The sequence below is a fragment of the Stenella coeruleoalba genome (genome assembly GCF_951394435.1).
Source record: "Stenella coeruleoalba genome assembly, chromosome: 4".
Lineage (NCBI taxonomy): Eukaryota > Metazoa > Chordata > Mammalia > Artiodactyla > Delphinidae > Stenella > Stenella coeruleoalba.
Window position 1 is genome coordinate 9,929,493 of NC_137149.1, and position 144,179 is coordinate 10,073,671.

General features: G+C 35.1%; 1 long non-coding RNA gene and 1 pseudogene across 2 annotated transcripts; one reads left to right on the forward strand and one right to left on the reverse strand.

The window, feature by feature from the left end:
• Positions 1-10,578: 10,578 nt before the first annotated feature.
• On the reverse strand, positions 10,579-94,666 carry LOC307185787. The gene is made up of 3 exons (XR_013828174.1): positions 94,585-94,666; positions 82,461-82,566; positions 10,579-10,684 (listed from the first exon to the last, which is right to left on the reverse strand). It is a non-coding gene; the product is annotated as an uncharacterized lncRNA (long non-coding RNA).
• Positions 94,667-94,681: 15 nt separating this feature from the next.
• On the forward strand, positions 94,682-96,096 carry LOC307186094 (large ribosomal subunit protein bL9m-like; annotated as a pseudogene). The gene is made up of 4 exons: positions 94,682-94,696; positions 94,780-95,230; positions 95,385-95,504; positions 95,977-96,096. The product of its transcript is annotated as a large ribosomal subunit protein bL9m-like (transcript).
• The last annotated feature ends 48,083 nt before the right edge of the window (positions 96,097-144,179 follow it).

Below are 144,179 nucleotides of genomic sequence, written 5' to 3' on the forward strand. Positions count from 1 at the left end.
AACAATGTTTTGTGCATGCCATAAAATGACTACTAAATCTAGAATTCCAAACAACTCTAATTAATTGGATGTTAATAAAGATCAAATGTGTTGCTTACAAAATAGGCTTTGTGTTTCTTGATCATGGTTATGACAAATTCCAATAATATTTGATAAATGTTTTTGAATGTCTATAATCCTCCTGGGAAATTAGGTAAACAAACAAATGTGCCCTGAAGATCCTAATGGAGCTGACTAATGGAGAGCATTGGGGGTGAATTGTGTTCCCAAAAGATTCATATATTGAAATCTTAATCCCCCAGTAGCTTAGAACATGACCTTAATTGGAGATAGTTAGGGTCTTTACAGAGGTATTCAAGTTAAAGCGAGGTTATTAGGGTGAACCCTAAACCTATGTGATTGGTGTCCCTATAAAAAGACATCATTTAGAGACAGGCATATAAGAACACCATGTGAACATGAGACAATGAGAGATCTGGAAGAGATCCTTTGCCAAACAGCCCTCAGAAAGAACCAATCCTATCAACACCTTGATGTTGGAATTCTAATCACAAGAAATATGGGACAAAATTAATTTCCGTTGTTGAAGCCAACACAAGTTGTTCATGGTACTTTGTTATTCAGCCCCAGCAAACTAATAGAGAGAAGGAATACTGAGATACAAAATAATGAAATATTTTGTATACAGGATGGTACTAATTTAATTATAGATTGCATCACTTAATATATCTTGATCCCCATCTTACAAATTTCCCTCCAGTTTTTTTTTTTTTTAACTCATGTTTTTTGTGATTTGTTTTCGATTTTATTTATTTATTTTTTGGCTGTGTTGTGTCTTTGTGGCTGCACGCGGGCTTTCTCTAGCTGCAGTGAGTGGGGGCTACTCTTCGTTGTGGTGAGCAGGCTTCTCATTGCATTCTCATTGTCTTCTCTTGTTGCAGAGCACAGGCTCTAGGCGTGCAGGCTTCAGTAGTTGCGGCGCGTGGGCTCAGTAGTCGTGCCGTGTGGGCTCAGTAGTCACAGTGCATGGGCTCAGTAGTTGTGGCTCATGGGCTTAGTTGCTCTGCAGCACGTGGGATCTTCCCGGACCAGGGCTTGAACCCATGTCCCCTGCATTGGCAGGTGGATTCTTGACCACTGTACCACAAGGGAAGTTCCAATTTCTCTCCAGTTTTTGAAGGACAGATAAAATATCAGAGCTCTCCTCAAATTATTTTAAATATTTTGATATTCTTTCCCCCTCTACTATTTGCGCCTCTGTAATGGACCTCATTGTTATTTGCAACAGTCATGTTTCTACACCATTTTTTTCATCAGAAATTTGTAAATGACTGAAGGCATATACCATGTGTAATGGCATCTTTTAACCTTCCTCTGAGTTTAGTAGGCATCACCATAATAGAAAATTTAATATTTGCCTAATAAATGTCTTTGCTCCTACCACAGCAGCAGATCTCTTTTTTTCAGTTACACCCCCATATCACCATAAGAGAACATCTCTATTCATATAAAGTTTGTTTTGTTTATATCTTCTTAAGATATAAAGTTATTTTAAATGCTATTTAATATGCCTTCAAAATGCTGAATCATGATTTCAATAAAATGTAAAAGCTTTGACTTTTATTTATAGAAGCTATAAATTATCCTCCAGATGCACTAATTTACTTGTACCTACTGTAATACCATGATTTCCACATGGTTAACTTTAAAGTAGATAATACAAGGTCCCTCTCTATGTATTTTAATCAACATATGTATGGCAGACACTATTGGCTGCTTAAATATACCAGTTCATGCTCCTCTTTTTTTTTTTTAACAAGACCTGAATTTGGTTCAGGAATCAGGCAATAGCTCTGTAACCCACAATAGTGAATTTTTATCTGAGTTAACTGTATTCTACTACCTTTACAGAAATGCTTGGATTTATTCAGCAATTCACTCAACAAGCATTTATTGCACACCTAACTATGTGCCTGGCACAGGGAAATAGTAGACAGCACTGCCCTTCTGGAGCTTACATTTTACTATCACAATTAAATATCCCATATCTTTATTATGGATGCTCTTTTTTGTATATGTATTGAGACAAAGGTTAGAAAATTGAGGGGAACGCAGATGAAGAAAAACTACCTTTTAAAAACTCACTATTCATGTTAGTATTCTGTCTTGTTCAGATCTAGGATTAAGACTATAACTAGTTGTATATCTTCTGGATATAATTTGTTGATTAATAACATGTACTTATTAAGAGAATAAAAATAAAACAGTAAAAACTAAACACAATTGTGTATATTATTTAAAAGCCAGGAACTGTCAATATTACAGTTTTAAAACACAGGGAAGTTCAGAAACTATGAGTGACAAAATATTTTAGTCAATGCCTACTTTAAAACATGCAAGTTCTATGTAATTTAGGTAAAGTTTTTTGCTGGTTTTCTTTATGTTTTGAAAATCTAACTTTTAAAATGTTTAAATAAATTTATCTTTAAATATATTAACTTAAAATATACTTAGACTATTACATACTTATTTACTATCTAAATTATTTTTATATGTCTTTCAGATTGTCTGCTAAATCATTAAGTTACTCCCTGTTTATGGTCAACTGACACTACTGAATTATACAAGGGAAAAAATATATAAAACAAGCAGCTGAGATAATCTTATTTTAAAAGGAGACTGTATTTATTTAGGGCAGACTAGACTTTGAAACTCTGAGTTTTATCAATTTCCTTGTCTGCAATTTCTGCAAATCATATTATAAGAAAACCAGTAGCAATAATTTTTTTTTTTTTTTTTTTTTTTTTGCGGTACGCGGGCCTCTCACTGTTGTGGCCTCTTCCGTTGCGTAGCACAGGCTCCGGACGCGCAGGCTCAGCGTCCATGGCTCACGGGCCCAACCGCTCCGTGGCATGTGGGATCTTCCCGGACCGGGGCACGAACCCGCGTCCCCTGCATCGGCAGGCGGACTCCCAACCACTGCGCCACCAGGGAAGCCCTATTCCAATGTTTTGAAAGTAGTTTTTTGACTTTTGGGATATCATTCTCATCTAGCTCTCCCCTCATTTTCTAATAATTATTTTGAGCTGCTTCACTGTTTCCTTTCCCTCATCACCCAGAATCACATAGTTAATAAATGAGAAAACGGAAATACAAATTTTATATCATAACTAGGTGACATTGCCATAATAAACAGCTATCACATCTGCCTCCTATCACAGCTGCCATCACATTAATGCAAGTCATTCATTTATTTATTTAAAAAGTAGACAGCAAGTACCTACTGTGTACCAGACACTTTCTTGATGTTACAGATATATCAATGATCTATGCAGACAAAAATCCTTACACGTCTGGAATTTATATTCCAGCAGGAGGAAAGACTACGAATAATAAACGTGGCAAGAGGTAAACTATGTTGCATGGTAGAGATGTTTTGTATGTATGGCAAGGAGAATCAGGAATGATTGGAAAAGAATTACAGTCTAAGTTTAATGGTCAGGATAGGCCTCTGTGAGATGATTGACACTTGAGAAAAGAAGAATGTGAGAAAGTTAATATGATACAAGAACATTCCAAACATCAGGAAGAGGTTGAAAGAGCCCTAAAACTAAAGGGTCTCTGATGTGTTGAAGAAAGAACATAGAGGTCAGTGTGCTGAGAAGGGAGTGAGCAAAAAGTTCATAGAGTTTGAGGGTTAATTATGTAGGACCTAGGAGGCCATTGCAAAACTGAATTTTACTCTGAATGAAATAGAATGTCTTTGAAGGATTTTGAGTACGTGTAAATAACATTCTGACTACCATGTTGTGAGAAAACAATATAGAAGAGCAAGGATGGTGGCAGGTAGACCACTAAGGGGGCTTTTTTTTTTAAGGGGGCTCTTTAATCAAAATGAATGGTTGCTGCTGAGAAGAGCATAGCAGCAGTAGTGTGTGAGATGTCATCAGATTCTGGATGTATTTTGAGCATAATATCAAAGGATATGTAAATGTGGAAAAAAAGATGAGTTCAAATAATTTTTTTCTGAGCAACAAAGATGGGATCAGCATCAATGGAGAAGGAAAAACTGCATCTGGAGAAGGTTTTAGCTAGAGTGTGGCAGATGGTACCAGACTTCAGGTGTTTTTTACATATTAACAGTAAGAGATGGCTATTCTATGAGGAAATGAAGACTAGGCGGTAGGATATATAGGGTTGGCCAAAAAGTTCATTTGGATTTTTCTGTAAGATGTTACAGGAAAACCTGAATTGACTTTTTGGCCAACCAAAATAGAAGTCTGAATTTGAGTACAAAATGTCTAGAAAGATGTCTTTTAATGCTCTAAGATGAGATGAGATCGCTTTGCAAATGTAGACAGAAAAGAGAAAGAGAGAAGAGGACTAAGCCCTAAGCCCAGGTCATTTCTGGATGACTCTCTTTCAAACTACTGGAAAAACTCCTAACTCTTCTCTACGATTTTGATCTCTGTCATATCTAATTTATCATACCTAATTTAATCTCTCCACTATTAGTATAATTACTTTTCTACAAGTATTATTTCATATCTCCCACTGTGAGAGAAAAAAGTGCAAAAATTGTACCTTGATGCACAAGATGCTTAAGAGTTTAAGCCATACCAATCTTATTTCCTATCCTTCCTTTTCCATACTATGCACTATATCTCAGTCATATTACATTCCAATCAACCAAAAGCCACCCAAAATTTTCATATTCCTGTTTCTTCACGTGATATTCCATTTCGAGATGCTCTTGTTAAGTGTTCATTCAATGAACTCTCATTCTTCTTTTCATTCATAATTCAAAAGTGACCACTTTTATGTGGATTTTCCTGATCTCATTATGTAAATTTGTCTTTACCTCCCCTGTACTCCTATAACACTTACATGCAGTTTCTTGGTGAAAACTTGTAAGTCTATACCCCATTACCCTGAGGATTTCTTAAAGACAAATTCTATATCTCATTTAAATTTGTATCCTGAGCACCTAAATAGTACATATAATATAGGAGATACGGACTGAATGAAGAGAATGAAATGTTTCAGTAAGAAAACAGTAAAATTATTTGAGTGTGTATCAGTAGTCAGTTTTTAAATTGGTTACAAATATATCTGCTTTGGGGGGTACATAATGCAATAGAGAAGATCATAAATACTTATTACTAGATATGTGTTCATTTTATGGAGTACTCTTTCTGTATAAAAACATTTTTATTATCCCTCTGGGTAGTGAATCAGCCAAAAGTAATCTGGGAATGTGCTTATTTTGGAAGAACTCCTTGATAACAGATGTAATATATAAGGTTAAGACTGATAGAGTGAAGAACATTTTGTTTTAAATATCAAGAATTAAAAGAACATAAAGAAATTCAAATGAATAGACTGATTCAATATAAAAGACAAAATAACATCAGTCTATGTCAATGGAAGTCTTTAATATACTTTTATTTTTATCTAGGCCATTTCTAACATGACCAACTGAAATTTATCATTTGGTAATGGCATAAACAATAATTTCACTCTAACTAAGGATATTGTTTTCAAATTGTTTCTTTTTTTTTTTTTTTTTTAATTTTTTGTGGTACGCGGGCCTCTCACCGCTGTGGCCTCTCCCGTCGCGGAGCACAGGCTCCGGACGCGCAGGCTCAGTGGCCACGGCTCACGGGCCCAGCCGCTCCGCGGCACGCGGGATCCTCCCGGACCGGGGCACGAACCCGCGTCCCCTGCATCGGCAGGCGGACTCTCAACCACTGCGCCACCAGGGAAGCCCTCAAATTGTTTCTTGATTAACCGTGGTGGGATCATTTGAAGAGACCAAAACAATCAATTCATTTGACAAGGGCTATGAGTACTAGAAAGTATTTGACCATGCATTCTGATATATTCAAAATTGTAGAAGGATATAATAGTGTTGCAAGGACCTGAGATGAGTTATTTTTAAAACAATTTTATGTGCTGTGCCCTACAAACACATAAGATAATTTACCAAGAAAAAGTGGCAGTGATATATTAGACCCAGTGACGACCAATGTTCTCCAGTAATTTTACCATTTTCTTTTTTGAGAATGATGATTGAGTTGTTATTTCATCAAATTTACTGCATGCATAAAATCAATGTTTTTTTTTTTTAAGTTTTAATAAGTGGCCAAATATTGGCTGATTATTTTTCAAAGTCTCAGGCAGATCTTATCACATCCCTTTCCTTCCCTCTCCCTCTCCCTGTCTTCTTCCCTCCCTGCCTCCTTTCCTTTCCTTCCTTCCTTCCTTCCTCCTTTCCATCCATCTTACATTCCTTCCATCACTCATTTCATCAAATACATACTGAACATACAACTTAGTATTCTGTTGGGTGGGTATATAAATGAAATGAATGACACAATTCTGCCTTGCTGAGATTATGATATGGTTAAAAATAAGGCATGAATATAAAAAAACATTAAAGTAAGACAAAATTCATGGGACTTCCCTGATGGCGCAGTGGTTAAGAATCTGCCTATCAATGCAGGGGACACGGGGTTGAGCCCTGGTCCGGGAAGATCCCACATGGTATGGAGTAATTAAGCCCATGCGCCACAACTACAGAGCCTGCGCTCTAGAGCCCGCGAGCCACAACTACTGAAGCCTGCTCCCCTAGAGGCCGTGCTCCGCAACAAGAGAAGCCACCGCAATGAGAAGCCCGCGCACTGCAACGAAGAGTAGCCCCCGCTCGCTGCAACCAGAGAAAGGCTGCGCCCAGCAACGAAGACCCAACACAGCCAAAAATTTAAAAAAAAATTTAAGAAAAGGACAAAAGTCATATGACTAAGTACATAACAAGGGACACAAGACAAAAATATTTAAAGTGCTATCAGTTTCTGTGAATGGAGAGATCTCTGTAGGATTAATTAGCCTGGAAAGTCTTTGTGGAAGATACAATGATTGTACAGGCTCTTGAATAATGGTAGGGTTTCTATAAAATATATGAGGCAAAGGAAACTTGGAAGGTTTTAGGATATACAATCTTACGGTATTGGGGATTAATCAAGAAGAATTTACTAAAATTCCTTCATTAGACCACAGCAGTAATTCAAGTGTGAAGTAAGAGTGGAGTCTCTGAAGGGATAAAAGTCTGATTACTTATGATAAGTAGATTACATAAAATAAAGGCAATAGATTTGAAGAATTTTGACATAAAGCTGAGGGCAAAAGTATCCAGTAAAAGCTTCTTTTCCCCCCTAAAGTGAGTAAAATCAAAGTTTGAAGAGAAAGGGGATAATACATATCTTTCATTTGAGAATAAAAGATGTTGGAGGAGAATGAGGTAAATAAGAGAGCAAGTTTTTTGTTACTGTTGTGTGATTTTTTAATAGTTCAAGAATGTGTAGAGTTGGAGACAACATTCAAATTGGGCTTTCCAAAGAAGAAATTAAAGAAAGATCAATTAGGTAATAAATATCACTTTCTAGCATAAAGATGTTTTTCTATTTTGTGACATTTTAAAGTTTTATTTAATTACATCTAAGTCTTTGAAATTGGGATTCCTAATTTAGCTTGTCATGTTTTGACTTCCTTTGAATCTATTTACTATGTGTGTCTCATTGCCTAAAATATCTAGTACTTAAGTTAACCTAAGTTAACTGATCCCTAAAATATGCTTAACTGGAGTTTTAGTCACTAATGTGCTATTGCTTTGGTATTACTGACTGCAGTTCAATTAAAATCAATTAAGTTCATCTCAAAATGAAAGAAAATTTTACCTTGCACTATCATATCAGAAAACCAAATATGTAGAATTTACCTCACAATGGTGATCAAGGCAGAACAACAAAATACAGACTAGAGTCACGTGTAGAAATGATGTTCTACTTAGAAGACTAAAGGAGCAAAAGTATGAACTTGTGTATGATCATAAGGTATAACCATTCCCTTCTGTAATTATTTTATTCTTCCCTTTAGATATTAATTTTGGAAATTTACAATATTGTTGACTTTTTCCATCCACTGACAATGTATGTTTATGAATGAGGTACAAATCCTAAAGTATATCTTCTCAGGCTTTCAAAGTGATTTGAGAAGGAAGAGTAATGCCTACAGTAGCTATGTTTGTGACCAAAAACTCAAAATACCTGTCTCAGGTATTTGAATACCATTACACCAAGATTTAGATTCCTTTTCCTACCTATTTCTGTGTAAATAGCTTAATAATGTACTATGTATGCATTTCTTCCTATAGGGCCCAATATCTTTTTTTTTTTTTTTTTTTTTTTTTGCGGTACGCGGGCCTCTCACTGTTGTGGCCTCTCCCGTCGCGGAGCACAAGCTCCGGACGCGCAGGCTCAGCGGCCATGGCTCACGGGCCCAGCCGCTCTGCGGCATGTGGGATCTTCCCGGACCGGGGCACGAACCCGTGTCTCCTGCATCGGCAGGTGGACTCTCACTGCGCCACCAGGAAAGCCTGGGCCCAATATCTTTTTAAGAACATTCTCCAAAGTAATTCAAATTGATACTAAGATCCATCCATTATATCCCTTATTAGGCCATCCAAAATTTTTTGTTGGCATTCATTGAAATATCTTCTAAATTGATTACTTTCCTTTAGATAAGTGATAGGTTTCTTAAGCATTTGCTTTGTTTCTTAAGACTTAATTTATTCAATTACTTAACTTTTAACATTAATATATGTAATAATTCATTCAGGTTAATAGTACACTGTTGCTTTCTTTTGTCGATGATTCACCTTCCTTTTTATCATAATGTTCGTCAAATTTAGTTGGCTTGCAGCATATTGAATACTTGTTTTTTTCCTATGTACACTTCACATGATATAAACACTTCACAGATAATTGCTATTGTGCATACACTTTCAGCTACATTTGACATCTGCTAAATAAAATATTTGATGCTAAGGTTCAAGAAACATAGTGATCATTCCTTCACAGATTCACTCTTAACTTCCTTTAGACTAACAAAGTCATATTCAGTATTCATTCATGAAAAAAGTATAAAGCATATTCTGAACATCTATCATGATATTTTTAACATTAAAATATTATCTATTTTTTCAAAGTTACAAATTAAAAATTTTAATTTCTAACAGTAACCTACAAAAATACAATAGAAGTATTTGGCTGAGACTTTAAACAGATTTAAACACATGTAATCATATTGTATTCAGACAGGTACTTAATAATGCAATTATCAATATCATATTCCTGATATGATTTACATGTTAATACTTAATCAGAAGTTAGAGTGTTAATTTCCTAAACAACAAAAAATACCTCACTATTAGTTACAGAAATAAATTTTCCTCTAAAATAAATACTCTATCATCTTAAGATTTTCAACACACTGAACTATAAGGGTTACTCCTACTGCCACTCACTGGCCCAATCCCCTAAAAAACTGATAACCAAGCATATATTCATCTCAGTTAGATTAAATAATGCTCTCTGAGAAAACTGTCAAAAGAAACCAAATCCTTTTAAAAAGAAAAGGTGTCTAAGGTGGTGAAGAAGCACATGAAAAGATGCTCAACATCACTAATTATTAGAGAAATGCAAATCAAAACTACAATGAGGTATCACCTCACACGGTATGGAGGTTCCTTAAAAAACTAAAAACAGAGCTACCATGCGATCCAGCAATCCCACTCCTGGGCATATATCCAGAGAAAACCATAATTCTAAAAGATACATGCACCCTGGTGTTCATTGCAGCATTATTTACAATAACCAAGGCATGGAAGCAACCCAAATGTCCATTGACAGAGCAATGGATAAAGAAGATGAGGTACATATATACAATGGAATATTACTCTGCCATAAAAAAGAACGAAATAATGCCATTTGCAGCAACATGGATGGACCTAGAGATTGTCTTACTGAGTGGAGTAAGTCAGGCAGAGAAAGATAAATATCATGTGCTATTGCTTATATGTGAAATCTTAAAAAAAAAAAAGGTGCACATGAACTTATATACAAAACAGAAATAGAGTCACAGATGTAAAAAACCAAATTTATGGTTACCAGGGGGGAAAGTGGGGGAAGGATAAACTGAGAGATTGGGATTGACATATACACACTACCATATGTAAAACAGGTGACTAATAAGGACCTACTGTATAGCACGGGGAACTCTACTCAGTACTCTGTAATGACCTATATGGGAAAATAATCTAAAAAAGTGTGGATATATGTACATGTATAACTGATTCACTTTGCTCTACAGCAGAAACTAACATAACATTGTAAATCAACTATACTCCAATAAAAAAAAAATTTTTAAGGCGTTTAGAAATCTCCAAATAAAATCTCACTGATGCCTGATCCTCTGTTGGAGACTATGTGTTTCATCAAAATACATATATCGAAGCCCCAACTCCCTGTGTGGCTATATTTGGAGATGGGGCCTCTAAGGAAATAATTAAGGTTAAATTAAGTCATAAAGGTAAGACCTTGATCCTATAGGATTAGTGTCCTTATAAGAAAGAGACAAAGAGTGCTTGCTCTCTCCACATCCATGCACTGAGGAAAGGCCATGTCAGAATATAACAAGTAGGTGGTCATCAGCAAGTAAAGAAGAAAGGTCTCACCCGAAATCCAATCAGCTGGAGCCTTGATCTTGAACTTCAAGCTTCCAGAACTGTGAGAAACCAGAAATCCAATCAGCTGGAGCCTTGATCTTGAAATTCTAGCTTCCAGAACTGTGAGAAAATAAATCCCTGTTGTTTAAGTCACCCAGTTTACAGCAACTTTTTATGGCAGCATGAGCTGCCTAATACATCTTTTAATGGTGTGTTACCCCCACTTAATTCCTGATACATGAACAATTTTCATCTTTTTTTTAGGGTATCACCATTGAGTACAAATCAGATTCACCAGGCATATGAGGAGATCCTTTGAAATGAAAGATGCCAAAGGAAGGTATAAAAGTAATTTTGAAGAAAGAGAACAATGTAGAGGACATGACAAAAGCATAATATTAAAATTAAACAATAATTGCTATCTTCAGAGAGATTAAAAACGATGAGATAAAATGATACAATAAGAAATATATATTCAACAATTAGAGAAATATCGTTGGAAATCAAAAACATAATACCATTTAAAGTTTGAAAGATTGAAAGGTAAAATTTAGGAAATAATCGAAAAGTAAAATAAAAACATAAAGTATTTACATATTTTCCGTGACTTCTTGGGCTGTAACTGGGAGATATTTTTAATCAAAATAAGAGAATGAACTAAGAAAAAGCAAGATAGGGAGTTCAGAAAACAGAAGGTCAAAGACAGGAGACAGGCAGAAGTATTTCCTGGATGATGGTGATAGAAAATGCTAAAATGTCATTTCTGTAGCAGGTGTTAAGAGTTCACACTTTGAGAGTGGAGGGATTCCAGAAAGTTATATCCAGTTGTGTGCTGGTGAATGTCGGCCAACTTTCAAGAAAAGTAAATAAATATAAACCCCATTTTGTAGCATTTGCTGATTTCTGTGGCATAAACACTCCTAACCAGGGCTGAAAATGTGACATCACTGACCTCTGATTTGGGAAGAGATTTGCACAATCGGTTCTCAAGAGCTGGTTCGAGCCAGCTTCAGCCACTACTTACAGTCAAGGAAAAAGTAATGCTGAGCAAGTAAATTATCTTACCTCTTTGACCATTAAATAAAGGTTTTTTTATATTCCATAGGAGTGTTTTAGGATGAATTAATTATGGACATATAGAAAACTAAACAAAAGAGAGAACAAGGTAGTTATTAACTCCAGGAAGGTCAACAAGTAAACTGACAACCCAGAGGAGAAAATGCAATATAATTATTGATTTAAGCAAAAGCTGATATAATTATGTTAGCAGGAGCACCAAAAAAAAAAAAGTGAAGGTTGGAAAGTGTAAAAGTTTTAAATCTTTTTAGTGGAAAAAATCAATGGATAATATCCAAAATTTAAAAAATAAGAGAGAGACTTAAAAGCACACACAAAAAAGTATTATAAGAAATAGCCTGAATAATTATAAGTTAACTCTAGGGAATAAAAGGCAGGGTAAGGAATGTGTTTTCCTCTTAGAAGCCTCATGGTACTATTTGTGCTTTTAGTCTACATGTATTTTTGACAAAATTAAATTTAAAATTGGATAAACACCACATAATGTGTTATTTTTAAAATAGGAATGTGTTCTGTTGTAAATAACGTTATTTCATTTTAAAGTATTACTCCAATTTTTTTTAAATGTATGGAAATATGGAATCAAGAATTTGGAAGAGGTAGCATATCCATTACAACTCATGAAATGACATTGTCTAAAACATTTCTAATATGGTCATAATAGCATGCAGACTTTCTGTTTAGTACTTCTGTAACCTCTGGCTCTGCTCATTCCAACCGTTATTGGTCTGCAGCTGGGAAAACAGCCTCCAGTTGAGGGGCCAATGCCCATCTTGCTTATTGCCTTTTCTTGACTCCAGCTCTCACTCCTCCCTTTCTTGGGTCAGTAGGTTCTTCTAAGACTTCTTCTAGCTATTTTCTACTGTATTTCTTAGGAAGGAAATTTATAAATTGTCTCAATGTCATTCTTCATTTGGGCTCTTTGTCAATTTATCTGCTGTCATTCCTATAATTGTGAGCCATTTGAAATTCATTTTTTGCTTGTTTCCTAAGCTAATTCATCATGCTTTTCTATTTTTCTTCCTTTGCTCATTTCCATCAGTTTTTGAGATTAGTTTTGGGAATAAAGGGACTGTTACTGTTTCATAATTCCTATTGGTTTTATGTTGGTCTATAATACGTAAGAAAAACAAATACTGAAAAAAAGCAAAAATAAAAAAATTATTCAAATAAAAATCGTTGTTTTGTACAAAGCATATATTACAATAATGTAAATTACTTTATGAGCAAAATAGGGCCATATTTCAGTTCTCAAGCCCATAGTAAATATGAAAATGCTGGCCTATATTTTGATATAGTAACAAAAGTCTCTCCAGAAACCTGTGAAAATTACAGCAAAGTCATTTGATAGTCTTTCTTTCCTATAATTTCACTTGTGTACAACTTTATTGCCCTTTTTAATATTAACTCTATATCATAGATTGTTCTCTTTTATATATACTCAGTTTCTTCCATTATTCTTGAAATTTTAGATACTTTCACATATCTATGAGCAAGTTGTATTTTTCTATTTTTTAGAAAATCAGTTTTATGCCCACATTACATTAACATGTTCATCTAATTTCCTAACATTTCACTCCTGAGGTATTTTTGTTTCCACTATATGTGTTAAGCATCCAATATAACATTTTATATTTTAAAGTTTCAGGGGAAAATATCTCTTACATAAATTGTCAAATATTCATCAGAATCCATTTTAAAAAATATTGATATGACAGGAGCTAAGTTTATTTATTCGTTTATTCTACAAATATTACTCAAGTAGCTCCTATATGCTAATACAATTCCAGAATTTGCAATAGATTAGTGAACAAAACAGGTACACATCTTGCTCTCACCAAGTTCTCAGTTAACACAACATTGATAAAACTTACTTATAGTATTTAAATTGTATTAATGCACCCTAAATTCTTTTACTTCTTCATTTTTCAAAGTTAAAAATTCGTTGCTTTGCAACTCTGTGAGGTTTCACTAATCAAAGTTTTTTTATAGCTTAATGCTAAGAATTACTCAAGCTGTCTAATATTAATTATCACTTGAGGTAATACAATGCAGGCATGTTTACTTTTCAGTTTGTGAAAATTAGCATTAGTTTTAGTATTCCAGTAAACTCAGAGGATATTTATTGCATGCTTTACTTCATTTAATTAATCCAGTTGTGTCTCATATGCATAATATAACAACAATTTTAGCCCAAGTGTTCTTTTTTTTTTTAAACATCTTTATTGGAGAGCCAGAAAAAAAAAGGCATAGTGCATTTAGTCATACTGTAAGGACCTAAAGTAACATTAAAAAACCACTTGGTAGGCATTAACATATATACTCTACCAAGTGGTTTTTTAATGTTACTTTAGGTCCTTATACAGTATGACTAAAAGCACTATGCCTTTTTTTTCTGGCCCTCAACTCTAATGTGATAAAGGAATATTTAAATGGTTCAAGGTTTACAGTTGCCAAAGATATTATTCAATACAAAATTTTAAGAAAAAAATAACCCAAGGATTTCAAGGAAGTTCTAACTTCATTATCGTGCACAATGGTTTACCGTTTGATATACAAATTTGACTAAATTTATCTACAATAGAACCTGTGTTTTGCCAAAGTAATGAAATTATATCTGAGCAGCTGCCATGTTCCTTAGGGAATTTTCAATGTGGATCCAAAGTGTTCCTTGATATTATATATCACATATAAATAAATATGTTGTACTATGAATCACAAGGACTTAGTGGTCACTGTAACAGAAGGTTCTGGATCTGATATCAAGACATCAGTCTTACTCCTGACTCTGCCTGGTAACTCAGTTTGAGGTACTTGCCACTTTGGATCTCATGTTACCATTTATAGAATGAGGTGACTAGTTAGAAAATCTCTAAAGTAATCACAACTGGCTCTAAAATCTAATATTACACATTATGTGTGTATATGTTTACAAACATATTGTCATATATATTATTATTTAAAATATTGTTATATATAATATATAACATATATATATATATTACATATACACACATATGAAAAATTAAAAGAAATGACCAAAACATTAGAAGCACAATCCAAAATGTTGGTGACTCTTCTAAGATTTTAATTAAAATATCAAAAATTATAGCTGTCAGGTAGAACTGACTCCTCAATGCCCCAGGAGACAGTATAATGCTGTGGGTAAAAGAGAATGTCTCTGGAATTAGGTTGTAACCAGATTTCTCCATGTACCAACTAATGCAGTCACGTTGGTGTCAATAACTAGAACATAAGTTTGCTACTGGAATAGATGACTTAATATATGCAGAAGGCATTGAAGTCTTCCGGGCACACAGTAAGCATGCATAAATGCTAACTCATATTATTATTTCCATCAACATCATTGTTAAAGAAAAGCTTCAGAAAGTCCTTGCAAAATTGTATATTTTTAAGAGATTTAATGTATTCTCACAACAATAGAGATTATACCTCTATTAACCACAAGATGGAATCCACCTTCTCATCTATAAAAATTTTGTTTCCTTACTTATAGCAACTGAAATAAGAATATGTGGTAGCCTTGTTATGTGGAATGTGGCTTTCATGATTAATAAGTTTGTTTTATAATATCATTTTTTAGTGTTTCTATCATTTTTCTATTTTAAAAGTATCTGACAATGTAAAAAACTGAGTAAAACATTTAAATGTATGCAGATTCACATATCAAAAATATGAATGATTCAACATATTTAAGATGTGTACACTTTTCTGCATTCTTATTATATGTCAATGAAAGTTTTCTTCAAAAATACTAATCTTTTCTTCATAAAATGCAATATAAACTTAACATTACTGGTAAGGGTAAAGCCAGGATGGAAAGCTAGTATAGTAGTAGGGGGGAGAGAATATTATTTCTTTCATATAACAAAAAAATTGAGTTTTATACATGTTAATTCTCAAGTGAGAAATGTCAGAGGCAGTGAAATTTGCATGCCATTACCACAGCCTTCAAGCAGTAAAATCCCTGGAGAGTTACAGAGTTAAGTGCTTTGTTGCGGGTCTACATTCTACTTGGCAATCTCAGACGACCACTTTCTTTTCTTAAGTATATCCTTCTCATTTTCATGGTAAAGAGTCATGTAAAAAATGCCCATGTGAAAAAATAGAATTGGTTATAGGAATACCATGTGGGAGAAATATCAATATACTTAGCCCAGGCTCTGAGTCATTTAAGTCATATAATGCCCTAAAAAAGACTTCTCTCATGAAAAAGTTGAATGTACCTATTTTGAACCATACAGATTGATATATTTATCTAATTGTGTTGAAGGAAAATATTTTATTAATGCAGGGTTATATATATATACACATATATGATATAGATACATATTTAAATTTCATATGAATATATAATACAGAAGCCTATATTAACAAATAATATATAACATATATAATATTTATTGACAATGTACTCTATTTAGAAATATAATATTATGATATATACACAAACATGCAAGATATATACTGCAGTAATTATATATCTACACATATATATGAAGGAAATCATGATGCATCCCTTGAAATTCTAAGGTTTTACTCTTAAAACTTGTTAAAATTTATGAGATTAACATTCTATTGTGCTTTTTACATCATTCTGTCAAATGATTGTCATGTAGTCAGTTCATGAGTATGATTAGAGAAACAAAGATTTCCTTATTCATGAATTATGTATTATATCATTAATTATATTCCACAGGTGCTTTATATATTAACTCTTTTTAATAGCATAAAAACTGGAAATGCTTTTGATAAAGATATAAATTCAAATGAAATTATACAAAAGCAGTAACATATTTGTTTAATTGTTTTAGTTTTTCTGTAGTATTCATTAGTCCAAATCAGATCATTCTAGTTTTTTCCCTAAGCAATAGATCCATCTAATGTTAACTTTTCTTAACCAGTTAACAAATATTATAGTAATTAAGTGTACAGTTTCAAAGGGAAGCTAAGCAGAATTTTACATTTGTATGATATTTATGTATGCAGGCACAAGTCACTTAGTATCATGATAGTTATTTACAGCAGTGCTGAGATGAACATGCCTGTTAGGGAAAATGTAACTTAAATGGTGAATCTATTGTAGAAAAGATGACTCTGTAGAGGATGTAGAAATGTACCTTGCTGGGAAATTATTTTGCTAGTATGACACTGAGAAAGTGCACGGGATTAGAATCAGATAAAGTTAAATTTTTATCCCTCAAGGACCATGAACTAACTTTTTGACCTTGGTCAAGTAGACCTTTTTCTTAACATCAGTTTTGCTACTGACTGCCCATCTGCCTGGATATTTAGAAGCTCAGTTTCTTCAACAATAAAGTAGGAGTAAAATGCATAAATTTCAATGTTGTAGAGATTACATAATCGTAATAAAATGCTTAGCTCACTACAATGTATTTATCAAAAATCCTGACTTAAATTATGGTCTTCGAGGTTCTATGTACTATGATGAATAAACATAAATAGTATTTATTAATACATCTATTGAGAATGACCGTGTCTCAGAGAGTGGCAAAAGGCAAAATAATACAGTTCCAACTTCACATGTTCATGGAGTTAATAGTCTGCTGGGAAAAACAGACAACAAAAATGAAAAGGATCCAATAATTATATACTTGGAACAAATTATAAATGCTATGCACATAACAAATAAGACATCGTAATGGACATAAATTGAGCAGAGTGAGCAACATCCTTAGATCAGATCATCAATTCTTTTCTAAGGTGTTAATAGTTAAATGGATATAAAGAGATAGAAGAGCAGTGCAAAAAGCATGATGATACGTTGGCAAGGATATGGAGAAATCGGGACTCTTGCGCACTGTTGGAGGCAACGTAGAACGGTGCAGCCACTATGGAACATCGTATGACAGTTCCTCAAAAAATTAAAAATAGAACTACCATATGATCCAGAAATTCCACTTCTGGGTATCCAAAAGAGTATTCAAAAGAATTGAAAGTAGGGTCTGGAAGAATTTTTTGTACACCCATATTCATGGCAGCATTATTCAGAAGAGCCAAAAAGTGGGATAAACCCAAGGGCCCATGGACAATGGATAAACAAATTACGACATGTACATACAATGGATTATCATTCAGCCTTAAAAAGAAATGTGGACACATACTACAACATGGATGAATCTTGACGACATTATGCTAAATGTAATAAGGCAGTCACAAAAAGACAAATACTATATGATTCCACTTATATGAGGCATCTAGGATAGTTAAATTTATAGAAACAGAGAGTAGAATGGTGGTTGCCAGTGGCTGGGAGCAAGTGGGGAAAGAGGACTTGTTCTTTAATTGGTACAGAGTTTCAGTTCTACAAGATGAAAAAGTTCTGGAGAGTTTTTGCACAACATTCTAATATATCAAACACTACTGAACTTTATACTTAAAAATGATTCAGATGCTAAATTTTATGTCCTGTGTATTTTACCACAGTTTTAAAATAATCATGATGATAATGGTTAAACCAAAGGGAATGGCTTTAGTGAATACCCAGAAGAGTGGGGTGGGAAGAAAACAAAACAACTTAGTATTTTCTAAACACTAGAAAGCCAAAGTTTAAGAAGCTTCAGTTGTTAAAGATTATCCCAGGTCTTGTGGGCCATTATTAAGAATTTTAATATCAATCAATATAAAATAAGAATGAATTGAAATGTTCCAGATGAATCAACAACTTGGGAAGACGCCATTTGTTTCTTACTGGGACCCTGACCACCACACAAACTAGTGAAATATCAGAAGGGTGGTCTCTCTATTGAATAACCCAATATAAAATGTCAAGGGTAGTACTGCGGAAAATATGTTATGAGTTCAAGAGAAGGAAAGATAATCATCACTGGCTATATATATACATTTTTTCTTTTTTTTTTTTTGCGGTACATGGGCCTCTCACTGTTGTGGCCTCTCCCGTTGCGGAGCACAGGCTCTGGACGCACAGGCTCAGTGGCCATGGCTCACGGGCCCAGTCGCTCCGCGGCATGTGGGATCTTCCCAGACCGTGGCGCGAACCCGTGTCCCCTGCATCGGCAGGCAGACTCTCAACCACTGCGACACTAGGGAAGCCAATCACTGGCTATATTTATAGCCTTGCTGGGCCCTCTGATAAAACCAGGAAATAACAATAATCACGGCTCCTTGTCATTATTCCTCACACTATACCCAGAGCAGCTCTGTTAGGAGACCTGGGAAACAAAGACATTCAGAAAGATCAATAGAATTTGAAAGGAAGGAAGGAAAGGGAAGATGAAGGAAGGATAAAGATGAGAGGAGGAAAGGAGGAAGAGAGAGTGATATCACATAGCAACAAGGCAAGAGGCGGAATCTAAGGGGAAATTTGGTCAAGATGGTAAATAGACTTTTTAGGAAAAGGTTGTTTAAGTTTCATGTTTACATTGTTTGCATTGCTGCTTGGTAAATGTTCTCCAGCTTCCTAAAACCTCAGATAATCTGCCACATGTACAAATGCCTTGTGTAAGTATTTCCGAGAATAAAAATCAAGGATCCGGTTGAGTTTCTGGTCTGGCTCAGTGAGGTAACTAAGAAAATATAATAACCAGATGAGTAAGAAATGCCTGCGAAAGGGAGTTAGTTCACCAAAAACTGAAACTTCAAACCCCAGAAGACGAACCCCCTTAGGAAGTGACAACGCTTTTAGGAAAGGCTCTGGATTACCCACATGATCTAAGTGAGAGTACCTGAGCCCATCTAAATCCTAGAGGGCAGTGTGACTTCAGCTGACACCTGAATTTAAAATAAATGAATAAAAAGTAGGTCTTGAGTATTCTTGGAGTTCTATTCTGACATTCTTTTATGGAACCCACGAGAGCAGAGAGTGTGTATAGTTCACCAATATTTGCACATGAAATGTGCTCAATAAATATCTGTGCAATGCAGAATAAATACCAATACCACATTTATTACCAAATAATGCCACTTTCTCCATGGGCTTCTAAATTGGAAAACATTTCTTGACAAAATTTCACCCACCCACAATTTTCCTCACTTCAAATGAACACTCTGGGGAGGAGAAGCTGCTTATTATTCTCATGATGAGATTATACAACTTCAACCATTCTCCACTTCAAAAATCGCTAAGGTGTCTTATCCTTCTAATTCATCCAGATTCCTCCTCTCCTCCTTCATCCTCCTTCAATATTGTTTCATAAATATTCTGTTCTCCTAAAGCATCTTCTAATTTCTCCTGTTACTGTGCTTTCCTCCTGCTTTCTGTAAGAATAAATGTCATTTCTTATAAGCATCAATTAAATAAATTATGGACAAATATCTCTGGAATTTGTTAAACTTTTCAGCTATCTCCTTATGCTGGCCTTTTATTATCTATCAAATACCTTGACAAAAATACTGTTTTAAAATTAGTCTCTAAATATTTTGTAAACAGTGCTTATATTTTATACAGTATTAATACAATAGTAAGTATTGGGGTTGGCCAAAAATTTCTTCTGATTTTCCATAAGATGTTACGAACTTTTTGGCCAATCCAATATTTTTAAACACTCAATATGTAGTCTTTTAACAAAGGATTTCTATCAACCTAAAAAATTCAACAAAATTCCAAATGCTTTCATAAGAGATAATTTATGTACTTTGAGAATTTGACTAAATATATCTACTTAGCAGAGTTTTTGTAAGAATCTATTCTATAACTATATAACTCTGCTGGTCCTTATTCCAGTCCAAATGGCACATCTTCAACAAAAGACATTAATTCTTGACATTTACAACATCTGTGTAAGCTTAGGCAAGTTTTGCCCTTATATTTTCTCATCTAAATCACAGAAATTTTATATACTCTGTAAGGTTTTTAATGAAATTAAATATTTAAATCATTATGCACAGAACTGATATTTAATACATATTTTTATTAATTCACTGATTCTGTTTCTCAATTAATTTAAGCCTCTGAGTACAGCTTTTTTCTTTTCACAAATGCTTAAGAAACTTAAAGAAAAAAATATGTTTTAGATTTAGAGTTAGGCAGGGAAGTCTGATACCTACAGATAGATAATAACTTTCAGAACATGAAAATTTGGGAGGATACAAGAGTATTTTCTTGCATCTAGCTTCTAAACTGCAATAGAGAAGCCCTGCTGTATTATTTACATGTAAGGGAACAGAGCCACTTAAGCAGTATAAGACGTTCTGTAAGAGAGTTTTATTTTGTGGATCTCAATGATTTATAGTTGGAAGGCAACAGGACACTGAGACAGAAATCACTGTGTACTAGAACCTCATCTAGAATAAGGCATCTCAGGGTTATCTCAGCTGCAGTACTTTGTCACTCTTCCCCCTAGTGGCTACTATGATAATTACACGATTGGTGTGGCCAGGACAACTGTTTAGATTAGAGGGTATATTTACATGCTAGTTTTCTTGGGGCTGAGACTGCATACATGCATTTGAACTAAAACAACTGCTAAAATCAGTGTAGAACATGAGGGGAGAAAGTAAGAAGTAGTTTAAATTAATTGTCTTAAACATTTCACAAAAGAAATGAGAAGCTTAAGAACAAGAAAGTATTTGTTAGTTATAACTTCATTACTCAAGTTCTGTCAGTTTAAGCAGTATTTTTAAAAGTGTCTTTCTAAACTATCTAACCTCAAGTGAGACTGGATCAAAAATAATATATGACTAATATGCATGTTAGGTAAAAAATAGATGTGATCCTTTAGTTTACTAATTAAAAATTTGAAAAATTTCAGTTATTTTGTTTTCATCAAGTATTACTCTGCTCTACATAGAAAAATATATTTGCAGGAAAATTTATACATGTGATAACAGGAAATATTTCATTGTAAATTTTAAAGTTATGTGTTATATTAATCCTAAGAATATTGGAAATATTAATCATACACAAAAATGGGTAGATCATGTCTGTTCTACATTTAAAATGATTCTAGGATACATGCATCTAACAGTGAACGTGTAAAATGTGTCAAATAAAGCATGAAGTTTAAACAAATTTGTAATGACTAGAATGATTCTACATTCAAATATATTTTAAAGTGTGGATTTCTTGAAGTACAAATATGGATTCATGAAATATTCATTTTCTATAAAAGTAATTTTGTTTGCTAATTTTAACTAATACATTTTCTTTGTAAAAAAAGAAAATTCAGAAAAATATTAAAGTAGTTATTCTCAATACTTAGAGAATCATTAATATTTAGTACATAGTTCTCCACAAATATATACTACTTGCACACACACACACATACAAATACACACATATGTATGCAATTATATATGATTTTAAAAGGTGACATACCATATAAAACTTTTGCAGACACTGGTTTTTCACTTAATATATAATGAGCATTTTCTGTATTTCTAAATATTATTTTAAATTGTGGTTTATAATGGTGGTGTATGATCTTATCATATATGGGTATTATACTTTACCAATCTTTTTCTGCTAGACATTTGAGGTTGTTTCAGCCTTTCACAAAATTATGCCATAAAATTTTTTATTAAAAATCTATACATGGTGCCAGAAACATCCTCCATTAAAAAGGATAAATTGGACTTCAGCAAAATTAAAATCTTTTGTTCTCGGAAAGACACTGCTAATAAATAAAAGGGACAAGCTACATACTGGGAGAAAATATTTGCAAATCACATATCTGAGTATCTAGAATATACAAAGCACCCTTTAAAAGAACAATAAGATAACAAATAACTCAGCAAAACAAAGGGTAAAAAGATATGAACAGACACATTACCAAGAGGAGATCAGGATGTCAAATGAGACCATGAAAATATGTTCAACATCATTAGCCATCAGGCAAACAATAATTAAAAACACTATGTGCTCCCACTACACACCTATTAGACTATCGGAATAAAAAACATTCTAACAATACCAAGTGCTCACGATGTGCGGAACTGGATCTCTTACATACTGCTGGTTGGAATTCAAAGTGGTACAGCAATTTTGGAAAATTGTTTGGCAGTTTCTTCAAAATTAAACCTGCACTTACTTTAAGACCCAGGAATCTCAGTTGAGTATCTGCGCTACAGATATGAAAATTTATGTCCACACAAAAGCACACACAAAGTTTATAGCAGCTTTGTTCATAATTGCCCCTAACTGGAAATAGTGCAAATGGTTTTCAATAAGTGAATAGATTAACGAACTGTGGCACATCTAAACAATGTCATAAGGCTCAGCAGTAAAAAAGAACAAGTTTTTGATATACACATTAACTTGGATAAATTCCGTAGGCATTATGCTGAGTGAAAGAAACATGTCTCAAAAGATTACTTACTCAATGCTTTAGTTATATGACATACTGGAAAAGACAAAATTATGGTGATGGAAAACACAGTAGTTGCCAGAGGTTCGGGGTGGAGGGAAGAAGTGAATATAAAGGATATAGCATAAGGCAGCTTTGGGGATGATGGAATTATTCTGTATCCTGATTATATTGGTGGTTACAGACGTAATGCCTGTGTTAACATTTATAGAAATTTACTCCATAAGAAGTCAATTCTGTCCTTTGAATGTTACAACATTTATTTCCAGTCACAACATTTTTACAACTGCTTTAAAACAGTATTACATCATGGTTAAAATATATGTGTATCTTTTATAATTACCTATTCCCTTTGGATAACTGAAGTGGAGCCAGTGAAGCAGATATACAATATCTTTCATATTATAATTTTTAAAATAAAAACATATATATTGAGAAATTTGCAGTTAACTTACAATATATGAGATGATCCACTTCCTACACTTTTACCAACACTAAATCTTAGTCTTTTATTTTTGCCAGATTTTAGGAAAAGTTAAACTATATGTATTATTGTTTAAGTTTATATTTATTTGCTTACTACTGGGTTTGATATTTGATTTTACATTCTAGTCCATTTGTATTACTCACACTATTTTCTTTCCTTCTGTGACATTTTATTAAGGAAATTTCCACCCTACAAGAATTTGATATAACTGATCCGCCTGGCATTGCTTTTGCCTCCAGTGGTCAGGAAATTTTAATTCGTTTTGAACCATTCACTAAGTGAAGATGCACAATTAGGCTGCTACTTTGAAGACATAACTTCCTGCATGTTATTAGTCATTTATGTCTCTCTCATCTGCTTAGCCTTGAATAACAACAGTGCTGTGAGCTGTCAGTGACTACCGCACAAGCTGTGAAATTACACCGTGAAGCAAATTTGATTGTACTGAAAAGACTTTCCACAGGACAAAAGCATAGATCTCTTTTCACACAATTTTGGACTCGTGCTAATGACTCATACTGTTGCAGGGCAGCTACTGAGAAACGGTGTAAGAGGTCTAATGAATAGAAGAGCTATAGTGCCTGACCAAGCTCTACTCCAGAGCGTTTTAGCACCTGGATCATAGTGTGGCATGTAAAATCAGACATCTGACTAAATTGGTTCACTCTCACACTCTGGGATTTAACACAAATGCTTTTATTCCATAACATGAACAAGTTATTAGAAATTTTCATTCAGTTCATTAAAATAGGTTAGATTGTTCTATTCAGCAAAGAACTGAAAATTTCCTCAAATGGCATTTTGAAAATTCTAAATTACCTCCAAACATTACCTGTAATTTTCCATTTATTTTAATAGAACTCTTATTGAATATATGATTGTGTACATGTGGGTGCCCTGAGGGTAAAGGCCATGACATTGGAGTTGAAGATAGACATCTTTCTGAAGTCCTTTAGTTTTGATTCTTGGTGTGATCATAGGTCTGATGTGAATGCCTATATCTTAATATATAAGATGCAGATAATGATATAATATCATGCAGCCTATTGCATACAGACATGCTAAAATTATTGGGGTTTGTTTTGCAGGGTCTTTGAGAAAAGCAAAGGTGCTAATTCAGTGTGGTGCCAATTTAAAATAAAGAAGTGTTTCCAAAGGAGAACTATTATGAAAATGGTTTAATTTATTAGTTTCAACAAAAGTTCAATATATTTTCCATTTACTGTTTACAACATTTGACATTTTTGTTCTCTAAGGCAATAGGTATAGTTGTCATGTAAATAATAAAACAGTAGAAATAAAAGCTATATATACATGTGGAATCTAAAATATGACACAAATAAACTTATCTACAAAACAGAAACAGAATCACAGACATAGAGAACAGACTTGTGGTTGCCAAGGGGGGATGGGGTGGGGTGGGGGAGGGATGGATTGGGAGTGTGGGATTAGCAGATGCAAACTATTATATACAGAATGGATAAACAACAAGGTCCTACTGTATAGCACAGGGAACTATATTCAATATCTTGTGATAAACCATAATGGAAAAGAATATAAAAAAGAATGTATATATGTGTATAACTGAATCACTTTCCTCTACAGCAGAAATTAACACATTGTAAATCAACTAGATTTCAATTTTTTAAAAAGCTATAAATACATTAAAATTAGGCTCACGACTGGTATTTCTTTTAAGAAAAACAGAAATTTATAAAGGCAATTAAAAAGACTAATTTACAAGTATGCCCATTATTATTTAATTATGACCTCCTTAAAATAATTTCTGAAATATCAATAATTTATTTCCCAAATGGTATGGATAAACTAATAACCGAAAGTTTCCTAAGCAGTTTCTTTAAGTTTGGTAAGTTATCCCCCGGAATAAAACATATTGTAGAAAAAGATGATGTTTGCCTGCCTTTGCTATGTTTCCTCATTCCCACCCTCTTCTCATTCATCTTCAGGACATCCACTTTCACTTCAGGTATTCCATTGGGCTGAACCCCAACTCCACGGCTCTTGTGACGGTTTTTCCAGCACCATCCAAACATCTATTCAGTCTATAGTGCCACGCTTATGCCCCAGTGGCGATTCTTGGCCTTACAATTTATCTACTGATTGTGCTAACAGTGAATTCAAGGTCAAATTCATGCAACATGCAATATTTTAAATTTACTTTCCTAAAGGCAGTAATCCTACCTTTGTTGCCGTGGAAGTTGATACCCCTCCTATGTCAGATCTGTATAAGGCAGATACCATGCCACAGGTGGGACAATTTTCAACTTGAATATTCCTTCATAGTACATCTAGCCCTGCAATAACACCCAAGCTATTGCCTATGCTTAATAAAATTATCAACCATAACTTGAAATAGTGCTATTAGTGAATTCTGAGAATTCAAAAGTTCGGTAAAGAAAATTATTAAATCCAACTTTTTAGTTAATATACAAAACACGGAAAAGAAAAAAGTTAATAAATTATATAAATGCTAAAATGGATATAAAGCTCATTAAAAACCCATTACTTCTACTGCAATGTCAGTAAAAGCTTAATAAGTTGTGATTATGGGCCAATTTTCCAGCTGAGGCTTCCTGTTCTTGCAAAATGTAAACAGGAAGAAAAAGCAGTTTGACATCAAAATTGTGGTACAGCCAGATTTTATTCTACTTTAAAAAGCTAGGTCTGAGCACACTTTATTTTCCATTAATTTTTAATCTTTTACCTTCTAATACAGATGTGAGAGTTTCTGTATACAAGGTATATGTATGAAGTCATATATGTGCGGCCACATATACAAAATAGATGCTTAGCTACTTTATGATCTTCATGTGGTGGAATGACTATAATATGGACCTTTTTCTTCCACTGATTTTTCAACCGTTGCTGCTTTATCAAGTGTCAGGAATGTTTATTAAACTGCTTGCTGAGCAAACATACTCCGACAAGCATTGCTTAGAACAACCACCAAAAAAAAAAAAATAAAAACAAACCGCAAACAGCAACAAAATAAAGGACTCATTTCCTACAACTGTATGGCACATTCAGCCGTTGTCTTTCTCAGACAATTAAAATTGAACCAGATTTATGGAGCCTGTCTCATTTAGTCCTAGAAACAATTCTGTCTCCCTAGCTTTTGATTATTTTCTAATCTCAGTGTAGAAACTCAAGAGGACCATTTATATTACCCAACTACAATATCATCACCTACCATCCTGTACTTAAAAAGATGGCACTTTGGTGATAACAGAATAAGCGTTCCACGATTTTTTGGTGCTACCTTGACTTGCCACTTAAAGTTTAGTCAGATCCATAGGTTATATTGGCTATATTTTAAGTGTGCTAAAATATGACATTTATGGCAAACGTCACCATTTTAAATATCTTCATTTCCCTAATACATGAAATCCAGCCTGTCACTTTCCAAAGAACATACAAATTTTGGATATTTAATTTTTGTAACCCTGAATAAATTGTCACAATATTTTGAAGCTGCTCCTATTATCACTATTATCAAAACAAGAGACAACGGGGAGGGTGTCATAACTTGGTGTGTCTCTATTCTCTACCGTTTAAAGATCCTAGTGAACACATTTTCTTTACTCTTGAAATCAAGCATAAATTTAGACTGCCATTTGACAAAGAGCACATAGGATTTCATGAGTATCAGCTATAGGAAAGATGTCACAGACCAAGCAAAAGATTAATACTAAACACCTTAAAGTCATTAACAACCATTAACAGAAAGAGCGCTCCTAGGCAAATCCCGATATTCTCAACAACTGAAATAGTCTACAGTTAATCAAAGTTTAGTTTAGAAGAGTAGAGAACACTAGTGTGTATCATCTCTCTACAGTCAGTTCTTGGTGTGTATCCTTTATAAAGTTTTACATTCTTCTGTGTGGTTTTGCAAGTTACTTGTTAAGGTTAATCCTGAATAATTTTTTATAGTTATCATTGCTCTTGTCAATGTGTTCTTTTATTCCCCATCATATTGCCTGTTGGGTTACTATTAATATATAGGAGAGCTAAAACATTTTTGTATATTCACCTCTAATGTTTTATTAATAAATTCTGTTATTAGACTGAAAAGTTTCTTAGTTGTTTATTGCATTGATCTTTCCAAAGAAAGAGACTTGGATTTTATTGATCAAATCAATGGATTATTTAGTCATCTTTTTCATTAATTTTTCTTTTCTATCTTCATTAATTCTATTCTTCTGTGTTTTTAATGTATTTTTTTCTTTAAATGTACTTGAGTTGCTGTTTATTTCCTGTTTTTCTAATTTTTAATTAATGAGCTTAAGAGTACCAGTTTTTCTCTGATAAACGTGTTAATAAATTATATATTTCCTGGGTGTCTTTGTACAGACATTACGCTGAACACTTTTATTGCTCATTTAAGGTGAAGGTGATTATCTTATGTAATGTGAAGGTAACTGATCAAGGTAACATTTAGTAAGAGCAGATATGGGATTCAAACCCACGGCCACACAAGCATGGAGCAGCCTCACACACTCTGCGTAAGTGTTTAGCTGTAGCCGCCAGTATTGATTTCCTTTTAATTTAAGAATTTCTTTTGGGGCTTCCCTGGTGGCGCAGTGGTTGAGAGTCCGCCTGCCAATGCTAGGGGACACGGGTTTGTGCCCCGGTGCGGGAAGATCCCACATGCCGCGGAGCGGCTGGGCCCCTGAGCCATGGCCGCTGAGCCTGCGCATCCGGAGCCTGTGCTCCGCAACGAGAGAGGCTACAACAGTGAGAGGCCCACTTACCGCAAAAAAAAAAAAAAGAATTTCTTTTGGACAAGCATTTCAAATGATTTCCTGGTTATGGATCCATTTTTGTCAGTTCTTTTGATAAGTTCAAAATATTACTGCATTGGGATAAAGAATGCAGCTGGAATGATTTCTACCTTTTGGAATATAAAAATATTTTCTATTGCCTAATTCTGTGAATCTTCTGTGAGTATTTAAACATTACATATTCCATATATGTACAAAGTTATATTTGTTTTTATTATATATATAATATATATAATCCCAAACTTTCTTAGGAATGTTTGGGAATAAATATGGAAATGTTTTTATGATGGAGAGAAGGAGGAAGAATAGAGTGAAATCATATAAAATATTTCCTAGCAATTCATTTCTTGACATTATATTTAATCAGTAACGTTTAAAATATATACACCAGAAGTATTTTCTAAAATGGTAAATTCATATATATATTTTCAAATTTCTACTTATCTGTGACAATATAAAAATAATGCTTTGATATATGACCTCCTTTTAATATTTGCTAAAAACTTCTTGCAAGAAGTATCAGGTGTGTAGGTCAGAGAAGTGATAATTAGCAAGGTTTCTACCCTACTGAATCTTATAACTCTCTTGCATAAAACGAGCCATTAGCTTTCTAAATTTATACAAATGAACATCAGTCTAGGTTATAAGATGCAAAAATAAAATGCCATGAGGAAGTTGGTGAAATTTCAAATTTCAGTGCTGAAATATGTATATATAAAGATTATATGCTATATCAATTTTATTTTATTAATATCTTTCATTTAATGGCTAGTTTGGAAAGAAGAGCATCTGGTTTTAATAAACTTCCATGTGTTGATTTCTCTTCTCCCAAATAACATTGTTCATATAACACACTAAAACCTTTATTGCTTGAAAAAAAGTCTGCAGAATATACAAACAATAATACATCTTTGAAATAATAAAAGACAATTTTTTAAAAGGCTAATATATATTCAATATCATGAATATATAAAGGGCCAAATGTTGAGTCAGTTTCATCCCATGGAAGGCATCCTCCTATCTGTAAAATTTCAACCTTACAAATCCCTGAACTGTTTGGAGTCTTATGTAGCAAAGAAAAACTTGGGCAAAAAGATCATACATTTCTGGAATTCTGCACTAGAGATAAAAAGCTCTGGAAAAAAAAAAAACGGGAACTTAAATTTTACATACATAGTGTTACACCCCCTTTCTGCTTACAATATTTTTGAAAGTAATTTCCATCTATCCAACTATCCATTCATTCATTCAACAGATATTTTTAAGCCCCTATTAAAGAATATAGATGAATCAGATATACTTTAAAGAAAATGATCATTACAGGGATTTTGAAAAATGTAAATAAAACTGGTAGTAGAAATAACTTGTTCTGAATTGAAAATTTAATACCTACTGGTATTTAGCAAAGCATTTTACATGCATAATTTAAAGTAAATGTATCTATATTCTTTTTGGATATGGAGGAAGAAAAACAAACAGACAAAAATTCCTGGCTGAGATCATCAAGTATGTAACTTACAGAAGAGTTCAAATCTCTTCTAACTCTAGACCCTGTGCTTTAACCATCACGTTAGATTCCAGTGCCAAAGTAAGATAGCCCTCAACTACAGAATATTATGATTGTGGCAGACGTTTTGCTTACCCTCCCTTTGGACTGACAGAAAGGATGACCTAGACTATGAAGCATGAGCCACATTCTCAACCATGCTCCCCGCACCCCGTCCCCAGCATTGATGACCTTTATTAAGTCAGGTAAATTCTAATCACCTCACTTTCCTCAAAATGAAGATATGTAGATATGTCTCCCTTTGTTTCCTTCTTAGTATGAGGGCAAGAATTTATTAAATAGATACTTTTCAAATCTGAAATATCTGTTGCCACTTACAATAATGAATTGCTCTCTGAATGTATCCACTACACAGCCATTTTATTATTTAACTACAAAGCAATAGTCAGCCCTCCTCTTGCTTTCAAGGTGTTAATAAACATCTTCTCCCATGGTGCATCTCCAGTCCACACTGTGCTCAAGAAAGTGTTCATATATTGCTTTATTTTATGACATAATTGGTTTATTATATTATACAGACTCTCTCTGCACTCAAATCATTATTGATCAGCACTACAGTATCTGTTCTGCTTTTCCATGGTACCACACCTGACATTTAAATAGCATGTTGTTAACATATAATACAATAGAAGGCTTTAAATCCATAGTTGTCATGTTCCCTTTTTTTTCTTTCCTTAACTGCATTTCAGTTCAGTATCTTATTTTCTTCCTCTACCTCAGACATCACAGTGAAGTTAACATCACTCTGTATATTAAAATTTATTTCTGAAGAAGCAAGAAGTAAAGGAAGGAGAGAAAGTGTTAAATAATTTGACATTTTCTTACCACCTGAAAAAGGGCAAACACATTTCAATATCTTATTGAAGGCAAATGCCTGGCCTTTCACTCCTGGCTTCTTAGTGACAATAGCTGTGTTTTCTTACATGTACGTAACACGTAAATTATTACATTGTTCTGCAAACAGAAATCTTGTCTGCAATCTGGGACAAATACGATCCCTCTTTTTATAGAGAAGGAAGTTAATTTTCAAGGATTCTGGAATTGTCCCAAATTCACACCATGTGACACTGGACCATGTCTTCCAAGGGCAAAGTGACCACATGTTTACTCTCACTCAACCCTCCCACATCTCCACATTTCTTGATTTCTTTAAAAAATTTTTAGGGTTTTTGCTTTTATATCTGAATCTTACATAAGCTTCCCTCAAATTTAATTAAGATAAAATAACAGAAATTACGTTTTTCAAATCAGACAATCTTACATTCAAATCTAAACTTGAACCTAACTTAATCAGGCAAATTCTAAATTATTTTGAAGTTGGTTCAGTTGTTGTATTACCTGAATGAAATAGTACACAGAGAGAACTTACAATACATTCTCACACATTGTTAAAAATCATGTTTAAGTGTGATAACCGGTTTTGTTTGTGACAACTTATTTAGATGTGGGTAATATAAAATTTGTTAAATTTGTGACAACTTATTTAGATGTGGGTAATATAAGACACTTCTCATGACATCTTAAATCAAGAGACTTAAAAGAATATTTCCTGTAATTCTCATCAAACGCAGGAATCCAATTTACTACATTTAGTACTTCCGTTAAAGAAATTCGACCATATTTAAAGTTCTCGATTCTATTTGATAGTTATTGAAGGTTTCTATGAAGGCCCACATCAGCTTGGCATTAGTCACAAATGTTTGGTCCTGCTCTCCAGATTGTATTCTTTGGGATCACTGCTCAGTGGGAGAAACAGACTCTAACTTCCACTTTGTAGAACTATGTTACTTTGCTGCAAAATATTTATCCTGTGAATAAACCTTGGCTTCTTTATAGAAACATCTGGTACTTGTCTCTGTCCATGGAAATAATAGGAAAAAAAAGGACACTGCCTAGTTATCTACTTACCTAAAACATAGAACACCGTACGTAAAACTTCCAACCTATTCAAATGAACTTGATGAATCTTCTCTTTAAAGTAACTAGAACTCTTCTAGTTGTTTTACAGTTCAACAAAGAGCTATCACAGTAGGAGGCATAAAAATATCAACATATTACAAAACATATCCACATGTCCACTTCAAAAAATTGATACTTTATTCCAAAGACAAGAGAATTAAGTATGACGGTTATTTCGATCTACATTGTAAATTAATATATTTCAATAAATACAAAAGTACTCAAGATAATTTCTTGACAGTCTAATCTTACAACAGTAAATAAAAACCAAACCAAATTATTCTCAATTGATCTTCTCCTATCTTTCAAAGTAAGCAGTATAGTAATCTCATTAAAAATTCAGCATTCCTAACCAAGATTAAAGGAAATCAAGAGACAGAAAGGGTGATGTATCCATTGTATGCGATGATTTGCTGTGTGTAAATCTGGAAAAATTACGATTTATTCCTGTTCATTTGAGAAGAGAGATGTGCTAGGTGTCAAGACCAGTGGGATAAACTTAAGCATCAAGTGAATTACCAAGCTAAGGTCAAATATTTCAATCACCTTAAAAGTAGTAACTGCTATTTATTAAACCAATACATCCTCCACAGTATCTCAAAACACAATAACATGGCTATAATAGCTTGAAGTTCAATATTTTCTATTATAACATGAATGGAACCAACCACATTTTTTACTACAGATGCTACACAGACTCAGAAGTGAAAGGGCATAAATGATTACCTTGAATATACTATAGAGAAACTTCTGCAGAACCCCATTTTCAGTGATCCGGCTGAATAAACAAAACTACTTGCAATTTTATCAAAGACTGCCATGATTTCAAAAGGAAACCCCAGTGTATGTCAAAATTATCTTTCCTGAAGCACTTGATAATTTTGGAAACACATGCAAAATAGATACACCAATAGTCAGAGACAATCAAATATCTTCCTGATTTTTAAAAGCATGATGCTTATAAACTACTAGTAAACATATCAATCTCTGAAAAATTCTCCAATTGATTATACATTTTGAGGAAGGAGTTTGGGAGAGCTCTTTCCCTCTCCCACAAGCTAAAATATGGTAATAAGATCCACTTTTGGATTGGGCATGAGGATATTTGCAGACATGCTTCCCAGCAAAAAAAACTATAATTGGTAAATATTATTTTTAAAAGCAACTACTTAGGGCTTCCCTGGTGGCGCAGTGGTTGAGAGTCCGCCTGCCGATGCAGGGGACACGGGTTCGTGCCCCAGTCCGGGAAGATCCCACATGCCCTGGAGCGGCTGGGCCTGCAAGCCACAGCCGCTGAGCCTGCACCGTCAGGAGCCTGTGCTCTGCAATGGGAGAGGCCACAACAGTGAGAGGCCCGCATACCGCAAAAAAAAAAAAAAAAAAAAGGAACTACTTAAAGTCTCCAGAAAATGTTATAAGGGCATTTAGCAAATGAAACAACATTTATTTAAGAATACTGACTAAATCTCCATAAGAAAAGAGAGAATCTATGGCACTTGAGCCAAGACCTGCTCCCTTCACCCCACCCTGCTTCACCCATTCAAGAAGAGAAGGCTCTCTCCTCTGCCTCCAGACAAGGACTACAGGTGTCTCCCTGGGCGGGACAGGCAACCAGCATTTCTTACTGCTCCACCTCTGTGTTACTGAGGCTAAATTTCAAGCACGTGCAGTGAAAATGTTGAGGTCTTCCTTCTTCCACACAGAACCCACATTTAGGGCTAAGTATTTATCACAGATGTGGTAAGTTGAGAAGACTGGGGTTCCTATTGCCCTCACACCAGTTTGCTCATAGGGCAGAGACTCAACACAAGGAAAGGCAAGCTGTGATGACCAGAGACTACACCCCACCCAACACAAAACTCTGATCATAAAGGAGAAGTGTCACTATAAGAGAATCGAACCGTTGACAAATAACACATTCAAAAACTTGCTGAGTATCTGAATAGGCTTTCTGCTAAGAAAATATACAAATGGCCAACAAGCACGTGAAAAGTTGTTCAACATCATCAGTCATCATAGATAGGCAAATCAAAACCACAGTGAGATACCACTTCATGCCCACCAGGATGGCTAATATCAAAAGACAAGTAATGGTGACAATATAGATAGATTGGAACCCTCATCCACTGCTGGTGGAAATGTAAAATAATCCAGCCACTTTGGGAAACAGTTTGACAATTCCACACACAAAAAATAAACATAGTCACCATACACTTTCCAATCTTGTATATAAACACAAGAGAAATGAGAACTTATGTCCAAATAAAAACTTGTTCATAAATGATCCTAGCACCATTATTCATAACAGCCTAAAGTTGGAAACAACCCAGTATCCATCAATTGATGAATAGGTAAACAAAATATGATATATGTCCTCAATGGAATATTATTCAGCAATAAAAAGGAATGAAGTACTTACACATGCTACAACATGGATAAACCTTGAAAATACCGAATAGCATGTTAAGTGAGAGAAGCCAGTCACAAATGACATTATATTATTCCATTTCTATAAGATGACTGAAAGAAGCAAATTAATAGAGATGGAAGGTGAATTACTGGTTGCTTGGGCTAGGAGACTGAGCATGAATGAGCTAGAGATACTAATTCGAATGGGATTTCTTTTTGAGGTGATAAAAATGTTATAAGGGCTTCCCTGGTGGCACAGTGGTTGAGAGTCCACCTGCCGATGCAGGGGACAGGGGTTTGTGCCCTGGTCCGGGAAGATCCCACATGCCGCGGAGCGGCTGGGCCCGTGAGCCATGGCCGCTGAGCCTGTGCGTCCGGAGCCTGTGCTCTGCAACGGGAGAGCCCACAACAGTGAGAGACCCGCGTACCGCAAAAAAAAGAAATGAAAAATGTTATAAGATTCATTGTGGTGATGGCCGTACAACTCTGTAACTAACCATCAATTTGTATACTTTGGTGAATTGTATGAGGTATGAACTAAATCTCAATAAATTTGGTATATAAGAGTTTGTGAGACTCTTCCTCCCAACAAATTCATCCTTAGGAACTAACACAGAAAACTCATCTAATTTACTTGTCAAAAGTATAAAAAATAAGGTTACTAATTTGACCAGTAAAACAATATATTTTATTGCAAAGTGAAATTTGGCAATATTGTCTGTAATATTTTAGACAAGGGAGTGAAGGGAATGACTAAAGTATAATGACATGAATTTATTAGTGATTGAAAAATCTAACCCTATAGTTAGATAATCACTGCGTGAACATTAATCTGGAGTGATTGCCCTAATAATAAGTTACAAGTATCTTTCACTGGCTATGCTCTATTTTTAATCAATGACTAGGCTGAAGATATATAAGAATGTATATCAATCTTGTTAATGATGAAAATTCTAAATACCTAAATAATATACTGAATCCCACAAACACTACTAAAATTATTATAATATGATAAATAGAAAGCAAAATATACTTAGTGTGAATGAAATGTCCTGCTCTGAGCCTCAAAAAAATGGGAATATAGGTAACAGTTGGAGAAATCTGCCTTATTAGCAATTTATATGTCAACAAGAGCTCAGCCACCACATACAATGTGGTATTATGGCTAAAAATACTCATAGAAATGTGGTTTTTTAGAAAAAGTAACTAAATCACGTTTCATTCTCCACCATTACTACAATATTTAAATATCTGGTATAAGGTCCTTGATTCCTGATTTAGGTAAAACATTAACAGTGTGGAAGAGGTGATCTCTCTCAGTGAAGGTCAGAAAACTTGCCTCATGTAGAATATTTGGATGAATTGAAGATAATGTGGTTTAAGGAACATACTTATGAAAAAACAAAACAAAACATGATAAATGGGGCTTCCCTGGTGGCGCAGTGGTTGAGAGCCCGCCTGCCGATAAAGAAAAAACAAAAAAAACCCCAAAAAACATGATAAATGCCATCACATATATGAAGGGCCAGCCTAAGAAAAAGTTGTGTATTTCTGCTGTGTAATTTTGATGTTGGAAAACTACATCTGGTGTTAAAAGTTATGAGGTCATACTTGGTCTGGTGACAAAGATATTCTTAGTAACCAATAAATCAAAAGTGATCCTTAGCCTAAAAGAGGATGTCCTCTAACTAAAAGTATTAAAACAAAGTGTGAACATTGTAGGGAGAAATCCTTTTCTTCATAGCACACATAATTATGTCCTTTCAACCATTTTCATAGAGTGATAAGTTATAGCCCTTCACATATGTCTTAGCTCATACTACACTCTCCAGTGCACACTTGGTTATGACACTTTGGCCCTTTCTCCAAAACATCCAGCAAATAATCAAGCACTTCACTGCATCTGAATTGGCCTTTTCTTTTGCCTGGAGCACTTTCTCCCATCTATCCATAAGTCTCATTCCCTTACCTTCTTGAAATAACTCTTCAAATGTCACCAGCTAATGAGGTCCCCTTCTTCCGCTCTATTTAAAAATTGCAGCCTCACAACTATTTGCCCTGTGCTCATAATGTTGTTTATGCTGCTCCATTTTATATTCCATACATTTGTTAGTTTCTAATACAATATGCACTCTACTTATTCACTGCATGTGTGGCGCTTACATCCATTAAGATGTGAGTTCCATAATGACAGGTATTTGCATTCACCGATTTATCCCCAGCACCAAGATCAGTGTTTGGCAAAAATAGGCACCTAATAAACACTAATTGAAAGGATGTAAATGTACACAAACTAATAAATACACACACACACAAACACACACAAATGGTTTATGCATCCAGATTTTCTCTGTATTTAAATTTGTAATGTTCTGTGAATATTAATGGTGAATATAGTCATCTCTTAGTATCTGTTGGAGAATAGTTCCAGGACCATCCTTGGATACCAAAATCTGGATACCATCCTTGGATACCAAATTATATAAAATGGTGTAGTATTTGCATATAACCTACTCACACCCTCCTGTACACTTCTTTTTTTTTCTTTTTTTTGGCTGTGTTGGGTCTTCGCTGCTGCACGCGGGCTTTCTCTAGTTGCAGTGAGCGAGGGCTACTCTTCGTTGCGGTGTGCGGGCTTCTCATTGCAGTGGCTTCTCTTGTTGCAGAGCACGGGCTCTAGGCACTCGGGCTTCAGTAGTTGTGGTACGCGGGCTCAGTAGTTGTGGCTCGGGGGCTCTAGAGCGCAGGCTCAGTAGTTGTGGCGCACGGGCTTAGTTGCTCCACTGCATGTGGGATCTTCCCGGATCAGGGCTCAAACCTGTGTCCTCTGCATTGGCAGGCAGAATCTTAACCACTGTGCCACCAGAGAAGCTCTCCTCCTGTACACTTTAAATCATCTCTAGTTTACTTATAATACCAAAACAATATAAATGCTATGTAAATAGTTGTAATTACAATGTAAATAATTACCAACATGCAGCAAATTCAAGTTTTGCTTTTCAGAACTTTCTGGAATTTTTTTTACTGTTTTTGATCCAAGGTCGGTTGAATCCACCAATGAGGAGTCCACAGATATAGAGAACCAGCTGTATTTTATATTTCAGTTTTTCTTTAATCTTAACTAGAAAATTTAAAATTACTTATTTGCCTCACATTCTATTTCAATAAAAACATTTGCTGCTCTAGATCTAGGGAAGTTCCCAGGAAATCAGCTGAGTCACACTGTCAAGTAGGTTTCTTTCAAATTATTAGCCTCTGCTTTGTAAAACCTGATTTTTACTGTTCTGTCAATGTCATGTTCATTTTTGTGGCAGGTATAACTTCATTAGTTTATTATAAGCAGCTAACAATCCTTAATATACTAATGCCAGTTCATCAATATTGACTATAAATCACCATTTCATCAACAACTGTAGTTTAGCTAAACATTTTTACCGCTGAAAAACAACAAATACCTTTGTGCTTGAGCAATAAGTAATACACTAGTTTCCCTGGCATTAATTATCAGTGGGAACAGATATATCACATTAGACACCAGTGGTCATATATAAAGAATGCCTTAACTTGACACCTTCTACACTCACACCTATTGCAGTATCAGTACCCCAAACTCTACGTTGCTTATTTTCTAACATGTCCCTTTAGGAAATCATGGGACAATGTAAGTAATGAGTCAATGGATATGGTCAAAGAGTATCCTTTGTATAATCGTGATTGCTGTCCACGTATATGTACTGTACCTCTGGTCTGAATCTACTGTTCTGGCTTTTTTATTACTTCTTCTCTGCTACTGTGGGTGTGCATGTGTGTGTGTGTCCATTCCACAAACAACTTTCACTGGTCCACTGACTTCTATGTGTCCACAGGCTGCTGCTTGCACTACTGACAACCTTTCCTGGGCTTCTTAAATATGTTGCTCTTTTTCTTCACTACCCTGGCCAGCAGGAAGATAATTCTCACCTATTACCTCTTTTAGAAGGATTCTCCCCAGGAGGACTTTAGGTCCCTAGTGACTCAGTTTCTGACAACAAAATTCGGTTCCCCTTTACCCAGGGCACACAGGCACTTAGGAAGGTGTTGATTAAGGGAGGATGAACGGACAGAAAGGGACATGTGGTGGCTAAGTGCCATCAGGGACCCTTAGATACTGCCTCATCTATACTTATCACCGCAGTCTGAAATTCAGGACACTCAACACAGTCTGACCTCCTCTGCTAAATGTCTCCACTTGGGGCAAATTTCTCCCAACAAACTGTTATTTCACTCTCCTACCCTGCCTCTCCCATGTCTGTTTATTGGAATCTCAATTGTTGGCCAGGATCAATTTCTCTTCTGCAAGATCAGTGGGATCGTCTATCCAGGGATATTGAGGGGAATATCTTTTGGTGGTCCTGAAGACTCTACAGCAGTTAGGAAGCTCATGAAATATTTATTTTTTTTTTATTTTTATTTTTTGCTATACGCGGGCCTCTCACTGCTGTGGCCTCTCCCGCCGCGGAGCACAGGCTCCGGACGCACAGGCTCAGCGGCCATGGCTCATGGGCCCAGCCGCTCCGCGGCACGTGGGATCCTCCCGGACCGGGGCACGAACCCGCGTCCCCTGCATCGGCAGGCAGACCCTCAACCACTGCGCCACCAGGGAAGCCCTCATGAAATATTTTGTAACAGAAAGCTTTTCCCACCCAAACATATAGTGAATTTCAATACACAATTTGACACAATGCCTAAATGCACAAGGGAGCCTAACAAAATTTAAATCAATCAAACAAGTATTTATTGATCACATACTATGAGCCAGGCGTTTTTCCAGCAGTAAATATTACAGCAAACAAGATGCAGAAGGTTCCTGCCCTCTTCCAGTTTATATTTCATTGCTTTCCTAGCTAGCCAACCTAAAATTATTGTTCACAAAATGATCAGTGGTATGACTGATCAGAATAACAATTGCTGACACCTATTTAAAAGATAGAAGGTGTTGCTGTGAAAGAACCATCAGGGAAACATTTAAAGTGTCTGAGAGGGATGTGACAAAGCAAAGGGAAGATCATGCGACTCTATATAATTCATTAATGGCTTAACTGGGATGTTATGGAAATGGACCCATTCACCAGAAAACCTGGAAGAAATGCTAGATTTATTCATCACAGATACGGTGTTTATTCCTACAAAAGGAAAGACAAAATTGGAGAAACTACAACTCTAATTCTTAACATTATTATATAGAATTAAGGCAAAGCAATATTAATAGGGTTTAGTATATTCAAAAGGAATGCATGACATAAAAAACAAACTCATGGTTACCAAAGGGGAAAGGGAGTGGAGAGGGATAAATTAGGAGTGTGGGGTTAAGAAATATAAACTATTATATATAATATAGATAAGCAACAAGGATTTACTGTGTAGCACAGGGAACTATATTCAATAACCTGTAATAACTTATGAACCACAATTTTCTTTTGTTATTCAGTCTCCCTTCTGTGAGTGAAGACAAGGGCCTGTCACAGATGCACAGAAATATATGAGGAAACGTCTTTTCTTCTAAATTTCTCCTATAAATATCCTCTGTCTCAATCTCTCTCTCTCCCTCTCTCTCTCTGTCACACACATACACACATGCATGCATATATATGCGCATATCCACACGTGCACATACAGATACGTATGCATATGTGTGTACACCTGGGTAAAAATAATACATGGACAATTAAAATGTTAGAAAACTTAAAGATCATTTTCATATTTTAACATTCCATTGATTTTATAGCGCACTTTTCAGGTCTTTACTGTGACTATCCTATTCTTTGCTCACCTACAAGATTTTTAAGTACAAAAATGTATCTTCACCAACAGAGTGTTCTTGAAGGAAGGTGATACTTGAACCTGGGTTAAAGTCCTGATTCTACAAATTTGTTTTTGCATTAACTTACTGCTTTGGAGTCTTTTAGTGCCTCAATTTATAAAGTAAATATAATGACATCAGTAACTTCCTCACATAGTTTTGTGAGATTAATTAGTCTGTGCAAAGTTATTAGAACAGGGCTGGACACATGACATTTGTTTCTATCATCTATTCTTTATACTTCTCTTAGATATGACTTGTTGAAGCTCTGTTATTTAACTTCAGTACATACAAGTTCACTATTATCATTTCTACATCTTTGATTTTTAATTTTTTCCACTTACATTCTTTGAGAATTTCCCTGAATTATTTTTATCATTTCTAACTATATCATGGATATCAGTTTAATGTAAGTATAGCCCTTCTCCCCCTGCCCCCCTCCAAGGTTCCCTTTCAAACCAGTGTACTGTTATTTGTATAATTTGGTTTCTGTGTATATTAAACTTCTTTTCTTTTGTTTCTTACTTTCTAAGGACTTCATATTGCTTTATCTTGTCTGAAGATGCTGGAAGAAAATGTTTCTTCCCCATGATGACTATCTCCTTTGGACCAGGAGAAAAATGTTCTGACCCAGTGTTTGCTAACAGACAACAGGCATGGATTTTTCCTTGGGTGCTCTATTTCCTTATAAGAGCTGAGAAAATAAAGGTACAAAACCAAAGAAAGCAAATGTCTTCTCATGTTTAGAGCTGGAGGACGAGTTGATTCACACTTTCTAGTCTACTTCCTGTGCTTGCAAGTCATAGAGGAATTTCACCTATCTTGGATGGTATAGGACCTGCTCCTACACCTCATTACTAGTTTTCATTATGTAAAATAAGGGATAAACAAAAATTTACAACATCTAACATGTCAGTTTCCAAAACACGTTTTTTTCCCACTATCTTTTCACTGTCATTAGAGCTTAATTATGAAGACTTCACCCAATGAGCCTTCCATCAAATTGTCATGAGGGCTTCTTCAAATGGTCCAAGAATTTTCTGTCTACTTCAAAAGGCAATACATTTGCTGTAAAGGGATAATAGCTAGGAATTTTGATGGGCAGAAACTCTGATCTCTGAGACACTGAGTGAAGTTACAAGAATCTTTCAGCTTTCCTAAGGTTGGCAGGGTTTTTGTTCTGTTTCATATAGCACAATAAGTTTAAACCACTGAACAGAGTTCTCAGTACAATACAATAGGTTTTGTATTATATGGCCATTTCTCTCTTATTTTAGCAACAGACTTATCATTAGTTTTATTGTTAGACCTTGCAGGGTTATATTCTTTTTATTTTTATTCATAGATAATTCAGTGGGAAACTGAATAAGTTCTGTCATATGTTGGTTTATCTGCCTGTCAGAAATACTTCAGAGTTCTCTAGCTACGGGCTGAGTTGGTGGACTCACACAACTGTCTTCCCTCAGTAATTATCTTATTTTGAAATATTTCTGGCAATGTAGGTGTTTTCCCCCACCTCAAATGAATTACTTAATCATGCCAATCATATATGAAAGTGGTAAAGATGTTTCATAAAAAAATATCATTTATGGGCTTCCCTGGTGGCGCAGTGGTTGGGAGTCTGCCTGCCGGTGCAGGGGATGCAGGTTCGTGCCCCGGTCCGGGAGGATCCCACATGCCGCGGAGCGGCCAGGCCTGTGGGCCAGGGCCGCTGGGCCTGCGCGTCCGGAGCCTGTGCTCCGCAACGGGAGGAGGCCACAACAGTGAGAGGCCCGCGTACTGCAAAACAAAACAAAACAAAAACAAAAAGTATGAAAAATGAAAATTTGTGACTTACAAAAATAAATTGAAGAAAGGAAACAGAGGCAATTTGATTCCAAGTCTAATTAGTCAATATCACTGTCTTTAAGTATTTAAATAAATGTTTATTAAAAAAAATATCATTTATTTTGTTTAACTTTTAACTTCCTAGGAAAACAAAATGTTTCTTTTTTTAAGCTTTGCTCACTTTTTCATTTTGCAAACTTCCAAAATAAGTTTTGAAATGTAGATTTTTCTTGCTTCCTTTGAGCTGTAATCATTTCTCAGAGAAATGAAAAATCTTGTGGTCTAGGAAGATTTCAATTCTGGAATGTGATAAAGGGATGAAAAGTCAAAATAATGAAATACACGACTTGCAGTGTGGAAAGAACTCTATTTATTTTTACCACATTTTTTAAGATCACAACTACTATGTTAAGGTAGGAAAAACTCCTCAAGGACAAAAGAGAAGAGCCTGATTCAATTGCTGTTCAAGAGTCATATATTTTTTATAAGTTCTGTATAAATCCTAAGACGCTATTTTAGACACTAATAAAAGTGTGGTCTTTAAAAGAAACAAGTGCACTAGGGCTTTAGAACGTTTTTTCCTGGGAAGGTAACTGAATCCTTAAATAACTTACCTTTCAGTAAAAGGTAGCCACGGGACACACAAATGAACACATCATCTATAGCATGTAAAAGCCCAACTTGGTGTTTTACTCATTGACAATCATGAAACTGTCATGAAACTGCCTTAAAAGCTTTTTGAGAAACATGGTCCCTTGTTTACTTACTAAAGAACACGGAATATAAAGAACTGTAATTTAGAAGGGAACCACAAATACATTTCCCCCCAAATTTCCATAATCCTGTGGCTTTTCCCTTGAGGACTATAATGCTCCCAAAATATTTTGGAAATTTCATATAAAAGTTTTCAGTTGAACTAAAAACTGTAAAGCTAAACTACAATATAGCAGCCACTGTAACTCGAATAAAATTATTTTCTTTTTCCCCTCAGAATGAGATAATATTATGGTTGTAAAATTACATTTTATATAATATAGACATTATTCAGGGACACAGTTCTACACAGTGGTTTTAGGAAAATCCTCTTTTATGCCATTTGGATCCCAGTTTCCTCCTGATAAATTCTATAAAGGGTTAGTAGGTCCTGGTTCTATCATCCTTACTCTATCATAATTCCTAATTGTGAAAAATTCATAGTAATCAGAAACAAAATAAAACCTTAAATCTAGGATTTATGCTTATAGTTTTCCTAAATCATCATAAATACACAAAATAAATATCACAAAATTCTGTCAGTGAAAAGCAAACGTTGGGATGAGAAAAAGGGAAGGTGGATCTATTATTATTTATTTCTCTACTGTTGTCTCCTTCCCAGAATAAAATGAGTCTGATGAGAAAAGATTTACTAGAACTCTCTCTCTCTCTCCCCCCTCCGCTCTCTCTCACATACACACACACACACAAACAGACACAACATGTAGCACAAGTTTTTTTTAAAGTCTAGATGTTATTAGTCCTACAATCACTTAAATGGTCTTATTAATTAGGCTAATAAAACACAGTAGGTATTCATTGTCCTGAAAGAAGGTAATAAGACAAATTTCTGGTTGTGGTTATGGTTAACAGTAGTTTTAATATTAAATTAGCATTTTCAGTGATTTAACCAATTTCTCCTCATTACTTTCAGATAAAGAACAAACCACTGGGTAAAAGGAAAAAAAAAAAAAATTGCATGAGTAAGACAGATCCCTGAAAGAGTCATTCACTAGGAGGTGAGAAGTTTTTAGATTTGAGGCAGCAGGAGCTCAAAGAAATATCTCAGGATACACAGGAGGGTCCCGTTCTGTGAAAGGACATGGTTGGATGTCCCTCATGGCCCAGCTATGTGGTGTTTTGAGGAATGGTTGTGAACATGGTGAACGTGTATATTAACACATGCATGTTAAGAATGCTTTAGACGCCAAGAGGAAACCCCCAGAGCCCACAGTGGTAATGCCTGAACCTGGGAAAGCAAAGGCATCAATGCAAGGTGAAAAACACGTGGGGATAGTGCAGAACTGAGCTTCAACGACAATCACAGAAGACCAAAGAGTCCAGAATATCCAGTAGGGTGTGAGGTATGAACCATCTGCATCACCAGAATCAGAACCCTGGAGGAAAGGCCTGAGGAGTTTTAACAACTCCAAATAAATCTTCTGCATACTGGGGTTTCAAACCATTGAATTAGGTTTCCCTGCTCCCTTTATACTTGAGCCAGAAGGGTTTAGGCAAATAGAAAGAAAGGAGCCTTAAGAGAAAACACACTGTACTCCCTGCAATTGAAATTAATGGGTAGACACACATCTATTGCTTGGAAAATAAAAGTTGACACTCTAGGGCTTCCCTGGTGGTGCAGTGGTTGAGAGTCCGCCTGCCGATGCAGGGGACACGGGTTCGTGCCCCGGTCTGGGAGGATCCCACAGGCTGCGGAGCGGCTGGGCCCATGAGCCATGGCCGCTGAGCCTGTGCGTCCGGAGCCTGTGCTCCGCAACGGGAGAGGCCACGACAGTGAGAGGCCCGCGTACCGCAAAAAAAAAAAAAAAAAAAAAAAGTTGACACTCTATATGCTCAACTGCATGGAGGAAATCTATACAGTTCACATTCATTTATTATCAAGAACGTTTTCTCCACTGCCGCACAGAGCTGCCATTTAAAGCACTATTTAAACTTGTTTGCAGTGAGAGGTGTTGTAACTAAATGTTTATATTGGGTTGGCCAAAAAGTTTGCTCAGGTTTTTCCATAAGATGTTACGGAAACACACTTTCTGGCCAATGCAATATATAGCTCTATCTATCTATCTATCTACATATGTTTTATACAGATTTAGATCCTACCTCTCAAGATGCAACCTAATGTCAACTCCTCCATGAAGCTGCCAACTAGTTTTCCACCTTCTGAACTCCAACATCGTATTACCTAGACCTTTCATGTGATTTCATCAGCTGTTCCAGAATTGATCCATCCAAATACATTCTGAAAATAAGCAGGACCCAACCGAAAAAAAGCAATATAAGGAAGCTGGACAAAGGTTTGGACAGACATGGAGCTCCTTTTCTGGTCATTGTTGACAGGTTATATTAGCCTAACAGGAGTGAAATAACCAAAGGTTAGGCAGACATAACTACCTGAGTGAGAGGTATCAGCTTCTAATCAAGGACCTAGAGGAGACAAATTGGAGAGGATGGTGTACAACCAGAGTTCATGCCAGTTCTGCCCCAGTCTGGGAAAGGATGGGCCAAAACTAGAAGAACGTTAAAATAAACTTATCTCAAGCGTGTTGAATGGTGAAGACAGACAAGTAATAATAACTTGTCTCTCTTTACCATTCATTACTGGATATAGGACCAAAATTTCCATAAGCCAGAGATGCAAGGGAGAAGCTCCCGAGAAATAAGCCATGGTGAGTCAGTTTATCAAGATTACAACTTTTGGGCTATTAAGTTCTATAACATGTTCACATTCTTGACTTGAGAAACATGGCATTAGTAGTTTCTTTCTAAGTAATTCTTTCTAATTGAGAATACCTCAAAGCTAGATTTCAGTGTTTTAAGACCAAAACTCAAGAGACTTCAGACAAGACAATTTACTCTCTAGAATTTGTTGAGAGGTAAGGACTTAACACTTTTTGTCTCCTCTCATTTACTATAATGTAAGTCTAACTCTTAAGATGACTATTTAATTATGATTGAACCTCCTTTAGACTATTTGCAAGGTTATTACTGCTCTGCATTTTAGAAAGCACTCAACTATATTTTAAATTAATAATTGAAAAACAATGTTTTACAAAATTAAGCTCTTCAAAAATTCTCTCAGTTATACTGAAACTGAGTCAGAGACAATGAATCAAAGACACATATACTACTCCTTATAATGCCATATTCAGAATACAAATATAAAACAATGTTTTTGTAGGAAATACCTTATGACTACTGAATATATAATTCTATATAAAGATATATATACATTTATATGTATATGGATATTGAGATCCTTCCATTTCAGAACACTTGAATTAATTTTTGTTTTTTTGTTGTTGTTTTTGTTTTTTTTTTGCTGTACGCGGGCCTCTCACTGTTGTGGCCTCTCCCGTTGCAGAGCACAGGCTCCGGACGCACAGGCTCAGCGGCCATGGCTCACGGGCCCAGCCGCTCCGCGGCATGTGAGATCTTCCCGGACTGGGGCACGAACCTGTGTCCCCTGCATCGGCAGGCGGACTCTCAACCACTGCGCCACCAGGGAAGCCCAATTTTTAATTTAATACATTGCAATATGGTTCTTTATGACCATTTTATTGGTTTTCTATAAAAGTTATTAGCTGTTTTACTATTAATTAAATGTCCAATAAACACTAATAGTATAAATTCAACTATACGTGAACAAATTTGTAAAATTATCTCCATGAGCATGCAGGGGGAGGGAAATTTGATGATTCCATTTGAATGGTAGGCACCCTTTGATAGCTCAGCTGGTAGAGCAGAGGACCGTAGAGTGGACACGTGTGAATGTTAGGAATATATCTCTCCATCCCATTCCCATCCCGGGTTACATTTTTCCCAGTGGCAATAGTAACAGATTCATCTATTGTGTTAAACACTTCTGGTCACCAGTAACATATTATCTCTCTTATTTTCAGAACAAAAGTTGTTCCTTGCATTTCTACACACACCTGCAAAAGAAAGGATGTCTTTGTGTCAAGCTCTGCTCCATGTTTTGCAAGAAAATATTAGTTGACAATAATTTCTAACTAATTACAACCCCTAAGAAGGCAGGAATAATGATGGCTGTGTGAACCCTGACCTAAATAGAGTGCCCATCATATTGCCTAGCACAGACTAGATACTCAAAAAGTGTGTGTTGAATGCATACATGCTTACGTCGATTACTAAGTAATTGAATAAAATGAGTAGGGGAAGAACTACAATCCTATGTTCCTTTAGATACGAAGTGGCCTATTGTTAAATCAGAAATTTATTGACTAGTTTCCTTAAGTCAGTACTTTTGCCAAGTGCCTGTTATGGCTCGATAAAATGGACCACAGAGACAAAGCTGCATCCATTAGCAAACAAAAAATTAAGTCATAAATATTTTCCAAAAGGATGCTGCATGTTGAGTGGCATTTCCTTTGACATGTTTGTTACCTTCCTGATTCAATATGTGTTGTGTGTGTTTCATTGAGTTTCAAGGTTTATTAGTGCTTCAAATATGCCTAACAATGGAGAGAAAGATTCCCATGTGTTTTCTAACTGGCTACACTTTGCATACCCATCTTATAAAAGCACACAGATAGTGTTTCATTTTAGATTGAAGGACTGCCATAATGGACACTGCAGCATGTTTCTGAATCAGCAGTAACAGGAACAGTGTTGCCATTAGTGTGACAAGGGCTAAAGCAATTAGATTTAAACTTGATGAAATAGCTGTACCTTCCATTTACTAGATCATGTTGAAACATTTCCTCATCCTTTTATGTGTTTGTAATGGCAGGTACCCTGTGTGTTAGCCCTAGTGTTCTTCTCTGGGGCCCTGACTTGTAACCATGCATACAAAGAATGCATTGTAGTCTTGAGAGACTGATTATCTCTACTGTCACATCTCTCCATGGTATCATATAATTGTTTCAGCTGCAAGTAAATTCCTGAAATGCTTAGCATTGCACACTGGCTGAATGTCTGTTCAACCTTCCAAAATGTTAGTGATTATCCAATGGGAAAAGGAGGTCTCTTTAGAGGCGTTAAGGTTGCAATGTGTTCTTTATGCGCTGACCTGAGAAAACACAGATGTTGCCAAAAATAACAAGTCAAATGGTAGCTACTGAAGAATTCATAGGGACTACATAGCAAAGAAAACCTCTCTTCGGTGATTTGGACTGTATATTGTAAAGGAGTAACTGCATATGCCATAAATACATTTTGGTCTGAATAGATAAAAATAAGCATTACTTTGACATTTTGGCTGTTGGATATTTAGATGTCAGTGTTTTATTTATATTTTCATTATTTCTTATAGATAATATGCATAAGTAAAGCTACCTCCAGGTGTCAATGGCAGAAAATATCAGGGGTGAATTCTTCCTCCTAAAAATATATGTATGTTTGAGTTTGAAATATCTTTATTTGAATTCTCAACAACAGTAAGAGAAATAAACAAACATATTCAAATTAGAATTTCCCTCTTAATTAATCAAATCTTACTTAAACTTTACCAGATGTTTTTAGAGTTATATATAATTATGGCTGAGGGAAAACACAACACTTTATGAGATGGGGCATAAAACTTCTAATGATGATCTTCTAATTATCGATTTTCTACTTGTGTGATTGCTAGGCTACACTAATATTGGTTTCAGAATAAAGTTGGAATAGGTTTATAATATTAGCATATAAAAGAGTAGCACCTTGTTAAAGAACTGGAAAAAATAACGTACTGAAAATTGTTGGTGTTTATTTTTTGGAGCTAGTTACTTCGCCAAATTGATGGGAAGTCATTGACAGTTATAAAATTCAGTCATTTCATGAAGTAAAAAATTATTATTTTAAATGTAATCATTTGGATATACTTCTGTACCACACAGTGAAATCAACACCGATGGACTACAAATATATTACCAAGTATTTCAAGAAACAGGAATATTATGCACTATAGCATGTTTTGACTCTGAATAAGTGTTTCCATTTAAGGAGAAAATGCAGTGGCACCGCTCCTGGAGACTGCCTACTTTTCTTCAATTCTCCTGCTGTTTCTACACTTAAATATTTTCTTTACAGGCACTAATTTGTATGCCAGTGTAGTACTGGATTGACAGGTAAATTACCCTTTATAAACATTAAGAATATTCACAAGATAAACTATTATACTAAAATACATCACACAGCTTAGATTTTTTTTCTTGACCTTAGTCATGAAAAATATTACTTTTGAATCTGTAATGGAAATGAGCATAAATTATAACATCATTTAAAGAGATTTCCCCCCTCCAATACAACAGAATACACAAGAAAGCCAAACTGCCAAAAAGAAAATAACTAAGCTCTTATTCTTCCCTTTAGAAATCAGTATGCACCACCTCAAATTAACTGCAAAATCTTTGCATATGACCCAGGCAACAGAACAGACACCAATTGTTACCTTTGATCTTCCAGAGAGCTCTATTTCCGGATTTGGCTGTGGTGTCTGCCAAATATAATTTGGGGTTTGTACCACATTTTTGTTGTTGTTGTAGCATATTTCATTGTCCTTCCAAAAGAGATTTATAGCCATGCCTTCCTAAAACAACTATTAGACTGGCAATTTGGAAGCAGTATATTAGGTTAAAAGAGTGCTTCACTTTGATCACAAATAAAAAAATTAAAAGAGAGTCTTCAGAAGTTTCTAGATAACTTTTGAGGAATTTACATTACATAAACTATTGAAGTAAAATTCTTATTATATTTCCATAAAGTTGTATTTCTATATATATTTATATAAAATTATAGCTATATTTGAATTTCTATAAATATGGGTATATACATGTCAATGGTAATATTTATAATAATATTGTAAACTAGACATTTTTTAGTACATTTTTTAGTGCCTTTATATTTGTTAGCTTACAACAAAACAATGGGATATGTAACAATATCATCCCCTACTTTACTATAGAGAAATCTAGGGTCCAACTGAGGCACAAAAACAAGTTAGGGTAAATTTTGACTTTTTGTACACTACAAATAAGCAACTATTTATATAAATAGGCTGAAATCTAGGACTGTGTCTACCAATGATAAATCATATACCAGATAAGCCATCTATTATATCTCACTTGGAAATTTTCCTCAATTTTCAAATGAGGAGCTTTAAAGAGAGAGAGAGAGAGAAAGAGAAAGAGAGCGAGAGAGCGAGAGAGAGAGAGAGATCTGCTCTAAAACCCTTAATTGAAAATTCATGTACATCTACATTCGCCTATTTAATATTTTTACTTAATAATTTAAAATCATTGTTTAAATTTTTGTTTCTATTTCCTAAATGTGATATTGTATAAAAAGAAAGGAATATTGACATTAACACAGTAAAAAGACACCATATTTATTTATTAATTCCCACAAATGTATTTCCCAAATGTACAAGTATAGATGAATATATGTTTCTCTGTATATACACACACACGCACACAGAGTCATGCTCAAAATGCCATTTTGCTTTCAATAGAAAGCATGTCACACACATATGTCAGGTACAATGATCCAGACCCTCTTTCTAACCAGAAATATGGCCTCTCTCAATCATTTCATCTCTCTAGGAATTTAGTTTTCATCTCTCTAAGAATTTAGTTTTCACCTCCGTTAAAAATGAGCAGTAATTAATTTATATTTTTATTATAGCAAAATTACCAAAACACTATTTGCTCTGAAATATCAACCACTATTTACTTATATTTAAAAAAATTTACATCTAGTTAGATTATTCAAAAGAACATTCCTCAACATGTTTTTTAAGAAAGTTAAACTTTGCAGAAAAGGTAAAATTAGAATGTAAAAGCATTTAAACTTAAATAGTATATGTTATATGCAATGCTAAATAATGAAATTAATACTGTCTGCACAGTAATTAACATTTTTAGTAACACGGCCCTTATTCATACTGCTCTGATGATTTGTGTCTCCATAATATTTCTCAGTATTATTGAGAAAGTGCCAATGGTCTAGTACTAACTAATTGTTTTAGTACATTGTTCTGCTTTTGCATGTGACTGTATTAATACACCCAACCAGCTCCTTCCTCCCATCCCTACAGAAGGATAGTCTGGTAAAGACTTCAAGTGTTCACTTGAGACCCCTGATAATAATATCCTCCAGGAATAAAGGCAAACTAGAAATTATTTTCAATAATTGGTTGATATCTTTATGAAAAAAAAAATTGGCTTAACCTATAAAGAAAAGTATATAGTGAAAGCCAGATAGGTAGTTTATAGATCTAAAATCAGAGTTAAAAAATAAAGCTTTTAGGGGCTTCCCTGGTGGCGCAGCGGTTGAGAGTCCGCCTGCCGATGCAGGGGACACGGGTTCGTGCCCCGGTCCGGGAAGATCCCACATGCCGCGGAGCGGCTGGGCCCGTGAGCCATGGCCGCTGAGCCTGCGCGTCCGGAGCCTGTGCTCCGCAACGGGAGAGGCCATGGCAGTGAGAAGCCCGCGTACCGCAAAAAAATAAATAAATAATAACATAAATAAATAAATCTTTTAGAGGAAAACATAGGTGAATATATTCATTACTCAAGCTTTAACAATGTTTCTTAATCATGATACATAAAACACTACCTATAAAATAAAATATTAAAAAATTGGGCTCTAATAAGAATTTCTGCACCAAAAAAGGAACCATTCAGGTCATAAAAGAGAAGCTATAGAATGAAAGAAGATATTTCAACACATAAAAAACAAAAAGAACTTGTATCCACAAAATATTTATCGAAATCCTACAAATTAATAAGCAAAACATATAAATATTGGGTAAATGTGTAAATTAGTAGATAAATAGACAAAAGAATTAAACAGGCACTTCACAAAACAACATATCTAAATGGTCAGTAAGCCTTTGAGAAGATGCTCAAACTATGTCAAAGAAATGAAAATTAAAACCATAATGAGTACACAACCACACACTTGTACACACATAAAAGAATAGCAAAGCAAAAATAAAAACATCATAAAAAGAGCAACATAAGAAAACAAAAACAAAAGGCTGCAAGTTTTGCTGAAGATGTAGAGCAAAGGGAACTCATACATCACCAGTGGGAGTGTAATTGGTAGAACCTCTTTGGAAGACTAGTAGTATATATTAAGCTGAACATACTCAAAAACTATGCATATATATGTTATATGCATAAGTCCAAATGTCCATCAGCACTAGAATTGATAAATTGTGGTATAGTCCCACATTCATTATTATTTATAAATTTAAAATGAATGAACTAGTGTTACATATAAAACATGGAAAAATCTGGGAACAAATAATTTAGATGGTCTAAGACACACAGAAGAGAGTATATAATATATAACTCCATTTAAATAATATTTAAAAATAGGATAAATCTAAAAGTCAGAGCTGTATTTACTTTTTGAAGTGTGGGATTGAGAGAGGGCAAACCATTTCTGTGTGAAATAATACAAGTTTATTGTTTTAAGCTGCAATTATTATGGTAATTTATTACACGATAATAGATAACTGATCCACTACATATTATGCTGTTAAGCCGTGACTCAGAATGGAACTGTTTTTAGGTCTCTCCCTGAAAAAGTGCAAAGACCCCTTTTACAAAGAGCAACTGTTATAAAATGTTTACTATACTGAATGCCAGGGATCTTATTCTCTCACATGTCTGTTTATTCCATTTCTGAACAAAATATTATGCTTCTGTTGAAAAGTAGACTCCATAATTTTCACTTATTTCTTCTAATTCTGCATGTTAGCAGTATACAGGAAAAGGTAACTCTCTCCTAATGGGACAACCCCTCACACATGTGAGAAGCAAACTCTTAAGATTTATTTCAGGTATTTATACCTCTATGACTTCTGCATAAACATACAAAATACAAGTTCAGCATTTCTGCTAATTTTATCTACTAAAACTTTCCAGAAAGAAGAAATTCCTGCTAAGAAATATCAGACCAAAAGGATTAGTACTGCCCCGGGTTCTAAAGATCAATGGGTTTGTTAAAGAGGGAGGGTGAAGCAGGTCTCCACCATCGAAAATGCCCTTGCTGGTTTCCAGAAACCCAAATCTGCAGGCTGCTCACAAGGCAGTATTTGTAAATCTTTTATGAAAGGGTCAAGGTTAGGGTACTGCAATACAAGCTCTCATCACTAGAAATAACATAATAGGCCCTGCTGAAGGCTACCCGGGTAGATCCAGCACACATGGTAACAAAGCAGAATCACCTATAGTAGTTACTTAAGAGCCATGAGGATTATTATAGTTGAATTCCATCTTTCTTAATAAATAACCTGTAATTAACTACATAATGACTCTTATTGGAGTATATTCAAATAGTCCTCAGAAAAATTCAAAACATGCTCATATTTTTAAGACTTTTTAAATCTCAAAATGCTTACATTCATGATTAAATGTCATATACAGAATTAATTTTCAAAGAAAACCTTGCTATACTGAGACTTGAATAACATTTATAAAGTCATGCAGCCTTGATATCCCACATAGATAATGCAGATAAACTGACAACTTGAAAAGTATCCTAACTCAAAAACCTGGATTGAAAAATAAACTTTAAAAAAAAAAAAAACATACGCAGCTGAACTCATAAGTTCATAAGTTTAAAAAAAAAAAAAAAAAAAAAAAAGCTTCTTTGGGCCCCCAAGTGGAGAGTAGTAGAGAACATAGTGGCAAGTATAGCTGAACTACAGCTATCTTGGGAGGATTTTCTGATATCAGAACCAAGAGGCTTGCAGTTTAAGTACTTGTCCAAGAACCGGAAACAACAGCTTAGGTGTACCAAAACTGGAGGGCTAAAACTGAGATCCACGCAAAACGAACATGTTAGCCACAAGGATAATAAGAAAAATATGTCCACTTATAAAGGGCTATGACTAGTAACTCTTCTGTTTGTACTAGCACTGGATGGGAAAAAATATAGCCCACGAAAACCTGAAAACTCTAACTGCCCTAACTTCCCATGTAGCTTTGGAGTTTGAGTTTAAAGTATGAGTATATTACAGGAAACCCCGAACTAAGAAATTAACCTAAAATGGCATCGAGATAGTAGCATCTCAATTCACCTGAAAATGCAACTTTTCTCTGAAGACACAACATCAAAGCAAGCTTCACAGAATTTCTACAGATAGATAGCATCTTGTTTGTTAAGGTTCATAATCCTAAATCTTTAAACATAGAAGGAAGCAGCTACAAGTGAAAATCCATAGAAACAACATATAGTACAATTAATCTGCTCAAAGATTTAAGGTATTAAGTAACCAGATATAAAATACAAATAGGTACCTATAAATGTTTAAAAGAGTCACGCCCAAGATTTAGGAATAAGTTATAATCAAACAGGTCCAAGTATATCTGATAATGAATCAAATGCACTTTCTAGACTTGACAAATTGAATCATTGGCAGTAAGAATCCAGAGCTAAGTCAGTTAACTAGATATGGATGACAAGATAATTGATGCTGCTGGATGCAGATGTGAAGAAATTACGCAGATTTGCAGGATACTTTTACGAGAAGCAGAAATAAGAGGTGATGAAAATAATGGATAAATGAGAGGGTCCTAAATTTGCCTTACTGGATTTCAAAAAGAAGAAAAAATAGAAAATGAGGGGCAGGCTGTATTTAAAAAATATATATAATAACTGAGAATGACCCAGAATTGATAAAAAGAAGACAAAACAATAAAACATGAATTTTCTTATTTAGGAAGCACAACACACCCCAAACAGAACACATTAAAAAACTCCATACTATGAGAGATTGTACTTTTACAAAGATGACTGCAACAGTCTTGTACTCCAAACGCTTTTCTATAATGCAACTATATCACCCTCTTACCAAGAGGAGAAATTGAATTCCTTTCCCTTTGAATCTGGGATGGCCTTGGAATTTGTAAACCAACAAATGTGGTGGAGGAGATGCTGCTTAACTGCTACAGCTTGGTCAGAAGAGGTCATGGGGCTCCTTCCTCTTTTCAGATGCTTACTCTTGCAAATTTCCTCTCATGAATTTCCCTCTTGGAACTCAGCCCAATGCTGTGAGAAGCTTCGGTTCAAGCCACACGTGGAGGCCACATGTACGGGCTGCATTCCACTGCTCAAGCCCCACCCAGCCTTAGCATCACCACAGCCGAGGTATCAGACATTTAAGTGGAGAGACCCCCTGAAGATTCCATGCCCCAGTTGTTCAAGTCTTTCCTGCTGAGGCCCCATCCATTTTGGAGCAGAGAGAAGCTAACCCTGCTGTGCTCTCCCTGGATTCCTGATCTACATAATCCCTGTAAGCTTCATAAAACAGTTGTTTTATGCCACTAAATTTAAGATGCTAACTGGAGTGTTTACTAGACACATGGCAGTTTCTAGAATAAAAAATAAAATTAGAGATAGTGGCATCTCAATTAAATTACATCTTAAAAATCAGTCTGATAATTTGCTAGTCATATATCTATTAAATGTCTTGTCTCAGGCTTCCCTGGTGGCGCAGTGGTTGAGAGTCCGCCTGCCGATGCAGGGGACACGGGTTCATGCCCGGTCCGGGCAGATCCCACATGCCGCGGAGCGGCTAGGCCCATGAGCCGTGGCCGCTGAGGCTTGTGCGTCCGGAACCTGTGCTCCGCAGCGGGAGAGGCCACAACAGTGAGAGGCCCACGTACCGCAAAAAACAAAACAAAACAAAACAAAACAAATGTCTTGTCTCAAGAATAGGCAGAAAACAAGAAAAAGGCACAAACCTGATAGAAATAAATGGACAAAATGGACAAAAGCCTTGAAAAGACAATGACAGAAGGTAACTAGATGTCCAATAAGCATAAGATACTCAATCACATTAGTCACTGGGGAATCAAATGAAAACCATATATGATACAACTCACCATACCAAAATGGCTAAAATGAAAAAAGTGAAAAATACCAAATGTTGGTGACAATCAAAGCAATTAGAACCCACATAAACTGTTGGTGAGACTGTAAATTTGTACAAGTCTTTTAGGAAATGTTTTTAAGGTATCTACTCAGGCAGAATATGCCTAACCTGTAGCCCAGGAAGTTCAGCTCCTAGGTATAATCCTAACAGAATTATGTACGTATGTTCACCAAATAAACAAAACCAAAACATGTATTTTAATATTCATAACTGCTCTTCTGAATTCAAATGTCATCAAAAGCATAAAGGAGAGATATTTTAATATAGTCACACAATGCAATACTGTATAGCAGTGAGAATGAACAAACTATACACATGAATCAATATGTATAAATGTCATAAACACAACATTGAGCAAAAGAAGTCAAATATAAATTAGTACGTACTGTATAATCCCATTTAGATAAATCTAAAAGCAAGAAAAAATAATGAAGCTTAGTAGAAGAATGAATAATATGTACCAGTTAGAGGAAAAACGTTAATAATTTTGAAGGAACCTGAGCAGGGGAGCTGGGGTGTTGGTGATGCGTTGCTGACTCATGGATGGCAATTGGTTGCACTGTCGATTTGTGGAATTCATTCAGCTGTAAACTTGTAATATCTTTCTGTATATGTAACATACTCTAATAAATTAATAATATACTTAAATATTCAAAGAATATTTAATATATTTCAATGAAAGTTTTTTTAATAAAAGCAATTGGTGACATGACGTAGGTTTTCTACAAAGGAATCAAAACAGCAGAAGGAAGTCATAATACAGTTAAACAATATCTTTAAAGAATTAAAAGAAAATAGGTGTCAATTGGAATTTTATGCTCAAATAAATTAATCAAAAATGTGGGTGAAATAAAATACTTTACAGAAAACAAAATGGAGGAATTTATTCACAATAGAAATTTCTAAAACAAAGTTTCTCCACTATGCAGAAATTTTTGAAACATGCAAATAACTAGTTCCCAGAAATTCTGAATCAGTATATCTGAGCAGTGCCAGGATATACGGGTTTTTAAAAACCATCTCCTGCATTGCAAAATGTAGTCAAAGTTAAGATTGATTAGGATTAGAAAAATTCCAGATTTAAATTCTAAGCTCAAGGAAATAATAGGGTTTCTATCCAAGTTGTCAGCTACTAAAAACATCATTTATACTCCCAAGTGCTCATTTCTTCTTCAATTAGGTTGTAGATTTCTTAAAGCACATCTTTTTTGTTTGTTTTTCTTTTAACTTCCTGGTCTGGAGCACAGGGGTCTTTCAACTCTGAAAGAGATTCTGGAATTGAGCTTAAAATTGCTTGTTAGATGGTGCATTTAATTTAATTGTTTTATTTCTGGCCAAGAATTTTTCTCATTTTAGTTGACAAACAATATCTCTAGAAATTCCCCAGACCCCAAAAATAATAACAGTAATTAATTAATTAAAAATATACATATATACACACACATATAAAATATATATACAGCCATCCCTCAGTATCCATGGGGGATTGGTTCCAGGACCTTCCAGAGATACCAAAATCCACAGATGCTTAAGTCCCTTATATAAAATGGCATAGTATTTGCATATAATCTACACATATTCTCCCATATACTTTAAATCATCTCTTGGTTACTTATAATACCTAATACAATATAAAAGTTATAAAAATAGTTGCAAATACAATGTAAATTCTATGTAAACAGTTGCTGGTGCATGGCGAATTAATTTCACTTTTGGGAACTTTCTGGAATCTTTTTCCTGAATATTTCTGGCCCATGGTTGGTTGAATACCAGGACGTGGAACCCACAGATAGTGAGGACCAACTGTGTACACACATATAAACAGAAACCTGATAGAAACAAATGGACAAAATGTATATATGTATGTGTTTATATACATGTATCAATGCAAGAGTAATGACTTCATACAGTTGTTCGAATCTGTCTCTCCAGTGAAATAGACTTGTTTAGCCAGTCACAAATTGCAAGTAAATCTTATGAGTCAATTCACTCTTTGTAACTGGTATAGTGTTTCTCTTTTCTAGGCAATCAAGTTAAATATGAGGTAGCCACGTCATAACATAGTGATTTAAACTTTTACACCAGCACAAAGAGCATATGTTTAAATCCTGGCTATGACAGTTATCTTGGACCATAACTATATTTTGCCTTAATTTTCTCTTTTATAAATGTGGGAAGTATTAATACTATGATAATTATATGAATTAATTTACATAAATGAAAATGCCTTTTACCAATAATCAGAAACTGTTAGTGATTAATATAAAAGATTCTTTGATTTTAAATCATCTAGTCTTTCAAATATCACTATGTTTCTGGGAATGTAAATTGATATTGCCACTATGGAGAACAGTATGGAGGTTCCTTAAAAAACTAAAAATAGAATTACCATATGATCCAGCAATCCCACTACTGGGCATATACCCAGAGAAAACCATAATTCAAAAAGAGTCATGTACCACAATGTTCATTGCAGTACTGTTTACAATAGCCAGGACATGGAAGCAACCTAAATGTCCATCGACAGATAAATGGATAGAGAAGATGTGGCACACATATACAATGGAATATTAATCAGCCATAAAAAGAGACGAAATTGAGTTATTTGTAGTGATGTGGATGCACTTAGAGTCTGTCATACAGAGCAAAGTAAGTCAGAAAGAGAAAAACAAATACCGTATGCTAACACATGTACATGGAATCTAAAAAAAATGGTTCTGATGAACCTAGTTGTAGGACAGGAATAAAGATGCAGATGTAGAGAATGGACTTGAGGACATGGGGAGGGGGAAGGGGAAGCTGGGATGAAGTGAGAGTGTGGCATGGACATATATACACTACCAAATGTAAAATAGCTAGTGGGAAGCAGCTGCATAGCACAGGGAGATCAGCTCGGTGCTTTGTGACCACCTAGAGGGGTGGGATAAGGAGGGTGGGAGGGAGGCTCAAGAGGGAGGGGATATAGGGATATATGTATACATTCACTTTAGTATACAGCAGAAACAAACACAACATTGTAAAGCAATTATACTCCAATAAAGATGTAAAAATAAATAAATAAATAAAATAAATTGCTCTAGGGCTTTCTAACCCATAAAAAAAAAATCAATATGTTTGAATTTGTTCATAATTTCTTTCATTTTAATTTGAGTCTTTACAGGTTTCAAGTATATGCTTTTATTTCCCCATGTGAAAATATAATTTAAATTATTCTACTTTAAAAAATGTTAAAAACAATGTGTTAACATAAAAAATAAAATAATTAATACTATATAAATGTAATCATGACTAATTTTGCAATTAAATTTAGATTACTTATTTTTAATAATTTTGTGGAATTAGTTTCTACCACTTTAATATACTTCAATTAGGAAAAATGTATGTGTGAAATAAGGTTTTTAAAATATCATTCTATAATTTTCTTTCAAATCTAAAATTTTTGAACCTCTTCCAAATGAGGCCAAAAACTGACCTTCAGAAATAATGTAGAAAACAGTTATTTTAAATGAAAGATAATGCCTACAAACTCACTCATTTCTGACCATTAAAAGGTTTTGATCACTTCTCTCCTTAGGTTTGATGATGAAGGTGAAATACACTAATTAGGCTTTTAACTGTTACTTGCTTAATCTTTTCCTTATCTGGATTTCTAGGGAATGTGTTTGACCTATGCATGTGGTTTAGAATAAATTTTAGTGAGTACAAGATGGAATTTTAAAAAGGTAATGAATTTAACTTCTGATAAATTAGATATTTTACATAATTTCTTATAATATAAATTTGGGATATTCAAAGAATTATGTCAAGGTTATATATATATATATATTTATATATATATAATAGCAATTTCCATAAAATTTCCAGATGAATTTCATAATTTAAAAAGTCACTAATTCCAATAATGAAACTATACAAAATATTTAAAACATCTGAAATAAAAAACTATTTAAAAACATTTCATTTGAAGCATTTTTGCTCTGCAACATTTAACTATGAACTATTAAAATGTATAAAATATTTCACAATTAGAGAAAATAAGAGAATCTCAATTTTCTTGAGCTTTATTTTAATAAATATTATGATAAAAGTTTGTATTTTCCACAAGGGGGATATGAAATATTTTTAAAAGCTTTTGGGACTTTCTTTTTTTTTTATTAAAAAGCTTCTAATAGATCTTTTATCCAATTGAAAGATTTTAAGTGTCTTAGATCCAAAAAAAAACAAAAAAGAAGAGGAGGTGGGAGAAATGGGTGAAGGTGGTATTTTTTAAAAATCTAATTCACTAGACATTAACAACCCCATCAAATATTAATAAACATCAATAAATAATTCTAGGAACAATGAAAAAGTTTTAAATCACAGCAAAACACAATTGTAGGAGTTGGTATATCAGCCAGGGTTCTCCACAGAACAAAAAGGAGATACGTATATACAGAGAGACAGCGAGGAATTTATTATAGAAATTGACTCATGCAATTATGGAGGCTGAGACCTTCCATGATTTACCACCTGCAAACTGTAGAACCAGGAAAGCCAGTGTTGTAATTCAGCCCGAGTCAGAAGGCCTGAGAATCAGGAGTGCCAATGTTCAAGGTCAGGACAAGATGGATGCCCAGTTCAACCGGAGAGAAAATCAGCCCTTATTCCATCTTTTTGTTCTCTTCAGGCCCTAGAAAAACTGGATGATGTTAACCTGCATTGGTAAGGGTGTTATTGTTTACTCAGGCTACCAACTTAAATGCTAATCTCTTCTGGAAACACCTTTACAGACATACCCAGAAATATTTTTTTTTTTTTTTTTTCATTGTCTGGGTAGTATTCTACATATTGATTTCTCTTTTCTTTTTTTTTTCAGAAATAATGTTTTACCCACTACCTGGGCATCCCTTAGCCCAGTCAAGTTAACATGAAATTAACCATCACACCCAGTGCACAATCTCAACCCTTAAACTGTGTGTTTTAGAATTCACAGAGGCTGAGAGAAGAATGACTTTTGACCAATATGTAAGTATTACTTTAAAAAATATAATTTGAGGAGAAATTCAAGACATCTAAAACATTATACCAATTTATTTGCCATAGTACACAATACATGGGCCTGACTTGCATCTCTATAATGCAAAAATGAAAATTTAAATTACTGAGAGTCTCATGAAAACAGCTCTTGAAACTTAATACTCCAGGGTCATTAAAAGAAAAACTGGGGGTTTCCCTGGTGGTGCAGTGGTTAAGAATCTGCCTGCCAATGTAGGGAACACAGGTTCGAGCCTTGGTCCGGGAAGATCCCACATGCCGTGGAGCAACTAAGCCCGTGCGCCACAACTACTGAGGCTGTGCTCTAGAGCCCGCGAGCCACAACTACTGAAGCCTGCGCACCTAGAGCCCGTGCTCCGCAACAAAACCACAATGAGAAGCCTGCGCACTGCAACAAAGAGTAGCCCCTGCTTGCTGCAACTAAAGAAAGCCCGCAGCAACAAAGACCCAACACAGCCAAAAATAAATAAATAAATTAATTAATTAATTAATTTAAAAAAAAGAAAAGAAAAACTGGGTCTTTACTAGGGAAAGAAAGAATTTATTAACTAGTAATTTTTTTTCATTTGATATTATTATTTATAATAAATTAATAATTTAGCATTCTAATTTTAATACGACTTTCACAAAAATTACTTTACCAAGGCAGCAGAATTGTGGAAGTAGTACTAGATATGAATTTAAAAGAACTATTCTTAGAGTCTTTTCTTCCATTTTACAGGTCTGTGGCGTTGGGCAAGATACTTAAGCTCTCTGATCTTTAGTTTCTTCACATGTAAAATGGGGATAAGAAAATAACATATATTTCATAAGGTTAATTTAGGTAGATTTACTTAGACCAGGAAATAGATATTTAAGTGAGAATTCTGTAAACTCTGAATATATTAAAACTGAAAAACGTAAAAACCATTGGATTAACAAGATTCCACACATATAAAAGATAAAAGCAGGATGGTCTGCTGTTAGATATATTACTCTAATTCCTACTGAATTAATATGAAGTATACATAACATAGAAATATAATCATTTTACTTACTCAATCAATCTACATATGCCATAAATTAATTATTATATTATAGCTGATACAACCTTTAAATCTAGTTGAGGACATGACCACAGTCATTACCACAGTGGCCATTAAGTACAGTTCTCTATCAAAATGGGAAAAAGTATTTTGGTTTAAATTGGTAAATATCTGAACATTTCTAGGACTGACTGAGCAAAATTTCATAATCATTCACTATATCACTTAAATGATGCACTAGAGTCCTTAATTAAACCCAGATATTTCTTTGTTTTTCACCCCAACCAGTGCATTCTATTGTCTGTATAATCTAGATATGAGAAGTGAAGAGAAGCTGAAATATTGATTCCAGTGAGCTAAGAAGCCCAGTGTAAAACTAGTGAAAATTTTTAAAACATGTTTTTCTTGTATAGTTTTGTGTATAGTGACCAATAAATTATATGTATATCTAATTAAACTGCAAACTATGAACAAATTAAAATATACATGTTTGTGATGAAGAATTACTTTTGTTCTTCACACAGTTTATGACTTTAATGTTAATATACAAGACTTGTAAACTTTCATTCATGTTCATGACCAAGATATTAAAATATATATAAAGTTATGGATTTCAATACTTCAGTCATATATTCACAGCCCCAAAGATCTGGATGTATATGAAACATAACAGCAGGAAACAGGTTGAAAGCATTTGTTTTTAAAATACTCTACACTAAAAGATATATATTTATGGAGACTCATTATGATACAATCTAATGATCTAATTTCCAAGGAAATTTCCTTTTAAGGAAGGCATATTTTATTATGAATTTCTTTAGCAATTTAGTAAGCAAATTTCCTTGACTATTGCCCAATGATATTATTTTATATTAAATTTCTTTACATGTCAAAATAGTTTATTGAAAGTTTCTGATTTGTAAATACATTTAAATGTGCATATATTAACACAGATTTAGGCATATGATGGGCTTCTAAATTATTATGTGGTGTTATATAAAGATCAAATAGTCAATATTTTATATTAAATATAACATAATTATGTTCAGTATTTTACATAGACTAGGCTAAAAGTAAATATGAAATTCAGCATTGCATTATGTATCTTGAAAACTATACTGGAACCATGTTTGCATTCTCAAGAAAAGTCCATTTTAAGTGTTGGGAATTTATAATATATTCTCTCTCTTCCCTGTTTCATAGTAATTTTAGTCCTTCCATAGTTGATTCAGTAGTCAACATGAGCTTATCAAAAACAAGTTTCAGCAAATTGCATTCACTTTGTTTTCAGATGGGGTTTCTAGTTTATAATCAGAAGGAAGTCTTTTCTATAGTAGATCTTGTTTTCTAGAAATAAAATACAAACTGGCTAGCTATTTGTCAGAATTCTGTAGGGATTCTGGGAGTAGATAGAAAAGTTGATTGATTCCTCTGTGTGGCCTCTTTCAACTCATAATATCTGATCACATTTTTTCAGCTCTATACACTAGTATTATTCGGTTCTAGGACAAGAGCTGCAGTGGCTGTGTCACTTGTTCAGTGATATGACTTCAACTTAAGTGCCTAGCACTATAGCTCTGTTTTTCCACTAATGTCCTAATATGGTTTTGTATCCCACTTGTTTACTTGACACAGATTAATAATATGCACTAAACTTTGAGCTTAACTCTAGAATCAAGCCAACATAAACTTGTCATATATAGAGAGAAACAAAATATGTGATAAAATCTTTACTGGGAGCACAGCTGACCCCTCCTATCCTGTCTTGCCCTTGGTCCTCAGTATTCTGTATACTGTCTTCTCCAAACATACATAGGGTGTTCAATTATTTCCATGGTCTATAAAATATTTATCTTCTATCTAAATCTTATTAAACATCTATTGTCCTGTTCCCATGTACATTTATGGGTCACTCTACCTTCAAAACTTATGTTCCTTATGACAGCAAAATTCACTGTTCATTAAGGTATAAACTCTGGGATCGTTGTCTCCATGCTCTTAACTCCTAACACAGTTATTAATTTCTATCAATTTTACCTCCCAAATTTCTCCCAATGTTATTTAATTTTCTCAGTGTCTGTTGTTGCTGTCTTACTCTGGCCACCATCTCACCTATCTTACAGAAACAACCTCAAATTGGTCTCCCTAGACTTGGTAGTTATGTTAAACCCACCACTCAATCCATCCTTCACCCAGTCGCCAAACTTGTTTTACCAATCTCTTACTTAAACCCTTTAATTATTCTGATTTAACTCCAAACTTCTTGCTTTACAAGTTGCTTATAGTCAAGAACCAGTTTTGGATGGAATTAAGGAGGGATGAAGGGCAGTAGGAAGCGAGGGAAGGAGGAAGGGGGAAAAAAAGAATGACTAAAGTAAAAAGAAAATAAGAAAGTAACATTTTAATCAAATAAGAAGTGCTTAGCTGAGTTATCAACCTATGCTTTATTTGTAAGAATTAGTTCACTTCTAGTAACAATAGTATTACATTTAATAAAAAAACATATTTTCATCTTCCTTAATATTACATGCTAGGAATGACCACCAGTGACATTTTTCAATATGTGAAAGCTATAGTCAGGTTTTTACTTTTTCTTCTTTTCTATTTTTAGTTCTTACAATCATGATGTGCTACTAATTGGGAGAAAAAAAATACCCCAGGTGACAAAATTACAATTGTAATAAAAAATAGAAAACAAGCTACTTGATATTTTTTTCTTAGTAACACTACAACTTTTAACATTTTTTACTAACTCAATGAGATTCATACGCAGGCTACAAATTTACTGCATGATTATTTCAGAAAACTATTTAATTTGAAAATCAGAGATAAGGTGTTGATAGTCTGTATAAACACATAAGTTAAATTATCTTGCTAATATGAAATTCAGAAGTTAGACTCAGAACATAAGACACAAAGTATGGAAAAGCTAGTTAGAAAATATTCAGAAAGGCTGATTTACAAAAGGAGAGAGAGAAAAATTCCTGCAATATCCTTATTTCAACTTGTTTTCAAATGCAGATCCCAGGTCAGTATTTGAGGTGAATAATCTTTTATTCACATGATAAATATTAAATCAGTATTTGATATCAGAGCTTAGTAATTCTTTGTGACACAACTGTGAATTTAATTTGAAAATAAATAGTATATCAATCTCTCAGCAATAAAGATGTTAGCTAAACGGTCATTTGAAAGTCATCATGGGCACTGTAGGAATATCAATATAAATTCCAGAAAGATGAGATGTAATTGTGAAAACTTTTTTATTGAATTACAAGTGGGATAACACTAATTTGATATGTTCTTAAGCAAAAAGGGAATTTCACAAAACCGTCTCCTCCTTCTTCTCTCCTTCTCTCCCCCCCTTCTTCCATCATTCTGTTCATCTTTCTCTCCTGCATCCCTCGTCCCCTTCCCCATCCCCTTTTACTCTTACTATTCTCCTTTGTCTAGACGTTCCTTCTTTTTATGCAGACTAGCTTCATCAACATGGCACAAACCAGGACTATCAAAAACTAGCTCCTCATATCACTGCTACCAGGAAGGGTGTACAGGTCACTATCCTGGGAAACGGTGTTGATTTGCCCAGTTCGAGTCAGATGTCCAGGCCTGGGCTAAGCAACTGTGCTTGGGGGTGGGAATAATGACTACCTTAGCTTCCAAGCTTTCCTCTACTTAAGTCCAAGACAGCAGAGAATTCTAAGGTAAAATCTGCCATCTAAACGACATGTTTGAGAGAATTTTCCAGATTCAGAGGGTGATGTTTTTGTCACAAAAACTATAGATGAGCTTTTACAAGCTGTTCTGGATTATATGGGAACTGAAGGAGGTGAAGATAGACTGATGACATTTTTTCTGAGGGATATTTTCTAAAGGTATATAACAATGTCAATATATCAAGGGAAGAACCAAGGCTATTTCTCTGTGAAGGGATCTAAAATCAACTAGAATTAGTCCATACATCCATTTAAAGCTTTTTATAAAAGCTACTTCCTTCTTGTTCTCTTTGTACTGTCCCGACAGCAAACTATTATACTTTGGCAAATTTACTTTCTGGCATTCATAGGGGAGTTACACACAATCGAAGAGCAGAAGGCCATGTTCATCCCTGTTCTAGAGGACAGTGAAAGCAAATAAACAGGCTTTCCAGGGCATAATGCCTCACAAACCCATTTCTGGTCTGGGAGTAAGCCCAGAGTAGAGGAATGGATAGCTGGGCTGCCATTTTGTCCACTTCCATCTCAAAAGTTTGCTTACTCTTCATGATTCATGATATCAATATTCTCATGGTGCCTTAATTTTAGATCCAAAGACTCACTTCCTTTTTTTATTTCCATTGAATTATCTAGTATTATCAATACTGAAAACATTCTGAGCTTCTAGAATTTTCTAGATATTATGCTTAAATTTTCTCATTAAAGTTTTCTTAATCATGACAATGGATCTGTTAGTCAGCTCTTTTTATTCTCATTTTTGAAGTAAGAAAACAAGGAAGACAGGTTGAAGAAATTCTCCAGGGTCACATAACCAGGAAACGTGTGTGAGTTTCAGCCACAGCTATGACTAACACTGCTGTCCATCATTCTTTTTTATTTTTTTTAATTGATCTTTATTGGAGTATAATTGCTTCACAATACTGTGTTAGTTTCTGTTGTACAAGGTGAATCAGTCATATGCATACATGTATCCCCATATCTCCTCCCCCTTGAGCCTCCCTCCCACCCTCCCTATCCCACCCCTCTAGGTGGTCACAAAGCACCGAGCTGATCTCCCTGTGCTATGCAGCTGCTTCCCACTAGCTATCTATTTTACATTCGGTAGTGTATACATGTCCATGCTACTCTCACTTCGCCCCAGCTTCCCCCTCCCCCGCCTTGTCCTCAAGTCCATTCTCTATGTCTACGTCTTTATTCCTGCCTTGCCACTAGGTTCATCAGTCCCATTATTTATTTTATATTTTTTAGCTTCCATATGTATGTGTTAGCATATGGTATTTGTTTTTCTCTTTCTGACTTCATTCTGTATGACGGTCTCTAGGTGCATCCACCTCACTACAAATAACTTAGTTTCATTTCTTTTTATGGCTGAGTAATATTCCATTGCATATATGTGCCACATCTTCTTTATCCATTCATCTGTTGATGGACACTTAGGTTGCTTCCATGTCCTGGCTATTGTAAATAGAGCTGCAATGAACATTGTGGTATTGACTCTCTGAATTATGGTTTTCTCAGGGTATATGCACAGTAGTGGGATTGCTGGGTCATATAGTAGTTCTATTCTTAGTTTTTTAAGGAACCTCCATACTGCTCTCCATAGTGGTTTTATCAGTTTACATTCCCACCAACAGTGCAGGAGCATTCACACCCTTTCCAGCATTTATTGTTCCTAGATTTTTTGATGATGGCCATTCTGACCAGTGTGAAGTGATACCTCATTATAGATATGATCTGCATTTCTCTAATAATTAGTGATGTTGAGCATCTTTTCATGTGCCTCTTGGCCATCTGTATGTCTTCCTTGGTGAAATGTCTATTTAGGTCTTCCACCCATTTTTTGATTGAATTACTTTTTTGGATATTGAGCTCCATGAGGTGTTTGTATATTTTGGAGATTAATCCTTTGTCAGTTGTTTCATTTGCAAATATTTTCTCCCATTCTGAGGGTTGTCTTTTTGTCCTGTTTATGGTTTCCTTTGCTGGGCAAAAGCTTTGAAGTTTAATTAAGTTGCATTTGTTTATTTTTGTTTTTATTTCCATTATTCTAGGAGGTGGGTCAAAAAAGATCTTGCTGCGGTTTATGTCAAAGAGTGTTTTTCCTATGTTTTCCTCTAAGAGTTTTATAGTGTCTGATCTTACATTTAGGTCTTTAATCCATTTGGAGTTTATTTTTGTGTATGGTGTTAGGTAGTGTTCTAATTTCATTCTTTTACATGTAACTGTCCAGTTTTCCCAGCACCACTTATCGTCATCTACTACAGCATTCAAATACTTCTCAAATACATTGCTATTGTCCACTGTACTAATTCCAGTTTTATTACCTGATGCTTAGATATTCCCAGTAGTCTTCCCCAGGTCTCTCCTTACTTCAGTCTTTCCTTCAGATCCCTGCCATATCAGTGTTCTTCCACATCATTGCAAAATGGCACTCATCCTCAAAAACCTTCAGGACCAAATGATATAACTTACATACCATTTTCTTACACATTCCTGATGAAAGCTAAGTATCCAATGTAATCTTTAATAGAATGAATACTGGTTATCAACTGCAACACAATCTAATCCAAATAACCCCCAATTCTACTCTATCTTTAACTAAATGGGCACTTATTTATGGCCCCCGTTGAATATCAATCAACATCTTTGTGCTGCCTGATCTGTGTCAGTCAGAAATCATTGGCTGTACTTTTCAGCTCCTATCAACTCACTTGACACTCTAGGTGCCATCTAAGAGTTTTATATTTATCCTTTCTATGACTGTTTGGCCATGTACTTGAGACTTGAGGTTAGGTACTGTCTTCAACTTTTTGTATACCAAAGAACATCTAACAATTGCCTTGGCTATAGATTGTCAAAAACAAAAAACTTACTTTCTCTTAGTTGCTTGTGATCTTATTTAATTAATTATAGGTAATGTCATAGTGGGATTAAAATATTCTCAAGTAATCATTTTCGTTTTCTAGCTAAGGTTTTACCGCCTACCTGCTCAGTGATTTTTTTTTAATTGCAAGGAATGTGAGAGATGAATTCAACTTGGGGAAGGAGAAGGCTATGATGACACAGAGCTGGTCTCCACCAGATGTAAAGGAAAAGTAAAATAGAGCATGCCTGTCCCTAGAAGGACAGAAAGAGAATGGGGGGATAGTTGTAGGGAAATCATATTATCAGGCAAATATGTTCCTGTTCCTATCCTCCATGACAAAATCCTAGAAAGTGAGATGTTACATAATTTGGAATAGAAAGCTAAGAGACTGTACCCTTATTAACTTCTGGAATTTTGTATGGGTTGTCCACTAAGCAAGCATTCCCAAATTAAGCCAGAAGGTCTAAAACAAACTAAAAATGATGGCATGACATGGCAGGCTAAGAGAGAACCAGAGTAGTACTCCAGAAGTTTTTACAAGTTCTATTCATCAGGAAAATGAACCACAAATTTCCAGCATACCTCAAGGCTGAGTTGAGATCCATAGGTGTGTCATGAAAGGAAGAGACGTCCTTACCCTAAAGGGTGATAATCAATGGACATCCTAACACAGGTCCCAGGTGGAGGACCTGGCTGAAACTCAAGAAGAGTCTGCCAAATCTGTGTGATTAAAACTGGGTTTGGCAGGGAAAAGCACTGGGCACTCACCCAACAAGAGAATGGAAAATTTCATCAGTGGTCATCTTGACAGATACAAGTACAAGCAATTTGGAGACCACTCAAGCCAACAATCTTGCAGCTGAGTCCAACTAAAGGTCAAAGAAAAAAGTTCTATATTATGTTACGGAGTCTTCTCCTCCATCCAGGGGTTGCAGAAACTTTCACACTCAAACGCCTTCTGGAATAGGGAGAAGGAGGTGGCTATAAAGAGACTGCTTAAGATAGAGAAAAACTGCTTCAAATAATAACAGATCAGGATACCTTAACCAGAAAGTTTAAGAATCCCTTCACTCCAACAATGAAGGGATTCTCTCAAGAATCCCTTGAGAGAAGGTTTAGAAAATAACAAATAATAAGTAATTTTTTCCTTCCCATTTAAGTAAAGAGTATCAAATTTTGGATCTTGATGCAGTTTAAATCATGCCTATAAGTATTTAAGCATTTTTGTCAAATTTTCTAAGCCACAATTGGAGGAAAAAATGTGAATAGAGTCTTTGGCAGAGACTGGTGTATTCTACCCCAATATCTACTCTCTCCTACTTCTTCAGAAATAAAAACCTGTAAGTATTTTAGCTAAGCACATAGTCATTCAAAATGAATACTGTAATTCCTGGTAACCACCTTACCAGGAGATATGATTAAGTTCTGGACAGTGAAATATGTGAATTTTTGAGTGACATCTTCTGGAAAAAAATCCTTTACCCTCAGTGAAAACCCCTAACCCTCAGTATACCAGGAAACACATCACCAGTTACCACCTGACTCCAAAGGTCCTTTTGAATTTTTAAAAAATCATTTTATCATCAATGTAGATTAATAATGAAGAGATAGTAAAAAAAAATTTTATTAGAAATTTTAATAAAAAAATAAATATAATACACAACACTATAAATTAACTATACTTGAATAAAATAAATTTTTTAAAACTTAAAAAAAATAAGTATAGTAAACCTCTTTGTATCAGGTATATTTTGAAGCACAAATGTCATAAAGGCTTAAAGGACACTGTTATTATTCCTCGCAGCAAGAGGATGGTCCAATTCTTTTAGAAATGTATGATGAAGTCCTTTCTGCTGAATGACTACCTGGATGAGGATATCATATATATTTTATTTACTAAGAAATACATATTTTACAAATTGATTCTTGAGTTTGAGGAAATTTAACTAGGACATTGTAGTCTGAAAACTCATAGTCTGGGACTGCATTTATAGGGTCAATTTCACTGTCATTGTTAGTGTCTAGGACAGTGCTGTCTAATAAAATCATGTGAGCCAAATGTGTGATTTTAAAATTTCTTAGAGTCACATTGAAAATGTAAAAAGAAATGGGTGCAACTAATTTTTTAATTAAGTTTTATTGGAGTATAGTTGGTTTCCAATGTTGTGTTAGTTTCTGCTGTACAGCAAAGTGAATCAGTTATACATATACATATAGCCACTCTTTTCCCATACAGGTCATTACAGAGTATTGAATAGAGTTTCCTGTGCTTATTAGTTATCTATTTTATACACAGTAGTGTGTATATGTCAATCCCAATTTTCCAATTTATCCCTCCTCCCAAAGCTATTTTTAATAATATATTTTTAATACATCCAAAATATTAACATTATCATTCCAACATGAAATAAATATAAAGTATGAGATATTTTGCTTTCTGTTTTCTCATACAAAGTTTTCAAAACATGGTGTGTAGTTTATACTTAATAAACGTTCTAATTTGAGCACATTTCAGGGGCTCACAAGCTACATGTGGCTATTAGTGGCTACCATATTGGACAGTGTAGTTCTAGACAATTATATGTCTTCTTGTATTTATATTCTAATAGTTACAAAACATCTAACCTCACCAGTTTTCTTCTCTTTGCCATTATGGGTGGAAAATGAGAAACTCCAAATTCTCAGTTGTGCTCGATGAAAGCTAAAAGCAGACTATCAATTAGTTTCCTTTGCACTGTCTTGAAATAATAATGCAATATCTGGAGCAACTGAATAACCTGGTGACATTAGCATCTCTTCATATGAGTATTTTTTTAGCATGGTTTAGAATAACTGATGAGTGATGAAATAATTTCTAAGATGATAACAGCCAAAGGTTTCAAGACATCAAAAAATAATTTAAGAACCCATAATGTATTTGAGATTTATAAGAGGATCCAATCAACCCATACAAGTAATTGTAAGATACAATGAATTTTATTTTAATACTAAAAAGAAAAGAAAATTATAAGATATTTTCCTCTGGTCTTCAGAAGACTCCTGAGAAAATCATAACATATTAAACATGAAAAATAATTAGACATGTTCAAAAATAGAAACAAAAACTAAAATTGAGTACATTGCACATTAATAGTATACTGAGGGTTAGAGACATATGGTGGACCAACTTGCCACTTTGTCTTCGTCCATCCCTCTATTCAGCTTCCTAGAATGTGATGTAATTTCAGACAGTACAGCAGTCATCTTGGCCCAGAAGCACAAAGTACTCACACTCAGAAATATCACAATTGTTAGATGAAAGAATCTGGTTACTAAACCAGGAGCTACCTCCTGACTTTTTAACACGAGAGATGTATTTGGCAGTTGCCCTCAATATGGCCTTCTCACAGCATTGTGTACCAATAGGATTATACCCGTGTTTTTAATACTATCCCACCACTCAAAGAGACTTTCGCATAGCACAATAATAAAGTCAATCCTGAATTAGACTGAAAGAAACCTCTTATTTTTTAAAAATATCCTTCACCCAAGTTCAATTTTCTTCTCTTTTCCTCCCTGTGCTTGTTTAATGAATCCAGACGATTCAAACACCAATCAAGGTTTTGTTCATTTTTAAGGCTACACTGATGTTGAAATGATGAGAACTGGTGCATAATAATTATCATATAAAGCACAATTTATTGTAAAAATATGGACGGATTTTTGAATAGGTGAAATTTCTATCAGTATGTTCATTGCCATCTCCAAAATAGTGCTAGCTTATTCAAATAGGACTATTGTTGTTACAATATGATGTTTACCCTTTGATTTTTTTATGTTTTCTTAAGTCTGGGCACTGTATGATCTATATTTGTTTCACAGCTGAGTATGAATAAAACATCAGAAACTAAGTTATACGTTTAGGTAATATAAAATTGGCTTGACATCTTTGTACATATCATCAAATCTAGCAGAAAAATACATTTTCTTCATTTCCAAACTAGAAGGTGGTTTCTTTTGAAATGAATAGGTCAAGAAGCAAATTGTATGCATTTTAAAATATGAACATAGGAAACTACAAAGAAGAAAGAGAGCATGTAGGTCAGGTTAATGATCCTTTGCTTATCACAACCTGACCAAAATCTATAAATGTTAAAATATTTTTATGTTATTTCCTAAAGTATTTCAAGTATTTGAAAGCTTGGCACAGAAATGCTATTTTATACTACTTTTTTCTAAACACTCTGCTCTATTTTCCTTTTGGTGTTAACACATCTAAGGAAATATGTAAACATTGGGTTTAAGACTGCAGGGGCTTATAGGAAAAGAATTATGAACACTAAGTCCAGAAAAAAAAAAGATTTTTGGGGTGAAATGAAAGATGAAATGAATTTTTCTTAAAGAGAAACAATAACCAGAAGCATCGTGCTTTTTTTTTTAATCAAACACATTTTGTCTTAGTAACTTTTTAGCACTAAATGAGATTAAAGGTGAAATTCATAAATAAGTTAGGATTTTGAGTTTTCATATTGTGATTATTCATTTCTAGTACCTGAAAAATATGTGAACCAATACCATTCTTTCATCTTAAAACTAGATCTACTTCTGAACAGACTCTACATTTTGAATTAATTTATTGGAAATTAAGAGGCATAGCAACAAACACAGGAGACAACAACTGCATTCTGAGTTCTACTCTGACCTTTATCTTTCAAAACAGTAACTCTCCAAAATTTCTGAAAGGTTAACTAATCTCTTAAAAGGTCACCTGTCTTTAAACTAGCTACAGTATATAAATGCTTTTCTGCTATCCTGGAGCAATTCATCAATAACTCATTAAAATAGCACTGCTTCTTTCTTGAAGTTTTTACTTTCTTGCAAGGCTATTTCCTCTTGGTCAATATAACATTTAATGTATGTCATAATTTATGAAAATATGATTATATAAGACTATTATGGTGTTCAATTAATTAAAACTATTTATTGAGTACCTAGTATATACCAGGCAGAGATCTAGGTGCTAAGGAAAGAAAAGTCATAAATCAAAAGAAGTGTTTGTTATAATGTGTGTTTATGTATAGTAAGTATGGTTATATCAGCATGTGGTATTTAAGCCAATATGGTGGCTCATAAACCCTTTGAAAGATAATATACTTACTTTAACACTGATAAAACAGATGTAAACATTTGCAAAACTATTTTTTCTAACTCATTTGGGAGTCTACCCTTAATGTTAAATATCAATTTATGCAAAGTTTTGCCCTTGGAGGTACAATTGGGTATTTTAATGTGATCAAAAGGCATTAAAAGTATAATAGGTTGTATAAGGTACCTATGATGGATAAAAAGGGTTCCTATTTGCAGACAAGGATAGGATTCCAAAGTAATGACACAGAATTTGCTTCTATATTCTGCAAATTGATCCAAAAGCTATTTTGTTGTTGTTGGTATTCTGAAGAGAAAAAGAAATAGTTTTTGTAGAATCTTTGTTTATTGTTTAAAAATGAATCTCACTAAATCCCACTAATATGTATTACCCACTCATTAATTAAGGCCCCGAATGTCATTCTACTCAGAAGGGCAATGATACGCTTTACGAAGAAAGATTTTTCTTCCAAAGAAACAGCAATTAGTCCATCCTTTGGATGAACAATTGTAGTTGATAATAAAAGTGCAAAAGCAATTTAAAACCCATCTTGCTTAACAGTATTCTGGTTTCTGGAATTTATTAAATTCATGTTTTTCAAACTGTGGATTTGACATATATTACCAGTTTTCCCTAAGCATAAAAGGTTATAAAACAGAAAATGCATCAATAAATACCAGATGTATAAATCACATGTAGTGAAGCCAAGAAGTGCTATATGAAACTTGTGCTTTGATTATGTTTCTTTATGTGTCTCTATGTAGTCATAGGCACTAGGCTGCAATGTAAATTGCATTTCTTATAAAGTTTTTGTTTCGAAAGACACTAAATTAGAACATTATGTGAAACAGTCTGAAAGTATCAATAAGAAATAATGGCTGATTTTCATAAATGTATTTTAATTTCACGTCTCTTACTTTTCCTGAAAATAAGCTGAAAGCTTTAGCATTCACTAAATTGGATATATAAAAGTTCATGTTGATTTGAAAAGAGAACTCAGAGTTGTGATTGAAGTTGTAGGAATAAGAGAAAAACAAATGAAAGTTATTTAAAGTCACTTCCCTGTACGGGCATTCAAAACGTAAAAGTTCATTCATTCCAACACCCAACTTAGATACATTACTATGAGATTAACTTAAGTAAACAGTATACTCAGAATATCACTTACAACTACAGCTATGTTAGCTATCTAACAATATTGTTTTAAATGAAATTTTACATATCAAATCTATGCTTTTAAAATATTATATGCACTTGGACTTCCAATTCAGTGCGGGAAATTGAGGCAATAGTCTTTGACGATGGTGTTTGCTATTATTGCCTTTTAACAATCTAAATGAAATCCTGTGATGTTTACTTAATTCCTTAAATTTGAATCCTCATTCTTGCTGAGTGTACCCTTGTGTCTCTATTGAAAGTTAAACGGGTTCTACTCTACTCGTATCTTAGTGCACATTTGTTGAAAAGCCAGAGTCCATTCGTTTCTCCCGTCACCTGCCACACATTGAATTGCAGTCCAAGAGAGCAAGGATGTACTTGTGTATATAAAGTATTCAGACAGTTTAAAGGACTGTGATAAAATAAATATCTTTGTTTCCCCCATAGAGGTTAAGAAAGTGAAGATTTTTTCAGAATTGTCCTCCCTCACCAGCAACAAACAAGAGGTAATAACTAATGTGAATGTTGGGTTAATTAGCTTCTCCCTTTACAGAAAAATGAGTCACTTATGCTCTCCGATCCAGATGAGGTTGCATTATGATTATGTTTAGCTTTATATAAATGGAAACATTCTCCGTAAAGTCTAGTATTGTCAATCACTATATATATATATATATATATATATATATATATATATATATATATATACACACACACACTATTGTGTATATGATAGATGATATGATTTCCTGTCCAAATATCTACTTTGTTTTTCTGAGTTTTTTTTGTTTTTTTGTTTTGCGGTACGCGGGCCTCTCACTGTTGTGGCCTCTCCCATTGCGGAGCACAGGCTCTAGACGCGCAGGCTCAGGGCCCATGGCTCACGGGCCCAGCCGCTCCGCAGCATGTGGGATCTTCCCGGACTGGGGCACGAACCCGTGTCCCCTGCATCGGCAGGCGGACTCTCAACCACTGAGCCACCAGGGAAGCCCTGTTTTTCTGTTTTTTATTAATTAATTAAATTTATTTATTTATTTTTGGCTGCATTGGGTCTTCGTTGCTGCGCACGGGCTTTCTCTAGTTGCGGCGAGCGGGGGGCTACTCTTCGTTGCCATGCGTGGGCTTCTCATTGCAGTGGCTTCTCTTGTTGTGGAGCACAGACTCTAAGCGTGCAGGCTTCAGTAGTTGTGGCACATGGGCTCAGGAGTTGTGGCACACGGACTTAGCTGCTCCGCAGCATGTGGGATCTTCCCAGACCAGGGATCGAATCTGTGTCCCCTGCATTGGCACATGGATTCTTAACCACTGTGCCACCAGGGAAGCCCCCAAATATTCTACTTTGATGGCAGATTTATTTCTCTGTTGTTATTAGTTTTTTGTTTTTGTTTTTTTGGTTTTTTTTTTGTGGTACGCGGGCCTCTCACTGTTGTGGCCTCTCCCGTTGCGGAGCACAGGCTCCGGAAGCGCAGGCTCAGCGGCCATGGCTCACGGGCCCAGCCGCTCCACGGCATGTGGGATCTTCCCGGACCGGGGCACGAACCCATGTCCCCTGCATCGGCAGGCGGACTCTCAACCACTGCGCCACCAGGGAAGCCCTGCTATTAGTTTTGACTACTAACAGTCAACAGTCCCTCCCATCCTTTCCCACTTCTCTAAAGAATCTTTCTTGTCGTGATAACAAAATCAGTGACTGGAAGGACAGGCTCCCCTCCCTTTGCAGCGACCACAGATTATGATCGACAGAAAGGACACAAAGCTGGCCCACTTATGTAAATAGGAGGAAACACTGCAATGTGATTTATGCTCCAGAGCCCTAATCCTGTGGATCAGGCCAAGATTATGCCTCATCTAAGACTACAACTTTGTTCAACATTTCACTGCTACATTTATTCCCTTAAAGTCGATTTTTTCCCCAGATACATAGTTCATGAAAAAGTCACTTTTACCCAAATCCGTGTCTCACATTCCACTTCATGGGAACCTAACCAAAAGCAGTTGGGATCAGAAAGATCCCAGGAGACTTGTCCTCCAGCCAAGATGGAGTAACAAGAAATAGATCTACTCTCCTACCTGAAATGGCTAAAAACTTGACAAAATGTATGAAACATCAGTGTTCAAGACATTAGACATTAGGCAATGAATGACATTAATCCCTGAGAGATGAGAAACAAGACAAACTCTACAACTGTCCTTGCAATTGTATTCTGAAGGCCATGGTAGGAGAGGTATCCAGGTGAAGCCCCGTAGTCTCCCTGAGAAAAGGAGATGAAGCTGGGAATCCAGACAGACCAAGGAGGCTAAAGTCCACAGGAAGAAAGAATATCAGAGAAGAGAGAATGAGGAGCTTTTATATCTGCAGAGAGAAGCTCTTCAGTCTACAGATGAGTTCCCTTTAGCACATGCCTTTGAGGAAAATCCCCAAGGTGGGGTCAAAGATTAATGGAAACATTACCTGTGTATTACATAGGGCTGAGAACAGTTCCTATTCTTACCAGCCTCTTGAAGACATAGAAACAGAAATTACCAAAAATGAAAAACAAAGGAAAAACAAAGAAACAAATGAACAGATAATCAGTAAGGGCCAGGATATCTTCAAGTGACCTAATATCCATATAACGGCATTCCCCAGTGGGGAGGAGAAAGAGGTGGGAGAGAAAAATGTTTGAAGAAATGATGGCCAAAATTTTCCAAATTAGACTAAAACTAGAAAGCTACAGATCCAAGGAACTCAGGACACTCCAAAATGAAACACAAAGGAACCTACACCAAGGCACATCAAAATCAAACTGCTTAAAAACGGTTATAAAGAGCAAATCTTCAAATCAACCAAAGGGAAAAAAAGCTACATTTCTCTCAAAGAAAACTATAAGAATGATAGTATATTTTTTGTCAGAAATAAGGCATGCTAGAAGATAGGGAGTTGTAAGTTTAAAAGACAAAAGGGCAAAAAGTATTTATCAAACATTCAAAGGCTGAAAGAATATATCGGCAAAGACCACCATAACTTCTTCAAGAAATGTTAATAGAAGTCCTCTGGGTAGAAGATAAATCAGACCATGGATTTCTCACATTTCTGTCCCTCCTGTGAATGAGGTGCTGGCACTGTCTGCCCAGTGTCCTTAATCATCTTTTCAAAGATATTATATAGTGAACAACTTTGGAAGATAGAGTTCGTATTTCTTTTTTGAGTGAAACCCTAGAAGATAAAGATGATGTCTCCCTCTGGAGCAAATGACAGGCATGTTTGCTGCCCAATATAATAAAAACTGGATCCCTCTGGAGCAAAGGGAAGGCATGCTTCCTGCCTATTGTAAATGATTCATGTACCCTAAGTTCAGGATTCCTTCTGCTATAATGCAACTCAGTTTTTGGATGGCCCGCTTCACATTAACCTGTAGGAATTAGGGCCTGAGGAACTCATACAAACAGCTATTGCTGTTAGTAATCAACTGTCTTCTGTCTCTGACCCAAGACTCTGTCAGCAACCCTGAAACTGTGGCAGGCTAACATCTTAGCTTGAAAATAGGGCAAAATCAGACTCTTCACAGTTCTTGATGATTATACACATGCATTGGTCATTTTTTAGTTCCTTAATATATAATGAGAATGTGTATGCTTAGCAGTTGACCAAACATTCTCATTGGTTCCTTGACCTGTAGAGTAAGAGCTATTGTAGTGGAAATGATCAATTGGAGGTCCATAAACAGAGCATCTCCCACCCTGGCCACAGTGATAAACCCCTGCCTTCTAAATACATCCCATATATGATCATCTGTCAATATTTCCACTAATAATATCGTGATCCAGCCATGCTCACAAGCCTAGATTCCTATAACAGAATCCTAATGCTGGTGTCACTGATTCTACTCTTGTCCCCCAAATCCGGTAAGAGTAAGTTCAGAAAACAAAACTACTGTAATCATTTTAAGGAGGAAAGAATTGAATATGATGAACTGTTTGGTTACATATTATTATTGGAAGGGCAGAAGGGGCAGGTTATGCCTCTCATATACACTCACAAAATGGTACAAAACCTTCCCGTGACTGGAGCTACTATCGTTGAGGTCATGAGTGTAGCTATGCTTTTCAAGGTCTTAAATTATTACTGCCTTGTGGAAATCTCTGACACCAGCAAACTGGGGAACAGGAATTGAAGCTTGGATTCAGGGATTTGGTGTCAGATCAAGAAGTTTTCTCTCCTGCTATTTTTCTTTAAACCCAGAGGACCTCAGGATTAGAGCTCTTTTCAAAAATCCCACAACTTTGTTGGATCTACCAAATCCAGTAACCATAGGAGTTGGTGTCCACAACACTGCCTCCTTCCACATAAAGTGTTTAATTGACAGAACCTTCTTTATATCCAGAACCTTACTTAAAAAAGAGTCTGTAAAAAATAAACTTAGCTTTCCAACCCTGGCACATAGACAGCAGATATAGCACAGTTTTGAGAGAGTCCTTTCCAATTCCTACTACAATGCCCCTACAATACTCTTTCTACCCAGCCACCTGAGTGATATCATTCCACCAAATAATACCCAAAGCCTTACCATTGCTTGCAAATTAAAACCCAAAATTCTTATTGTGGTTTAAAATTTGCTTCATGATCTGGTCCCATTCTTCCCTCCTCTCCTATTTCCCCCCTTTTCTACATTACACTTCACCCATACTGACCTTCTTTCTTCTCTGTCCACTCTAGATTCTTTCTCCTTATGCTTTAATCTCCTTGGAATTTTCCACTCCATTTTTTGTGTACTGAATGAATTAAACTGGGTTTTAGCTCCAATGACACCCCCTATAAGAAGCTTTTCTTTTACACTCCAATCTAAAGTACTATCCCCTTTTGCCATCCAGTCACTATTCAGAATGTCATTCTGTATTATTTTCATGATAGCAATTTTGTCATAGGAATGACAGCACTTGATTGTAGAAAACCAACAAAAACAATGAAAGAAGTTACCTTAATATAAAGACTTTTTAAAAACTTTCTGTACAAAAGAAGCTATTCAGACAGAGCAGAGAACAGATCAGTACATTCCATCTAGATAACCTTCCTAAGCCCTTAAACTCCAGCACATTCTATGAGTGTTTACCTTCACTCACTTGGAAATGAAGGCAATTTAACTGGAGGAGAAGAAATAAGCTTCAGGCATGCTTGAAGTTCTTTCCTGCAATCCACATCACCATCACCTCTGAGTCAATATTTTTACAGTACCACCTTGCCAGTTTTATCATTGTTTATCTTTCTAAAATGTTACTTATATTTTGTACACCTATCTCTTCTACTAGGATAAATTATGTGTGCTGCTCAGGAAGGGGCAGGTATTATATTTAATTAAACAAATCTAAATATTCCACATTTCTTTGGGAATGGAAGGATCTATCTCTCTCCTTTTTCCTACAGTCAACTGACTCACACAGGTTGGTGTGGGTTTATTGTAGCCATCCTCATAGTACTTGTACTGCTTCAGCATCATTATGGCCCTAAGGCCAATCACAAACTCGTCTCTGTTTATTGTGCTGTTCTTCTGCCCCTACTTTCAGTGCCAGTGGTAACCCTTTCAGCTAGACCTGTTTCACCAACTTCTGATACACACACGTAAGAAATTTGCAATTTCTTGTGAAAATAAAGCAATCCAGATATGCTCTGGCTCTCTTGGCCAAAAATAGAATTAGCTAATAACCAAGAACATATATATGTATATCTATATATATATATATATATATAAAAATAGTATTTATATATACATATATACATGTGTATATATACATATACACATATATATTAATATAGTATGTTGTATATATGTTCAGGATTTAGGGCTATTAACAAAGAGTTCTTTAACTTAACACAAAAAGCACTAGCCATAACAGCAAAAATTGCAAAATTTGACCTCAAGAAAACTAGGAAAAAAAGTGAGTTAAAGATTGGGAGAAAATATTTGCAAACCACATATTTGACAAAAGATTTGTATCTAGACCGTAGAAAGGACTCTCAAAACTCAACAGTGAAAGCAAACAAAAAAAAGTCAATTAGAAAATGGGCAGAAGACATGAGGAGAAATTTCACTGAAGAGGATATACGGATGCCAAAAAGTGCATGAAAAAAATATTCGCTTTCATTAGGTGTTAAGAAAATGGAAATTACAACCACAAGGATGTATCACTACACATCTATTAGAATGGCTAAAATTTTTAATATATGATAATAACGACTGCCAGCATGGATACAATGAAACTGTGTCAATCATACTTTGCTGCTTGGAATATAAAATGACATAGACATTCTGAAAAAGAGTTTGCCAGTTTCTTAAAAAAACTTAAAATACAACTACCATACAGCCCAGAAATTATACTCTTGGGAATTTTAGCCTAGAAAAAAATAAAAATTTGTGCTCACATAAAAACCTGTACATGAATGTTTACAGCAACTGTATTCACATTGTCAGAAAACAGACAACCCAGATGCTCTCCAATGGGTGAAGAGCTAAACAAACTGTGGTACTTCTATACCATAGAACAGCACTCAGAAATAATCAAAAAAGGAACTATTGATACATACAACTATTGATACATCTCCAGAGAATGATTCTGGGTGAAAAAAAGCCAGGCCCCAAAGGCTACATACTATATGAATCTGTTTGCATCACACTCTTGAAATGACAAAACTATAGAAATGGAGAACATTTCCTATAAATAAGTAAGAAAATATCAGTCACATCCAAAAAGGAGGTACAGACTTAAAGAAAATTAAAATCAGACAGTTTGCAGATGAAAGATCTTTAAAAATCTCTAACTTCGTGTAAGGTAAAACAAAGCATAAAGCATTTTGTTGGTATATAGCAATTATGAACAATTTGTGTCAATCAGTATAATTTGGATTGATAGTAATAATAATCAAAGTATTAATATTAAGAGATAAGATTTTCCCCCTGTTGTATAATACATAAAAATGTTGATTACATAAAATGTTATACAATAAAGGAAGCACATTTTTCCTGCAGTATTAGTGAAGCAGTATCGGAAAATTTATTTTCCCACTGAAGTACTTTCTAAGTAAATAGAAGATTATCAAAATGAAATTATCTTAACACCATGTTATATTAGAAAACCTAAGATATGCTAGTAAATTAGTTTCATAAAGTAGTCTGGTCATTCGGAAACTCAGATCACTGCCTAGTAAAAATAGTTACTTCAGAAGGCACATTTACTTATGCAAGTTACTACCACATGTAATGAAGCTCACTGTAACGGTAATATGCTAAATGGCACCCATGAATGTCTCATTATGTAGAAGCTTATTTTAGAAGAGCTTCTACTCTCTTTTAGCACTCAGGAATAGGACACAGAAAATTTCATTTTCAGTACTGACCTAAAGTTGCCCAACTTAAGATAAGTCCTCATTATCAGCACAATCAATTTTTTAAAAGAAATGAACTAATTGTCAGCTTTGGGACCAAATCTTAACAAACTATTAAATATTTTTACATACTCAGCAGTAACCTATAGACCCTCAAATAGAATTCATTCTTCACTACTGTCATTAATTACTCCAAAATTTAAAAAACTTACATAAAATACATTTGAAGAGTGCTATAAATCAAATATTGAATTAAATGACAGCATTTATATTCACTTTTCAAAAGAAAAGGCACAGGTAATGACCTATTATGAAAAGGCACAGGTAATGACCTATTATGAAGGACATTAGATAGTCTTTTTTTTCCCAAGTCAAGGATTGAATTGGAACATGGAATCATCTTCCATTATCTCCATCATATAATATTTCTTGAATACTCAACTTCAATACAGTAGAAGTAACAATTTCCCAGAGGTAATTTAAAAAATGGATTTATTTAGTATATTCAATATTCATTTGAAGGAAAGTTATTAAGTATCTCTGTATTAATCAGGATTTATTTGGTTGAAAATAACAGAACATCATCACAAATTAATCATTATGAAAAGATTATTTACCTCACCTGGACTCTAAAATTCAAATAAATAAAATCAAATTTCTTTCTCTCTCATTTGTTTACCTTTGCTTGTCTTTGGTTTTCTTCAACTCTTGGTTTAATTTTTTTCTTCTGCAAATAGGCTGCTTCGATTTTCTGGAAGACTTTCAGCAGCTCCAGTCTTAACACCCTTATGATATGAAATCCAAAAAGAAGAGAAAAATATTACCTACTAACAGTTCAGAAAATTCTGAGCAATGGGACACTTTTCCTACTTTTGGACCAAAAGCCTGTATCCCAGGTTTAGGTTCAATGAATGATAATCTGACCAGAACAACAGGTAGTGGGAGAGAAGTTCTCTAAAGGAGATGCGGTAGTGTTTTTTAGAAGAAAAGGTATGGAAAAACATGCTAAGCAGAAAAAACAAACAAACAAATAAATAACAAAGTTAACTGCTCATTATCAGCACAATCAATTCTTTTAAAAGAATGTCAGCCTTGGGACCAAATCTTAACAGAGACAAACTATTAAATACTTTTATGTACTCAGAAGTGACCTTTTATAAACGCTCAAATAGAAATTCGTTCCTCACTACTGCCATTAATTATTCTGAAATTTTTAAAATTTACATAAAATACATTTGAAGAGTGCTATAAATCAAATATTGAATCAAATGACAGAGTTTATATTCACTCTTCAAAAGAAACAACAATTTTTTCCACTCCATAAGATTAGTTCAGTTTTCTATGTAGAGTTGCATTTGGTTAGATACATCATTTATATTTGTGTATTTGTTTGCATATAGCAGTGGTTTTCAAGCAAAATTGTTGTCAGCATGAGCTGAGCACTTTCAATAGGAGAGGCACTCCAGATCCGGAAATCAAGAATATCAAAAGGATACCGTATGTTTTAGAGTATGAACATCAAAGTGTCTTCTCTAGGAATTAAGGAAACCTTTTCCAAAATTTAAATTTCACAAGAGAGTGTTCTGCACACTAAAAACAGCACGAATGAGACTGAGAATTTCTGCTCACATAGTGCTTATCTATACTGTTGGTTGGATACAGAGACCAAGCAGGTAAACAAAATAAATAAGATGGGTTTTGACTGTGATGCATTATGAACAAAAATTTTTAAAGAGATGATCTAGAAAGGAACTTGTGAATAGTATGTTAGAATTTTAGTGAAGTAAAGAAAGGCCTCCCAGAGGTGAATTTTTAACTAAGACTTGACTGACAAAAAGAAGTCAGTCGTGGAAGGACTCGTGGAAAGAGCAGAGGGGGCAGCAAGGGAAAGCTTGAGGTTTTAAAAGCCACTGTAGTTGGTGCTCTGTGAATGAGAGGAGAGTGTTAGAAAATGCAGTCAGATAGGAGGTAAACAAAGGCTATATTATATAGACCCTTTATACTATTTAACAAACTGATTTTAATTTGGATGCAAGGGGAAACCAATGGAAGTTTTAAGTGGGGCTAGAAAAAAGGAGGTTTGGAAGGTAGTGATATGGTTCTAATTAAATTTCTAGAAAGCTAGTCTAGTGGCTGTATGAGGGTTATATTTAGTGAACAACAATGGAAGTAGGAGAAAAGTTAGTAGACTACTGTAGAAGTCTAGGAGTGAGTTAGTGTGGCAAAGGAGTGAACCAAAAGAATATACTTTGAATATAGAGCTGATAGATTGACTGTTGTATTGGATTTGAGATATGAAGAAAAATTAGTAAGGAATGACTTGCAGGTATTTAACCTGGGAAACTGTGTGGACAATCGTTCCATTAACTGAGATGAGAAAGACTAAGATAGCAATAGGGGTTGGGAAAAATTTTCAAGACCTTGGTTTTGGACATATAAATTTGACCTGCATATTAAACAACTGAGCGAAAATTCTGAGTAGGAAGCTTGATAGACAAATCTGTAGGGAAACTTGGAGGGGTGTATTATCTCTGCTGTGCATCTACAACCTAACAGCGCCCGACCTGTTGTATTTACTCAATGAATATTTGCTGAGTAAATAAATGAATGAAGAATCTACTGCCCTTACTCTTACTTTTTACTCTTCATGTAGTCTTCTAATTAGTTCATCATTTTTTCAGTATCTCCCAAGCTTATTCCACATGAGGAGGAATGATGACATAAATAGGAAATCTGAACATTTCGCATACTGAAAAGAAAACTCCTTAAATAGATTCTTAAATTGAAATATTTCATATAAATTGAAATAGCACTAATTCCTACCTACAATATGAAAATCTCTGGAATGACTAAGAAAATTTAAGTTCCTAATACTACACCTGATACGTCTTTGATAGCTATTTATCATGATAGGCTCTGCCTATGAAGAACATATGTATTCTTTTTGTGTTCATTCATTTATTCATTGATTTTTGAAAAATACTTATTGCATCTTTACCCTATTGCATGCACTTTACTAGGCATTCAAGGGATTCCATGGGAGGATAATGCCTCTGCCTGTGCTGGGGTCTAGCCATACTATAGAAATCACAACCAGCGCTTTACATTCAATAAAGTCGCAATCATACAAAGTTTAATGGAAACATGAGGTAGGATGTTCTAGAGACTTCCTGGTTTGTTATATTTTACACGAAAGTAGTAACAGAGACTGAAAAAGGATAGTCCAGGCAAAAGAAACAGTGTACTATCTAATTGGCATATTATACAAAAAAACTGTGGCAATACTTAAAGATATACTGAAAAGGTCAGCAGCAAGGATAAGAGAAGAGGGTAAGAAATTAAAGACAGAGAAAAGGATAAAGAAGCCATTTGAATAATCTGAGTGAACTCCCTGATCTAAGGCAGTGACACTTTGAATAAAGAGGGGCTTCCAAATTTCAGACTTTGACATTTGGGGACAGATAACACCATTCACCTGGATGTGCTGAGGGAAAAATGGAAGAGAGATTGGGACATCCACACGGGATGTCTAGTAGGATGGGCAGATCTGGAGAAAGGTTGAAATTTAACCCATAGAGCACAGCTATATCAATGATAGTTTAAGATATGAATGTAGCTATGAAAAGCCAGCAAGAGTAAAGAGAGACTAACAGCAGAGGCAGAACCCAAGAAAAGAAAGTATACAGATAGAAGAGGAAGAGTATATATAAGAAACTGAGTGGTCATAGACAGAGATACACATATGGAAGTAACGGGATGCAGTGTCATGAAAGCCAAGAGAGGAGAGTATTTTGAGGAGAGGCAGCTCAATAATGCCAGATGACACAACTGTAAGTTAAAAAGCATAACATTTAAATACATTTTGATATAGTGATGCAAGATGAAGGAAAAGAATCCAGCAATTCTTCTGCCATCATGAACAATGGTCAGGATTTTGCCAGGAGAGTGTGCAGACTTTTGAACAACGTAATTCAAGAGAAAGCTCTTTGGGGAAGGTTTTAACGATAGTCAAAATAATTGAAAATTTGACACAGCTACAGAAGATTAGAGAAATTAGAGATCTTCAGTCTATAGAAAAGATGATTTAATATAGTTCTCCAAGCCATCCTTACTTATATGAAGGACGCTTACATGGAATGTCTCCTCTGGAACACACCACTGGGAGGTAAGACCAGAATAATATTTCACTGGGAAATGCTGTATTCTAATTTGGAAGAATAGAACAAGTCTGTGACTAATGAACAGAAACACATATTTGAATTTATTTGAAATGGGAAGGGGTAGGGAGAAGTTATAAAGATACACATTATGGTACTGAAGGGAATGGCAATGTCTAATTGAGGAAAATAATGCCTTACTGAAGTATTCTGGAGGTTTCATAGTCAGAAAAATACATATGCATGATTTTGTTTGCAGACTATATCTTTTTATGGAGACTAAACAGGTCTTGCTTCTAGTTAAAAGAGAGTAATACTATGTTACTGTTATATTTCCTCTAAATTTCAATTGTTGATGCAGTTTTGTGCTTCTAGAATGAGATGGTAAGCACAGTAAAACCTTGCTTTTCATCTTCCATTGCTTCTGAACCTGGAAGTAAGCATCAGAATAATTATTTAATATTTATTAGGTACTTTGACTTATATACTCTGGGAACATATGAAGATTGAAACTATAGCTGAGTAACAAAAGGAAGTATAAGCCTGCTGAATTACTTTTTTAATCCAGGAAAATAACATAAATCTAAATTATCCTGATAATTCCAAGCTTTATTATGCAATTTTTGGGGGGAGCCCATTAGTATGAAAATGGCAAAAAATAGTCTGCTTGGCTGTGTATAAAAGCTATCCTGACCTTAAGTGGTAGAATAGAATATTTTAGGAATATGATTGATCTTTCATGACTAATGGTTTGTGATTTATTATTTTACCTCCCTTCCATAAAAATGGAATTTAGGAGAGTGACAGATAGTTAAAAGGAATTGAGGGTCTTTTTCCTGGCCAGATTTATGATGGACTTTACTATGCTTCCAAGGAGGAAAAGGATATCTTCAAGGATGGTCATCTTAGGCATAAATTTAGCCATTATTGATTATATTGTCCTCTAGTCGAAGTAACTAATCTTTCAGCTGATGGCAAATGGAAGTCAAATGTTCTGATTATTTCACTTTGAATTTTAAAAGGCACAGAGTCAAATTTAAACTTAGCCAGCTAAAATAAAATAATGGAAAAAGGTGTTGCCAGCTAATGAAACAAAAATAGAAATGTTTTCATTACTTCAAAAATAATAAAAATATATTTTAGTAAAGAAGAAATCAACACTCCATTTCCCAGCATTATTTTGGAAATAGATCATAGAATGATAATGTAAGACCAGATGGGAAACACAACAAGGAAAAATTAAACTTTCAAAATAATTCAGTATAAGGTACATGGGAACCTCGGAAATAACTCTGTGCTTTATAAACATTTATTAATTACACAAAAATTTACCACTTTTCATTAGTGTTAGATGGAAAAAAATTAAACCTAAAACCATATATATATATATACTTTTTTAAAAAAATATTTTGGTCTTAAAGAAGTGAAACAGAAAATAGAAACCATTGAGTGGTTTTGTAGATCTTGTAAAGATAAATAAATCACAAAAAACTTTCTGAATGTTATAACACATAGTATGTAACTGAATATAAATCAACTGTAGCATATTATCAACTTTTCCACAAATAGCTTTTTATTATGACTATAAGAAAAATTACTGCTAGTATTTTCCTCACTGGGCCTTGTGCTTTGTATTTAAAAAGAATTCAAAAGAACAATTACAAAGAAAAACTTTGCCTTACTTGATGTGAAGTGTAACACTAGTTGCAATTTAGCATATCGCTTTAGAAAATAATAGAGTCAATCATTTCTTTTCGGGTCATATGATAAAAACTGCACACCACCTAAAATAGGGCTAATATATCATATACTCAATGTAACATTTGGTTAAATAGACCATTTACTCAAATCTCAGCACCCAATTTAAAAAATCAGAATCTATAATTTCTTAATCAAATACTACTAAAGTTATTTGTGAATTTTTCACAGCTGTGAAATATCAAATATGATCACAGCTCCACAGTTAAAAATAAACAGAATTTATGAAATTATTTTGATAATTGAGACCAACATACCAATATATTTTTCTTATGACTTCTTTTGCAAAAACAAAACAACATATGTAAGGAGGAATTACGAAATTGAGGCAGTTGACAATTAAAATAGGCCTTTGTGTTTTCAAATAATATGATTAACCTTAGAGAAATCTACGCTAAAAATGAAGGCTACTAGTCATAAGATTTTGACCTATTACCATATGTTCCTGTGAATACAGTTTATGCTATTTATAAAAAAGGAAATCACTGAGCTCTTCAGTATATTTATATAGAGCTTTACCCTAAATTCACTCATGGAAAAAAAAAAACTTACTATTAGCCTAGAACTCTGCAAGGTGCTTAGAATAAAGAAATGCATAAAAAGTAGGTCCTCAACTTGAGTAATTGAGGATCCCATGCAGGAGATAGATGTTATAATCTTAGCCTTTGTATGTCTGAATCCATCATCTACCATACCCCATCTTTCTCACTCCTATCAGGCTTCAGTAACCTACTTTTATTCCTCAGATACAAATACACAAAAGGTTTTCCCACTGGAGTTTCCCTGTGCCTGGGATGCCTGACATGACCAACTATTTCTCAACCTTAAGGTCTGCGGCATTCACTAATAGTTGCCTACTCAGCATGCCCGTTTCCTATCTTTTTGCTCAATATTTTGTATGGAGGAAGAGATCATGTTTATTTCAAGCTAAGTATAACAGTAACAGTCTACAGTTTCTTAAACTCCTTTACTATTAGTGCATACATATTTCCCAGTTGTTGGCAATACAATATAAGCAAAAATTTGTTGTACACTTTTCTGGGAAACACATTGCTTCCCCCAAAATAAACAACAGATGTAACTACTCCTTACCTCTTTCTGCTTTGTACAGAGGTAGGATGAATGAAGAGGCATCGGGTGACCATGAGGCAACAAGCTTAAAGGAGAAAGCTAAGAAGCTAAGGATAACTAAGTCATGGTAGCAACAGCCTACTTCTAGAATTCTTGAATAAGAAAAAAAACTATATTTAAACGTCATTACTGACTGGTACAAAGCCCCAGCTAAAGTTCTATGCTCAAACATAAGACTTATTCTTTAAAATTCCTTCTGCAACCAGTTATGTTAGAGTGCCTAAACCTTTTTTGTTTATTTCCAAGCATGTATATTAACATGTGATTTTCTTATTTATTTATTTGTTCACTTGTTTATTGTCTGGCTCCAATTCTGGGTGGAATGCCATCTCCACGAGGACAGAGAGTTTGTCCTTTTGTATACCTTGCACCTTTTGTACACTTAAACCTATCAGGGAGAACACAGAGCAAGTGATAACTGCCTGAATACAGGCGATAGAGGAGAAATTTTCAAAGTGTGTATGGAGGAAAAGTCTTCCAGGCAAGAAAAATGAATATGGGATAAGACAAGGAGACATGAAGAGATGGCAAACAATCCTCCCTGAGTAGAGCACAGTATCCGGTGGGAAGTAGTATAAGATGAGGCTGAAAGGAGTGTTTTCACATTGGAAGGAGTTTATACTTCACCTTCTATACCATGCGGAAACTCTGATTAAACTAATAAAGCAAATAATGTGATGGTTATGTACTTCTGAAAGATAAGTTTCAGGCCTGGTATATTAGAAGGCAAAGAGATGAGTTTGGTAACCAGTAAAAAAAAAAAATTATTGCAGTGAGTTATGCAAAAAAGTGAAGGAAACTTCAATCAGGTTAAATTGATTGGGATGGAAGAGGATAGACATATTAAAGAGATTTGGGTCTAGAATCTGTTATAGTCATAAATTATAAGAAAAAGTTAATTTTATACAGGTATTTCAAAACAAGGAAAACTTTTGGTATAACAGTAAAATTGATTTTATTCATCTTGATTAAAGGGCCTACAAAAGAGTAAGGTACCACAGGTAATAATGATTACCAGGCAATAGTTAATCCTGGATTAGGAACTAAGATAAAGTGTCAGAAGAAGATACAAAAATTGAAGATACAAAAATATAGTTATTAGTTATTAGTTAAAAAATCTATCCACCTTCATATAACTTCATAGTTATATGAAGGTGGATAGATACCTTTCAGACAGAGAATGCAGAGGAAGAAAAAAAGAAGATCTAGGAGGGAACTTAGGGAAAACCCAATACTGAATAAAACAGGATTAAAAAAACATGAGATGTAGAAGTTATAAAGACCTAAGAAAATCAGAAAAGAAAAATTCTTCAGAATACAATTAAAAGAACGTGTAAGCATCTGGTGAGAAAATACTTTAAATGCCACCAAAATATCAAGTTAGAAAACAAAATCAAAGTGCATGCTGGATTTAGTAATTAAGATGTATGTATTCTTAGAGCAACAGAAAAATTTCTGTTAAGTATAAATGTTTTTCTACTGATCTGAGTACCCATAAACAATTTACTGCTTTTTAGAAGAACAGCAGGAAAAGAGGAAGGGTCCACACATTAGTTGGACATCTATCCACTCTGGTAAATGTGAGAGTAGAGCCAAATGCAATTTAATTTAGGAGATCAGAAAATGTACTGTTTCTGGCACACACAGCTTCCGGAGTATATTATATCAACGCCTAAAACACAAACTGAAATCAACAGCAGAACTGAATAGGACTACCTAATGCAAAATAAATAGAAGACAACTTGTCAGTCATATAGCTCCATCAGGAACAATCCCCCTATTCTTTACATTTTCAGTCATTTAAAAAATCAAAAATGACAACTAATGGTGAATGTTACTGAGCTGGGAGCAGTGGCATGCATCATTCTTTTAATATGAGAGAAAACATCCCTCTATTTAATGAGGGGTATTTCTAATTTAGAGTAACATGATAACAGCTGTTTTTGTACCTCCATATTCTATGATCTTTTGTGCACAAATGATTTGGCTCTGTCATGGGCATTTCTGACTTCTCTTGACTACTACCTATTTGGGCATCAGATGCAGTTCATCTCCACGACAAAATTCTCCAACATTCTGAGAAGAGCCTTCTTATTGTGTGTATCTATTGAATAATTGTATTCTTTCCAGTTTCTTTAACTTTTGGCTATAATTTAAACTGCATATAGAAAATTGCACCTGTCATAATCATAGAGTTGTTGACAAATAAAGCACACCTGAATAACCAGCACCCAGATCAAGAAATGGAATTACCCTAGCACTCCAGAATCCCTCCTGGTCCCCTTTCAGGTATTACAGAACAAAAGATAACCATGAACCTGAACTCCAACACAATATATTACTTGGCCTCTTTCGTTACTCTATAAATTGATGACCAATGTACTTGGCACTTTTTCATATGTTTACTGATTGGTTATTTGGATTTCTTCTTCTATTAAGTGTCTGCTGAAACCTTTTGCCCATATTTCCAGTGGATTTATGTCTTTTTACTATTAGTTTGTAAGAGTTCTTTATTTATTTTGGATAAAAATCCTTTATTTGGATCCATGTACTGTGAAATCATCTCCCTTCTGTAGGTTGCTTTTTCACCCCATGCTTAGTGTCTTGTGAAGGCAGAAGTTATCATTATTATTATTATTTTTGTGGTACGTGGGCCTCTCACTGTTGTGGCCTCTCCCGTTGCGGAGCACAGGCTCCGGACGCGCAGGCTCAGCGGCCATGGCTCACGGGCCCAGCCGCTCCGCGGTATGTGGGATCTTCCCGGACCGGGGCACGAACCCGTGTCCCCTGCATCGGCAGGCGGACTCTCAACCACTGCGCCACCAGGGAAGCCCAGAAGTTATTATTTTTAATGCAGCACAAATTATTATTTTCACTTATCATTAGCTATGTCTAAGCTATCCTATCCAAAGTCACAAAGATACTGCATGATATTTTCTTCTAAATTATGCAATCTATAATTGAGTTTTGTGTGTGATGTAAGGCAGGAGTGTATCCAGTTGACTCTACTTGTTTCAGTTTTTCCTTTTGCAACATAAATGGATAGATTTTTAAAGCTGTGTATTATACAACTCATTACTTTAAAGTACCAATCTTAAATCCTTGGAACTTTCTTACAATTTTAACAAGCAAAATAATGTTGCTATAAAAGAAGACCCCTGCCATACTGAAACCTACTACAGAGAGTTAATTACAATAGAACACAGAAGATCACAAATTAAATCTGCACCCTCATTGTAAAGATCTAGGAAAGGGACACTTACACAGAAAACACTGAGCTTTGAAGGAAAGGAGTGAACAGAGACACACAGGCTGGAAGGCAGAGTAGAGAGATTTATAAAAGAGATGTATTTAGTGGAGGTTTTCAAAAGAAATCAGTCACACTATGTAATATTAAACATTCTGCTCTGTTTCCCCACCTAAAAATCTTTAGTAAATTTCTAACAATGTCCACTAAATAAAGAATATTAATTTGAAAATACATCAAGTTATTAATCAATGTGGCAGCTCTGTTTCTCTTTCAAATCCTTGTACATATTAGAAGTGATGTCACTTAAGGTGGCCTTGTAATATATATCTCATCATATTGTTTGCCAAGGATGTGTATAGTCTGATACAATGTCTGAAAACTTAAAGAAATTTGGTGAATATGAAATGACCAATATAATATGAGGAGGAGATTTGCATAAGAGAATTTTAGCAGGTTCTCTTGTTGAACACATAATTTGGACTACAACTCATTAGATGCCCCAGGATATTTTTATAGTAAATAATAAAAGATATCAAGTTGTACTGTTTCATGTGTATGAGTGAAATAATGTTGATGGTTTAAATTATTTGTAATACACAAACACATGAAAGAGAACTACATTCTTAAAAAAAAAAGTCTCTGAACAACCACAGTTAACTATTAAAGGAATCAACAAATTTATCATTATTAGAGGTTTCTTTTAGATTTTAAGTATGTAGATCAATTACCACTGATGCTTAACTTGCTTTGATGGGGAAATGAGGTCAGCATTTGTTACCTATATAATTTAATAATAAACTTCATTATGCTACTCATATTTTGCTCCATTTTAGACTTGATTTCAAACTCAAAGGATGGTTTGTCTACTATGGAGCTCACAGCAAAACTCAAACCAGAGAATATGCTCAAGAAACATATATTCCCAGCTTTTAGGAAATAATAGGTAATAAGCACACTATCCCTCTCTATACAGAGGAGAGGTTCCTCTTTAGTGGCCTTATGCTAACAGGTATCTTGTAAACACAAAAAGATGTGTTTGCTTGTTGATACAGAAGTCAATAGTTTACAGAGGTTTTTGCTTACTAAAGTTTTTCCTATCCAAAGTAACAGTGGCTTCCTCATCATGGCCATTTCCTGACTACGGCAGTGTTGTGTTGATACACCTACTGAACATAGACAAGACAATAGTTCCCTTAGAAAGTTGGTCCTGCCGCATAGCTTTGAGAAGGGTTCCGAGATCTCTCTTTTCTTAACCCTGTCCAGGATTGTGTGAGAGATTTAATATCTGTAATAAATTCCTTTCTGCTTAACATAGCTGGAGGGAATTTTTTTCTTTGTAATTTGACCAATAGTGTGTGTTGTAAGAATGAAATATAATGGAGATTGTTTAATACAGTAATTGGGAGATAATCAGTGTTCAACAAATGTTAGTATCACAGTTATTGAGAATTCCTCAAATATGTATGAGGTATGAGAACTAAATTACTGCCTGTCTTATCAGTAAACAAAGGATGTCAGAGCCATCAGCCATCACATTGCAGATGCCCTGACAGTGAGCCCTGAGGGAACTCAGGAAGGAAACAAGGAATGCCCACAGTCTAGCAGTCATCAGACTACAGTCACCCGTGGTGGTGCAGCCTGAGGAAACTCAGGATGAGAAAACACAGGATACTGGCCCCAGAGAGCTGAGGTGCACATCAAAAGAATGATTTCAGTGAGCCCAGACTCTTGCATCTTCCCATACCTAGAAAAGTGCTAACTTCCTTAACTTGAGGTATCTGGTTTTCTTTTATTAATAATAATCTTTTAATGTTCTGACTACCTGATTCTGTTGCAAATACTCCTCTATATCCTGGCCTCCTCCTTTCCTGTTTGTAGCAGTCTCTCAGAGTTAAGATACTGTCTCCAAGGCTTGAAGTCCTAAGAAAGTCGACTAAAACACAACTCTCAACTTTTAGGCTGTGCTTTTTTTTTTTTTTTTTTTTTTTTTCAGTCAACGGGTATAAACTAAGCAATTATATGAAGAACCTAGGGGCAGGACAGGAATAAAGATGCAGACCTAGAGAACGGACTTGAGGACACGGGGAGAGGGAAGGATAAGCTGGGACGAAGTGAGAGAGTGGCATGGACGTACATACACTACCAAATGTAAAACGGATAGCTACTGGGAAGCAGCCACATAGCACAGGGAGATCAGCTCAGTGCTTTGTGACCACCTAGAGGGGTGGGAGGGAGACGCAAGAGGGAAGAGATATGGGGATATATGTATATGTATAGCTGATTCACTTTGTTATAAAGCAGAAACACACACACCATTGTAAAGCAATTATACTCCAATAAAGATGTTAAAAAAAAAGAAAGGCAACTATAGATGAAACACTTCTGAGCAAAGTTAAACGGCAAGTAAATTCCTAGGAATTTTAGATTACCTCTGCCTATCTTTCACAATTTCTCCTTATGATATATTGCAATTTACTTTAATCTGGGGATGGGGACCTCATCCTTACCTTCCTAGCTGAAGATTCTGACGCCCTTCTGCCTCAGTTACAGTTCAGGGACTGTATCAAACTCCTCTGTGCGGTATCGCTTCCCGTGTAGAACAACATGGTGGCTGCGCATGCGCGGCCTTGGGGGGGGGCGGAGCTCTGCTGCGGGCGGGCGCTTAGAAGCTGCTGCGACCAGGAAGTCCCGAGAGCCTGCAGGCGCAACTTGAAAGGGGCGAACCCGGCTTGGAGCTTGACCTCAGCCTCTCTCACAATCGGAGCTCGGTCTTCGGGTTGCTCTGGTGGAAAGCACTGCTAGCTCAAGAGGGCCGGAAGCCCGTGCCTGCACCGGCAACACCACGTCCACAAGCTGGTAGAGGACACGAAACACCAGCCCAGAGATAACTTGCAGCTCATCCTCACGCAGCCAGTGGAGGAGGTGACCTGGTCTCAGTGAAAAGAATCTGTGGGCGGTAATTGACTACTTCCTCAAGGACTGGCTGTATATGCATCTCCTGAAAACGAGAAGCCGTTTCAAGAGGAGAACTTGCTGAGACAAGAAGGAAGACCAGAGAAGATCCAGACCAAGGCAGGTGAGGCGACAGTGAGATTTCTGAAACGATGTCACCTGGATGAGGGAATGAAGAACAGTGTCAGAATGGGAGCTAGGGTTTCCCAGGTGGCGCAGTGGTTGGGAGTTCGCCTGCCGATGCGGGGGACACGGGTTCGTGCCCCGGTCCGGGAGGATCCCACATGCCGCGGAGCGGCTGGGCCCGTGAGCCATGGCCGCTGAGCCTGCGCGTACGGAGCCTGTGCTCCACGACCCTGAAATGGTTGCTGGCCACTTCCTCAGAAATCTTGGTGTTGTGGTCACCCCACATGCGTTAAAGTTACCAGGAAAGCCCGTCGCACAGAGGGGCGAATACTGGTGTGAGGTGACGGTTGTGGACAAAAAGTTAATCAGTTGATCTAAGAAAGAATTGGAAAATTTCATTCAAGCCAAATTTGAGGATTATAACCTGGGAAGAGCATCTCAGAAAGTTATGAGAACTAACTATTCTGCCAGTTAGAAGTCAAGGCACAGTTACATAAGTTTTTGGAGACAGAGGGCTGAACATCAAATGATGTATTGACAATTTACATAATCCAGATCTAAGTGGCATCTTGGTGGGTCATGTGACCCTTTATAAGATCAAGAAGGAATGTTATCTTTTAAGGAGTTGTCTTGTTGGTGCTAGAAGAATGTTGCTCTCTTTGGTTGAGCAGGTATTTCTGACCATGGGGGAGGTTTGGTCAATTCATAATACAGATACACGATGCACAGTGGAGGGTGAAGGGAGGTCAAAGGGCAGAGAAGAAATTTTATATTTATAACTTTCTTGTCACCATAAAATATGAATTTTATTTCACACTGTAAATGGGCTTGGCACTGTGAGGGTACCTGTGTCTGTGGTGAACTTTGAGAGGCCCAAGACCAAAATATATAAGTACTGGTTAGCCAAGGGAATGGCCCCCACCAACTCGCAGACTATCTGAACCTATTCTCCCTTCAAAATAGCAAAGCAGAATTCGAGGAGCAGTGGAGCAAAGGTGGTCCAGCACCATAGTATCACTTCCAGCTCTGACCCAGTACGGAATTTTAGAGACCATTGGAAGACAGCAGAGTAGACTGTATATACATATTGAATTGTCCCTATTTGCCATCTTCATCTTCAACAGTTATCACATCTGGCCTTGTTGGGGCAGTCCTGCTCCAGAAATACCCGGCTGTAATTTTGATAAATTGAGTATTAATAGACCAAAAGAGTCTACATCCTATTTAGCCTCTTCCTCCATTAGAATTCATTGGAGTAAATGGTAGAGCTAGCTCATTCTCATCATCCAAACTGAATGTTTGTACCTCAAGAAAAAAGGAAGAGGTGCAGGGCTTCCCTAATGGCACAGTGGTTGAGAGTCCGCCTGCCGATGGAGGGGACACGGGTTCGTGCCCCGGTCCGGGAAGATCCCACATGCCGTGGAGCGGCTGGGCCCGTGAGCCATGGCCGCTGAGCCTGCGCGTCCGGAGCCTGTGCTCTGCAGCGGGAGAGGCCACAACAGTGAGAGGCCCACGTACCGCAAAAAAAAAAAAAAAAAAAAAAATGAAGAGGTGTGTTCTTTAAAAAAAAAAAAAGTTTATTTATGATCACTGGCTTTTAAACAGAGTATTGAACATATGATATACTTGATAATTTAATGAAGGATAAAACTTCTTTTTGGATGTACTCCAAGCTTACTTATCTAAGTATTGATTTCAAGGCAAAGGATGTTATTCTGCTCCATCTGATATAAAGAGAGAGTAAAATCTTCAGACCAGATGAAGACAATTCAGTCTTAGTCGGTTTACATCATAGTATTTTTCAAAATTATGGAAAACTTGTGTGCAGTAGAAACATAGAATATGAGGTTCTGAGCCATCAGAACTGTCTTACTCACCATTGCGTCCAATGATCTTAGCTTAGGGCCTGGTATGGTGACTTGCTTAAAAATCACCATCCTTGTCATCAACATCCTAGAAACAATAAAAACTCTACCAGTTATTGTCACTTTATAGTTTGTGTATTTAACAAGGCTTGGAGGAAGGTATAAAAAACCCAAATTTACCCATGGGGCCTCTGAGGCTGAGAGATTATCCAAGGTTACAAAGTTAGAAAGTGACAAAGCCAAAGCCAAACATTAAACACAGGTTTGTTTAAGAAATCTCAAGTTATGAATAACAGGAAGCCCCTTTAGTATGAAATATTGTTTTTACTATGGCATTCTAGAGATGTTGCTACTATTTGCCTTTCCCAACTATCATTTTAATCAACAACACAATGGGGATTTACTGATCCTTATGCTTCTACAACTAAAGCTATTGTGTCTGTTCAAGTTTCTCCTCTGTTTTACGGAAAGAAGACATCCCGTAGGAGTTTCCTACTTGAAGCCAATTTTCTCTCTGTGATTTAAATTAAATAATTAAATAATTGTATTTAGAAAAAAAAAAAGACACTGTAGTAAGAAGTGGAGGAATGCCAGGAAAAAAACCCACACAAATATTTAATATATTTTTATTTTAATATATAACAAAAATAGTGAACTTTTTTGATAACTATTACATGTATGTACAATTTTCTCTATAGGTTATGTGAATTATTCAAAGAATTCACAACATTTCATTAAGGGCAATTAAGTCACACTATGAAGACTTAACTTGAAAAGTTATCCAGATATCCCTTCTGTTCTCAAATCAATTTGTCTCTGCTTCTATAGAATTCCAGGAGAAAGATTACATTACTTCTCTGATTAATACAGAACATTAATCTAAATTGAGTAGCTTCATTCATAAAACCTTTCGATTTATATTTATACTAAGTACACTAATTTATTAAACTAAGTATACTAAATGCTGGGCATGTTGCTAAACTCCTGGGATGAAAAAAGTGAGTTATTTATAGTTTCTGATATTGATAACACTGCTGTCAAACTAAACCCTGAAAATAGAAAAATCCTTCCCAAGTAATTTAGCTGAACTTGGACGAAGAACTCAAAATGCCTTCTATTTCAATATTCTGAAAAGTTTAGGCTTTAATTTGATGACAATATATAGATAAGATGGGAAATGGTATATTCAGCAAAAAAAAAAAAAAAAAAAAAAGAAACTATCCTATAGCAATTTAAGATTCCTCTATGGTTTTTATATTAAATTGTTCATTTGTCAACCTATTGCTTTAATATGTAGGCATTATTACATCAACAAAATAAAGTGAAGTGGTCTCCACCACAACATTTATAAAGAGCATACAGATTATTACTGACAAATTATAATAGAGATAATCTACTTATACATAACTTAGTTTCATTTGTCTTCTCTAATCTCTACTTAAACTCATCTCTATGAATAAGTTTTCTCGAATAAACTACACAGACTTCACTGCATAAGCTCTTACCTCGTAAGCATATCTTAGACAATGCTTGCAATCCTGTCCTCATTGCTAAGCATTTTGTATACGATTCTCAGATATCTCTGGGTTATAAACGCCAGGGAGGCAAAAGTCATTCTGTGATTCATTTTCAAATCGCTTCTAGAAGAAATGGAGGGTCAAGTAAGATCCCGCGTGGCACACATGGCACTGCCAAAAAAAAGAAAGAAAGAAAGACATGTAGACATCCATGTATAGAAGTCAAAGATGTCAGAGAAAAATCAGCAGTTTGTGTCATTGAGGAGTAAAGGATGAACAGGTGTTCTCCAAACAAAAAAGTGACTGAGGAGGTTCCACACAAAATGAATACCAAGTACAAGGTGCAAAGGGGTTGAGAGAGGGTTGTTCAAGGGGAAATACAATTCAGGGTTCCTAGACTGAAAAATATGAGGCAGACTTGGGAAGAAGGAAGGTTACATTCATTGGTCAGAGTATGAACAGAAGTTGTTTGTATTTTATCCAGTAAAACAGTGGTGTTTAAATATTCTTTAGCTGTGAAAGTATTTTAAAATATCATTTGGCATCTTAGCTATAAAACAGATACACGTGGAACACCAGTGGTTGCAATGGTGAGCCAAATATCCAAAAAGCTTGTTGTCTATCCTTCTATCACAACCCCCTCGCCCAATGCACGTGGCTCTATCCTCTAAGTTTAAGGAAATGATGTTGAGATAGTGGCTTTATGTTCATGCAAATAAGACCTTCAGTAAGAGGAGGCCTTGGCTCATAATGAGTTGGAAGTGAAGCCTGAAAGCCTCTTAAAGAGCGAGCAAAAGAGCTAGAAGCCAAGGATACTCAGAGATTGAATTATGCATGGTGCTAGCTTTAGAAAATACCTGTGGCAGAAAGCACCTGTAGCACCCAGGACAAGTTCTATAGGGTCCGAGGTGAGACTTTAATTTTCAGATATATTGAGTTTTAGGGTTTGTCCTTAGAACCGTGAGGATTTGAGGTAAAGGTACACCTTGGTGGTTGAGTTGAGGTATACTGAGACAAAGTGAGAGACTACACATATAAATGAATCTAGATGTGGAAGGATAGAGTTTTAAGTTAGGAAAGTTTGAACATGTGTACATACTGAGGGAAAAAACACTGGAGAGGAAGGCAAAGAGATGATTGATGGAGCAAGATGTCCAAGGAAGCAGACAGAAAGAAACAGGGTTAAAAACATTGGTGACTAGATCAGTCTTGGAATTAAAGAATTTGTTTTCTCATTTGGATCTTTGACCAGACCAATGCATAGACCTCTCTGTTACCGCCATCGTGGTCCTTTTCTCTTAAAGCAGCATGGGTTGACATGCTATGGCTTGTAATCACAATGGTCCTGATTAATACAAACGGTGACGTAAATTTTCCTTTTAAGATGAAAGGATGGGTGCCAATAACGTTGAGATTATGAGGCTCTTAGAGAAGTTATAAGGTCTTTTCTGATGCCTAAACTATTTCTCTGAACTTGGAAGCAAGATCATACACTAAAAGGTGTGAGTGAGGCAGGCCTGGATTTCAGGCTTGAGGACAGTAGTTATAATTTAACATTTGAAAAGGAAAGGAATGGAAAATAGAATGTAATAAGATTGCAGAGCAATATTTAGTCTATGTGATAAATGATTTGATGAAATTTAACGAACTATGGAAGACAATGTCAGTCAGATTTTTTGAATTTACTGAAAAACATTTCTCAGAAAAAACATCTCTTCTTAAATCTAGTTTTATGTTCACTTTTTTATCCCTTGTCTCTTGAATTGGGAATGTATGCATACTTAATCTGCATGAACTATTCGAACTTGAAAAAATAGTTACATGATCTGTTATTACTGATAATTGTATACATCAAATATTAATCACGTAAATCATGTTAGAAACACTTCGTATTAGAAAGGGAAAAAAAATCATTCCCTCTAATGCTTACATTAATTACCCTCTCTCCCTCAAGGTGTGTTTTCAGTCCCTTTTTAATTAAGAATAAATAATAAATATAATTTATCTGTATCTTAAAGAGACTCTTTTGGCCTTGAATATATGTGTGTGTATATATATACCATGTAAAGATACATAAATATAGGTGTCTCCATATTTATATATTTGTGTATGTATACGCACACACATCCACTCAACATATTTTCTGTGTAAATATAGTATGTGGATGTCTATATTCTAAACACAACTTTGTAAAAACATGTTTTTTTTTAAATTTTACTTTCTGATCTCATGAATCAGGAAAGCTCAAACATGTTAATGTGTGAAATAAAAATAAATTCTATACCTGTATTCATTGTACTTCTGTGTGAAAGAAAGTATACCCCTAAACAATTTTCTAGAACAGTCATATCAACAGTCATATCAATTAAAAGTGTTTTATCCATATATGAAGAAAGAGAAATAAAAAGCACTTAGTTTTATTTTCATTGGTGCTATTCAAAAGATATGGTTGAAGAAACTTGCTGTTCAACAGCCACCAACTTACAAATAATTCCTTTACTTAAGATGAACTTTTAAAACAGGGCACTTTTTTTATAGATATGTCATAAATGCGTTCCCAGTTTCCCTGTATACCACATAAAGACAGTTTATTCTGCAAGTGGTTGAAATGGTGTATGTTGGTAATAGAAAATAATTTTATGAAAGTCAATATTGTTACAGATAGAGCACTCAGCTAAAGCTTCTCCATATGAATATTCAAGGCATAGTTGGACAAACGTCAAATATGGCCTTCATCCATTGACATAACTAATACAAATCTGCACTATCATTTGATGTGAGGAGGAGATGGGTACACCAGTGAAGATAAGCAGTATTTTTCTGAAAAAGTAAAACGTGTGTGAAAAATGGGGTTTTTTTTGTTTTTTTTTTTTTGCGGTACGCGGGCCTCTCACTGTTGTGGCCTCTCCCGCTGTGGAGCACAGGCTCCGGACGCGCAGGCTCAGCGGCCATGGCTCACGGGCCCAGCCGCTCTGCGGCATGTGGGATCTTCCCGGACCGGGGCACGAACCCGTGTCCCCTGCATCGGCAGGCGGACTCTCAACCACTGCGCCACCAGGGAAGCCCGAAAAATGGGTTTTTAAATGTGCTTCACCATTGTCATAATTATCGTCATTTTGGATTCTCTTCTACCGTTAAATACTCTTAAACTGATAAACCATTTGTATTATCTTCGTGTAGACTTAACAATCCATCTCCTTCTTTCAGTAGTCTTCTCTAAAAAGTCTTCCAATAGAAAAATTCAAAAATCACTGACATCATTAAGTCCATGATAAGTGGTCTGATTAACTTTAGCTTCTAGAAGATAAATCATTGCTACAAGTATGGCAATGAGAACCAAGAAATATGTTTTTCAAATGTTATTGAAAGTTACTATTTAGAGGGACTTATTTAATGCTCCAACAGTCGGTGTTTGCCCCATCACCAATGACCTAGTGAGTGATTTGGCCAAAATTAGAACCCACGTACATGGATTTCAAAGCCCATGTCACCATTTTAATTATTACTCATCTGTCAGGCATGCAATTCTTTTAAGGTATTGCCCAAGGGTTTGCTTTTCTTAAGGTGAAGATTCAATAGGACAGTCACTTTATTCCTAGCAGTATACAAATGAGATCTTAGAGCTCTGTTGGCAAACTTCCGGAACAAGAAGTATATAGAATCCTGAACAAGAAGTAGCACAAGTTGCCTTGTAATGATTCTTCTCACTTCTTCTATAATCCATCTAAACATATATAACATACGACAATAAAAAGTAATATGGATCTTATACTTATTGTATGTTATGTTTAATAATATAAATTTCATATGAATTAAAGCATGGAATGTGCCAACAATCCAGTGTGGAAAGTTAAATCATTAGCTGCATATTGCAAAGAAGAAAGTCATAGTACAGATTAGTTAAGTGATTTTTCAAAAAATCACACAGATTTAAAGTATTATAAAATGGATTTTACCCCAGACCATCTAATTTCATAACCTGATTTGACATGTGTATAAAAGGCACTGCCTGTGGATTTCTGCTACTAGTTTGCTATACGACTTTAATTCACACTCCTCAGGGCTTAATTTTCCTCATCTGCAAAATATGTAACATGGTAAATCAACATTTCCCAAAGTACGTGCCTCTAAACTCTCCTTTTGAAATGCTAATTTTGTGGAAAAAAAAGATATTCATAGTCAATGGTTAGGAATACTAGGCTGAATGTCCATTTGAAAATGAAGATTCCTATACTTCTCCCTTTTCCCCCACCCTCAATCTAAGTGAGGGTTCATGGAACATAATTTAGTAATTTTAGATAAGGGGATCTCAAATCCTATTTTACTCCAATGTACTCTACTGTATGCTATTCTGTATTATTTTATTTATTTTCAATATTGTGACCATCCAGTCCCTATCTCATTTTACACACGCACACATATACACCCACACATATTTAATGTAGTGTGAGATATACTATTACAGCTTGAAGATGTAAGAAAAAGCATACAACCTACAAGTTAAATCTTAAAGTCTTTTTATCATTTCTGATGCTCGGACCATAAGCTTTGTTTAAACCACAAGGCTTTGTGGTTTAAATGTGAGAGGAATTTATAGTTTCTCTTTAAAATTCAGTATGTAATAGATCTATTTTGTACATTTCTAATGAAACATTATTTGCTTAATTGCTTCATTTTATTTTATCTTTTCCCCATACTATTTAAGGTAGTTAACAGCAGGGGTCCTTCAGGCAGCCGTTATCTCCCAGCTCCAACACCCCGTAGCCTTATAATTAAGAAATAGTCAAGTACATAAGCTTTTCATAGTTTCATCATCTGTAAATGGGTTAAAAATGTCATCTTTTTCATGTAAGTGTTGTGATAACAAGCACAGTACTTGTCACGGATGGAACACTCAGTAAGCATTAGCTTTGACTGTAACTTCAGAACTACCTTAGTTTTGATTTTAAGGAGAGTCCTCTATGCTTATCTTGGTTTGTGCTACTGTTGGGAATTGTATAAAAATTCATGGTAGAGACATTTTTTATCATCTTTGTCAAGAAAAGTTTTCTTGCAACACCTGCCAGTTTAACTTAGAAGCTACTATTCCCCATCCCTAGTAGCTAGAAACATTTTAGTAGACTGTTCAGAATGTTGTTGGCAGGGTGTTGTTTGTTTTTTATTTCTACCCAGAACTTCCACTGAACAGGAAAATTCATGTGAATGTACGGGATGAGTATGTCTCCGTCCCCAGATCATAAAAGATTCTCCTTATAAAATGGAGGCTGTTTTGTCTGACATCATTTCCAACTATACTTCGATTCATGACCCTCTTTAGCTATGAGAACTGATTTGAGTCTCCAAATTAACTGCAAAACTTTACCAAGGTCACATCATTTTAAGTAGTAGAACTAGAATAAAATCCATTTTGGAATAATTTCAGAGACGTCATGCTGTCCTTTATGCGTTGTCTATATATTTCCTACAGCATCAAAGTTAACGGAGAGCAGTACTCACCTAATGAATACATTGAGTTATTTGTTTAAAGCCTTTGATTTTTTTCAAATCTATGCTGATTATTTCAGAAAAGAAACATTTTAGATGTTTAAAATTGCAGTGTCAGAGCTAATTAACAATTATGTTTTTCTCAACTACTACTTGTTTTATCATCGTTTCCTTTCATATATACTTTGCAAATTAATAAGTGGTTCGCTTTGCAAAGTGCCAAACATGGCAAAATTTCCTAGACTAGGCTGAATATGTAAGTATTACATGCATCACCTACTCAATTCGACTTGAATCAGTATTAGTTTCAAAGTGCATATTTTGTTAAAAAAAGTTTTATCCCCCTCTTGTTCTGATTTCAATTATACTTGATATCTGCACATTCAAAAACACCAGAATTTTAGGGCATTGTTATCTTCAATTTTAAGACATATTCCTTTCTACTTGACAAACCCAGATGAGGTGGATATTCCATTCTTTTGTTTGCATTATAATTTTAGGAGAGGATATACACTTTAGGAAAAAAAATCTTTATTCATGGTGGATACAAAGGGACAATTCTAAGAGTTACTTTTACTTAACTCATAGCAGTCAGGATATTAAATGTTCACAGGACATACTCTTTCAGCATAAAGTTAGGTTTTTCTTAGAATCTGTTTTTAAATAAAGGCAGTGTTGGTTTCAAGATTTTAAACATTCAAACATCCACTGTGTTTCTTTTATCTTCTTGCTGGTGATAAGTAAGAATGTGGGTGCTTTAAATCCTTTTGACGCGTCTGTCACTAGCACAATAAACTCTCCTCCTGTGCTGAAGAGGCCCTTGTCTGTCGCTGGGATCCCTCTGGAGGTGAAGATTGCCATGTGGGTTTTCTATCGACTTCCCAAAATGTAACCTCCTCATCTAGGCTGCCATCTCTAGCGTGACAGATTGGGTAGATGATTCCATCATCGGATCACACTGTGTTTTACCATTTGCAGCCAGGTGTCATCTTTGGAGAAGAGAGTTAAGCTTTTGTCAGAGAGTATTTCTCTTGTTTCACTTAACATCGACTCACCTTTTGGTTTGAAAGAATAAAAAATACAAACTGATAAGGCTATCCCCAGGCAGAGTTTTCATCCTACTCAAGGCAGTCGCAGCAGTTATAAAGATCCTTCAATAATCTGTCAAAAACTGACATCACTGTGTAAAGAGCTGTTCATTTCTATATCTCATTTTGGATTGATGTACGTGCAGTTTTATATCCTTCGGTTCGATATAACATTTGGCCTTTCATGTTCTTAGTTTCAGCTACAGGGAATTCAAAGCTATTTCAAAGCATAATTATACCAATCTGCATATAAAAGGCTATATGTCCTACAGAGGGTTGGACGGAAAAGTAAACTCTTTCAAAGAAGAAAATTAGAAGTATTTCCCACAACTAAAATTCACTACAGTTAATACATTTTTTATCTGATAAGAAGTTTTTGGGTTTTTTTTTTTAAGCCAATAGAAGATTAATCCAGAAAATGATGGGGACTTTTTTGTGAGGTAGGGAGGAGAAGAGGAATGGAGACCTGAAAATTGAGGAGGAAAGCAAAGGAATGGTACAAGTACATTATACAAATCATTTGTGAAAATGGTCACATTGCACAAGAAAAATCAGTACTTACAATCCTGTAGCAGACAATAGGATTCTCACTTATATATTGTATTAGTCATCTATTGCTGCATAACAATATACCCTCAAACATATTATTATATTATAATTGGTGTGGTTCAAAATCCTTGGTACAGCTTACCTGGATGGCTCTGGCTATGGTCTCTCTTGAGATCCACAGTCAAACTCTTGGCAGGAGACATGGTCGGTTGCCTTTGAAGATGCAACTTAGGCAGAGGGTCTGCTTCCAAGCTCACTCACATGATGGTTGATAGACCTCATTCTCTTGCCACCTGTGTCTTACCTCAGAGCTGCCTCTATGACATCTCCACAAGCAATCCAAAAGAGAATGAGAAAGGAAACAAGAAGGTCCCCAAGATGGAAACCATCACCTTTTTATAACTAATGTCAGAAGTGACATCTCCTCACTCCACCACATTCTATTTCTTAGAAGTGGGTTACTCTATCCCACCCACCTTCAAAGGAAGAGGGCTACTCAAGCATGGGAATGCCAGGAGGTAGAAATCATTATGGACCATCCCAGAGGCTGCCTACCCCACATAGATATACTCATATTAAGTTGCTTCGGGTACTTTTTGACACTACAAAAGACTTTTCAAAATTCAAGCCCTGTAAATGAAACTGAAAGTAATTGCTATTACACAACTTTTGCAGTTTTATTTTGTTCCAATTATTTGCTCTCCAATTATAATCTTGCTAGTTATAGAAAGTTTCATAACTTGAAAATGATGAGTACAGTTACTTAAATCTTTAAAATAATTGTTTTTATCTTTTTTTACCATGAAAAAATTGAGATTAAATAAACCTCACAGGGCTTCCCTGGTGGCGCAGTGGTTGAGAATCTGCCTGCTAATGCAGGGAACACGTGTTCGGGCCCTGGTCTGGGAAGATCCCCCATGCCGTGGAGCAACTAGGCCCGTGAGCCACAACTACTGAGCCTGCGCGTCTGGAGCCTGTGCTCCGCAACAAGAGAGGCCGCGATAGTGAGAGGCCTGTGCACCGCGATGAAGAGTGGCCCCCGCTTGCCACAACTAGAGAAAACCCTTGCACAGAAACGAAGACCCAACACAGCCGAAACTAAAAAATAAAATTAATTTAAAAACTGCAAAAAAAAAAAAAAAACCTCACAAACATAATTGTGTAAATTCTGGAGCTAACAAGATACTTAGCACCGAAGTTATGTAGCATATGGTTATCCTAGTCCCAAACAGTAAAATGTGTCTGCATGTGCCAGCTCTTAATTACCAGCTCCTTAACACTCAGGTGTCAATTGCTGGTGGCAAAGGCAATACCCAAATGGCCTAGTTTCTGTCATGCACAGTGTAATTAAATTGACCTCAAGTACTGAAGCTTGCAAGTTGCCTGATACTATTTGGACACTAATTTCAGGCACTATTCAAAGTAGAGTAATATGGTGAATAAACCAATGTAATGAAAGAAAAGCTCTATTGGGGTTTAAAGTGTATTTTCATATGTAATTAATCTTTTAGACAATTGTATAAATAATCACCATTCTAATCTATGTCAAATATAACAATGCATATCACATATTTGATATTAACCTTATTGAACTAAAACTCCACTCAATCTCAAGATAAGGATAAATTTGTTACCCATCAAAGTGAAAAATAAATTACTATAATAGTTGCATTTGGGGAAAATGGAATTACATATGATATTTTGTGATCTCATTTATTGATTTGTAATGAGAGAAATGAATTATTTATATTTGTATTTAGATTATCAATTTCCAAATATGATCCAACATGAAACATATAAGTGATATAGCCTTAACAACAACAAAAATACGCTAGCAATATTATATATTATAGTATAGTATATTATATATACTATACAAACTCCCACGGATCTAATGAATCTTCGTGACATTCTCTGTCATACTTTGCTCATGAGCCCAAAGCTCATTTTCAAGCTTCCAGTTAAAGATAGAAAGAAAGTGAATCCATGCACTAACCTTCACTCTTCCCAAAACTTCACTAAATCAAAAGAAAAATTTAAAGGTAAAACCTACAAAAACAAATAAAAGACAAATAAAAAAGTGAAGAAAACAACTGTGACAATATTTTGGAAGTTCGGAAGTAGATCAATACATTATAATTGGGCTTCCCTGGTGGCCCAGTAGTTGGGAGTCCGCCTGCCAACGGAGGGGACGCGGGTTCGTGTCCCGGTCCGGGAAGATCCCACATGCCGCGGAGCGGCTGGGCCCGTAAGCCATGGCCGCTGAGCCTGCGCGTCTGGAGCCTGTGCTCCGCAACGGGAGAGGCCACAACAGTGAGAGGCCTGCATACCGCAAAAAAAAAAAATAAAAAAAATAAAAAATAAATTATAATTGACTCTGTGGTTTTGAAAATATTTAATCTTTAGCTGGAATTTTAGAGTATGAAGAAGAAATCTGATTTATCCCACAGAAAATTCCAAAGGCTCAGGAATTGAGAGAACAAATTATTTATGAAGTGAGAGTGAATATAAAAATAAAAAGAACGATAAAAAATGTCATTAAGAAGCAATTAGACCTCCAAGTTGCCCTCATGGACAGTGCACATATAGGTGATCAATTATCCCCTCCGGTTAGAAGACAGGAGATTTATTCTTTAAGGAGGTTAAAAGAGAGATTCCTAGATTGGAAGGCAGCAGGCACTGTTTAATGTGAGATCATCATACCAAGAAAACTTTGGATCTTGCATCTTTTCTCAATTAGCTTTCAGAATGCAAATGCCCAAGCTTATACCTCCATGCAGAAGCCACCAAGACACTTATCTTGGTGCTTAAACCAAGAAAAAATATACCTAACATATTGATATTGGCGATTCCTTAATTATATGGTCCAGCCAGATCACCCTACAAAAAAAGATATGCCACAAGCCCTCCAAAGAAGCACAGAGCTGTCAGCATTTTCTGAGTACTGTTCTTAATTCTGAGAAGACAGCCAAGTATCACAGGACATTTGCAAAAAATCTCTACCATATTCCTGGAAACACTATTCAGGGAAAATAAAATGTAATACGAACCATCATCAACACCCTGAGATGAATAAGAGAATATATTTCATACCTGAAAAAGTTCAAAATAGCGTAAAAGAGAAATATTCAGAAAACAAAAGGAACTCTTAGATTTAAAATAATAATAAAATAATTAAATAACAAGCTTAATAGAATGTTGGAAGAGAAACCTGAGAAAATCTCCCAGAAAGTAGATTTTAAAAATACAGAAAATATGGAAGAAAAAGTGATGAAAATTTGTAGGTCAGTGGAGGAGTTTCAACTTACAAATAAGGAATGGAAAGAGATGCAGAAAATAGGAAATGAAAGGAATAATTCAGAAAAATTCCCCAAAACTGAAAGTCTTCAGTTTAAAGATCAAGCTACTAAGTACCTGCAATGTGGTTGAAAATGATGATGTCTTGATTACTATAGCTTTGTAGTATAGTCTGAAGTCAAGGAGCCTGATTCCTCCAGCTCCATTTTTCTTTCTCAAGATTGCTTTGGCTGTTTGAGGTCTTTTGTGTTTCCATACAAATTGTGAAATTTTTTGTTCTAGTTCTCTAAAAAATGCCATTGGTAGTTTGATACGGATTGCATTGAATCTGTAGACTGCATTGGGTGATATAGTCGTTTTCACAATGTTGATTCTTCCAATTCAAGAACATGGTATATCTCTCCATCTGTTTGTATCATCTTTAATTTCTTTCATCAGTGTCTTATTGTTTCTTGAATACAGGGCTTTTGTCTCCTTAGGTAGGTTTATTCCTAGGTATTTTATTCCTTTTGTTGCAGTGGTAAATGGGAGTGTTTCCTTAATTTCACTTTCAGAATTTTCAACATTAGTGTATAGGAATGCAAGAGATTTCTGTGCATTAATTTTGTATCTGCAATCCTACCAAATTCATTGATTAGATCTAGTAGTTTTCTGGTAACATCTTTAGGATTCTCTATGTATAGTATCATGTCATCTGCAAACAGTGACAGTTTTGCTTCTTCTTTTCCGATTTGGATTCCTTTTATTTCTTTTTCGTCTCTGATTGTTGTGGCTAAAACTTCCAAAGCTATGTTGAATAATAATGGTGGCAGTGGGCAACCTTGTCTTGTACCTGATCTTAGAGGAAATGGTTTCAGTTTTTCACCATGGAGAACGATGTTGGCTGTGGGTTTGTGACATATGGCCTTTATTATGTTAAGGTAAGTTCCCTCTATGCCTACTTTCTGGAGAGTTTTTATCATAAATTGGTGTTGAATTTTGTTGAAAGCTTTATCTGTATCTATTGAGTTGATTATATGGTTTTTATCCTTAAATTTGTTAATATGGTGTATCACATTGATTGATTTGCATATATTGAAGAATCCTTGCATTCCTGGGATAAACCCCACTTATAGTGTACGATCCCATTAATATGCTGTTGGATTCTGTTTGCTAGTATTTTGTTGACGACTTTTGCATCTATGTTCATCAGTGATATTGGCCTGTAGTTTTCTTTTTTTGCCTGGTTTTGGTATCAGGGTGATGGTGGCCTCATAGAATGAGTTTGGGAGTGTTCCCCCTCTGCTATATTTTAGAAGAGTTTGAGAAGGATAAGTGTTAGTGCTTCTCTAAATGTGTGATAGATTTCGCCTATGAAGCCATCTGGTCCTCAGCGTTATTTTGTTGGAAGATTTTTAATCACAGTTTCAATTTCAGTGCCTGTGATTGGTCTGTTTTTATTTTCTATTTCTTCCTGGTTCAGTCTTGGAAGGTTGTGCTTTTCTAATAATTTGTCCACTTCTTCCAGGTTGTCCATTTTATTGGCATATAGTTGCTCGTAGTAATCGCTCATGATCCTTTGTGTTTCCGCAGTATCAGTTGTTACTTCTCCTTTTTCATTTCTATTTCTGTTGATTTGAGTCTTCTCCCTTTTTTTCTTGATGAGTCTGGTTAATGGTTTATCAATTTTGTTTATCTTCTCAAAGAAATAGCTTTTAGTTTTATTGATCTTTGCTATCGTTTCCTTCTTCTTTTTTTTTTTTTTTGCGGTACACGGGCTTCTCACTGCTGTGGCCTCTCCCGTTGTGGAGCACAGGCTCCGGACGCACAGGCTCAGCGGCCATGGCTCACGGGCCCAGCCGCTTCGCTGCACGCGGGATCCTCCCGGACCGGGGCACGAACCCATGTCCCCCTCATCAGCAGGCGGACTCTCAACCACTGCGCCACCAGGGAAGCCCCCTTCATTTTTTTTCATTTATTTCTGATCTGATCTTTATGATTTCTTTCCTTCTGCTAACTTCGGGGGTTGTTTTGTTCTACTTTCTCTAATTGCTTTAGGTGTAACGTCAGGTTGTTTATTTTAGATTTTTCTTGTTTCTTGAGGTAGGATTGTATTGCTATAAACTTCCCTCTTACAACTGCTTTTGCTGCATCCCATAGGTTTTGGGTTGTCGTGTTTTCATTGTCAATTTTTTCTAGGTATTTTTTGATTTCTTCAGTGATCTCTTGGTTATTTAGTAGCATATTGTTTAGCTGCCATGTGTTTGTATATTTTATAGTTTTTTTTCCTGTAATTGATATTTAGTCTCATAGCGTTGTGGTCAGAAAAGATACTTGATACAATTTCAATTTTCTTAAATTTACCAAGGCTTGATTTGTGACCCAAGATATGATCTATCCTGGAGAATATTCCATAAGCACTTGAGAAGAAAATGCATTCTGTTGTTTTTGGATGGAATGTCCTATAAGTATCAATTAAGTCCATCTTGTTTGATATATCATTTAAAGCTTGTGTTTCCTTATTTATTTTCATTTTGGATGATCTATCCATTGATGAAAGTGGGGTGTTAAAGTCCCCTACTATGATTGTGTTACTGTCGATTTCCCCTTTTATGGCTGTTAGCATTTGCCTTATGTATTGAGGTGCTCCTGTGTTGGATGCATAAATATTTACAATTGTGATACCTTCTTCTTGGATTGATCCCTTGATCATTATGTAGCATCTTTCTTTGTCCTTGTAATAGTCTTTATTTTAAAGTCTATTCTGTCTGATATGAGAATTGCTACTCCGTCTTTCTTTGATTTCTATTTGCCTGGAATATCTTTTTCCATCCCCTCACTTTCAGTCTGTATGTGTCCCTTGGTCTGAAGTGGGTGTCTGGTAGACAGCATATATATGGGTCTTGTTTTTGTATCCATTCAGCCAGTCTACGTCTCTTGGTTGGAGCATTTAATCCATTTACATTTAAGGTAATTATGGATATGTATGTTCCTATTACCATTTTCTTAATTGTTTTGAGTTTGTTTCTGTAGGTCTTTTCCTTCTCTTGTGTTTCCTACCTAGAGAAGTTCCTTTAGCATTTGTTGTAAAGCTGGTTTGGTGGTGCTGAATTCTCTTAGCTTTTGCTTGTCTATAAAGGTTTTAATTTCTCCATCGAATCTGAATGAGATCCTTGCTGAGTAGAGTAATCTTGGTTGTAGGTTTTTCCCTTTCATCGCTTTAAATATGTCCTGCCACTCCCTTCTGGCTTGCAGACTTTCTGCTGAAAGATCAGCTGTTAACCTTATGGGGATTCCCTTGTGTGTTTGTTATTTTTCCCTTGCTGCCTTTAATATGTTTTCTTTGTATCTAATTTTTGATAGTTTGATTAATATGTGTCTTGGCATGTTTCTCCTTGAATTTATCCTTTATGGGACTCTCTGCGCTTCCTGGACTTGATTGACTATTTCCTTTCCCATGTTAGGGAAGTTTTCAACTATAATCTCTTCAAATATTTTCTCAGACACTTTCTTTTTCTGTTCTTCTTCTGGAACCTCTATAATTCGAATGTTGGTGCATTTAATGTTGTCCCAGAGGTCTCTGAGACTGTCCTCGATTCTTTTCATTCTTTTTTCTTTATTCTGCTCTGTGGTAGTTATTTCCACTATTTTATCTTACAGGTCACTTATCCGTTCTTCTGCCTCAGTTATTCTGCTATTGGTTCCCTCTAGAGAATTTTTAATTTCATTTATTGTGTTGTTCATCACTGTTTGTTTCACCTTTAGTTCTTCTAGATCCTTTTTAAACGTTTCTTGTGTTTTCTCCATTCTATTTCCAAGATTTTGTATCATCTTTATTATCATTACTCTGAATTCTTCTTCAGGTAGACTGCCTATTTCCTCTTCATTTGTTTGGTCTGGTGGGTTTTTACCTTGCTCCTTCATCTGCTGTGTGCTTCTCTGTCTTCTCATTTTGTTTAACTTACTGTGTTTGGGGTCTCCTTTTCACAGGCTGCAGGTTTGTAGCTCCTCTTGCTTTTGGTGTGTGCTCCCAGTGGGTAAGGTTGGTTCAGTGGCTTGTGTAGGCTTCCTGGTGGAAGGGTCTGGTGCCTGTGTTCTGATGGGCAGGGCTGGATCTTGTCTTTCTGGTGGGCAGGGCCACGTCCAGTGGTGGGCTTGGGGGTGTCTGTGAACATAGTATGAATTTAGGCAGCCTCTCTGCTAATGGGTGGGGCTGTGTTCCTGTCTTGCTAGTTGTTTGGCATTGGGTGTCCAGCACTGGAATCACTGGCCGTTGGCCGGTGGGCTGTTGGGTCTTAGCGTTGAGATGGAGATCTCTGGGAGAGCTCTTGCCAATTGATATTACTTGGGGCTGGGAGGTCTCTGATGGTCCAATGTCCTGATCTTGGCTCTCTCACCTCAGAGGCTCTGGCCTGACACCAGGCCAGAGCACCAAGACCCTTTCAGCCACATTTCTCAGAAGAAAAGGGAGGAAAAAAAGAAAGAAAATAAATAAATTAATAAAGAAAAAAAGAAAAAATTATCAAAAATAATAATAAAAAGAAGAGAACAATCAAACCAATAAACAAATCCACCAATGTTAAGAAGAGCTAAACATGAAACTAAGATAAATATGAATATCAGAAACAAATCAGTCTCAGACAGCAAACTCCAAGTCTACAGTTGCTCCCAAAGTCCACCACCATAATTTGGGGATGATTTGTTGTCTATTCAGGTATTCCACAGATGCAGGGTACGTCAATTGACTGTGGGGATTTAATCCGCTGCTCCTGTGGCTGCTGAGAGAGGTTTCCCTTTCTCGTCTTTGTTCGCACAGCTCCCGGGGCTCAGCTTTGGATTTGGCCCCGCCTCTGCGTGTGCGTCGCCCTCAGGCATCTGTTCCCGCCCAGACAGGAGGGTGTTAAAGCAGCGGCCGATTAGGGGGCTCTTGCTTATTCAGGCCAGGGGAGGGAGGGGTACAGTAGTTATTATTGGAATGCAGGTTGAGCCTGCGGTGACAGAGGCCTGTGTGACGTTGCACCAGCCTGAGACGCGCCGTGCGTTCTCCCAGGGTAGTTGTCCCTGGATCACAGGACCCTGGCAGTGCCGGGCTGCACAGGCTCCCAGGGGGGTGGGATGGATAGTCACCTGTGCTTGCACACAGGATTTTGGTGGCTGCAGGAGCAGCCCTAGCATCTCATGCCCGTCTCTGTGGTCTGAGCTGATAGCCATGGCTCGAGCCCATCCTGTGAACCTCGTTTAGGCGGTGTCTGAATCCCCCCTCCTCGCGCACCCTGAAACAATGGTCTCTTGCCTTTTCGGCAGGTCCAGACCTTTTCCTGGATTCCCTCCTGGCTAGCTGTGGCGCACTAGCCCCCTTCAGGCTGTGTTCACGCAGCCAACCCCAGTCCTCTCCCTGGGATCTGATCTCCGAAGCCCGAACCTCAGCTCCCAGCCCCCACCCGCCCCAGCGGGTGAGCAGACAAGCCTCTCGGGCTGGTGAGTGCTGGTCGGCACCGATCCTCTGTGCGGGAATCTCTCCGCTTTGCCCTCCGCACCCCTGTTGCTGCGCTCTCCTCCGTGGCTCCGAAGCTACACCCCATTCCCGCCAGTGAGGGGTCTTCCTAGTGTGTGGAAACCTTTCCTCCTTCACAGCTCCCTCCCAGAGGTACAGGTCCCGTCTCTATTCTTTTGTCTGTCTTTTCTTTTTACTTTTGCCCTACCCAGGTATGTGGGGAGTTTCTTGCCTTTTGGGAAGTCTGAGGTCTTCTGCCAGTGTTCCGTAGGTGTTCTGTAGGAGTTATTCCACATGTAGGTGTATTTTTGATGTATTTGTGGGGAGGAAGGTGATCTCCACATCTTATTCCTCCACCATCTTGAAGGTCCACCCCCCAACTTGGAAGTATTTTTGATACCAGGTTTTTTTTTTTATATATATTTAGTTAGTTAGTTAGTTGCACCAGGTCTTAGTTGTGGCAGGTAGGCTCCTTAGTTGCGGCTCACCAGCTCCTTAGTTGTGGCATGCGAACTCTTAGTTGCAGCATGCATGTGGGATCTATTTCCTTGACCAGGGATCGATCCCGGGCCCCTACATTGGGAGTGTGGAATTTTATCCACTGTGCCACCAGGGAAGTCCCCTGAAAATGCTTTTGTTCTCAAGAGAACAACAATTGTTGTTAGCTGACTATACCTACGCACGATGTTCTGTGACGTTCAGTCTGTCTTTGGCAGATGGTCTCTGGGACTTCTGCCTTTAAAAAAAGAGGCAACATAGCCCCTTAACTGGTCATTTGGTGCTTGAGTCCCCCTTACCATGGATAAGCTAGAGCTTTCTCGCCACTGAGTCTAACTTGGTAACCATCACTAGCTGCTTGGGGCCGGCATATAGACATTATTTGTGATTGTACGCCCTTAGGAGGAACCCAGGGATGGCTCACTGTAAATTTTGTGGAAAAGGAGATCACCACCGAAGGGAGATTTAAGAATGACACCCAAATCACCTAACAAGAATTATTTAGGCAAGGTAGCTACCTGTGCTACTGCTTCCCTTGCTGCTGTCCTGTGTATTTTCCTGACCCCCAGGGGTATCCAGGTACATATCTGTGGAAACCTGTGGCCCAGGCACTGATAAAAAACAATAATAATAATGAGAAGTGGAAAGAGCATTGGGTACCAGCCCTTCCAAAACAATGGAGGCAATGACACAGCTGTTCTTCCAATCAAAGGCCGTGCCTGGTCTCAGTGTTGCTGGTTATCAGTAGGCCAAAGGGCTAATCTGATCCCAGCGTTTGATTACCCAGCAAACACCTCAGACAAAATGACCTTCCTGGAGGTGGACCCTGACTGTGGACTTTGCCTGACACTCCCTGGAGGAGGAGATGGCTGTCTACAAGTGGGCAGCTTAGCCTCCAAACTGTTTCCTTTCAACAGCCTGTGAGGTCTGCTGCAAGGGTGATCTGATGTAGACAGAAACTGAAAGCCATGAGTACTTTACATGACTATAAATCCAAAATATTATGAGAAAATTGTACAGAGAGAAAAAGAAAAGGAAAAGGAGGAAGCCCATAGGAATATAGCAGAGGCTGATTTTGAGCAATTGACCCCTGGGTTTTGGGCCCAGAAGCCTTCTGCTCTGCCACTCTTTTAGCTGCTTCTCTGTTTCAACAAAGATCTTAATTCTCAGGATTATAGGGAAAAACACCCGTGACATCCCTATGGCAGAGGAAGGGGATCCTTAAATTCTATAATACAGTCATTGCCTTGGGTGAGGCTACAATACTGATGATACTGATTGGAGACTTTCTAGAATAAAGAAATTATAAATATGAGCAGGATAGAAAGAACCCCTCCCCCCATCACAACCACCACCACCAAGTGAATCCAGTGGCGAGGGAAAAAAATAAAAGGGGAAGGAAGGAAGTAGGAAGGAAGGAAGGAAGGAAGAGACAGAGGGCCTTCAAGTATTAAAACTTTATATAAGACCTAATAAGTGAAGGAGTGACTATCTCCCCTGCTTCTCCATTTAACAGTGCAAATTGCCCTGTTCTTAAACCTGGCAAGAATGAATGGCATCTCACGGTGGATTACCACAACCTTAATGCTGTGGTTCATTTCAAGAAGACTCCCACACTCAATGCCCAATATTTTTTTAAATTACTGATTCAATCCTATCAGCAACCAGTACCAAATTTGCTATTATAGATTTGGCTACTATGTTCAATGCCTATTTCAACAACCTCTAAGCCACAGTTTGCCCTCACCTCCAAAGTAACACAATACACCTTTATCAGGCTACCCATGGGCCCTCAGCAGCCTTGCTATCACACATGGTCTTTGCTGCTAAGATAAGAATTGCATGCACCCTTCTCCAGGAACACAGGTATTATATTACCTTGATGACATCTTCTGAGCAGATTTGTTAGACACATATGTTTAGGGCATACAAATTCTCACAAAATGGGTATGGGCCATTGCCCTCTACATAGTGGTAGGCCCTGTAACTTCTGTTAAATTCCTGAAAATCCTTTGGTAGACTGAGGACTGCTCCATCCTGACACTGAAAGAAACAGCAATTGATCCTTCTCAGCACATACAATGTTTATACAACCCAACATCTTTTAGATCTTTGGGAGATCTGGAGGCAACATATTACTGATTTACAAATTTTACTTAAGCCCATTTATGCAGTTACTTGCAAATCGCCCACCTTTATTGGGGAATCCTCAAACAAAATGGTCAAGAGTCTGTCCAATTTGAAATCCGCAGTTACTCCCTTAAGTGTATTCAGGGATTCCCAGGGATTCCTTCACTGTAGAGACTGTAGCAACCTCTTCTCATGGCTCCTGGAGTCTCTGGACCACCTATGAAGGCCATAAATTTCCTATGAATTCTCATACAGGAGGCTGCCCTCCTTGGCCTTGCGCTATATACCATTAGAGTGGTGACTGTTGGCCACGTGCTAAGCTCTTCTGAAAACAGTCTCTCACAAACCCTGGACATCTGTGCTTCCACTCCAAGCTGGCCCTTATGCCTCAGGTTATGGAAGCAACCAGGAGTCTACCAGCTCTGTACAGTGACCATGGCCTCCTTTCTGTAGGCTGGACCCAAACTCGGACCCTCTGACATATCCACCTGCAGGATGGGATAGCCTCACTTCTCCTCAGTCCCTTGTCAGATGTCACGGTGCTAGAGGAGGTCAACGAACTCCCAGACCCCTTGGCAACCTGGAGAGTCCCTTGGGAGCAACTGAGTGACCATTAATGGGACTTTATACACTTTACAGACCATATTGTTACCGTTACATATGATGGAGCTCAGTGGAATGTTGCTGCTTTCCATTCCTAATCCAGGATGTCCCTGATAAATTACAGGATCTAAGAGCCAGCACAGTTGCCCACACATCAGACAATCATCTTAACACCAGAGACCCAGGCCAGTAAATGACCCCATTTACTATACAGTACATTTTTATTAACTCTTACTTAAGAGTTGCCCTCTTTTTTTTTTTTTTTTTTTTCTTTTGCGGTACGCGGGCCTCTCACTGTTGTGGCCTCTCCCGTTGCGGAGCACAGGCTCTGGACGTGCAGGCTCAGCGGCCATGGCTCACGGGCCCAGCCGATCCGCGGCATTTGAGATCTTCCCAGACCAGCGCACGAACCCGTGTCCCCTACATCGGCAGGCGGACTCTCAACTACTGTGCCACCAGGGAAGCCCATGAGTTGCCCTCTTTTTAAAAAATTTATTTATTTTTTAATTTCTTGGCCACAACACATAGCTTGCATGATCTCAGTTCTCCAACCAGAGACTGAACCTGGGCCACAGCAGTGAAAGCACAGAGTCCTAACCACTGGACCACCAGAGAACTTCCCTTTGAGATAAAGGACTCTGGGAATCTCTTGCTTCACAGAGACCTAAACTATAAATAAAGGTAGAGATGTCACCACCTGTACTAAGTCCCCAATTCAAGTCGTCATCAGAACACTCCTTATCCCCTTCAGAATTCCAATGATCATAATAGATAGCGGCCAAGGCATTCATTTCACTTCTCAAAATTGACAAGTTGGGCTCTTGAAGAAGTTATTCAATGCACCTCCCATGTCCCCACTAAACCGCAGACAGTCAGTTTAATTGAGAGATATAATGCCCCCTTCCATGAGAGCAAATGGACCCCCTGCTATTGCCACAGGCATGGATTAGTCTGAAGCCACAAGCACTCCCTCTACAATGCCACAAAGATTCCTCAATTTCCCTTATTGGCTATAAAACGAACACCTCTGAAGTTCATGTTTTTGAAAACCACCTCACTATGTGGCCCTCTTCCTCCTCAAGTGCCTATTTCACATCCTAAAGAGGCATTTCTACTCCCTAGAAATCTCAATTCATCACCAACATAAAAATCGATGGCAAGGCATCAAGGAGTCAGTCAATCATGGTCTAAGGGCTAAAATTAAGGCCAAATGTTATGCGCTGCCTTGACATCTGACATAACAAGGAGTAGCATTTCCTTGCCAGTCCCATTGAATTCAAACAGGCCAAGCACATCCTTCAGTAGGAACCAAGGAGAAACCCTCCCTTTTGATACCAGAAAAGCCTGCTTCTCGTAGCCCCTGGTTTTCATTCTGTCCCTGACTGTAACCCCACTGTGGCCCTGTGTTTTGTGTGGTGTCCTTCCCCCTCAAGCTGTGAGAATATGCGACTAATAGATTGTTGTCAATTTCACCTGTCTGTCCAGTTTCAGATGCCGTGTGTTCTCCATCCTATAACCCTAGGGTGGAAATCTCTCCCTCATCAATAGGGTGGACAGTTGATAATTAAAACTACCCTTTTCCTACCTTATTTATTTTTCAGTATTTGACGAAATTAGTTGAAGTAAGTTGAGCTACATTGCGTGAACTTATTGGGTGGGATGATGTGAATTTTGTAAAATTAGGTTATTCAGATGTATCCTTGGTGAAGCAGCAGTTTGTTAAATATGATTTCTCTGGGAGATGTACTCATGCTTGTTTGACTCCAGTTTTGCTTATTCGCTGCCCACATAACATGCTGTTAAGGTGAACAGAAATGCATCTATTAAAACAGCATTCTAAAACTAAATCACAAAAGGACAGTCAGAACTGACTTTAGTTTCTTAGTCCAAATTTCATGGTGTCTTATACACGAGAATCATCCTTACCGATGACCATGTGACAGGGAGAACATTGAAATTTTAAAGCATAAATGAAGTTCTAGATGCTATAACTTATTTGTTTATTTTTAAGTATAGTTACTCCTAGGATTTCAAGTTAAAATAAAACACAGAGACTGGAAGCATATCCTGCCCTAGACCCAGAACTCAGAGTTAAGAGAAAGGGTCTGGATAAGAAGAGTTAGGTTTATGGTTAGGTTCTTACATCAGTTGGTCTGTATTTGTCTCATCTTCATAGGTAGGATAAGGGCCAGAATATTTTCAAGGTTCTGTTCTGCACTAAAATCCTATTATTCTTCAGGGCCCACTTATAAACAAACAAAACAGAAAATAAGATTAATTGCTAAGTGAGGTCAGATAATAGTTTATGAATATGGGCCAAAAACATGAAAGTGTTATGACTTTTTCAAAAATAGCTGCTAAAGGAAGATGCAAAAGGAAGATTAAAAAATAAGTATTATACACTTATTATGTCTTTTATTTATTTTTATTTACATGGCTTCCTCTTCATTATGTGTCATGTATGTGTCAAAAAAGAGCCAGAGGGTTTGGTTTAATCTGTATCCTCTTTAAATTGGTCAAGCCCATTTTTGGCATATACAGTAGCCAAAGTTACACAAGAAAAAAAAAACTTTAAAAATATTTATAATTTACATATTATGTATTTTTAGAATGATTTCCAAATAAACATAATTAATGAAAAAATTAACTTAAGAAGTATAATTTAAATAGTAATAATAATCAATTATCACACAAAGAATAAAGTAGAATACAGTAGAGAGGCTTTCATGTGACATAAGGATAAAAGTCTAGAATTCTCTGGGAATGTTAATACATAAGGCAGATCAGGTCCCATTTGGATAACAAGCTTAATAAAGCTTGAATGATAAGGAGAAGGTTAACAAGCTCTTCTACAAATAAGATTACCTTCTCCCCAAACCTTTTTTTTTTCTTTTGTATTGTCTTGCTTAAAGGCAGCAAGATCCACTGAGGCAAAAAAAAAAAATCTCATTGATAACTTCTCCCTCTCCCTCATCAGTAAGCTGACCATCTAATCCGAGAGGAAGTTCAGTCCATCTACTATTTGACATGTCTCTCAATTCTGTCCTTCCCCCTCCATTTTTACTAGTCCAATCTGAAGTTAATTGTGCTCATTTGTTGTCTAGCTAGAGATTTACAACTTTCGGTCTGTCCTTATGAGTTATTTTACTAAATCTAAACTGGGTAATGCTTAGTAATTTGCAGCATTTATTTTTAGTCTTTCAATTGTTATACCTCATGTCTATCTCATAGACTCTTCTATTCAGAGTGTTAAAAGAAATGTTACATCTTAAACTAAAACTGTGTTAATATCTAAAATGCTAATATCTAAAGGCTAATATTTTAAAATGCCTACTATGTACACCTTGTTCACTCCACGTAACTGATTTGCAGTTGAAAACTTGCTTCCCACCTCAGCAGCAATACCCTGAAATGATAATCACAGTGGTACAGCCTTGTCGTATAGATTTATGAAATGTTATGACAGTGTCACATGATTCCACATGATTTGCTAATGGTATCGCCAATTCTTCCCTTGTTCTGGTTCCTATAATTACAAGTACATTATCTTAGGATCATTGAGACATCTTTGAACTGAGTAATATTTGCAAACACTGGGCACATGAATCCATACATCTTTGTCAAAGAAACAATGGAAACAAAGGAAGCATCTCTTCAGGCATCTCAATGAAAGAGTTTGGTATTACTATATTTTGAAATAAAATTTATGTATTTCTTCTCTTTTTTACTACTTCCTAGGGCATACTGCATCACTTTATTTCATTCTTTGTCATATTTTAACAAGAATTACTCAACAATCATTTATTTTTATTACTTTTCTCCATGTTTTAACTTACATATGTATATGACTACACGGACTTCAGAAATCAAACCTGCTTCTCAGTCTCTTAAAACCACAGAATGAAGGAAGATGCTCATAGTCTCTTTCTTTCTCCCTCTCTCGTTTCTCACTTTCTCTCTCTAATTCATCCTTACTCAGTGTATTTTATTGTAACCACTGTGCTGTCTCTTTGTGGTCTATGTAGCCCAGTAATAAATAAGGGTGGTTTTCACAAAATGTCAAAAAAAGTTGATCACTGATTGCCCAAGTGTGGAAAAGCCCAAGCCAGCTTGTTGACAATCAAATATTATTACCTTTCAACCAGGCATTTTGATATTCTAAACATTTAATGGAAGGGCACAGAATTTGTTTACCTATAATACAATTCTTTCTCTTCGTGTATTCACCCATATGAGTTTCTTTTGTTGTTGGTTAATACCTACCCATCACACACATACACACACATGGATATCAATTTTGAGAGAAAGAATTGCCAGAAAACTTTGAAAGTTGCCACCCACTCCGTTGTTAATTAGGAAACACAACTGAGAATGACAGTCTCACATTTTTAGAATAAAATTCAGAATTTCAGCTTTATGCAATTCACCCTGTCAACAATCATATTCTTCCCACTGTCATGATTAAGAGAAGAGTCACTCACACTGATAAGGGAAAGGGAGGGAATGGGAGTTGTGCTCCAGACTAGGTGATGGCAATGTTAATTAAATGGTCCTTACTCCTAAGTGGATTCCTTTAGGTGTTGCCCAATGATTATCAACTGCTCTCAAAAGTACATAAGTTAAAAGGAAATAAGACAAAAAGTATCTTCATCTACACAATATTCTCAATAGAAATTTTCACGTGGATTAATAAATTTCCTTTAAAATATAAATGTTCCCTTAGAAACATTAACTTAGTCATAGTTGAATATGAACTGCCTTATTTTAACTGATAAATTTAAATCCCATTTTTATGACAAGGACATAAAACTTCCAGTTGATTAAAGAGAAAAAAGAAAAATGTTTAAACTTTTTGCACAGCCAAAGGACAGCTCTGGAGAACAGAGTCTGCCAGGCTAAGAAAGGACAAATTCAAGAAGTCTACAATCAGAACCATTAAAAAAGAAATGCAATTTCCACTGAGCAGATAGTAAATACTGCCCAAATTCATTTTATAATATTTATAATGTCATATACAAAAAATGTGATTCTGTCAGATATGCAGTTAATTCCAACCCACATTTATTTGCATGGAAATAGAATGATATTCAGAAAGCACATTGGGATCAGGTCAAAAAATCAGGTAAATATGGCCTAGTGCAAACATACATATATATTTTTCTTTAGTAGGGATAGAGGGCAACTTGAGATTTGCAAAAAAGAGTTGAGGGAGATGACTAGAACTCAACAGCTGTGATTTTGACTTCCTGGACTCTGTACCACCAATAAATAGAGAGGCACACATGGGCTGAGCTGATGAGTGGATATCAAAATCAGGTCTCTTTTCATCTCGAGGTTTTGAAATTAGCACTGCTTAAATACAACTCTAAAGCAGTCTGGAATTTTGAGAAACGAATTATTTCCATTCTCAGACCGTATTCCATACTTTAGGTAACCAAGAATAAAGTAATGGAAAACAATATTAATAATAAAATATGCCACTTGATGGTGCGTTAACATTGTGCTATGCATTTCACATGCATCGATTCACATAATTCTCACAAAAATTCTACAACTAAGTGTACTTCTCCATATTGTGCAAAGGTGAAGATTAAGATTCAGATGCGAAGTGACTTTTCAAAAAGATCTTGCCTGTCTTTTCACAGCATTCAAAAAGTTTAAATTTGAAATAGAGATCATAAGGTGCAGTGCTTTTCTAACATTTAGGACAATGTTCACAGCAAGAAATACAGTTCACATGGTGACCTATTTCACACATGTATCTGAAAAATGTTTTACAAAGAATTATTGGCTTTTACTATGAGTAATGAGTTTTGATACTTTTCTATGCTATTTTTTCCTATTCCATTTACTTATTTTTGATTTAATGCTGTCGTCTTAAAATATTGAATTGCTCTCATGACCCACTGTTGGGTTTTGACCACAAATATAATCACTTAATTATTTGCTTATTTTATTATTTAATATTCTCCTCTTATTTCTTTCATTCCCAAAGCAGACTAGAATTTTCTTGAAGGCAGATATTACCATGTTACATCCCCTCATTGGTGAAACTTAATTTATGTTTGTAATATAATAAATTTAATTTTAGCTCTGAAAATTCATAATCTGGGTTAAATAGAAGAGTCCATGATATGATTCCCAGAAAGTATAATAATAAGGGGTAGGAGATACAGGTCTATAGGGGAACCAAAGCAACTTGTGGTTATAGCTGTTAACATTTCATTGAGAACTATCATTCCTGTATATTTTATTCAGTTCTTTCCCACCATAACGTTGGCATTATTAGTTGTTCAAATATCTAGTCTTCTCCTTCTTTGCTTCATAAAATGACCCTCTGTCCAGATATGTGTGGTTGGAACTCAAGAAAATAATTTATACAATCCACACGTGGGATTAAGAAGCATACATTTCTTCTATTACATTTTAGCTATTTCAGAATGTAAATTTCTATAAGATTCATTCAGATGTTTTCACATTACAGAAAAGTCTATTCCTTAATTCATATTTTTGTCTTGGGAAATGATACCCATATGATTTTTTTATGTTTCTATCAACTTTAAATATGAAATAGTTTGTTTCTAAATTTTAGATAAAGTGTTTTTTTCTTTTATTGCTTGAAGGCACTCATATCCTATATAAAACCTTTGTATTAATCTTTGTGGACCTTTGTATTACTACCACTTAAAAAATTAAAAAGAAATATAACATCAGGTGGAAATATATATATATATATATATATATGAAATATTCATTGTGGGTATCATGAGAATCATATGGAACTAAATGCCTACTTTCAAAGCTATAAATATAGTGAAATCCTTTAAACCTAGCATATGTTGCTTCAAATGAAACAGTTTTGAACAGATGTCCCCTTAGACCTGATATATTAAGACTAAAATTACTAAATCAGCATTAGTTGTTTTTAAACTTAGAGCCATATTTTGCCACTGATTTTTATCCAAAGCTCCCACAGGCGTAAGTGGAAGATCCATGCATGGAAAAATGGCATAATATGTATCCTAGTTTTATTTATTTCATATGTATACAGCAGTATAAAATAATATATTACATTTACACTCATTTTACTTAGGTATCATTATAGCATTCACAGTAACAAACACTATAGTTAAGATTTAAACTCATCTTTTGTTATAATACCCTGTTTTCACTCACAGATAACTGTCTCAAAAATGTGTTTAGAGCTGAAATTCCCTGCTTACTTTCAGCTCAAGGATGTATGGATGTATTGGAAGTCTGAGTTCTCTCATTCAGAAATTTTTGAGTCTCATGTGAAAATTCAATATTTTTGCATCATTAATGCATTATTTTCATGCAACTCAAAAACATCTGGAGTGTAAAACTTCAAACTGAGCATGTGACAAGTTTTCAAGAAATAAATGCCATTTTTCTAATTTTACAAATACTTAAAAAATAGCAGTGGTTAGAAATACATGCATGCACACTAAAGGTATTAGAATTTTAGTCATATTATTGCCTGCAATACTCTGGCGGCACCCATCTACCAGCATTCTCAAAGAATGCTATAATCTAAAACCTATGCCAAGTTTTAGAAGAAAACAAAAATACTCTACCGAACAGTAGTTTCACAAATTACTGTCTAAGGATTTTTGTTTGACCTAGCAGAGGGATATTCCTTGAAATGCTAACAATATATAAAATAATTTTACTACTCCATGGCATAAAAAATATGGAATTTTGTCATTTTCTGTTTTTCCTTGTTAAAAAGGAACATAAAAAGGATGTTAAGTGCAAAGCCTTTACCACTACAAAATTAGAGTTGAAAAAGATAAATAACCCAAGAAATTGCACTATGAAAAATATAAGATTTTCAGAAAAATTATCAAGTATATCAATGTTTTCAGTATTTTTGAACTCCTTGGGTATTAAACACACACACAGAAATATAAAGGGGAGAAAAAAACCACATGCAATGACAAATAACAGTGCTATTATCAGTCAGTAACTTGAGTAATTTTCTTTATCCTACTTAACACTTGCAACATTCTGACTGAATAACTATATTAAAGATGAACTTTACGCCAGTAAATAACTTTTGGAAGGTAAAATGGTACAATTAATGCACAGTTATTAAAATTTATGTCAAAAATTGTGAGGATTTTCTTTCCACCTCTTACAGGAGATACAGGAGGGTTTCTACATTACAAACGACCCAACAGCAAATTATAGCACTATTAAGAAATGAAACAGGAGAAAAAGTAATTAAAATCTTTAAATCTTCTACCATAGCACTTAATTTGCAATGTTTGATAAAGGCATTGCATTTAATATCTTCATAAAATAAAATATGCATATTCCCTTAGTATTTACCAAGAAAGATGATACTTATAATGATGCAGACATCATTATATCTGTAAAGTAATTCTGATGTGATATTTAAATATTTGATTTAAAATGATGTCACAAACTTATGTTCACAAGTTAAAAATTAGAATTTTACATACAGATGGAATATTTCTAAAAATTGTCATTTGACATACCTCTGAAACATCAAGACACTGTTTCCACAGAAAAATATTGACTTTTACTACTCTAAAACTAGCCATGTTAACAAGAAGTAAATGTCATGATTATTTTCTGAAATAATTCATTGATGAAATACTGTCTAATAATTTGGGTATTATTTTCCTTTGATATGTATACAATTATGGAAGATTGGATATTAGGATGACTAGATTAATTATAAAACTTATTCTAAAATTCCTTTTCATACAAATCTCATAAATGTTTGTTTGAAAAACTTCATTATTGATTGGTTGCATCCTTGCATCTCAAGGTTCCCCTCAGTGGGAGAAAACATTTTGATAAATGTTTAATAAAATCATATCTTTATTCTGTTGTAACTTCTGACTTATTCTGGATGCAATAGATACATTAATAGCTAATCTTTTACTGTTTTTTGTTTAAATAATTCTATTTATCCCACAGATTAGGTAAAAATTTTGTGTTTTTTTTTTTTGTAGATTGATGATAAAATTTAAGAACTAAATGCAAATTAGTATAACAGGTTACTATAATATATTAAAAAAACAAATAGACAAATATATGGTATGAGAAGTTGGTTCAAGGGAAATTATACACAACGATATAAAGGATTAAATAATTAAATAAAATTTCTTTAAGTCAAATGAATTAATATAGCTGTTACATAGGAAGTGAGTATAACCTTATTTTCAGTGCGTGTAATAAGGCAGATGGATATGAGTTTCCCCCATAACTGTAAAATGGTGAGTGAAAAGTTTTAATTAAAGCAGAGTGATTCAACAAGAAAATAATTTTCTTGTTTAAAAAGCAGTTACAACCAACAGACTTTTTTCTAGTTAAATTATATAAAAATGTTTCCTTACTAAAATAGTCTGTCATTCAAAATATTAATGTAGTAATGCCAAAATTTTAAGAAAAGGTTACTGCTGGATCTAGTGAGTGTGTGTGCTTTATGTGTCGTATGTGACAAATTAGCTTCATTTATTTTTAAAGGGTCCCCAAAAGGCTGGAACATCACACACATTACTTTGATATATAAATTGGGATTATGACATATTAATGTCTAATCTGATAAGAAAAATGAGTGATACCAAGATATCACTCAAATATACACATCAAGGACCTAGGAATATATGTATGCATTTTAATGTCAAATCTAGGAAAGTATTCCCATTTAGATGACATAAAATTAGGTGGAAAACATTTGTTACGTGCTAAGTTTAGTCTGTTCTTTAATAACATAGCATGATTCAAACTATCATCGAACATAAGATCTGTTAAAATTAAGGGAAATATTTCAAAATCAGTCTGCAATTTGGGTTTGGCAAACATTTAGACATAATGTTGAGGGAGTTTTTAGAGGGGAACTGTGACAGATCTGGTTTTTGCTTAGAAGATTATCACATCCTCTGATTCTTCTCTTTCTTAATTGTACTTCAACAAGCAACAAACAGTATAATAAAAGGAAAATATGTAAAAGAAAGGAAAATGCATCTTACTGAATTTAATAATTAACCTTGTTGACATAAACATAAAAAGCAAACTTCACTTTTCAAGGCCCACTCATGAAGAATTTTCTCATTAATAACACACTGACTACATTTAAGCTATAAAATTTTCACATATAACACTAAAAGAGTAACGTACCATGTTTCTGTCTCCAAATTTATGTAATTTGTTTTAAATTTAGAGATCCTTTATATCTTATGGTTATTCTTTACCAGTTCAGATATTTATGTACCTCTATATATTCATATAGAGTTATAGATTTTATATGCATGTGTTATTAGAAGTCACAAAACTATGTAAAACTATGTAAAATAAAACTTTGTGTGAATTATATGATTGAAGAACTTCATTTAAAATAATAATTTTCAATTACATATTTTACACCACAGAATGTACAGACACACCCATTGTTTTTTTTTTTTTCCTAACAACAGATACAGGTGAATTTATAGATTCTTTATAAAATCTTTAAATGATTCTAAATTCAAAGCCATAGAAATAGAATCGAAATAATGTAGATTGTTAGATATTTTGATAGTACATGTTCAGTGCTCCTCTGATAACATCGACAGCTATATCTTTGGCATTGAAAATCAGTACGAGTTCTTGACAAAATTTTGCAGCTTAGAGCTTCATTTTCTTTTAAACAAGGAAAAACAGGGTTGAATAAGATACAAAAACTGGAAGGAAACGATTAATGATTATTTTTTTCTTAGTAAGTTTATCTTTGGGACCCTGAATTACCTTTTACTTTATTATATGATGTGGACTGTATGAATCCATTTAAAAACCAACTAAGTTGTACCACATTTTAGGAAAATTATATAATATAATATATATATTTTATATTTATTTAGAAGCTTTGAAATAGTACAGTAAACACTTTGCAACACGGTGTATAAACTACAGAATGTCTTTGATATTTTGTGGGTCTTCAGAATACAACATTTTTTATAACCCACAGGTGAAAAGAACATAATCACAATCTCTCTTGTAAAGTTGGAATAGTTTGGGGAACACTTGATCACACAAAAATAATATAAAACAGTCAAGTTTAAAACAGTGATATTGCATTTATAATGCACAAATTTCCTTTATCTTTATAACTGGCTTCTCGTGGTGAATATAAACATCTAAAGGGCTCAGTGACATTTGGAGAGAGAAAGATATATAGTGCTGTAAACAGGCACACACTGATCGGAGAGGCAAAATCAGTTGCCTAAAGTTTCTACAGTTCTGCACATTTCAACTCATTTCTCAGGCCTGCTGAGAGCAATTAGGTCCTATAATTGGCCATAATGACTCCGCTGGCAATCTAATACTCAGTTACACACAACTAACTGGATGGCCAAGATAATGAAGTTGAAAAGTTGATGCTTTTGTTGGTCGACTTTGTGCAAATCATGCTGCTTCAGGTAAGTCCTGTAGAATTGACTAGCATATCCTTTTCCGTGCTGTGAAAAAGAAAAGAAAAATACTCTAAGAGAAACAGCCTGACTGTTGGTGTTTAGAATTGCACAGTATTGTAAAAGAAGCAAATACAGCTGGAAACAAGTTGTATCCCCCTACCAGACCCAGGTAGTGGCAAGATATTTCTGTGTCACGTTGGCTTCTAATAGCCACAGTCATTCTGTTGTTTGGGTTTCTGAAAATGACAATTTTGACATTTATACAAATCAGTTTTGCATGGGAAACGTGAGCTTTATATACCAACCCTCAATTATGCGATTAACTTTTTAAAGTTATTTACAAAACAATCCCTACTTCACTATTTATGCACAATCAGAATAGAGGAAAAAATTGTGGTCCTTACATTTCTAGAACAAGTCTTTAGAATATCTATGATAAGTGGTTATATATTTAATTTAACAAGCTCTAAGTGACATGTATTCAATCTACATATAATAGGAGAAAACTGTACCAGGAAGTGTTCATGTAGTTAAAAATTAAAGGATGATTCACATTTTGGAGGTTTATTTTATCTAATTTTTTTAGAATTATATAAAAACCAAATCTTTTTATGGCCTATAATTTTGTAAGGTAAATTTATCCCCTGAAAGGAATCAGTTTTCTTCTAAGGTGGGAATAGGCGAAGGGGAGAAAAAGATATTATTGAATGTGGCCCAGTCTTATAAAATGAATTATGAAGCAGGATGTCCAGATTCAATCATTCAGAATTTATGATCTTAAGTATTTAATTTATAATGATAAAGGATACTTCTTCCCATTTATTCATAATCTTTGTGATATCTGACCATGAGCACAATGAGAACAGAGACTGCATCTCCTAGATAAGTATCTGGGACATAAGAGATGTATAATAAAAATGAGCTAAAAATCAAGATGGTTCAATTGTGATTAAAAAACACATATATGTGTATCTCATTAAAAAATAAGTACAACATTAAGTAGCATAACTGAATTGTTTCAAACTGGTGAAAAGTTACTTTTTTTGTTGTTTTCTACGAATGTAAGAACATGCTGATGAGTTCACTTCCTCTCCTACGGTATTTCCACTCATTTCAAGTAGATTTTCTAGCTATATATTTTCTTAATTTATTTTCCCTGATTCTCTCATTTATTTTTCCTCACAAACTCAGTTTCTGACCAGACCATCAAGCATTTCTTCATTAGTTCACCTTTTAGCAAAAATACATCAATTAAAATTGTAAAAATCAGGTACCACCACTGACAGAAATCAAAGTGAAAATGGTAGCTATTATAACTTACCTGGTCATAATGCTACAAAGAGTATTCTATTATATAAGCAAATAGAAACTTCACTCTTTTAAAAGAATCGAATCTTATTTTCCTATGCCTTTGAATTCAAATTCTCTGCTTCGTGATAAACTTGATAAATATGAATGATTTACATTTTGTTTATATCAATCAGGATTTAAAATTCTCAAGTAAATTAAAATATTTAGCCATCACAGAAACTCGGGTTTATAAAATGAATTGGAACAAATAATTATAGTGATCAAATAACGTATTGTCTAAACTGCACAATTGTGTAGCTGAAAGGGAGCATTATTAATAACTACACAAGGTGTAATCTTGCACTTTTCTGGACAACCCAGAAAATATCATCATCTTACAAATAATATAATTTTTTTCAAAATAAGTTGGAGATATTACAGTTTGAAGTTTTTCTTAAACAGTATAAATCAGAAACTACTGATTTTTAGGAAACATTCTACTAGTTCAAAATAAAAAAGAAACTCAGTAATGACCTATACTCAACCTATAAACTAACTCATTATGTGAAAAAAATGAATACACTGAAAAGCTACTTCTTAGTGTAAATGCAGAGATTAGTCAACCTAACACACGTTTAAATGAGTAAAATATTTCTAATTAGGTTAAAAGATTACTTATAGGGGGCTTCCCTGGTGGCGCAGTGGTTGAGAGTCCGCCTGCTGATGCAGGGGACACAGGTTCGTGCCCTGGTCCGGGAAGATCCCACATGCCGCGGAGCGGCTGGGCCCGTGAGCCATGGCCGCTGAGCCTGCGCGTCCGGAGCCTGTGCTCCGCAACGGGAGAGGCCACAACAGTGAGAGGCCCGCGTACCACAAAAAAAAAAAAAAAAAGATAAGTTATTAGCCTAGATATTATACGTTCATTTGATTTAATTAGGATACAGAAAGAAATCGTGTTATTAAAGTGGTTCACTCTTACAAGAACACAGATGTTTAGCATATAATATACTCAATATCTGAAATATAAACACAAGCTTAAAAGGTATATTTTATTACTGCTTAGGCTTACATGTGTGCTGCTTTTATTTAAATTGCACCTATTTCAGTAGTTCTCCGAATAATATAATCACCTTTCGTTACATTTACCTCTTCCCATCTATCTGTTAATTCAGGAATGCAAATCTGAATAGGACAAGTGTAAGGGCTGAAGTTGAAGGTCAGAACAAATTAGAATAGAGAGGGAAGATTTCCTTTATTTCAAAAGCTAATTTCCCGAATGTTAAGGATTGCTAGACAAGCTAGAGAAGATAAAATATATTATTACTAAAGTTACAGTCATATACATTTTGTTTCAAGGCTTTTTTTTTTTTTTTTTTTGTCCCACAGGCCTAGCCATTCCGCGGCTTCCCGGACCGGGGCACGAACACGTGTCCCCTACATCAACAGGCAGACTCTCAACCACTGCACCACCAGGGAAGCCCCCTGTTTCAAGGCTTTTAAAAGGTGAGTCTGAATACTGAAAAATCATTGTTCTTTGGGGGATATATGGGTTAATGTTGGAAGTAGGACACGTATATAAGAGACAAATTGACGCTATTACATTTTAGAGTCCGTACCAAGGACAATTATTCCACAGTGTTAACGATTATGGTCATGCATTTGTTAAGCATTTCAGGCTAGAGAGTATGGGTCAAATACATTGAATCTTCATGCTTTCTGATGTATTCTGTATATGTTTTGGAATTATCAAAGCATAGTTGGAGAATTTCTGCTTTTTCTTTTCATTTCGCAGATGCATTTTTCCTTAGCTATTCATCAGCATGTATAGGGATTTGGTTACTTGATATGAATAAAATATTTTATTTTAATTCAAGTCAAAAATAATAGAAAAAGGACTATTAGCATTCCTTTTTTTATAACTATGTCAATTCTTCCTTAATTATATGTTTTAAAAAAGCTGTACTTATAAGTATTTACAAAATATATATATTTTGTAGAATTACACATATTTACTTTAAAAATTCAAAAATAAAATAAAATTCATTAAAAATTTAAAATTCAAACAGCACAGAAAAAGCCAAATAAGAATAAAAGCACTCAAAAGTACCCAAAAAATGATAACTGCTGCTAACAACTTTGTGACTATCTTTCCAGATACTGTGATTCCAGATTACTGGAATTTTAATTAATTAATTAATTTGTTTGTTTGTTTGTTTTTACCTCTATTTATTCATTCACTGCATTTATTCTTCAAAGTGAGTCATATAAATGTTACATTTAACACATTTATCTTACTGCCTGAACTACAGATGAAAAATTACTATTAATGGAGAAGAGATTCAAATATCTACCTTTTATAATTTAGCATATATATGTGTGTATATATTTAACATGTATATGTATGTATATTTTCAGCATGTACATACTATTTTAATGAAAGTTCCATGATGCATATTTTTCCTTATACTGTGGAGTCGTGTTACTGCCTTTGGTAATTTGTAAAATCTGATATTAAACTGTTGGACATTTAAAAATTCTGATGAATGACTTAAGAAGACTGCCTGTAAATATGTATGTTGCAAAATAAAATTGAAAAACATCACCAGCGATATTCTATTTCTTCAACATACTATAGTTTACTAAAAATCTGGTGAAAAATAATATTGTATAATATATTAAAATGACAATTTAATCATTTGAATATTCACATTCCTCTACTTGCGTAGCAGGAAGCATAATACTCTTTATACTTTATGACAGCGTAAATCACAGAAGCTAAAGTAATAAATAAAGCTTATGAAGTGATCTAATCTATTTCTGCCACTGAAAGAAAGAACAGCCTTCAAATATCCCAGATGATGGAGACTCTCCACTACAGTGAAAAACTTCTAGAAGCTGAGATCAGTAAGCTACTCGGGAAGTCATTCAAATGTTTCCTGAGCCTCAGGGTCAGAACACTTCTTTATGTATAAAGTGAACCTACGGTACAAGAGTGTAAGCCCATTACCCCTTGTAGGAGTCAGAAACATCTACTCTCTGTTCCCTGTGTGAAAGCACATCATAAACTGAAAGATCATTTAAAAGTAAGCCCCATTAGAGATCTGTCCAGCAAATAATCAGTTCTTTTAACTTTCCTCTGTCTTATTCTTGAACCATTTTTGAAGATTCTCTTCAAAAATGTCTCTAAAGAGTTTTTTTCTGTTTAACCCTAAAGTTCTAAGATGAGCATAGTTGTGTTAACTATTAAAATGGGTCGCTGCTTTGTCTTCCCACTGGAACACCCTTATATTTGCTTTTTTTTTTTTAATATAGTTGTATCTTGTTCATATTGTAAAGGTTTTCCTCCTCTCAAAAAATTACAAAAATATTTGAAATTAAATATGTATATAATTTAAAAATTACATGCTATGGTTTATTATGAATTATAAAGACTGAAAGCCTTCTGTTAGTATAATATAGATTGTCTTTCTGTCTAATAATTGTAGCTCAGAGCAATATAAACTTGCATTCTTATATTTATTTCATAATGTTCACAGCATCCTCATGTTAAATTTCCTTTCATCAAACAATATGCCTTTTTATTCTAGTTTGACAGAGCTAAGAGATTATAGAATATATCTAGAAAGCAAGAGTTCATTTGGAGGAGGTGATTCCCATTTGTAAACTTGATTAGTTTTTTAGAAAGGAAACTTTTTGAAATAAATGACTCAAATAAGACTTCAGACCACTCACCTAAGAAATACATCGTAAAGCCAAGTGTTTATTTTTACTTTAGTCTATATATGCACGCAATACTTACAACATAATTTGCAATTATTAAATGCCTATTAAATTAAAAGATAAATCCATGGGTATTTAAGGGATAAGAAATCGGTAAGTGTAGTTTTGTGGATTAGAAATGTACATCAATAAATGCATCCTTTCTAAGATAGGAGACAAACATATTGAGCATAATATTCTCTTTATAGACATTTTAGCTCTAGAAATTCTGGCACCCCTAAGTGCCAGAACGTAGTTACCAAAACTGCTATTTTTTAGTTGTGATAGAGACTGTATATGAACTTGAGGTCACAAAATAGAAATGAATTGGACTTCATTTGCTTACTAAGAATGGTGTGGGCAAAGACAGAATTAATTTCATAAGCTGCAAGCTACCCTTGAGATCAAGCAGTGTTCATGCACTGTGCAAAGCCCTATATGTACCACCTGTGAAAATTACAGTATTTAGTATTACAAATGGAGCTTATTTTTAAACCGCATTTTGTTGTTAGTTAAAAGACTTCATAGCCTTGAAAATAGGGGCTTCTATCTGTCTACAAGTAGAATCCAAAAGTATGGCAGAATACCATTACCTTCACATAGCTTTGTTTGAGCAAGTGAGTCTCCCAAAACATCATGAATTTCTTATAGATAGAAAATCCATAGGCTTTTAGAAATTTCTATATACTTGTATGTGTTTGTGTGTATGTGAATATGTGTGATTTAAAACTACCTTCTTATTAAGGCAATAGTGCATTCACCAAGAAATATCTACTCTATGGGTTACTGCAACCTTGTCAACTACCATTAATATATATATTTTTAACATTTTTATTGGAGTATAATCGCTTTACAGTGTTGTGTTAGTTTCTGCTGTATAACAAAGTGAATCAGCTATATGTGTACATATATCCCCATAACCCCTCCCTCTTGCATCTCCCTCCCACCCTCCCTATCCCACCCCTCTAAGTGGTCACAAAGCACTGAGCTGATCTCCCTGTGCTATGTATTAACAGGGTAGGTGTAATTATAGTAACTCAATTTTGTTTGGTTTAAAAATCTTTGTCTCTAATTAATTACTTTAATTAAGAGTGCTTTAAAATCTACAACAAAAACCAGTGATAGTATATTAACTCCTTTAATTAGATAATATACTTTGATTATTATCATTACCTGAATTGATTTAAGCAAGATATCAAAAAACACATGGTAATCATCTAGACACAAAAATTGTCAATATTCTAAATATCTTTTAAATGCTAAAGAAATAAACTTTCATATTAAAATATTTGTTTAAAAAAACTTAGCATGACAATGTACTTGCATTTTATAGATTGAATGGATGTATTCCAAACTTACCTAGAAATGTCAAAAATTATGCCTTGAAAGCTTAACAAATTTTTCCTGAGGGCGAAAAAAGTAATAGGACATGACCCTACCAAGAACACTTTGGTCACCATCCAGGCTCTCTTTGACAAACAAAACCCCCTTGCCTGAATGGTATCTTAAAATCAAGTCTGGAGACTGAATTCTTTTTAAATGCTCCGCCCCTACATTGACATATATTTAGGAAATGGAACTCTCTAACACATATTGCTCTCCATGTTTATAATATCATTGAAAAAATTTCTGGAATTCTTTACCATAATGCACTAAAATGTGGAAACTTATTTTTTCCACAACTATTTGAAAATTGCATTCTTTACCTGGCAATAAAGAAATACCCTTGAAACTTCTTTTGAAGAAAATCCACTCAATTAACTCTTACTTTAATAATGACAAAAGATCTTTCATTTAACTTAGACAAATACCATGATTATGTGTCTCTACATTCTAACAAGACATCCATATGCTTCTTTAAAGAATAAATGGTTCCTTTTTTTTTCTTTGAGAATTATGGAGCTGATATTTACTGACATTTAGATACTTATATTTCTAGTAGTTTCCTTCAAAACAATATTATAAGGAGATCAAATTAGTTACTTCCCTGTAAGTTGAAATTAGCATTAATTTTCCAAGTAAAGGTTTGGAAAATTCCTGCAAGGCATTAGTTATTCCTCTAAGCACAGGGATGTTATACCTGTTTAGACTTATTTGCAACAAACAACATCACTGTATCACAATATTAAACCAACTACTAGTGACATGCACAACTTTGTCTTCTATATGAAAACCAAGCAGAGAAATTCCAGCAATGAAAGATAGGGAAAACTTAAGAATAAATACATAAGATCTTCATTTAAAAAATACATAGCCATGTATCTAATTTATTAACCACTAATAGCCTACTTAAATAGTGATAAGATTTCAGAATAATTCAACTAACACTTTAGATAACTAAGCCATGAAAATAAGTGGAAAATCTTCTGGGCTGGTAAATAAAATACTAATAGCACAATTTTTACAAGGTTATTTTCAAAAAAGAGACACAACACACATGACTTAGAAACGGTGTGTAGAAGTATGGCTATTTATTTAATATACTTGATGATCTGACTTCCCCTAACATCATTCAGTTGCTTCTATGTCAAAGCAAATAGCAGATTAATAACAGGAACTGCAGGCTCAGAAGGGTTGAAATCTGACTCCCTGAAAAGTGAAAGCTAACCACTGGTTTTCTGTATCTAGAAAAACATCCCCACACTAAACAGGTTAGGAACCCAAGACTACAGGTGCCAATAACTTCTTAAGCAGAGTTGCCAGATAAAATACAGGGTGTCCAGTTACAGTTGAATTTCAGATAAACAGTGAATAATTAGTTAGTATACATACCCCCCATGCAACATTTGGGTGTCATGTATTCTTATTTGTTAGATCTGGCAACCATATCCTCAAGATATCAGCTACATGATAGCACAGATGATACTAGTTACCACTGAGGAGAACGTTATGCTGTTTTTCCTAGAAAAATATTACACTATATTCTCTAATTAATTTGTAGAACTGTAGTTCATATAATATATTTTGTACATATTTCCATGTAAAATGATTTTAAAATTAAGATGTAAGAATTCAAAAGGAGATAAAATATAAAAAATCAGTTATCTATTATCACAGATGAACACAATCTTGTCATTTAAATTTTTTTGTATTATAATTAACCTTGATTTCAATTGAAGTATTTGTTTTTGTGAGGTAGATATAGCATATTTGATAAAATGTCCTTTCTTCTTTGCATAAGAACCATAATTTTTAATTATTTATTCTAAATTTTAAATCTAAATATACATTCTAATTTTAGTTCTATTCTAGAAACTCATTAAACTACCTCCCTCTTGGCCCTTCAATTTAATCTAGAATCAGATAATTAGAGATTTGAAAACCGATAAGCAGTGAATCAAACTCAGATTTAAAAATATCACAAAAATGCGAATTTGTTAAAATAAGATCACTACCATGTTTGTTAAACATTAAAAATCATTTTAGTTATGTTCTAATTAAATGACAAGAGTTAAATCCTTACACAGTTATATTACATTCCATAACTTTAAACTTTGTGTTTGATTAGGGTTTTTCCTAATTACTGCAAATATTTAACCACCTAATAAAGTCAATAAAAGTCATGTTATACATTTACTATTTATGAAAAGTATCACAATAAATCTAGGAAAAAGTTCAAGTTTTAAATAATTAACCGTTGTTAAGGCCAGTATTTGTTTAAATAATTAACCAGGTTAAATAGTATTGACAATGTATATTTATATATAACATATCTACATCATTATTAAAATATGACTAAAGTACAAATGTACCTACATGTCTCATAATAAAATTCTCACAGAACAAAATAAAACTGTTGTATCCTTGTTTTAAAAAAAGTATCTGAGATACTCTTTAGTTGCCACAATGCCATAAAGAAAAATCTGAAAATAACTTGTGCAATACTGATGATAAACAAAAATACCAAAGGCTTAAAAACTGTTACATGAAAACCCCAGAAACCCAAAGGAAAGCCAGATAAATTACCTCTAGCCCTGGTTATCCCGTATTACAACAGTCTCCTGCTTATACTCATATCTACAGTGGATCCCACTTTATGTTCATGTATAAGATTACCTCATTTTTACTTAATGTTTATGTATATGTTTGCGAATTATATGCGACAGACAACTGAAAAGAAATAGACTTTGAAATTAGCAGTTGGTGATATTGAAATATGAGGATTAAGGAGTTATTAAAGAGAAAACAATCATTCAGAAAAAAATAAATAAATAAAAAATAAAAGAGCTAGTAGCAGTATATGTAAGGCCAGAATAAAAGAACATGAAAATCAAGGAAGACTGAAAAATGATGAAATCCAGGAGAGTGTATGTTAGGAGTGGAAATGGTTAGGTTTTGGGGGATTGTTTGTTTGTTTGTTTTGCCATTCAGAGATTACTATAATTATATTAATTTATGTAAATTGGGAAGATGCCTAAATAACTAAGGAGAAAAAGAAATGCACTCGCTTCCTTGGTTTCGGGATGGTTCATTTATTGATTAATTGATGTAGTCTAATATGGCTTTATGGGTATTTACTTTGCTCCAGACAAAGTTCTGGGATTTGAGACTGTAAAATGAATACACATGGATTCTTCCCTAAAAGATCTACCAGTCCAATAGGCTAACAATTGTTTTATAGGATAGTTTAACAATAGCAATTACATATAAAATCTATAAGAAGTTACAAGAAGATTGTGTATATCTCTTTGTCTGGGAAGGCTTCCCATTAAAGGTAAAAGGAGTTGAATCTTGATGGATGAGTAGATGGCCAAGCAGCCGGGGTGGGAGTGGTTTTTCCAATGAGAGAGCATTCCAGAGGGAGAATGGAATGTCAAAGTGCAAGGGCCTGGGAAAAACAGTGTATCAAGAAGCCTACAATCACTGAATGGCATGAAACTAAAAAATGTAGTCAGGGTTTAAACAAAAAACTTTTAAAGCTAATAACAGCGTGAACGTTATTGCAGCCGAAACAGAAAGCCTCTCAAGATTTTTAAAGAGGAACATATTAAAGTCAAATGTCTGTGAATATAAATAAATTCTCTAATTATTTGACAGTGGAAAGCCAGACAGAGAAGTAGAGGGGTTTTCATTAATTTTTGTGAATTAGGAAGAAATGACTGGGTTCGGGGAATGCAAAAAAGAAAGTACGCCTGTGTCTTCTCACAGAGCCCAGCCGAGGATCCAGGGTTTATACTTTACACATCTGGAAATAGTTTGCATTCCATCACCCTAAATCTTCCAAAAGTGACAAAGTGTTCTGCAGTTAAAACGACTGCCTGGATGTTTTGTGGTTGATAACTCAATTCTAAGATAATTGTGACAGAAAAAAAGCAGTGATATGAGCTGCTCAAGGAAGTGATTCTATCCCATTGTTTCAAGCCTCAGGTTCTGTCAGCAGCAATTAAAGCCAGGAACCCGTAGAAAAGATGGGACATTTTTTTCCACAGATTTTAACAAAGAAAAATAAGGCATATAATGATCACAAATATTAAATACACTGTATAAGATTTATATATGATTTATGTAAGATTTTTATATGAATCTTTTTTTTAAAATAAAATACTGCTTCAGGGTTTATTTTTTTCACAGAGAGACCCTCACAAGTAAATCTCACCCTAGGAACATCTGGTCTGCAACTCACAGAAATGGTGAAGACACAGGGACAAATTTAATCATGGCAGTTAAAATAACGTATTTAAAGTGATTAAATGTCACATACATTTGATCAAATCTTTCCTATTCAAAAATAACTCCCGTTGTATCTCGATCTACTAGTATTTTCAGTTATCATCTTCCCTAGTATCTACTTTTCACTTCTAAAAATCTTAATTTAAAAAAGAAAGCATACTTGTTTTCTACACTGTCTCACAATTAATTGTGAGATTGGGGATGCAATCTTCTCCCAATCATGCAGTCTCAAGACCTGAGAACCATCCTTGATAACTACTTTCTTTGCCTTTTATTCTTACATTTATAATTCCAATACTATAATTTTTTTTCAGAATGTCTCTGATCCTTCCCTTATCATTCTCCGTCGGGCCTTTATTACCACAAAGATTGACAACGGCAGTAATGCTCTGCTAGTAAACCAAAAACAAAAATTAAACCCCATGTAACAAATCCTTACTGACTTTCTTCTAAATAGTCATAAAGATAAAAAGAAATAAGCACATATAATGCATGGAACTGGGCACTGGAACTTAGTTGTTAGGCCTCTTGTTTTCTAGGCAAAATCATGATACCTATGCAGAACTGATGGGAAGGTAGAAGACAGAAAACAGAGAATCATAAAATCAAGAGAATTACACCTGAGAGAGTTCAATGAATAAGGCATAAACAAAAAAGTAAAGTTTGGGCAGTTTTTCAGGTGTTTCTCAAAAGGGCTTGTGACATCATTTGCTAGTTCTTTCTGACTGTGAAAGACGAAAGTACAAAAATATAAATATAAGGGTAACTGAAAGAGTTTATCAGATAATAGGGTTTTAGGGAAGAAAAAGGAGGCAGGAAAATCTTTGGGCTTCTGCGTGTGAAGACTGATTTATGGCAGACATAGATATCTTTGGTATATCTTATAGAAAAACCCAATTTTCCACACTAATAGACTCTTTACAGTTACTTTTTGTGATAATTTTAGGGCATTTGTGTCTCTCACACAGGGATATCAGAACTCTTTGGAGTAACAATATCTTGCCTAAGGCCAGAATTTATCTAAAGGGTTAGTACAATTGTCAAAATGTAGATTAAGTCAAATTGGATATGGACATCTATTTGTATCACTTTTAAAAATTTTTGACCTGAAGAAATAGTCTTTATTTTTCTACAATCATCAAATATAATATGCTGCTTTCTATATGAAATAAAAATCAGTTGTTTCAAAAAAGAGTATTCTTTATCAGTTTATTTTTACTGTTTATTGCTCATAATCAAATATCTCCACTCATTGGACAAGTAAAATAATGAGAATACGAAATGTTTAAAGTTATAATCATGCTTCGTTACTAACATCTTATAAAACAAATAAAGCTTAGTCTTTACTGGGCATTATAACTTTGGTTCTCATCTATCCATTTCATTGGTTTCACAGATGAAAAAGAAAAATAGGGATACTGTACTTTTAAAGCATATGTATTATGTGAAAGGATATACACTGCAGATGTAAAATAGTGATATATCATGAAAAGAACATTTGGAGTCTGATTTTTCTCTGGGAGTAAAAGAAAGCATAATTAGTTCTATTTAAACCCAGAATTTAAATTTTCTCCATACTCAGGCTGATGTCATTGTTCCAATTTTAACTGAATATATGGTTGCCCTGAACACCTAATGAGTGCTTCCTTTGGGCCAAGCACTCACTGCTTTAAATATGTCAAATAATTTAATCTCCACAATGAGCTTTTGAGGATCTATGTCACAGATAAGGAAAATGAGTTACAGGAAGATTAAAGAAATTACAGAGGTCACACAGCTAGTAACTGGCTGGATCAGTATTTGAACCATGGCAGATTGGCAGATTGGCTCTATAACTGGAGCGCTTAACTACACATAACTTCTCTGATGTGAGGACCAGTATAGAGACCCACTCTTGTAATTCTGCAGCAGGCTATGTGTCCAAAGGAAGTACATACATACTTTGAGAACAAAATCAGAAAACGATGTCTTGTGAAATTAAATGTTCCAAGCTATCGTAAAGTCAAAATGAATAAAATTAGTGATGCTTAGGAAAACCTATCCTGAAAATAATGACTAGAGTCTTTTTTAAATATTTACTAAGGACACCACAATCCAAGTAGGTGAGCAGGTGGTACTCCACATACATCGTAAAGGAAGAGGAAAACTTTTCACTGGTATTGTAATATGTCCGAGGTTGGTTTCTTCATTTTTTTCAAAACCACTTCAAAGGAAGTTTGTATGAGGTATTATGAGGTATGGAGTGGAGAGATATCAATAATTGAAAATGCTTTTGCATGTTTCTAGCACGGCCCAGAGCAGATGACACTGAGATGACTTGATCCGAGTTGATTTGATCTGTGCAGGAGGTATAGTATCCTTATAGGATGAGGATGCCTGAGGCTTTGATCACTAGTAATGAAGTTGATCTGATGTCCTTTACACCTTCTCAACCAGAGTTCTCATAGTATTTCTATTTTTCCCCTGGATGTCTCCAGGAGTATTTCAGTTGATTGTTATTACATCTGTATTTTAAATTAAGATATTGATCCTATTTTCACATCAGTCTGTGATAAGAATCATTTTCCTATATGGCTGGCCTTGAGAACATTTACATAATCTAGATCTACGGCAAACAAAACTGAAGGCCACCATGCCTACAATATAGTATGTCTTCAATAATAAGTTTTCTTGAATGTGGGTCACACTGTTTTTGTCAGTAGCTTGGGAAGGTCAGTTTAAAACAGCTGGTTAAAAACCTTTTTACAGTTTCAAACTACCATAGCACTACTTTACAATAAAGAATAGTGTTATAAACAATAGGACCTATTGATACCTACCCCTCAGAATTAGAAAGTAGTTGAAATGTGAAAAACTTTAATAGATTTTTTAAAAGACATAGATTTAAAATGAATTTCAAAACAATATAATATACCCTTTGTAAATTATGTTAAATGCTTTTATTTAAAGCAAAGGTAATATTCCCCCATATTGGATATTTTAGCACACCTTTTATAAGCATTAAGAAATCACAGTTCCTATGAAGAATTCCTACAAGGCAAGCAATTTAAGTTCTTAAGGATTATGTTTCTAGATTTCAAGGTCAATTTTAAGTCTGAGAGACGAAAATAAAATTATTCAATGTCAAGTATTTGCCTAAAAACAATTCTAAAGTAAGCCTGCATTAAAAAAAAAAAAAAAACCTTTCCCAGTCACATTTCAATAGAGTCAATATTTTGTTGTTATAATTTGAGAAATAATTATCTTCCCACCGTTTCATAATATAATTTAAAAATATAGATTTCTCAAATCCTTAGTTTTAATTCAACTTCAAAGGAGTTAAAATTCACTCCAGTTTATCAATAAAAGGCATTTCTACATTGTCTACTACCAAAAACCCCTTTGCCTATATAAAATTGAGTATATTTATATAATCATAAAATATTCTCAAACATTTCTAAAATTATTTACTATAATCTGAAATTCATAGAGCTTATTTCATGACCCTTAATTGATGAGAAGAACTATCACTTTGTAACACTGGTTGTATATTTATGAAATTGTAGTGTGTCATTTCATCTTCTCATGCCTATAAAATAGGCACTCAGTAGTAGCTACTACTGTTCTTAAATCAAGCATTAATGTTTATCTAACACCATTCCCCCATTTGACTATTTTCCCTTTCTTAAGTGCATGATTTATTCATGCCTCCACCCTTACCAAGCTAATGCTACATTTTAATTTACTCTCCAAGATATCAATCCAAGATATAATGATCATATGTAGCCTATTTGCTATATCCTCCAAAATAATTAAGAAAGCACGTATCATCACTAGGTTTAAGGAAAGTAGGCCACTTGACCCTGAGTCACTAATGATAGCTGCTACATTTTTATTTGTAAGTCATTCCACAGTAAATGACACCAAGGATTTTCCTTAAAATTCAGCAGAGGATAATATGATACCAAAATGGAAAATTCTTATTATAAGAGAAATAAGCCAACTCAATAAAGAGAAGATTCAATATTTGATGAATATATTTAAAATATTTAAAATATCTTCATATAGATATTAAAATCTATATAAAATCTTTTATAAATTATTATATATAATATGAAGTCTTAAATCTTTAAGTTGTAATGCATACTTTTAATAGACATACTCTATGGTACTTATTGCATATATAAAATATACTAGACTTTTTCATACTCAGCTTTTGCACTATATATATTTTCCCAAATTTCCTTCTAAAACTAGGATTTTTAAATTTCTGTTCCTAGACATTTAATCATCCATTGCAATTCAGTGTGTGAGAGGGAAAAAAAGGATTTAGGAAGCCAAATGTTTCCTTCCCCAAATTCCAAAATATGAAAGATAA